The sequence below is a fragment of the Hemiscyllium ocellatum genome, chromosome 10 (genome assembly GCF_020745735.1).
Source record: "Hemiscyllium ocellatum isolate sHemOce1 chromosome 10, sHemOce1.pat.X.cur, whole genome shotgun sequence".
NCBI classification, from domain to species: domain Eukaryota; kingdom Metazoa; phylum Chordata; class Chondrichthyes; order Orectolobiformes; family Hemiscylliidae; genus Hemiscyllium; species Hemiscyllium ocellatum.
Window position 1 is genome coordinate 55596308 of NC_083410.1, and position 144179 is coordinate 55740486.

The window sequence follows — 144179 nt, forward strand, 5'->3', positions numbered from 1 at the left end:
AATTTTGCCTTAAGGCTAGTATGATATTATGCCAAATTACTATTGAATATAATACACAAGGCAAGGGAAAAATCAGTACTAACATATTTAAATCTAGCATAAACTATCATATGGAAATAAGGGTTATCATAATCTTGGTCTTTTGTTCAATAACATTTTCATCATGAGAGTATCAATATGGGATAAAGATATTCAGGTATCTAATTTTTACAAACCGAGATTCATGAAAACATATATCATGGCCCCGGTTGTTTACAACATTGTAAGTACTATATCTCAATCAGTGGATTATGTATAAACTAATCCACTGACTCTTTGAGGCTGTTAATTGTACGCCAATAGTAGTACATATCCCAGTTTATTCAGTGCAACTAATCAATCTTCATCTGGAATTTCTCTGGATCAAGCAGGATTAATTTAGCAGAGGATCAGCAGAAATTGCAAGAAGTTGATGTTAATGTTATTGCAGACAAATAGGAGGACTGCTGTAGAAATTCAGGGTCTTGTGTTTGTGGATCATTTAACAAGTGAAGTCACGTGTAGTGACTATAACAAAGTCAGCTAAGTAGACCTCATAGAACATGAATTACCTTGATCCAGAGAAATTCCAGATGAAGATTGATTAGTTGCACTGAATAAGAGGACAAAGCCATACCACCCATAGCCTCAAGCTGAATTCAGCAGTGGGCTCTCATTCTAACTGTGTACAATTCCAAGTTCAAACACCGTCCGGAAGGCTAAATAGCAAACATGGATGCCTTGAGCTCCCTCCCACTGGCAGATATAATACCGGTGGTGCCATCACTGGAAGAGTCCGTTCTGGTTTTAAACTTTCTGGACATCCTTCTAGGCATTCACTGACAATATCAGAATGTGGACGCAAAAAGATCTGGTTCTGACAAAACTAAACAGCTGGTGGTAATGGGGAAAACCTAAGACCCTTCACTATCAGAATTGAAACCTTTCTGGATCCGGAGAGAATGACAGCCTGCCAGTAGAGGATGGCATGAGTGATCATCCCACGCAAAGGTCACTGCCAGAAACTGGTTGAACTCCAGTAGGGCTGTCCAAAATGAAGATGTTAGTGAGAGGTTATGTCTGGCAGCCAGGACTGTATGCAGACATAGCCATGTTGATGGGCCAACAAGGACAAAAACTACTGCCAGCAGATCTCTCTCATTCATAGGAATGGCTGGGTGAATCCTGGACTCAGTTACACTTCAACTATGCCTGCCCTTTCATGGACTCAATGTTCTTAGCCATTGTGGATACCCATTCAGAGCCATTGGACATGTACAGAGTTCATCCATCAAACATAGGGACAGTGACAGAAAACCTGCAAGCATTTTTTGCAACGCATAAAGAAGTGTTGGTCGCAGACAATGGGCCATCATTCCAGCTGAGAATTTGACTATTTCCTCGAGTCAACTGGCATTTGCCATAAAAGGACAGCTCCTTAATATCCATTGCCCAATGGTTTGGTGGAAAGAGCAGTCCAAACCTTAAAGACAGACTTAAAGAAACAGCCTTTAAGTTAATTTGATACCAAATAGTACTGGGTTCCTGTTTGATTATCAGACGACCCCTCATGGAACTACAGGGACATCTCCAGCAGACTCGCTAATGGGGAAAAGACCTGCACCAGGTTAAATCTGATCTTCCCAGACCTGACTGGCAGTGTGAAACAGCCAGTACAGGACACAAGATTCTGAGAGAGACAGTTTACTTCAAGAGATGATGTTTGGTACAGGAACCACGGGAATGGCACTGCATGGGTAAGAGGCATGGTCGTGCAAGGTCAGGTCCCATGACATACAATGTTTGGGTATGTGAGATGGTACTGCGCAAGCATGTGGACCACATGAAGGCTGCAAACTCACAAATGGGACAGGAGTGAAACATACCCAACCCCTGAGAATGCTGTCAGAACCATGGGTTCTCCCCCACTGTCCAGCATCAAAGAAATCTCAGAATCTGAAATCAACACATTGATGTCACAGCCAAGATGCCTTTACCACCAGAAGAAGATGATGAATTTCTTCCAAGATACACGAGGCTACAATGCGGTATATGGTGCCTGTATCCAAGGCTGAGATGGAGGAACTAGACCCAATTGTGAAAATGCCCCAGGATAGGCTGCAATATAAAAAACAGGTCTACCTCCCTGGACTTAGAGGAGGTGGGATATACCAATTGTAACAGGGTCAGCCAGGTGGACCTCATAGAAAATGGTCCAATCAAGGACCCCTGACTGGCAGATATAAAAGAGTGTACCCCGGGCAGGTACCAGGGGGGCTGTCCTAGAGGCGGTTGAAAGGTGTGTCAGGGCGGACCGAGAACTGGAAGGGGCATGGGGTGGACTGCGAGCCGGAAGGTGTGTAGGGGCGGGCTGCCTTAGAGTAGCCGGAAGGTGGGAGGGACCGGGGTGGGGGGGCTTGTTGTGTTTGCTGGGGTCTGTATTGATGCACTTTTTCTTGTGTAATTGGACTGTCTTACATGTACAAGTGTCACTGTTACTGTTTTATAATGATTAAAACTGGGATTTGAGGTTTCTCATTTCCCTGAAAACTGTTTGAAACAGTAGGGTTTGGGGCCTGGCTTTGCCATTCCTCTCCCATGTAAACTTGCTGTTTCTCTGTATACAGCTGTAAATGTTAATTGTTTGTGTAAACTGTCAATTGTTTAATAAAATATGAAAAATAATAAAAGAGTGTCAAAGATTCTGCTTACTGTGAGACCTGGCTCTGAGGAAACTGAACTAGTGTCAAGTACTGTGCATGTCTAAATAAAGGGTGACTTGGTGATGGAATACTGGCCTCTGTGGTGTTATTTCTTTACAGTTTTGGAAGGCCATTCCATCCATTGAGTTCATCTAACCCAACCACATACCCAAAACTCCTTGATAGCTTTGGCTTGATGATCGCGCTGATTATTTCAAAGTACCACCCATTGAGTGTCTGTTACAAATAGCTTTTAACTTATATTTATGGTGTATTGTCCAACTGTACTAACTTACAGTGAAGTAATATTCTGGATTCACTTGCTGCGGTTTAATAATTAATATACACCAATGATGACTCTTAAACTTGTTCTGAAAATATAGAGCTTATTCTCCTTTAATCTTTTCTCATGCCTCTTCTATTTTTCATTTTTCTTGTCATTATCAGCACATGCAAGAGTTGTACATATAGTCTTTTGAAGCATAGCAAATATATTTGGGCAAGATACTCCAGATAAGGTCAGACCAATTATAATAATGACTTGGCATAACTTCATTAGACTGTTCTGGTTGTGTAGCCTAACACTTAATTTGCATTTTCATTTGTTCTTGATATTTTGCCATCATTGAAAATGAAATGTCTAAAATCACTTTCAGGTCTTCTCAAACTATTCCTGTGCAAACTCCCTTTGTTGTCTATGTTGTTTATTCTATTGTCTGATATATATTTGCATTGTAAACTTTAATATTAATTTTCAATATCTTTGCCAATTGCATAATTTGTTGAATATTTGTGCATCTTTGAAATTGCATCTTCTGCACCAACTATAGATTAATGGACAGAAAGTTAAGAGAACTCCTTTCTGACATACATTTCCTCTAGCTGATGTTTATTGCATTTGCTGTTGCAGAACTGACTACAGCTAAATGCAGAACCCAAGATAATTTTTTAAAAATTTTTTTCCTATTTTTATCCAGTGAATTAAAAGCAATATACTGAGGATGCTACATGTTAGAAATAAAAACTGAAAATTATGGGTAACACTCAGCCAGTCAGGAGGGATCTGTGAAAGGAGTTTCAGTTCAATGATCATTTATCAGAAATGATCCAGTAACCCTCAAGCCAACCTGAATAAAAAGGTTATAAGAGCAAAAGTAGGCCATTCAGCCTATCAAGTATCTTCTGCTATTCAATGAGAACATGGCTTATCTGATAATCCACAGCTCCATTCCTGCCGTTTTCCCACAACCTTTGATTCCTTTCCTGATTAAATATCTGCCTATCTCTGACTTGATTATACTGAATGATCCAGCCTCTACAATCCTCCAAGGTAAAGAATTCCACAGATTCACAACCCTCTGAAAGAGGAAATTCCTCTTCATTTCTGTCCTAAGTGTGAAACCCCTTATTCTGAGATGATGATCTCAGTCCTAGACTTTCCCACAAGGGAAAATAACTTTTCTACATCCCATGACCAATCATTTAAGAATTGTGTGTGTTTCAACAAGGTCACCTCTCATTCTTTCAAATTCCAATCAGTACAGATTCAATCTGCTCAACCTTTCCTAATAAGACAATCTCTCTGTACCTGGTATTAGCCTAGTGAATATTCTCTGGACTGCTTCCAATGCTGGTTAATCTTTCCATTGTTATGAGCCTAAAACTGTTTACATATTCCAACTGTGCTCTGACTAGTGCCCTGTTTAGTTGGAACAATATGTCCCTACATTTGAAATAAAGGTTGATGCAGTAACTATTACTAATTAACTGTTCCAATATATATCAACATTGCATGAATACATCTCTTGGCAATAAAAAGAAAATTCAGACACAGATTCTCAGATGCAGTTCTCCAATCCAGGAGGAATAAACATCAAGAGAAAATTCAATGAGAGTAGCAGCCAGGATGCATTCAATGAAGCTTCCAACTCTTTTGGATATCTTTGCACCTTTGAAATAGAGGTGAATATTTCATTTGTGCTGAACCTGCTGAACCTGGATACTAGCTTTTTCTCATAAATGGTGAGAGTTTCTCAACAAATTCTTATGCTCTGTAGCTTTCTGCAATCTTTCTTAATTTAAATTGTATTCAGCTGTTCTTTTCTTCCCACCAATGTGCATAACCTCACACTTCCCACGTTAAATACCACTGTCATGTTTTTGCCTACTTGCTATAAACTGTCTGTATCCATCTGCCCACTCTGTGCCATCTTCACCATTTGCCTTCCCATCTATTTTTGTGTCATCCACCAACTTGCCTGTAGTCCAAGCCATTAATATACACATTGCCAATTATTGTGGTCCCATCACTGATCATTGTGGCACATCAATAATTATAGGCTGCCATCCTGAAAATGCACCCTGTTCCCATCCCAACACTCTGTCTTTTATTCCTCTGCTTTTATTTTATATTAAAAATCCTCTTGGTGATTTTGTCAAAGACTTTTCAAAATTACAGATAAATTATATGAAAGAGGTGTCTTATTTTCTCAAAGAAATTGAGAAGCTTTTTAAACATTATCTTCCCTTGTGGATGCTTCTGGCTATGCTATTGTTATTCAAGTACTTTTTTAAGCCACTGCTTAGAATGGTTCCTATTATTTACTGTGCTCAATAATAATACTAGACCTGTTTAGCCAGGGTACAGATTACCTACTTTGAAAATAAGCTTTTATTTTGATCCCAAGGAATCGCTCCATGAAACGGTTAAACTGACATGTTTCTTATTTTTTAATACATATATTTGGTACTTCAATAATTGATCATTTGATTGGATTGAGATGATCTTCTAATCTAATAATTTTCCCATTGAAATCAAGAAGGAACAAGCTAGCACACACTTATATGTTTGCATATGGGCCTGGAATTTTGACCCACAGTGACTCTTTAGATTTTGCCATAATTATTCAAACTATTATTGTCTACAGTTTCAAATTAAACCCAAAAATCTCTTACTGACTTTTATTTCAACTACATTGGAATAGTTTTAATACTTATTTTAATTAAAATTAGATTACTGCATCAGAGCAACTTTTTTCTCAATTGTTATTATGTACTCAAAAAGTAATTGTAAAATCAAGGAGCAGTATAACCTGGAATAAATTTTGGTCTAGGAATTTCTGCCTGGAAATGAAAAGCAAAAGTGAAAATCCAGAAGTTGCTTTCAGTGATTCTCTGTTTCTCCAAGAGGATTATTCATTGCAGAGAGAATTGCATAAGAATCAAGAATAAGAATCAAGCATAAGAACTCTCTAATTCCAATTTGTGAAGCTGAAAGCTGCCATGTGCTGAAGTCAGTTGCAATCTTTTCAAAAGGCAACCAAATAAGAAACTACTTATAGAATACCTACAGTATGGAAAGAGGCTATTTAGCCCATTAAGTCCCCACTGACTCCGAAAAGCACCATACTTAGTTCCACTTATCCCCATAACCCCATATTTACCGCGGCTGACCCAACTGGTCTACACATCCCTGGAGTCCTTAGGGTAATTCAGCATGGTGAATCCATTTAACCTGTACATCTATGGACTGTGAGAGGAGACCAGACCACCCTGCAGAAAGGGGGAGTACATGCAAACTCCGCAAAGACAGTCATCTGAGGCTGGAATTGAATGCACTGTAAGGCAGCAGTGCTAACCACTGAGCCACCATGTTGTCACTCCCTCATCCACCAGGATTGGACCCAAGGTTCAATTCAGAGCCAATGGGAGGACCAGTGGCAATTTCTGGCTGCCAAGTGAGGTGGGCAGGAGAACCTGAAGAACCAGGAGACGTTCATACGAGTGAAACGTATTCTGAAAATGTTGAAAATTCTAAAAAAAAATGTGGCCATAGATGTCAGGTCATCTTGTGGAGGTGGAGTTAAAGGAAATATCAATGGCAAAGTCAATGATTGCAGATGCTGGAAACCAGAGTCTAGATTAGAATGGTGCTGGAAAAGCACAGCAGTTCAGGCAAAAGCCCTTCATAAGGAATACAGGGAGAGAGCCTGAAGGGTGGAGAGATAAATGAGAGAAGGGTGGGGGGGGGGGGAGAAAATAGCATAGAGTACAATAGGTGAGTGGGGGAGGCGATGAAGGTGATAGGTCAGTGGAGGGGGTGGAGTGGATAGGTGGGAAAGAAGATAGGCAGGTAGGACAAGTCATGGGGACAGTGCTGAGCTGGAAGTTTGGAACTGGGGTAGGGTAGGGGAAGGGGAAATGCGGAAACTGGTGAAGTCCACATTGATGCCCTGAGGTTGAAGTGTTCCGAGGCAGAAGATGAGGCATTCTTCCTCCAGGTCTCTGGTAGTGAAGGAGCGGCGGTAAAGGAGGCCCAGGACCTCCATGTCCTCGGCAGAGTGGGAGGAAGATTGAAATGTTGAGTCACAGGGCAGTGTAGTTGATTAGTGCGGGTGTCCCAGAGATGTTCCCTAAAATGCTCTGCTAGGAGGCATCCAGTCTCCCCAGTGTAGAGGCGACAGCATCAGGAGCAACAGATACAATAAATGATATTGATGGATGTGCAGATAAAACTTTGATGGATGTGGAAGGCTCCTTTGGGGCCTTGGATGGAGGTGAGAGAGGAGGTGTGGGCGCAGGTTTTGCAATTCCTGCGGTGGCAGGGGAAGATGCCAGGATGGGAGGGTGGGTTGTAGGGGAGCGTGGACCTGACCAGGTAGTCATGGAGGGAACGGTCTTTGCGGAATGCATAAAGGGGTGGGGAGGGAAATATATCACTGGTGGTGGGGTCCATTTGGAGTTGGCAAAACTGTTGGCGGATGGGGTGGTAGGTATAGGACAGATGTTAGGGGTAGATTCTTTACACAGCGGGTTGTGAGTTCATGGAATGCCCTGCCAGTAGCAGTGGTGAACTCTCCTTCTTTATGGTCATTTAAGCGGGCATTGGATAGGCATTTGGAAGTTATTGGGCTAGTGTAGGTTAGGTAGGATTCGGTCGGCGCAACATCGAGGGCCGAAGGGCCTGTACTGCGCTGTATCTTTCTATGTTCTATGTTCTATGTTCTATGATTTGGTTTATGCGAAGGCGGGTAGGGTGGAAGGTGAGCACCAGGGGCGTTCTGTCCTTGTGACGGTTGGAGGGGTGGGGACTGAGGGCGGAGGTGTGGGATGTCAACGAGATGCGTTGGAATGCATCTTTAACCACGTGGGAAGGGAAATTGCAGTCTCTGAAGAAGGAGGTCATCTGGTGTGTTCTGTGGTGGAACTGGTCCTCCTGGGAGCAGATACGGCGGAGGCGGAGGAATTGGGAATAGGGTATGGCATTTTGGCAGGAGGTAGGGTGGGAAGAGGTGTATTCCAGATAGTTGTGGGAGTCGGTGAATTTGTAAAAAATGTCGGTGTCAAGTCGGTCGCCATTAATGGATATGGAGAAGTCCAGGAAGGGGAGGGAGGCTTCAAAGCTGGTCTAGGTAAATTTAAGGTCAGGGTGGAACGTGTTGGTGAAGTTGATGAATTGCTCAACATCCTCGCGGGAGCACGAGGTGGCGCCAATGCAGTCATCAATGTAGCGGAGGAAGAGGTGGGGAGTGGTGCCGGTGTAATTACCCCCAAAATATCAATGGCGTCCTGGCCTAAACCTGGGAGGGCTACTTCAAGGCATTAGCCCATCTGTCATTATAGAGGTCACAGCAGTGTCACACCTTACACCCAAATAGAGACTCTTTTGATCTGAATTGGCTAGCTATCACTGGTGGACAGGGAATCAGTTCAGCTCAGACTCTACCTATGGCAATATTTTCTCAAAGTAACTGTGGGAGGTGTCAGGGAGCTGCCCCAGTGTGAGAATCTCACATTTTTCTCTCAGTTCTACCTCTTAGTCCATCCCCACGGAACCGGGAAAATTGGCAAGGTGTCAAGCCTTGGTAGAGTTATCATTTAATTCTTACATAAATTCAATCACTGCAGATGCGCAAATTGTTTTTGGCTTGTAATTAAAACTTCGTCATTGGCAGCTGTCTGAAAGTCCAATTCCTGCAGCAAAATTCATTTCTATTCACTTCAAAGGATAGAGGAAGAAAATCCACTTAAAATACCCAATCACATTGTTTCAACTGTTCCCTACATTCTTTCAATCACAAGGCCACTCTAGAATTGAAGGAATTTCATCAGTGCTTCTGTGAGGGCTAGCACAGGAAACACACCCAATTATTCTTAAGTCAAGGCACTATCAAAATGGATTGATGTCTCCACATTGCTATCCATTTCTCAAAAAATGCAATTAACTATCAAAGTGTGCAGGATTATTTATTTTGAGACCAACTGATTTCATTAGGATAAGCACTGAAAAGCCATTTAATCTTTGAATGATAGAAGTTTACAACACTGGGGGGGGCTGCTGCTTTGTTCAGTGCTTGTGCCTGTTCTGTGTTTGAGCCATCCAAATCTAATCAGACCAAACCCACAGCTCTATGTTTCCGTCTGCTTCAGATATTCATAACTATAAAGGAACAGTAGTCTCCATCTCAGCCATCCCTTGTGGCAATGCATTTCATATTGCAATAACCTTCCGTATAAAATGAATTTGTCTAACCTCTCTCCTCAGTATTTAACAATATATATAAATTGATGACAATTCATCATCATCTCCTCATTCAAATATTGTAGTCTTCTTTTATTCACAATAGAAAAACCTTCTGTAGCTTGAAAAGCATGTTAAAGCTCTGATTAACAACCTCTCAGCTATCAAAAATACTCCCAGTATCTTCTTCATAAATACAATGCACATCTGTGATATCACTCAGATGAGCATATGCTGTACACTTTCAATTTTGTTCATTTTATTCATAATATCCTCTTTATCATGTTCAAAGAACTGAACACAGAGCCTGAAGTTAGTGGTTTTGTCAATGGCCCCCTCCACCAGCCACAAAGACACAGACACCCTGGCCAACCCAGCATACCCAGCCATGGCTGTTTCTGAGAATCCTGGGATTAAATCACAATCAAGCACATTAGCTACCCGCTTCTGGGGTTCCAGACCTTTGTTGAAGTGAAAACCCGCCTCTCAGAGATGTTCACCAATCAAAGGTCAAGCAGCTCTTCAGTCCCAGCAGCATGCTGAGGTTTGAGGCCTCTGCTGGGACTGCAGAAGGCCTAGGACTAGAAGCAGTGCTGGAGGTCCAGAGGTCAGATGAGTTGAGAGGGAGTGGCCGGGCAGTCAGCAAAGCCCTGGTCTAGGAATATATCTTCAAACGGATGGAACAGACAGTGCTTTCAGTGGGGATGGCTCTGGCTCCCAGAGGCCCTTCATTGGGCACTGGAGATGAGGAGCAACCCCTGCACTCAAGCCCACAAGCAATTCATCGCATTTATCTCTGACAGCCTACTTATGTAGAATGGGTTCTCCCCATGGGCATCCCACCAGGGGAGGCAAGGTTCTGGAAGGCCATTCTCAAACTTCCCTGTCCCAACATAATCAGAGAGAGTTGGAAAGATGACAGGATCTTTGAGCTACATTTTCCTACCAGTTATATTGCCTCGCCTCCCAACCATTTCCCTTGCAGATGTTAAATTCCACTCCTTAACTCTTCACACGTGAATGATTCACTCAAGTCTGTGCCCTTTCAGCTCTGACCAAGTCACTGTGATGTCATCACAGTGGATGTTATAAACTACTTTCATATTGTTTGCTTCATTCCCCCCCAAGGGGTTGACTTTATAAATTCAGATGACCTTAAATTGTTTCTATGCTCTCTGAATGTGTTCATTTTCCACCTTGGAAGAATGGGTATATTTTGGGTAGAAGGTAATTAATTTGGACTGTCTTCCATATGGTTTGAGGTCCATAGTTCTCTCTTGAACTGAAGTCTTTAATCTCATTGTATTTCATTGGTGGAGAACTTTGATGATCAACGTCTATTTTGTATGGATATTGTGGTGGTCCCTGCCATTGCAGCAACTCTTTTTCTTTGCAGTATTCTGAATTTTGGCTGTATTCTGATTCTTTGCACATTGTTTCTTCTTACTGGTGTCTTATATCGAGTTGCATGGAGCAGAAGTAGGTATTTCCCTGCCCTGGTATGACAAGAGCAATACGGTGATAGAGTCAGAGTAATGCAGCATGGAAATAGGTTCTTCTGTCCATTCTCGTCCATGCTGACCATGATGCCCTCTCCGCTAGTTCCGGATGTCCGCAGTATTGGTGAGTTATAGTGAGTTTGGTTACAAAATAGGCTGAGAATGAACCAATCAAATTTTTAGCTGTGAAGGAAACTTGTTGAATTTTCCTCTCAAGCCTTAAACAGCAACTTGAGAATCTCACCCTTTATTACCATACATTTACACCTTATGAAAGCCCTGACTCACTCTACTTGATCCCATTACTAATTCACCTCTACTTCACCAAGAAACTAGATGGGAAGAATTCCCAACCAGTACATCAGAAGCAGGTACCTGGCAGCTGCCTGTCCTGGCCATCATACAATTAATCACCTCCCTGCATATTCCATTGCCACTCGCACCACCCACACACCCACCCCACCCACTCACACAACTCCACATCAACAACCATCAGCTGCACCATATCATTGTGTCTGCCCTTAAATCAAATCAGACAACACTTCAGGCCAACAATGTTTGATTTTGGATGGACACCTACATCTTACATGATTCTGCTAGGTGACTTTGTGACTTGGGGACACCTACATATTCCATGCATGCTTACAGGATCCTTTTGCACTGACATGGCCACAAGTATCTTATGGCTCCTAGCTTTCTTAATATGCATTCCCTTTAGTGCTTGGATGGTGGCTGCCAGCCTCTGTCTATTTCACATTGTTTTCCCAGCTCACACTGACTTTAGCCCTGAGTTACGGACTGCCATCCTCTGTGGTTCACTTTGCTTGTGGAGCACTCAGAGAAATGCAGGCAGATTGAGAGGGATGGGAAGCACTGAGCAGTCAGTCAATAAATCCAACAGGTCCATAGTTCTCTCTTGAACTGAAGTCTTTAATCTCATTGTATTTCATTGGTGGAGAACTTTGATGATCAACGTCTATTTTGTATGGATATTGTGGTGGTCCCTGCCATTGCAGCAACTCTTTTTCTTTGCAGTATTCTGAATTTTGGCTGTATTCTGATTCTTTGCACATTGTTTCTTCTTACTGGTGTCTTATATCGAGTTGCATGGAGCAGAAGTAGGTATTTCCCTGCCCTGGTATGACAAGAGCATAGGAGCTTACTTGGCAAACACACAACACTGCAGTCAGGGAGGGGATGCCACCACTGCCAGTGAAGGGGTTTAATCTGTTTTCAGTCCAGAGGGCCTGGTCAAAGGACATACTCAGTCCTGCAGATGATGAGAAACCAGACTGGGGATTACAGGTAGGTCAGTTGGGGCATCAGTGTTGGAGCAGGGGCAGTTCTTCTGCAATGAGACAGGGGAGTGGGAGAACTTGTGTACAATGGAAGTAGATGCAGAAGCAGTTATTGATTAGACATGAGACAGAAAGGTGGTGAGGTATCTCCAGTAATGAAGGGTCAGGATGAGGTGGATGTTAACCTTTGAGTGAACATAATGTATGCATTAGTGAGAGTTGTACTCACCTTGGTGAGGGATATGTGCAGTGGCAGAGTTAGGGTGAGTCATGGCACTGTGAATGTGAGATAGGAGAGAGGAGTTGGTGGAAAATATTCTTTCAAAATACAACAGATCAGTAACCTCTTGCACTATTGCTGGGTATCCCTTTTGACACACTGACTCATGCTGCACTTTCAGTCCAATGTGGTTGGGCCTAGTAGAAGGGCTCCTTTGGCAGTCGGCAGTATAAAGGACTCCCCTCCTCTCTAGCACCACATCCACCAGCACCTCTAAATGCCCGTTATGGAAGGGAGTGAGCTAACTTGCTTTTTCTCTGAGAGATTTTCAGAGCTGAGCATTGCAGTTTGATTGTATTGTCCATTTTGACATTTTGTACATTTGTACATTTTGACCAGTTTATGTATTAAAAACACTTTACCTGAGTGCTCCCACCAGTGAGGTGGACAAAGGGACACCAAATGTGGTTTGTAGTTCAACTCAATTTTATAAATAACGTATCCTTATCAAAACCACAATGTGCTTTTCCTAAATTCCCAAAATATTTACTCTCTATCCAGTTCTATCCATCTCACAAAGGATCTTACCTACAAGGCTCCGTATGTATGAGCTGGGCTAGTGGAAAGTCCTTCCTCTCTAACATTGATCTATATCTCTTCCAGGAAGGAAGGTCTCACAGTCAGGTTTGATCTTCTTCTGGGTCTTTATTTGCTGCTGCACGGTCTTCCACCAAGGGTCTTGCTGCATGTTTTCACTGAGGGGGTATCTTCCATTGTGTGTTTTTATTTCCCCCATCCCATACCTTCCTGAATGTTCTGTGGCCTTTGGCAAATGAGTCATGAGTGAGGTTCAAAGCTTCCCATGGGATCATGCCAACATCCATCATTATTACCATGCTGGGAGATCTAAAATTCATGTCGTCAGGCACTGGCCAGAAGTCAAGATGCCAGAAAGTTTTATCAATACTTCTTCAATATACAACCACAGCCTGGTTGTAACTGCTCCCCCCACCCCTAAAGTGTTGAGACCTTGGTTTCCACTGTTGTCTGTAGCTGATTGCTATTGGCTCCTCTCTAATTTAGTTTGGCCAATTTTCTGTCAGTTCCAATTTCTCCAGCTGTGGGTCATTTTCGAGATTCCAGTTTTGATCCCTTGACCAGTTGACCACATTGGGCAGTCCTTGGCTTGCAGCAAATAGTTCGCAACTGAGCTTTAACTATTGGACCAGAGGCACCTGAGCACTTCCATTCTTTACCCAAGTCATTCTCTGAGAAATGTGTCCAATGGGACAGTTATATACTTGAAGGTGAAAGGGGGAAGATGATGTGAAAAAGTTTAACCAGGCCATGGGCCAACCCCCTGTCAAGAAATTCACTCTCCATCACACTCACATTCCAAATAAGAAAATTCAGCCTGTATCTTCAATTTCGATGAATGGAATTTTATTTTTATTCCACCTGAAGATCTGCACTGAAGCAGCTAGATTTATTAAATTAAGACAGAAGTACAGGAGGAATACAGTGGGTCTGGCAGCATCTATATAGAGAGAAACATAGTTAATATTTCACATTCAGTGTGACGTTTCAAAAGAAAAGTCAGATCAGGTACAAAATGTTAACTCTGCTTTCTCTCCACAGTTGCTGCCAGACCGCCAAGTTTCTATAGCGCTTTCTGTTTATACTTCAGATTTCCAGCATCTGCAGTATTTTGCCTTTTATTTAAGTAAATTTATTATTTTCATTTCTGGAATATCCCAGGCTTTGTCCTTGTTTCTTGGTGATTTGAATTATAAACCAGTTTGCTCCTATCCTCGTTTGGGGATACATTTGTCATGATGCGGTATCCTTTATTGTTGTTGGGGATTGCTTTTGAGAAGGTGGTTAAGAGTGTGATTGAACTTGTCTGTTCCTAAGCAGCTCAATCCCTAATAGCAGTCTTGACTCTGGAGTAGCTAGTTGTTCACTTTGCTATCTGGCAATCTGATTCAATGTATTTGCAAATACTTCCGTTGTCTGTCTCTCATTATATTGCTTCTGAGTAGTGTAGACATTTCAGTTGCTGCCTCTTCACTTGCACTTCATCTTGAACTTTGTTGCTGCTTGGAATCTAAACTCTCTTCAGCTTTGTTGTAACTGGAAAATATTTCAACCACACCAGTGCAGCCACAGCTTTCCATCAGTATGAAATGATTGTTTTAGTCCAGCATGATTAACCTGTGGATACCTTTTCTGAATGTTCCACTGTGAAGATATGGAGTCCAGCAACATTTTCTATTAGCGTTTCCTTGACCTTTGATCATTTTTCTCTTCTGATTTTTGAATGATCTTGAGAGCAAAACATGCCTTTCTTCTCATGTATAAAGATGGTTAGTTCTGAAGTATATAATTCCTGGGTTAAAAATCACACAACACCAGGTTATAGTCCAACAGGTTTAATTGGAAGACTAACACCTGGTGTTGTGATTTTTAATTTTGTACACCCCAGTCCAACACCGGCATCTCCAAATCATTTAATTCCTGGTAATTGATCTCCTCTTTGTTGGAGAATTGCTTGTTGCCTTTAATGTTGACCATGATGCTCCTTAGACAATACAGTTGAACATCTGTCTCTAGTAAGCCGTGTTTTGTCAATGAAGGTTCATTAACTGATGAAATATTGATGCTTCCTCCCATGTCTCAACTCCTAAATGTTTGATCTGGCCATTAAAGATGCCCAGGAAATCTTTGGATTTATCTTCTATGGAAACGACCTGATTTATCTCTTTGAGTGGATAGTTCCTTTTTATGTTTGCTCTTCTGCGGCTGTAGCTTGCTTAAGCACATTTTCTTACATTAATAGCATTTTGTTGTAAAAACTGTACGCTGCTCATGCCCGTGAGATTTCCTTTTTCCATACAGACAAGTTTAGCAAATGTTGGAGCCTACCAATTTACACACCTTTGGTGTCATAATCTGGTATCTATCTGCTGCATTGGCTTTTATTTTGTTCATTTTTCATGGTTTTGAACTTCTATGCCTAGTTTTACCTTCCCCTCTTAGAATTATTCTGTTTTGTTTCCAGAGTTCTTGCTTCACTCACCATCTGAATGGCTTTCTTGAGAACTAGGTTGTCTTTAGACTGCAAAAAAAAGACAAATTATTATCTCAACTATCTGCAGCTCTCCAACCTTTAATGAATTCTAATTTTACATCACCATGGTTGCATCACTCCATGAACCTATAGAGATCATCAAGGATTCTTTAGATTGTTCCATTCTTTCATTGAATCTTGAAGTTTCAGCAAATATATTTCTTCTAAAGTTGACATAATGCCAAGGGTTTTCAAAGGGCTTATCTGATGCTTCACTTATCCATTGGTAAGGAATAATATCATCTATTATACATCCAATTGTCCGTCAAAGTGTATTTACTTTTTGAACTTCTGTTTTCATGTCCATATTAGAAGCTATCCTTTACTTCAATAATTGTTTTCTGCAGGATATCCAATTTTGTATAATATTTTAAGTTTAAATTGTACTGGCACACCAGCCTTTGTCAAATCAGATACTGCAATTACTAATGACAGTGTACCCCTCAAACCTGCTGGTCCTACTCAATACAGAAGAATGTTTCAGAGAATGACACAGAAGGCATTTCAGATCTGACAGACAACACTGTTCTCTTCCTGGCCTATTTGGACCAAGTTTCCATTACAGCGGTTAGTGTTTCTGGCTCTCAGTCAACTGATATTAATCCTTTTAGACTCTTTCAGATCCATATACAATCTATTATTTACTCATACACTCTTTATTCTTACTTACAAAAATCACAATGTTACTGTTCATTTTCATGGCTGCATGCATTTAGAGAATGGTATTTTGAACTCTTTCAGTGGTTTTCTTCATCATTATTCCTCGTCTTCCCTTCCAACCTCACAGGTTAACAGGATGGCAGATAGGAAGCAGATACAATTTAACACGGATACTATTATCTCCTGAACTCTTTGTCAGTTAAAGTCTTTGTCACAGTTTGCTAACTCTGTCTCTTTGTGTTCTCAGCAGCTTTCAAGACTGAACACTTTCTGCACATGTGCAATTGTTGATACAACCGGAGAACAAAAATAGATCCAATACTGACTTGCTGGATACAGTTTCAAAACTTTCTCTAACCCAAGTGCTACTCATTTATCCCATCTTCTTTTTGTTTCTATTTGCCAGCCACCTTTCCAGTGGCATTGCTGCACTTCTATATTTACAGCGGCTGAACCTTTCTGCCAAGGATTATGTTGATTGAGTTTGGAAAACGTATATATGTACAGCTTCCACATCAAATACAACCCTTGATGGATCCAATTAGGCATCACTTTGAACAAAACTACTAAATTTGATAAACTTGAGTGTGCTTTTATTTATCTGCACTAGCTGTATTCAGCTTTTAATTTGATGACTATCTCCCATGTCATCTCCATATGAGGCACCATCACATTTGCCAGTGGGACTGTCAAAATTTCAGAGCTATTGGCTCACTGTTTGGGCCTCGAGCAGCAATAATCTGCCAAGGACAGCAAGCCCTGAGGAACTTGCACTTTTAGCAATTGCAGGCTTGGAACCAGCGTTTTGGTTCCAACATGGGACCTTACAGCCTACAGAAAAATCCAGTGCCATGTTTTCAACTCTATAACTAGGATTCTTCCTCAGCGGTTCTACACTTTTTAAACCATGGCTAAAAGCATTTTCAGTGTTTTTAAAAGCCCTTATTATATTTCTTTTCATACGACTTGCAAAGCTTTCTTTTTATTTCAGTATCATCTTTCCGAACACCCTTCTCATTATTTTCTGTAATCCTTACAATGTTTTTTCCCACATTGTAACACAGGACCATACTTCAGCAATTTTTCAATGTCAGCTGGATGTCAGTGATGGAGCTGTACTGGGACAGTTTCACTAGTTCTGGAACAGGTGTTGTGATTCTTTTGGTTTGGGAATTTATGAAGCAAAGATCTTTAGGTACTGACTGATCATAGAAGGGGAACTTGTTTACTCTACAGGATATATTCAAACCCATTCGGAATGTAAAGTACCCAATTTTTTTCCACTGATGTATTTATCAGCGAATTGCTGCAGGAATAAAAAATAAATCACTTGAGCTAGTCATAGTTTACAATTTAATTTCATATTTATATTCAATTGATCTTTGTGGAATACGATATACGAACAACATAGTTTCAGCTATTACATGGAGCTGGGGTGGTGCAATTAAAGTAATTATGTACGTTGTGAATAACTGATATGAAATTTCACTTCTCTTTCTTGAGTTTATTCTCTTCTTCCTAATTCTATAGTCTGTTGTGCCACCTACAGTTATACCTTATGGGATGAATGGAATCGAATCAGAATGCATATATCAAATTTCTGTTCAATTTTACATTATGGATATGTTTATGTTGCTTGGTTGACTAAAACCTAATGGAAAAATAATTAAAAGAAAAATGTTCATGCCATTATGGAAGTTAATCAAATTTTTTCTAAGGTAAAGGACATAATGTGCTCAGCACTTCATTAGTTTTAAATTCAGGGGTTGAACAGTTCAGCCCCCTGTTGGTACATTGGAGGGCAGAGTGGTGCTGGAAAAGTCCAGCAGTTCAGGCAGCATCCGAGGAGCAGTAAAATCCGACGTTTCAGGCAAAAGCCCTTCATCAGGAATAAAGGCAGAGAGCCTGAAGGGTGGAGAGATAAATGAGAGGAGGGTGGGGGTGGGGAGAAGGTAGCATAGAGTACAATAGGTGAGTGGGGGTGGGGATGAAGGTGATAGGTCAGGGAGAAGGGTGGGGAAGGTAGCAAAGAGTACAATGGGTGGATGGGGGTGGGATGAAGGAGATAGGTCAGAGAGGAGGGTGGAGTGGATAGGTAGAAGATAGGCAGGTAGGACAGGTCATGGGGATAGGGCTGAGCTGGACGTTTGGAACTGGGGTGAGGTGGGGGAAGGGGAAATGAGGAAAATAGTAAAGTCCACATTGATGCCCTGGGGTTGAAGTGTTCCGAGGCGGAAGATGAGGCGTTCTTCCCCCAGGCGTTGGGTGGTGAGGGAGTGGCGGTGAAGGAGGCCCAGGACCTCCATGTCCTCGGCAGAGTGGGAGAGGGAGGGAGAGTTGAAATGTTGGGCCACAGTGCGTGTGGTTGATTGGTCTGGGTGTCCCAGGGATGTTCCCTAAAGCGCTCTGCTAGGGGACATCCAGTCTCCCCAATGTAGAGGAGACCCCATCGGGAGCAACGGATACAATAAATGATATTGGTGGGTGTGGCAGGTAAAACTTTGAAGGATGTGGAAGGCTCCTTTGGGGCCTTGGATGGAGGTGAAGGAGGAGGTGTGGGCGCAGGTTTTGCAATTCCTGCGGTGGCAGGGGAAGGTGCCAGGATGGGAGGGTGGGTTGTTGGAGGACGTGGATCTGACCAGGTACAAACGGAGGGAATGGCCTTTGCAGAAGGTGTAAAGGGGTGGGGAGGGAAATATATCCCTGGTGGTGGGGTCCGTTTGGAGGTGGTTGAAATGTCGGCGGATGATTTGGTTTATGCAAAGGTTGGTGGGGTGGAAGGTGAGCACCAGGGGGGTTCTGTCCTTGGTACAGTTGGAGGGGTGGGGTCTGAGGGCAGAGGTGCAGAATGTGGATGGTGGATTTGTAAACCCACCAACTCCCACAGCTACCTGAATTACACCTCTTCCCACCCTACCTCCTGCAAAAATGACATCCCGTATTCCCAATTCCTCCGTTTCCGCCGTATCTGCTCCCACAAGAACTAGTTCCAACACAGAACACACCAGATGGCCTCCTTCTTTAGAGACCACAATTTCCCTTCCCACATGGTTAAAGATGCCCTCCAAAGCATCTCGTCCACATCCCACACCTCCGCCCTCAGATCCCACCCCTCCATCCATAACAAGGATAGAACGCCCCTGGTGCTCACCTTCCACCCTACCATCCTTTGCATAAACCAAATCATCTGCCGACTTTTCTGCCACCTCCAAACAGACCCCAGCACCAGTGATATATTTCCCTCTCCACCCCTTTACATCTTCCGCAAAGACCGTTCCCTCCGTGACTACCTGGTCACGTCCACGCCCTCCCAACAACCCACCCTCCCATCATGGCACCTTCCCCTGCCACCGCAGGAATTGCAAAATCTACGCCCACACCTCCTCCCTCACCTCCATCCAAGGCCCTAAAGGAGCCTTCCACATCCATCAAAGTTTTATCTGCACATCCACCAATATCATTTATTGTATCCATTGCTCTCGATGCTGTCTCCTCCACATTGGGGAGACAGAATGCCTCCTAGCAGAGCGCTTTAGGGAACATCTCTGGGACACCCAAACTAATCAACCACATTACCCTGTGGCCCAACATTTCAACTCCCCTTCCCACTCTTCCAAGGACATGGAGGCGTTGGCCCTCCTTCACTACCACTCCCTCACCACCCGATACCTGGAGGAAGAATGCCTCATCTTCCGCTTTGGAACACTTCCACCCCAGGACATCAATGTGGACTTCAACAGTTACCTCATTTCCCCTTCCCCCACCTCATCCAAGTTCCAAACTTCCAGCTCAGCACCGTCCCCATGACCTGTGCTACTGGCCTATCTTCTTTGCCACCTATCCACTCCACCCTCCTCTCTGACCTATCTCCTTCATCCCATCCCCATCCACACATTGTACTCTTTGCTACCTTCCCCCACCCTCCTTCCTGACCAATCACCTCCATCCCCACCCACACTCACACTCCTCTCATTTATCTCTCCACCATTCAGGCACTCTGCCTGTATTCCTGATGAAGAGCTTTTGCCAGAAACGTCGGATTTTCCTGCTCCTCGGAAGCTGCCTGAACTGCTGTACTTTTCCAGCACCACTCTACTCCAGAATCTGTTTTCCAGAATCTCCAGTCATTGTTTTTAGCACATTGGAGGGCAGCAGAGAGGAGGTGTGAAAAGTTCAGCAGCTGGTCAATCCAATGCCTTTCTACCCAAACTTTTCGCTGCACTCAGGAAAAAAGGAGGTTTTCTCCTTTGAGTGTCTCCTATGATCACACCACCCTCAAGATTGATAATTCCCAATGTGCCTCCCATCCTGGCATCCAAAATGATATTCCTCCATTCCTCTTTGCATATCACCTGCATCTCTAATCCTTGCACATCCCAAAAATGCCCACTATCTTCACATTCAGGAGACATCCTCCTTCCTGGCGCCGGCCTATAGTGGCCACAACTGTCTTCTGGCAGTATTGATACTACTGAGCTGTTTGCAATCCTGATTGTGTGGGTTTAAGGCTCGTTATTCAGCAATAAAGGCTGCTGTCCTCAGATTTTTGCTGCAGGCAGTCAGATTTAAATTTGTGAAGTGTTGACGACAAATTTTTCACAATGTAGGGGATCAGCTGGTCACCTTTCCTCCGTGAGATTCACCATAGAATCTTTTAAACACATTTGTCTTTAATACAAACCGCATTATTTTTTTAAAATGTCATTATCATTGAGCAGTCTAAAATGGCCAATATATTGATGTTTTTAATGCAATTGTAAACGACTGAAATGTGTACTCAACAACAAAGTACAGTCAACTAGTATAAAGGGAAAGTTTCCAGTATTACACAAATGTATTGGCAACTGAGGCCAGAGTTTGCACATCAGTAAAGTGATTTCTAGAAGTTAAAAATTAATTTCAAAGTTATTAGAGAAGTTTTTCCCACAAGCAATACAGCATTCTGATATTATCTATCAGCAACTCCTCTTGAAATAGAGGAAAGTAGATTTGTTCATTTGCTGTGTGGGATATAGAGTCATAGAGATGTACAGCACGGAAACAGAGCCTTCGGTCCAACCTGTCCATGCCGACCAGATATCCCAACCCAATCGAGTCCCACCTGCCAGCACCCGGCCCATATCCCTCCAAACCCTTTCTATTCGTATAGCCATCCAAATGCCTCTTAAAAGTTGCAATTGTACCAGCCTCCACCATGAATGGCAGCTCACTCCATACATGGACCACCATCTGCATGAAAAAGTTGCCCCTTAGGTCTCTTTTATATCTTTCCCCTCTCACCCTAAACCTATGCCCTCTAGTTCTGGACTCCTCGACCCCAGGGAAAAGACTTTGTCTATGTATCCTATCCATGCCTCTTATAATTTTGCAAACATCTATAAGGTCACCCCTCAGCCTCCGACATTCTAGGGAAAACAGCCCCAGCCTGTTCAGCCTCTCCCTATAGCTCAAATCCTCCAATCCTGGCAACATCATTGTAAATCTTTTCTGAACCCTTTCAGGTTTCACAACATCTTTCCGATAGGAAGGAAACCTGAATTGCACGCAATATTCCAACAGTGGCCTAATCAATGTCCTGTACAGCCGCAGCATGACTTCCCAACTCCTGCACTCAATACTCTGACCAATAAAGGAAAGCATACCAAACAACTCCTTCACTATCCTATCCCCCTGCGACTCCACTTTCAAGGAGCTATGAACCTGCACTCCAAGGTCTCTTTGTTCAGCAATGCTCCCTAGGATCTTACCATTAAGTGTATAAGTCCTGCTAAGATTTGCTTTCCTAAAATGCAGCACCTCGCATTTATCTGAATTAAACTCCATCTGCTACTTCTTGACCCATTGGCCCATCTGGTCCAGATCCTGTTGTAATCTGAGGTAACCCTCTTCGCTGTCCACTACACCTCCAATTTTAGTGTCATCTGCAAACTTACTAACTGTTCCTCTTATGCTCGCATCCAAATCATTTATATAAATGACAAAAAAGTAGAGGGCCCAGCACCAATCCTTGTGGCACTCCACTGGTCACAGACCTCCAGTCTGAAAAACAATCCTCCACCACCACCTTCTGTCTTCTCCCTTTGAGCTAGTTCTGTTTCCAAATGGCTAGTCTTCCCTGTGTTCCATGAGACCTAACCTTGCTAATCAGTCTCCCACGGGGAACCTTGTCGAATGCCTTACTGAAGTCCATATATATCACATGTACTGTTCTGCCCTCATCAATCTTCATTGTTACTTCTTCAAAAAACTTAATCAATTTGTGAGACATGATTTCCCACGCACAAAGCCATGTTAACTATCCCTAATCAGTCCTTGTCTTTCCAAATACATGTACGTCCTATCTCTCAGGATTTCCTCCAACAACTTGCCCACCACTGAGGTCATGCTCACTGCTCTATAGTGTCTTTTTTGCCTTTAATGGTCAACATTGCTTTCCCACTATGCATGGTATTGAACCATGAGTGAGTAACCCATTACCCAAGAGTGAAATAAGCCATTGCACAGTACAACCTCACTGTAGAGATCCAAAAGTAACTTGAAATACACATTTGAAGTTTAATATTTGGTAAAAGTCAAGATGAAATTTTCAAAAACAGAGAAAGGCAAGAGAGGTTATGATAGATAGAGAATCAGAAAAAAATCTATCTTTTATTAAGCATGGTGTTTCTTTTACATTTTTTTAATCAAGCTGTTACTATACACCTGGAGCAGTTGTGACTTGAGTTTAGGCCTCCTGCCTGAAAGACAGGGTCACCACCACAGCAGCACAGGAGCTTTTATATGCTTCTTCTAACCTGACCAGAATCACCAAAGAAATTATCTGTGATCTGGGAGCAGAAATTGTATTTTGGATGAAATTAGAGTTTGTAGACAGTAAACAGTTTTTGAAAGGAACCATAGGCCTATAAATTCAATAACTCAGCTCCACCTTTTTTAGGTCTAAATGAATCTTTAATTTGATAGTGCTCTTTTTGCTTGAGGCAACCACAGTAAAGTCATGGATTAACTCAAAAAATCCTTCCTAACTTTAAAAAGTATTGATTGTACACAGCAATTGGAAAGTCCAGCAAAATGGGTTTTTGTCATGGGGTAAAAATGGTATCCAATTAGGGATTGCGCTGAACCAGGAGAGTGGGAGATTACAAAGATTGGGTAATTCAAAAGTAAAAGTTAACCTTGCATGACCCAAACTTTCATTGGAGTCAGAGAACAAGTGATATGACAGACCTAATAGAGAACAAACTTCTGTCCCGGCTATTTGACATCTTAATCAATCTAAACTTTCCAAACAACTTGGGCATTGGTAAGAAAGTTGAGGAAATAAGGTGAGAATAGTCATAAAGAGATTCTCCTCATCAAGAGCAAAAATCCCACATTCTCAACACAAGCGTTGAATGATGAGATGAGAATCTCACTAATGAGAGGCAAGAAACTTATTTGTGTACATTTGCACAGATGAACATTTAATTATTAGTTCATCTCAACTCATTTATGTGGAGTTTCTCATTCTCCCACCATTGGATAAAAACTAGACCTGAACATTCCAGACATGGAAGTCAGAGTGGCTACCTGACAATTCCAGTTTGTTGTTTGCTCCTCTGACCCTCCATCTTGAACATCTGTCACCACATTAGACCATAAGACGCAGGAGCAGAAGTAAGCCATTTTGCCCATCGAGTTCACTCTGCCATTCAATGAGATCATGGCGAGTCCAATAACACTTAACTCCACTTTCCTGCCTTAACTTCAAACACTTTGATTCTCTTATTGATTAATCTGTCTTTCTCAGATATTCTTGAATATATTTAATTACCAATCTCTCCAGATCTCTGCTGCACAGGTTCACCACAGGCTGAGAGAAAGAAGTCCTTTTCATCTGTCTTAAACGGGTGACTCCTCACTGTGAGTTTATGCCCTCTAGTCCTAGACTTTCCCAAATGGGGGTATGTGACGTGCAGGTGCTGGTGTTGGACTGGGGTAGACAAAGTTAAAAATCACACAACAACAGGCTATAGTTGAACAGGTTGGCAAAAGTGAGGACTGCAGATGCTGGAGATTAGAGTCGAGAGTGTAGTGCTGGAAAAGGTCAGGCAGCATCTGAGGAGCAGGAGAATCGACATTTTGGGCAAAAACCCTTCATATGGAATGAGGTTGTGAGCCAAGGGGGCAGTGAGATGAATAGTGGTGGGGGGATGGTGAGGGGGGGTGGGGGTGCGGAGGGAGGGGGATGTTGGTGGGGCTGGAGGAAGGGAGCTGAGAGTGTGATAGGTAGATGGAGGTGGGGGTAATCGTGAAAGGTCAGAGAGGAAGGTGCAGCGGTTAGGTGGGAAGGAAGATGGACAGGTAGGATAAATCATGGTGGTGCCGAGTTGGAGGGTTGGAACTGGGATAAGGTGGGGGGAGGGAAAATGAGGAAACTGGTGAAATTCACATTAAAGCTGTGGGGTTGGAGGGTCTCAAGGCAGAAGATGAGGTGTTCCAGACACCAGATGGTTAAGGAGTGGCAACAGAGGACGCCCAGGAACTGCATGTCCTTGGTGGAGTGGGAGGGGGAGTTGGCATATTTGGCCGTAGGGCGGTGAGGTGCGGTGTCCAAGAGATGTTCTCTGAAGTGCTCTGCGAGCAGGTGTCCTGTCTCCCCAATGTAGAAAAGACCTCATAGTCTAACAGGTTACCCACTCTAACCTGTCAAGCCCCCTAAAAGTCTTGCATGTTTCAATAATTCATTCTTCTTAATTCCAATTAATACAATCCCAAACTATTCAACCTTGCCACATGAAAAAAAGCATTCCATACCAAGGATGGACCCAGTGAACCTTTTGTACACTGCTCTAATGCCAGCATATCTATCCTTATAAAAGGGAGACCAAAAGTCTTCACAGCATTCCAGTTGTGGTCTAACTGTGTATTGTATTATTTTGGAGAAAGTGATTACAGCAGATGCTGGAGATCAGAGCTGAAAATGTGTTGCTGGAAAAGCACAGAGGTCAGGCAGCATCCAAGGAGCAGGAGAATCAACGTTTCGGGCACGAGCCCTTCTTCAGGAATGAGGAAAGTGTGCCAAGCAGGCTAAGATAAAAGGTAGGGAGGAGGGACTTGGGGGAGGGGTGTTGGAAATGCGATAGATGGAAGGAGGTTAAGGTGAGGGAGATAGGCCGGAGTATGCAGAGTTGGCCCCCTCCAACTCCATTTCAATTTAATTCCCTCCCTCTTTCCCTATTCCTCCCTTTTGTTATTGTTATGCTGCCTCTGGTGATCAGGGTTTGTGAATTGTTCATGTAGTTAGATACACAGATAATTTGGTGGTAGATTGATTAAAACAAAAACACAGTTAACCCATTACATTCCTGCCATCTTGAGTTATGGTTCTTTGCTGGAAAAGCGCAGCAGGTCAGGCAGCATCCAAGGGACAGGAGACTCGACGTTTCAGGCATAAGCCCTTCTTCAGGCTTATGCCTGAAACGTCGAATCTCCTGTTCCTTGGATGCTGCCTGACCTGCTGCGCTTTTCCAGCAACACATTTTCAGCTCTGATCTCCAGTATCTGCAGACCTTACTTTCTACTCTGTGGTTCTTTGCTGTCAACACTTTGGTGTGAATTTTGAAGGGAAAGAGGATGCAGGTTTGGGATGTGAGGAAAGGTAAAATGAGAAAAGTTCCACGTGTGTTGGGATCGATATTCCATTTCCCCATCTCCTCCTCCAACTTTATCCCAAACCAAGGGTTTTAGATCAGGCATATTTACCTATGATTGATCATGGACCTCTCTGGAGAATTAACAACCAAACTAATCTAATGATGCTAACTTCTGTTTCGCTGAAAAGGTACAATCAATGACTCCACAAATCATGGAAGTCTGAATTTCCCATCACTCTTAGCCTATGTAACCTGTCCAGTAAATATCCAAATCTTTAGTTGCTATTCAAAGCAAAGTTGACATTTTGCGTCTAAAGCCTGGTCCATCAAAACAGAAATGACCAAAAAAACTTCTTATTTCTAACAAGATGGATAATCATCTTCGGCCTCAGTTTCCGCCGCCTGGAGGAAGAATGCCTCATCTTCCGCCTCGGAATTCTTCAACCCCAGGGCATCAATGTGGACTTCAACAGTTTCCTCATTTCCCCTTCCCCCACCTCACCCTAATTCCAAACTTCCAGTCAGCACTGTCCCCATGACTTGTCCGGACTTGTCCTACCTGCCTATCTCCTTTTCCACCTATCCACTCCACCCTCTCCTCCCTGACCTATCATCTTCATCCCCTCCCCCACTCACCTATTGTACTCTATGCTCCTTTCTCCCCACCCCCACCCTCCTCGAGCTTATCTCTCTGCGCTTCAGGCTCTCTGCCTTTATTCCTGATGAAGTGCTTTTGCCCGAAACATCGATGTCGCTGCTCCTTAGATGCTGCCTGAACTGCTGTGCTCTTCCAGCACCACTAATCCAGAATATCATTTAATCAAAGATCAGAGAGTTCACTTCCCTATATTTGCCTTCTCTCTTTCTTCTCTTCACAGTCTTGTTTGAGAAATTCTTTGATTAAGTATGACCTACTGCTTTGTTTCCAATCAATATACCATTCCACAGGTAAGGCATCCTACCTGCTCATCAGGCATTGATCATTATCCAGTCACGTCCTACCTGACAATTGAACCATTGAGCCATTTGGAAGTTTCTCTCTCACCATTACTAAAGCATTCTCTCAGCCTGGCAATTGTTTCTCTAAAGCCTGCTCTCATTTTCTCTGCCATCCTACTATCTTTCTAATGAGACTCTGCAAAGCCAGCTGACCTTTCTTTTTAAGCCTTGTCAGTGGATTGGAGCGATTCTACTTGCTGATGAAGCACTCTGTAGATCCCCTCTAATCTCTATTTGAATGTTAAAGTTGAAAATTTGCCATCCAAATTCTGCAAGTTTGTCAAGAAAATAATTTCATCCCTCCTCACTTGGTCTGTATATTACACCAACTGTCTATTACTAACCCACTACACATCAATGGCCAGAAATTCAGTTGGATGGTACGACATCTGCATGTCAACCATTTTGTGTTACACCTCCATTCGGGTCTTAATATTCAGAGATGAGCAGGGCGCACACCAGGCTCCCCATCCCAGCACTGCATATTGGAAATGGAGACAGGATGCTAAATGCACTGACTAAATATCATCAAAGTTGTGGGAGGACAATCAGTCCCACAAAAGATCGTTAGCTCCATCAGCAGAATCCGAAACCTGCTGGCCTGAGCAACACTGGGGAAAGGAAAACAGCTACAGTCCAGTGGCAAGACCAGCAGTATCACAAAAAAAGTCAATGGCATTCACTACTCTGTCAGGTTAAGTGACACAATTTTCTTACCACCGCACACTCAATCTATTTTTGCTACTGCACCCACCTCAAATCAAGGCTCATGCTCTGTCACTCTCACTATTCCCTCCAACATCTTCCATCACCTGATCCCAGCCTGCTCCCTCACCCTCTCACACCACAAACCCTGCATGCTCTCTGCATTGCCTGCTCACTCTGCCCAGGACACCTTGCCACCTTTCCCCACCCTGCATCAGCACCACCAGCTGTGCCACCTCATTCATCTCACTCAATGCTTCCTTCTCTCCCATTACAGGAGAAAATCACCCACAACAGGGACTGAGTCAGGATGGGTGAGATGTGGGGGCGGGGTGGTGGTGGGGGTGCCAACATTAGGCTCCTCATTCTCATTGAGGAGAGAACCCTGGGCCTTACAGGAGAAAATCAGGATCACTCCTGCGGGAACGCCGAAACATCCAAGTCTCATCAACTGAGTAAGTACCACTCTTCATACTATTGCAGTTCTTACAGTAACCCCACTGCAGTGCCATTCATCTCACATTACGCCTAACCATTGACACAGACGCATTCTTTCCCATGTACTAATTCAGCTGCCAGTAGTAATGCACAGCGTTGGTGGCAAACAGACTACTCCACCAGAAGGCACCATCTTGACCTCTGAGGAAGAGGGATCTGAGGCCTCAGAGGAAAACTTAGCAAGTCTGCCTCCTGTGGCTCCCACAAAATCACATACTGATCTCAATGGGAATATCAGGTTTAGGTATTCTCCATCACACTCTCTATGACAGCTTCATAACCGGTCAGGGAGGAAATGCTCATTTTGTGCTGGCACTCGGAGGACTGTCAGAGTACAGTCGGTACAATGGCAGGGGTAGCAGAGAGTTAAGTGGCAGACAAGGACCCTTATAACCAGAGGCTATAGCAGTGCAACAGAGCTATGCTGTTGCTTTTGTGTATAATAGTTGTGGAACAAAATATGAAAACGCAAACACAAAAGAGCTGGGTTCTTAACTTGCCTGGTGGTCAAGTGATGCAATGTTCATCTGAGATCCTTCCTTCTCAATTGAGGATATATTTGTTGAGAGTTATGAAATATCTCCTTAAGTATCTATTAATGATTTGCCATCATCTTACCTTTTAACCTACTTTGCCAGTCCACTGTAGTCAACTCTGTCCCTATATCTTTGCAATTACCTTTATTTAAACATGAGACATTAATTTACAATCCTGATTTCCCACCTTCGAAGTAAATGTAAAATTCTATCAAGCCATGTTCATTTTTGCCTAGAGGACCATTTACTACAGCACTGTTAATTTATCCTCCCTCATGACCAAGTCTAAATATCTTGTCCTGTGAATGGTTTCAGAATGTACTGTTCTAAGAAACTATTCTGAGTGCAATCTATGAACTCACCTTCTGTCAAATTTGTTTCTCTAATTCATGGAGAAATAAACACACCCATGATAACTGCAGGACCTTCCTCACAATAATTTTGTGATTCATGCTTTGTTTTACAGAATAACTGCTGTTAGCTTATAAATTAAAGATTGCACCCCCTCACTGATTCTTATTTTCACCCAAATTGTTTCCTGATCTTGATAATCTAAATCAAGATAATTTCTCACCATTCAGCTGATCATCTACTATCAACAGAACTACCTCACCTCATATGAACATAGAAACAGGAGTAAGACTTTCAACACATGTAGCTTGCCCCAGTATTTAAAACAATCATGGCTATTGAACATTTCACCGATCTCCATAACCATGTAATTAAAAATCTATCAATCTAATTTAAAACACTCAAAGATGAGCTTCCACAGTCCTCTGAGGTGGACAATTCTAACGATTCACAACTCACTAAGTAAAATAATTTTTCCTCATCTCAGACCAAAGGAATATCTCCCTATTTTTAAATTGTGCCCTTGCTTTTTGACTCTGCAAGCAGAAGAAAGATCTTTCCTGAATTTGCACTGCCTATTCATTGAATATTTGGTAGGTGTCTATGAGATCACCTCTCAGTCTTTGAAACTCTCCAAGAATGCAAGCCCAGTTTGTCTAATCTCTCTTCACAGAACAATCTCATCATTCCAGGAAAAATTCTGGTGAACCTTTGTTGCACTCTCAATGACAATAACATCTTTCCTGGGAAAAAGAGAATAAACTGTACACACTACTCCAGGCGCAGTTGAGCCACTCTTATATAATTGATGCAAGACTTCATTACTCTCTCATTCACATTCTGTTGCAATAAAGTCGTGCATTCTGTCAGCCATCCTAATGGTTTCCTGTACCTGCAGGCTAGTCCTCAATGACTTATTGACTTAAACATCCAGGTACATTTGTATTGACATTTTCCAACCTCTTATGATTTAAGATATACCATGCATGTCTGTTTCTCCTGTCAAGGTCGGTAACATCTAATTTTATCACATTCAATTTCAGCCACCATATTTATATCTAATCAGTAAAATTATGCAAATCCTCCTGAAGCTACTTTGTGTCTTCCTTACAACACAATCCCACCTGACTTTATCTCATCCACAAATTTGGAATTTTTGCATTTAGTTCCCACCCCTAAGTCACTGACGTAGATTATGAACTGCAAGAGCTCAAGTACTGATCGTAATGGTACCCCACTAGGTACGCTTCTTTGTTTCTCTCATTTAACCAATTGTTCATGCATACATTACTATCAATCACACGTTTTAATCTTTCAAACCTGTTAGGAAATTCCTGTGAGGGAATTTATCAAAGACTTCTGAAAATCTAAGTATGTTATGGCTATTCTTTATCAATTTTGAGTGCTGCATCTTTATAAAACTCTGAAAAGCTCATCAAACACAATTTCCCATTCACAAATCCATGGTGACTATGCCTGATCAAATCATTATCAATCAGATGTCCACTTATCCCATCCTTTATAATAGATTCCAGCATTTCCCCACTGCTGCTTATGGCTAATAGATCTTTAGTGGTTTCATGGAATCATAGAATCCCTTCAGTGTAGAAGCAGGCCATTCAGTCCATCAAGTCCAGATTGACTCTCCAAAGACCAATGCACCTCGATCAAACCCCTACCATTCCCTTGAAACCTCGCATTTCCTATGGCTAACATACCTAGCCTACATATCCCAGGACAACATGAGCAATTACAATGGCCAATTCATCTAACCTGCACATCTTTGGACTGTGGGAGGAAACTAGAGCATCTGGAGGAAACCAACACAGGCACAGGGAGAAGATGCAAACTCTATGCAGTCACCCAAGGTAAGAATCAAACCCAGGTCCCTGGTGCTGTAAGGCAGCAATGCTAACCACTGAGCCATCACACCATCCTGTTTTACTTGTTTTCTCATTAGCATTTTTCTTAAATAACGAGCTGATATTTGCTCTCTCCCAATCCACAGGCACTATTCCAGATCTATAGAATTTTGGAACATAATTAATAATGCATTGACCATGTCTATAGCCACCTACGTCCACATTCTAGGATGAAGAACATCATGTCCTGAGGTATATCAACATTCAGCGTCATTAATTTCTTCTGTACAATCTCCTCATTGATTCTAATTTCTTTCAAATCTTCATTTTTCCTTACCATTTGGATTAATACTTCTTGGAGATATTTCTTTCTGAGATATAGAATACTCTTGAATATTTCATTCCCAGTTTTGGACATCTTACAATCATATTTCTGTATTGGTTACCATTCCCACTCATTTTAACAGTACCATCGATTCATTTATATTGCTATGAATATTGCATGAATTCAGATGAAGAGCCTTGAATTTTTCTCTTTTCCAAATTTCCCTCATTGGACCCTATTTGCAGATTCACTCTGTCTCTTCCTGTCAAGTTCTGGCTCTCTTTCCCCAGAACACCTTGTCCTTTCTCATTAACTTCAAAACTCTCCTTACGTAAGCTGTCCTCTTGGCTTTACTGTTTAGTTTAAAGCTCCCATCTATGATGACTCTATAGCTTTATTCCAAATTATATAATTGCGAGGACATTGGTCCCAGAGCAGTTCAAGTGAAGGCTAACTTCAAATTGCAGCCTCAAGAATCACAGGATCTATGTTCCTGAAACCGAGAAATGTCTAGATCAGTTAATGATTCCAGTGTGGAAACATTGACTTCTGACCTCCAAGTTTCAGGGCGTTTAAGAATCATGGAATCTTACAGTGTGAAAGCAGGCCAATCCACACCAACCCTCCGAATAGCATCCCATCCATTACCCCGTTCTTGTAACCCTGCATTCCCAAAGGTTAATCCACCTAGCCAGCGCATCACTGGACACCATGGACTGTTAAACCTGCACATATTTGGACTGTGGGAGGAAACTGGAGCACCCGGAGGAAACACATGCAGACACAGGGAGAATGTGCAAATTCCACACAGCCTGTTACCTGAGGGTGGAATTGAACATAAGCTCCCTGGTGCTGTGAGCTACTATCTCCTCGTCCAAACAGTAATAGGATCTGTCTTCTGTGTGTTTTGGCGCTGCTACGTTTGACAGTAAGTACAATCTGCTGTCTGTTATCATGTGGTTATCACCAGGAGCTAACACAGATAATGTGGCAAAAAAATCTGTCCTCATCATCCTGCTTTAATTGCTGTACACAACTTAGGTGAACATTTGAGTTGGCCTCCTCAGATGCTTGTTCACATAAGTGGAAAGAGAGATGGCCTGTCTGTTGGTACTTTAGCAGTGGTAATGCAACTTGTGAAAGTGTCCTTCTCTGATTGAGAGCACCAAGAAACAGATCACTTCAGTCCTTAGGGGATCATGACATTGTAGTACAGCCAAATACCACAGATAACCCTGGCCCTCACGTAGCAACTAACTGGAGTATCTGAATCAGTTTAATAACAATGCTAAATGGCAATGCAAGAATGCTACAATGAATAAATATTAATGTGTCAAAAGTACAATGAAACATGCATTGTAAATATTAATGTGGACAGTAAAACCACTGTGATATTAGGTCCAGTTTTCAGAAGTATGTCAGCTCTTTGATTGGATTCTTTGCTTCTGTGTTCTTGGAAGATTTCATTTCAAGATGAATTTCAATGAGAATGATAGCTGTTTGCATAGAAAGGAAATAAAGTGCTGAGACAGTGCAAGGCATTTCATCAGTGAAAGCAAGATGAGTGTGCAACGGCAAATTTAGGGATTGAGGCATCCCCAGTGAAAGATGATAATAAATCTTGCATAGGGTGGAACAGGAGTGGCAGACTGGCATGTGGGAAGCTGAGAGACTTATTGCCCAGAAGCTGCAACAGTGGAGTGATCATGCGACTTTCTCCATGGACAGTTTATTGGCTGCCATGGAGATACTGGCTAAGCAGTCTCAGAGTCTGCAAACACCTACTCTATCAGCCCAGCATGCGTCCTCAGGACTGAAGACATGAAGAAAGGGGGTCAGGGTATCTGTGTAAGCACTCATAGAGTCATAGGGTCATATACAGCATGGAAACAGACCCTTCGGTCCAATCTGTCCATGCCGACCAGATATTCTAACCCAATATTGTCCCACCTGCCAGCACCTGATCCATATCCCTCCAAACCCTTCCTATTTGTATACCCATCCAAATGCCACTTACCAGCCTCCACCACATCCTCTGGCAGTTCATTCCACACACATACTACCTTCTGTGTGAAAAAGTTGCCCCGTAGGTCTCTTTTATATCTTTCCCCTCTCACCCTAAACCTACATCCTCTAGTTCTGGACTCTCCAACCCCAGGAAAAAGACTTTGTCTATTTACCCTATCCATGCCTCTCATAATTCTGTAAACTTCTATAGGGTCACCCGTCAGCCTCCGACGCTCCAGGGAAAACATCCCCAGCCTTTTCAGTCTCTCCCTGTAGCTCAAATCCTCCAACCCTGGCAACATCCTTGGAAATCTTTTCAAGTTTTGCAACATCTTTCCAATAGGAAGGAGACCAGAATTGCAAGCAATATTTCAACAGCGGCCTAACCAATGTCCTGTACAGCAGCAACATGACCTCCCAACTCCTGTACTCAATACTCTGACCAATAAAGGAAAGCATACCAAACGTCTTCTTCACTATCCTATCTACCTACTTTCAAGGAGCTGTGAACCTGCACTCCGAGGTCTCTTTGTTCAGCAGTACTTCCTAGGACCTTACCATTAAGTGTATAAGTCCTGCTAAGATCTGCTTTCCCAAAATGCAGCACCTCGCATTTATCTGAATTAAACTCCATCTGCCATTCCTCGGCCCATTGACCCATCTGGTCAAGATCCTGTTGTAATCTGAGGTTACCCTCTTCGCTGTCCACTACACCTCCAATTTTGGTGTCATCTGCAAACTTGCTAACTGTACCTCTTATGTTCGCATCCAAATCATTTATGTAAATGACAAAAAGTAGAGGGCCCAGCACCGATCCTTGTGGCAGTCCACTGGTCATAGGCCTCCAGTCTGAAAAACAAACCTCCACCACCACCCTTTGTCTTCTACCTTTGAACCAGTTCTGTATCCAAATGGCTAGTTCTCCCTGTATTCTATGAGATCCAACCTTGCTAATCAGTCTCCCATGGGGAACTTTGTCGAATATCTTACTGCATTTCATATAGATCACATCTACTGTTCTGTCCTCATCAATTCTCTTTGTCACTTATAGAGTCATAGATTCATAGAGATGTACAGCATGAAAACAGACCCTTCAATCCAAACCATCCATGCCAACCAGATATCCCAACCCAATCGAGTCCGACTTGCCAGCACCCGGCCCATATCCCTCCAAACCCTTCCTATTCATATACCCACACAAATGCCTCTTAAATGTTGCAATTGTGCCAGCCTCCACCAATCCTCTGGTAGCTCATTCCATACATGTATCACACTCTGCATGAAAAAGTTGCCCCTTAGGTCTCTTTTATATCTTTCCCCTCTCACCCTAAACCTATGCCCTCTGGTTCTGGACTCCCTGACCACAGGGAAAAGACTTTGTCTATTTATCCTATCCATGCCCCTCATAATTTTGTAAACCTCTATAAGGTCACCCCTCAGCCTCTGACGCTCCAGGGAAAACAGTCCCAGCCTCTCCCTGTAGCTCAAATCCTCCAACTCTGGCGACATCCTTGTAAATCTTTTCTGAACCCTTTCAAGTTTCACAACATCTTGAGACATGATTTCCCACACACAAAGCCATGTTGACTATCCCTAATCAGTTCTCGCCTTTCCAAATACATGTACAATCCTGTCCCTCAGGATTCCCTCCAACAACTTGCCCACCACCGACGTCAGGCTCACTGGTCTATAGTTCCCTGGCTTGTCCTTACCACCGTTCTTAAACAGTGGCACCACATTAGCCAACCTCCAGTCTTCCAGCATTTCACCTGTGACTATTGATGATACAAATATCTCAGCAAGAGGCCTAGCAATCACTTCTCTAGCTTCCCAAACAGTTCTAGGGTACACCTGATCTGGTCCTAGGGATTTATCCACCTTTACCCATTTCAAGACATCCAGCACTTCCTCCTCTGTAATATGGACATTTTGCAAGATGTCACCATCTATTGCCCAACAGTTTATATCTTCCATATCCTTTTCCACAGTAAATACTGATGCAAAATACTCATTTAGTATCTCCCCCATTTTCTGTGGCTCGACACAAAGGCTGCCTTGCCAATCTTTGAGGGGCCCTATTCTCTTCCTAGTTACCCTTTTGTCACTCCTTCCTCACAAGGAGACAATTGCATCCAGTCAGAGGGCCCACCACATGCAACAAATCAGATGTTTCCCTTCAGGACATTCCAACAATGGCTGAGACCTCCACCTTTGCCTACCAACCCCTCTCTGAGCTTTGGAGGTTTGAGCTGAAAATGGCCAACTTTACCCTGGCAAGTGTCCCTCAGCATGTTTGTCCCACCCATATACAAGTCACCCCAGGATCACCTGAACATACCTTCAGGACCAATGAATTGGAGCTGAGCAATCTCCCTCCATCCCAGCTGTGGACCCAGCGAGTGCACCAAGTCAGAGTGGACAAAAAATTTTTGAAGGCAATTTCATGTCTTGGGTGACAATGCACAGCCGACCAATGTATTAGGAGCTCTGTGTCCTGTGTAGTGCAGGGGTCTTTGTGTAATGTTCTTCCTCTTCACAAGCTGTAACTTCAATGTGTCCTGCAACCCCCTTTCTCCGAGATTGAATCATTTACCCCTGCTGCTCAAAGGGTAGTCACAGTGTGCTTTATTCCATAGTGCATACTTTCGATTTTCAACATGATAGAAGACAGACAGTTCGGGGTTTTCGACCAGGACCTGACATCCTCCACCTCAGTGAGACCTCGAACATTCAATCTCCTCCTGGTAACCCTTTCTGTAAACTCCATAGGCTTTCAACCTCCCCAGGATCACTCCAGTCTACACGAGCCTGAACCTGCTCACCTATCCCAACCAGCCCCTGGCCTAAGAGATGGCCATGCCAAATGCTCCTCACCTTTAAGGCCAAGTTGCTCCTAACTGTAAATGAGCACTGCCCTCCTTCTGAATGAAGCCCTTCCCATCCATACCTTACCATATCCCCTCTCTCCTTGTAGATACTGTTGCCCTCTTCAGAGATGTCATCCCACTGTCCCTCAGTGTATAGCAACCAATCCTAAAGAGTAACTTGTCAAATTTCCTTTGTGTGTTGGAGGCTCCTCTTGTCTGCCTATCTTTCCCCATTGTTTCTGTAGATGTACGCTATCGCCTGATCCTGTCTTAACCCTTTTAGTGACCTAACTGGGCAACCTGGTCCAGACATATCCAAACCCTTGAATGTTGTCTATATATTACCATGACCACATTTGCTGTAACCTCTAGATTGCCCATGGCCCACTCCCTGACTGCAGGGGCAGGAATCCCATGATGAAGACCACCCCGAGTAGATGTCTGACCAAGGACAATCCCTTGGACTGGTATCAAAAATTGCCTTTGACTAACTGTGCCGGGACCCCTGACTGATGGGTGCCTCCATGGGTTAGTGGTGTGATGGGCTGGGGAGTGATGAATGAGACCAATTGAAGGAAGATACTGCAAGCAATAGTGGGAGTGGCAGAGAACAAACCTTTGTGGGAGATGGGTGAAATAGCAGAGATGGAGTGAGTGTACAGTATCAGAGTGTGGCACTTACCCTCGCAGTGCAAAGAAGGTCATTGATCTTCTCGAGGCACTGTTGGCTGCATCGCCAGATGGCATAGAGACCTTTTAAATATGGGACAAGCATCATGATGGCTTTTCAAGCAGATATCCAGTGAGTGGTGAGTTCTTCTGGGATCGATGCACAGCAAGATAGGGCTAGAATCAGATGGGAGGGGTACCAAAGGGGAGGGCTAGGTATTCAATGAGCTGTCTTTGGTAGGATATAGTGAGAGATCTTATTAGGTCTTGCAGTGTGAAATCCTTCAAGAAAGTGTTGGTCAATAAAACGCAAATTTCAACCCATTGTAATACAGTGGTATACATTTTTATGATGAGGTAATTTGCAAATACAACTTTGTTAATTGTTGCATGGTGTTTTATATTTTATTTAGAAACAAGGAGAGCTGCATGTCTTTTATAGTCGAGGATATATTTTGTAAACCTTTCCAACTCGGAGCCTTGTTTGGTGGACACACACAGGTCAGCACATTCAAAATGCTGCTCTTGATTTTACAGTCATTAATTACAACTGATTTAATTTTAATCATTGGAAACTCAGTTGCACACAACAGCTCACAGATGAGCAGTCAATTGGTAAAATGTACTGAAGAACCGTTCAGCTGTGTGTTTTAGTCTCCCTCATGGGAAATTCAAAAAATACAAGAATTAGAAAGGGGCAAAATGAGCATTGGAGCAGATAAGCGCTAACTGGCCAAGAATTTTTCATGGAAGCTGAATTAGACCATACATTCAAGCATACTGAAAACCTGAAGTAATTAGAATCCATTTTAACTTCAATTAAAATAAACAGCACAATATTTTTAATATTCACTCATGGGCTGTGAATGTCTTTGAGAAGTTGGACAGATGTGTCTCTTATTAATTGCCCTTGCGAGGCTGGTGGTGAGTTGCTGCAGCCTGTGTGGAATAGATATAATCACAATGCTTTTAGAAAGGGAGGTATGGAGGGACTTGACCCAGTGACAGTGAAGGGACAGGGAAATCATTGTGATCATGATACAGAACTCATGAACTGGAAGGCTTGAGATATGGTGTGTTCAGAGAAGCATGAAATCCATGGAAATTTCAATGTATTTAAAATCATGAAACATCTGGAATAGAAAGTTCACTTCAATGATAATGATTATGAAATGATTGGATTGTTGTAAAACTCATCTGGTTCTTTAATGGCCTGAAGGAAAGGAAATCTGCTGTCTTGTCCTGATCTGGCCTAGGTGTGACTCCAGACCCTCAATTATGTTTGAGTTTTAACTGCCTTCTGAAAAACCCGAGTAAGCCATTCTGTCATATCAAAATGCTGCAGACATTTAAAATAGAATAAAACCAGATATAAATGATCTAGGCACTTCAAACAAAACCCTGCCCTGTCAATCCTGCAAAGCTTTTCTCATTAATATGTGGTCACTTGTGGAAAAAATATTAGAGTTTCCCCATAGTCCAAGGGCATTGTTTTATTCATCAAATCATAATTTACAGTCAAGGTCCAAATTTCCTTCAACACAATCCCTAACAGGACAGATCCAGCAGATTTCAAAGCACTGTTGGTGCAGTTAACAATGCCGTTGGACCCTGTTAAGTTTCCTTGTATTGAGTCACCTTTGAGCAAGGGAACAACCTGCTGATAAGCACAAACCACATCCCCTCCACCACCTCAGCTGATGAATCAATGCTCCTACATGTTGAAAGAAGCAATTACAGTGGCAAAGGTATAGAATATACTTCAGATGGAGCTTCACTGTCCATCACGAGGAGTTACCTCAGAATGACAGCGCTCATTGCTTGTTAAAGGTATAGTTAACAGCCCAATGCACCTCATCAATATTCCATATTCCACCTCATCAAATTCACCAAACAGTCTCAATGCCGAGAAGGCTTGACATGGAAACTAAAGCATGCCCATGACAGATTCAACTTACTGTTTGCTCTAAACAAGCTCTATTTTGGAAAATGGCATCAAAGCTTCAGGTTAGTCCTTGGAAATCAGCCACATGCTCCCACCCAGATCCATAGGTATAGTGCAGCCTCTAAGAACCCTCATGTCTCATTTCCAATCCACTTACTGTACTTCAGTGCAGCACGTCAGGCTGCACAGACAACTATCATTATAGTAATGTTGTTGCAAGGTCACTAGTGCTCTCAGGGACACACACCAACTCATGGACTGGACCAGGCTGTATCTCTGTCTCTTACTCACTGACAGTGTATACTGTATCTGCTAACCCCTCAACCAAATATATCAGGCTCATATTGCCACTCTCTTTCCTTACTGTTTACTGCAGGTACAATGCCAAGGAACTTGTCATAGTTGTGATGAAGCTATCTCTTTAACAAGGTTATGCTGCCCTTGCCTTTTTTTCAGAGAGGCATAAATAACACAGACTCTGAGAAATCTGGGGTGGAAGGGTTTTTGGGCCAAGTTGATCATAGCTAGAGATAGTGTCTCAGGCAGAAGGCTTTCAAGTTTAAAAAAAAACATTTGTACAATGAAAGGGAAATGGCCAGTTCTCCCAGCTCAGCTTTTTGCTGGCTTGGTTTGGTACTTAGCAGGAGTGTGGAAAAGCTGGTGGACACAAAGAAGCAGGTCCAGGCTGGTACTCTCTCTCTCTCTAACTTCCATCCTGTAAGAACCTGTGTTTGATTTTAACTTTTGTGCCAAGGGATGTTTATGGGAATTGTTGCAAGTATTTGAAACAGCATCATTAAGTCGGGATGATCTGTTGGGTTATCACAGAGGTTAAGTTATTCGGTATTCTGCTTTCTGTTGTTTGTGCTTTATTCAGTAACCTTGTAAATAAATTCTGTTTTGTTCAAAGTTAAGGCAAGTGGCATCTCTCCTAAACTATCCCACTTTACAGTTGCTTATAACAACTAGCAAAGTTAGGGTCTAGGCTATCTTGTTGAAATGTTTTGAGGAGGTCTGGCCTCCTCCATAACATAGTCGTCAGTCACCTTCAGTCAATTCAAGTAGCTTGGGCCTTGCCCAATGGATCCCAGCAGAGTAAGTCCAGGACAACATCTGGTACTACTACAAGTTCTGCTTGGTGTGGTCAGAATTGGGATTTTCTCCTCATAAAGGGTGAAAAGTTGAAGGAAGGGCTGCACATCACCCCCCTTAACCCTTTCTGTCCTATCACGGACAGTTTTCCTTGGAGAGTGAGAGAGACAGACGGTTATTCAATGAGAAAGTGGGTGGTACAGCTGTTACTGTTGGTGCAGGTGGGTAGGTGCCCCAGATGAATGTGTACGCACTGCAGAGGCAATGCAGGGTTAGTGATGTTGGGAGTTTGAGTGGTGACAGTGAGTGGTGAGGATGTTTCAGGCAACAGTGAGAGTGGTAGGGGATGGATCTTGGTAGGCGGTGGGTACAATAGCTGAAAAAGAGTGAGTATGAGGTATCAGAGAATAGATGGTGGCTCTTAGATAGAGTGGAGAAAGACATTGATCTTCTTCCTAAAGTGCTAGGCATTCGTCCGGGTGGCTGAGAGTGCTTAGGGAGCAACCTTGGATATGGCTGGCATGGTTTGATGAGTGGACTCCTCTGCTGGTCCTGGCAGTGGAGGAAATCCCACGTCAGCATCATCCCATTCAGCAGGACCTCTAGGTCCCTGCCCACAAAGCAGGGCAGAAATTCCCTGCTTGCCATTTCCAGAGCAAATATCTGTAACCACAGACTGACTGTTGGACCGAGAGCTCACCGCACTTTTGAAGATGACAGGAGTATATCTACTGAGTACCAAGTTGTTGCAGAGGGGCTGTGTGGTTTGATAGAGCAGATTTTGGTTATGAGAAATGCCATTATAACAATAGTAGTTATTAATGAGGTCAATTTGGTTAGAAAGGGAGGAAGAACTTATTAATCTTCGTGGGAACAAATCCTCCAATTAACTCAACACATCCAGGACTTTGCCAAAAAGAAGGTGCAGCTCTATGTTGTATAATTGCTCTTCTAGTAGCAATCCCAATAACCAAATAATTGAGTAATATTACATTGTATTCAACTATTTAGACCATTGTAACTTGATCAGTTCCTCATTTCAATTAAGAGCTGAATTTTGTCAGAGACTATTACTCTGTCATTGATCTAACCACACTATACCATAAGATGGTTCTCATAGAATTGTATGTAAATAGCTAACTCAGCAGAAGACAGAGATGAATTGATTACGTGACACATCAGGATCAATTGAGGTCAAACAACCTACACAATAGTTGTAAATTAATCTATATGGATCCAAAATCCAAAGGAAAGCATATGGATCATGCCTTAGAAGCAGACAATTAAAAACATTTCAAGACTATATATCATAGCTTCATAGAATCAAAAAAAAGGATGCCTTTAAAATCAATGCTGCTTTACAAGCTCTTTGTAAGACATTTCTCCTGTTTAATTGCCTATATTTTTATTTTTCAAGAACATTTTCAATTTCCTTGAGCAAGTTAATATTGAATTTGTTTCCATCACCCATTCAGATAGTGAATTCCAGATCATTACAACTTGCAAAATTAAAAATATTCTCTTAATTCCCCTCCTGGACTTTTGCACATTATCTTAAATTTGTCACCTCTACTTATTGTCCTTCCTACCAGTGGGAACACATCAGTGTAAATGGAATGTAGAAAACCTCGACATTCGTGACTTTGCATTTCATTTAGAAAATGAAGTGCAAGGAAGCCATCTAAAGGTTATATCATTTAACAGCTTCAAAAGCTATCAGCAAAGAAATATTATTTCATTTTATCAAGGATAATGAGCTAAATAAATAGATAATTTAGAACAAAATTTGGAAAATTTTAAGTCCCACCTCCAAATGTGATGACTATGAAGCAGTGTTTTAGCACATCCAAACAAGCTAATAAAAATTTTTTACAATTCAAAAGATATTATCAATAAGCAATTTTTAAGAGGAGTGGTGAGGTTCCTTAGGACTGAAAGAAGATCTACAAGTATGGGGGTGCAGAATGACTGGTGAAGATGTCAAGTGAATTTTGCAGTAGTATTTAGCAAGGAAGAGAATTTTGCCAAAAGTATAGTGAACACGGAGGTTGCCATGATGTTGGTTAAGATAAACCAGGTAAAGAGGAGATACTAGAAAGATTGGTGGCATTTTAACTAAACCTGTGGATGGGATGCAACCTTTTTTTGCTGAGGGAATTAAGGATTTAAATTGCAGTGATGCAAGTCCCAATCTCCCAGTCCTCCTTTGCTACAGAGTTGATGTAAAAAAGACTAGAGAACTGTAAATATTTTACTCTCATTCCAGATAAAGGAAACAAATGTACTTGGCAATAACAAGCAAGACAGTTCTGATAAGAAACAATAATCTGGGAAAAATTAATTAGAGTGGATGAATTGAGTCAGTACATATTAGTTAAATGTAGATCATGTTTGAATAATTTGACAACATTTGGATGAGACAAATGAAGAAAGTTCAGTAACTACTGTGTGGAGAGATTTCACATTGATGTTTGACAAAGTAACACACACTAGAGTCCTGCACCAGTTGTGTTTATCTTAATGGACTGCCCTTGTCAATCTTGCCCCTCACTAGCGATGTGGTGACCCTCATCTTAAATCAACACCAATCATCTTTGTTTAAGGAGAGAGCAGCCCTATGGGTTGGTAAGACTATAATAACAGATTATCAACAGTTACAACCATAGGAATCAAAGAGGAAAAGTGGCATATGTAGAAGATTGGCTAAAATTGAAAAAGATGAGTTATCATTTTCGTATTGGAGGAATGGATACAATGAGATCCCCAAGGAACATTGCTGTTTATGATGTTTAGTAGTGACTTGGATTTGGGAGCATGGGTACAGTTTTGATATTTTCATGTGACACATAACTTGAAAGAATACTAAACAATGCAGAAGATAGTGATGAATGAGTTAGTAGAATTGACAGATATCTGATGAAAATCAATATCTCGAGGTGTGAATGGAGCATTTCAGTAAGAAGGAATGAGAAGAGTCAATGCAAACTAAATTGTACAATTTTAATGAAGACACTGGAGTACGGAAAACTGAAATGTTTGTGCAGTAATCTCTGAAGATGGTAGGACCGATTGACCAAGCAATTACATTTGAATCACTGTAGAGACAAACAACTGTTTAAAATAAATGAATTTCCCAGTGAGCAGGAAATAACTGAAAGACAGGATTTCACATTTAAGATTTAACTATAACAAACAGACTAACTTCAATATAGATGAAACATCACTTCACAAACTAATAAACCAAAATAAAGAAAAGGTTATTAATACATTAACTAGCTAATACACGTTGTTTTCCTTCTCACTGGCCACTTTACTTCAGGCAGATCTGTAGCAGTACAAGAACACATCCAACTTTCTTCCAACTCACTTCCCTTTTCCTTATGAGTTCAATACTTTAGTGTCCTTCAAAAGTTGTTCTACTTAGGCAGAATCCTTCAGAAATGAATTTCTGCCATGAAAGTCCACCTCAGAGACTACTTGCTCCTTAAACATTAGTAACTTTCTTAAAGTTCTGTTTCTTTCATTTTAACGTATAACATACTTTAACTAGTATCTTGCTTAGTTGTTAACACAAGACAATCCTTCCCTCCTCCTCTCTGTGGCAGCGGACTAGTCCCCCCAAACAGCAGTATTCGCCTTGTCTCTCTCTCTCTCTCTTTCTCTCTCTTCAATAGCGGTCCCCAGGTACAGAATCTGTTACTTGATACTTCAACAAGTTTCCATTTGGATCTCTTCCCCATGGCAACCAAACTACATAAGCCTGTCCTCAGGCTGAAAGTTTTTAATGTGACCTCTACAATACTTTGTTTCACAGGAAGTTAAAGAAGACATTTTAAAAGGAAACTATTTGCAATATTCAGCATTCATTGCAATTAATTAAGCATACAACACGGTGAAGATTAGAGGGAAGCCAGAGGATTGGGAAGTCTTTAAAAACCTGCAGAGGACAACTAAAAAAGCAATAATGAGAGAGAAGATGAAATATGAGAGAAAGCTAGCTAATACTATGAAAGAAGATTGCAAGAGCTATTTAAATATTTAAATGGTAAAAGAGAGGCATTAGAGGATATTGGACTACTGGAAAATGAGGCTGGAGAAGCAGTAATCAAAGAATCATAAAATTCCTACAGTGTGGAAGCAGGTCATTCAGTGTATCAAGCCCATCCAGACCCAACCCTTACTCTATCCCTGTAACTCTGCATTTCCCTTGGCTAATCCAACTAGCTTGTATATCCCTGGACACTATAGACAATTTAGCATAGCCAATCCACCTAACCTGCACATCTTTGGACAGTGGGAGGAAACTGGAGCAACCAAAGGAAACATGCATACACACACACGCGCACACACACACACACGGCTGGAATTGAACTTAGTTCCCTGGTGCTGTGAGACAGCAGTACTAACCATTGAGCTACTGTGCCACCAAATGAGAGCAAAATAATGGCAGAGAAACTAAATAAGTACTTTGCAACAGTTTTCACAGTGGAAGCCACCATCGGCATACCAGATCTTCAAGACAGTCAGGGAGCAGAAGTGAGTGTAGTGGTCATCACTAAGAGAAGGTGCTGGGAAGCTGAAAGGTCTAAAGGTAGATAAACCACTCAGAAGAAATGGACTACATTCCAGAATTCAGAATGAGATAACTGAGGAGATTGTAGAGACAATGATGGTGATCCTACAGGAATTACTAAAGTCAGGAAGGCTCCCTCAGGACTAGGAACTGGCTACTATAATGCTCCAGTTTAAAAGGGAGGGAGGCAGAGGACAGGAAATTATAAGCTGTTTAGCTTGACCTCGATTGTTGGTAAGATTGTAGAGTCCGTTATTTAGGACAGAGATAGTTATGTTCTTGATTTGTAAAGGGATCAAGGGTTATGGGGAGAGGGCAAAAGGATAAGGTTGAGAAACATATAAGCCATGAACAAATGGCAGGAGGCAAAAAAGCTGCAGGTGCTGGAATGTAAAGTAGACAGGCAGGAGGCTGGAAGAACACAGCAAGCCAGGCAACATCAGGAGGTGGAGAAGTTGACATTCTGGGTGTAACCCTTCAGACACAATGGTCTGAATGGCTTAATGCTGCTCCTACAGCTTATGTTCTTATACTGAACAATTTGGATTTTTGATATGATAAATGGAAGTAAGTTCAGAATTTTTGTCTCTACCTCTTGCCCAGGAACACCTGGGTGATATGGTTATAGAAATTTGTGTGATAGGACAAAGGGCACTATGCCTATTGTTTACCTGCCTCTGCTGGAATTTTACCAGCAACAGGGTTAATGCTAGATGGACCTTGTGCCCTTAAGCTCATTACTGCTGACCTCAGTGCCTTTCAAACCTGCCACTGATACTTTTCCAACAGTGCGCTTCTACATCCATGGCATAGTGGGATATGATTTCAGGAGGAGAATAGGGGTTTGAGACAGGGGCGGGGGCTGCTATCCATATATGCCTGGGTGTCAATATGGAATCTTAATCCTAATGTGTGACTATATCTATAACTTCTGGCATATCTATACCTATTGGACAATCTGCACAATAAAATGGATAGAGTGCAAATCGAATTGTCAATCAATATTGCCTGACTTGTATTATTACTACAGTAAAAATTCAGTATTGCTTCTTGAAAGTACACTTATAAATAAAATGTGAGTCCAAAATGTTACATTTTCCTCCTCATAGCTTTAACTAGAATAAGCATAAGCCTTCAATTTTCATGGAAAGTTTACGAAGAAACCACACAGAGTTCTTTTCCCTTAGAACAACTGTTTTTGTAGTCAATGATCAAAGCATTTGTAAATATATGGTGTTTTCCAATTTAGTTTCACTGAATCATACTTTTAACAGCAGAAAAATATCATTGTGTAGCATTCAAGATGGATGATGGGATTTGCCGTAATATCACCAGAGAATAGTGAAAGATTAACTGTACATAAATCCACAAAGAGATGTCCTTCAACAATATAAAAATAATTGGTATAGTTGCTCATCTCAGCTTCTCTGTATTGAGTAAGACAAATAAAAGCACAATCCATTGATAGTAAAGTAAGAATTAATGAGAAAAATCACTTCACAACCTTGCTTTTCAATATTGATTCACATTTCACTTTTCAGCTTTCTGGTAGGAAATGTATTTTTGGTGTTTCGTCTTGAACAATGAAAAAAAATTGATTTATTTAATCTATCGTTTCCTTATTATCTACCACAATCTCACTGTCTTGTCACTAAGCATACACTTTATTTACTGTTTTTCCTCTTTAAATACTCGATGAAATTCTTGCTATAAGTTTGTATATTTCTCCAATTTATTCTTTCTGATTAACCTTTTCATCATTCTCCATTGTTCTTTATATTCTATGCAATCTTCTGACATACCATATCTTTCACATTCAATGGCCCCTGCTTCACTGCTTTTCAAAACAGAGTTCCAAAGACCGACAATCCACCAAGACAATTTTAAACATTGCTACGATCAAGTCCAATGCTTGTTATTTTAAAGGACTGTGCACTTGAGTGAAATATTTGTTGTTACAAGGCTTCATTTACTTGAACGAATGTAAATGCAATAACATTGTTTCTTTATTTATGAGAGAATTATTCTCAATATGATGAAGTCCAGGACAAATATTTCAAACTTTATTTTATAGAACTTTATATATATTTCATTTAAGTATGGGTGCTAAGGTCTAGATTAGTTGACTTGGTAGGTGTTAAAAACAAATGGTGATAGCTGGGGAGTGCGGATTGGCATAAGCTGGCATAGGGACTATAAAGGGGCATGGAGGTACAGGGATATAAGTTGCTCTGGAGTGCATGAGGGGACATGTGGGTGGGCGGGAGAACACTGGCTTGGATAGAGATTATGAAGGGTCATGAGGAATAGGTACAGATGGGGCATGGAGTGTGTATGGGAGAGGGAGATGATAGGGGGAGAGAACCTGAAAAATTAGAACTGGAGAAATGATATTTGGTTTATTCTTTCATTATCCAATTTCACACAGTGCCAGTGCAACAGAAACCCCCTTCCATACCTGGCAGCGTCCACACACATTCTGAGTTTTCCCAACCATCACGGAGTTGTGTCATCCCAAAAGGAAAACCTCCAATTATTCTGATACTGCTCTCCCTAGACAAGTGTGAAAATCCAGCACTATGTCTTGCATGTTAATAAAACCTAGTCAATTTTATATTAATATATGGCAATATTAAAAATCAAATCACTCCATATTTCATAACATTGAGGCATTTTCAGAATTAAAACAGAATTAGTTTTGAGAGATTCCCTTGGACACTGTTCCTTTAAGAGCTACTGCATCACCCCTGCACTAAATATACAATGTACAAGGCTCCCTGATAAAACTTGTGTGTGTCAATTTCCTAATCCAACTAATGGAAGTGGAGCAAATGTCATTACAACCCTTTACAATACTGTCAGGGGCCAACATAAATCTTTTTTTTAATCTAAGTTAGCTGATAACCTTCAAGAATTGCCCCCAGAGAATGGGGTTGAGAAGCATGTGTGCCATGATGGAATGGTAAAGCAGACTCGATGGGCTGACTGGCCTACTTCTGCATCTGCAGCTTATGGTTTTTTGGCTTTATAGTCTGTGGGAGGTTAATGGTCAATCTTCAGGAATCTGCCACAAGCAAAACCCAGGAATATAATGACCAGAGAGTTAGAGCATGTTATGCTGTTTTTAAAAAAAAATTATTGGTTTCAAAAACTTGGATATGGGAGATCATATAATAAAACCTCATGGAAGGAGTCAAACTAGAGTTGGCAACTCTACTTCAGGCCTCAAGCATTGGTTACTAAACAGCATACAACATCATCTCTGATAGGCGACCATGATATTCAACCTTAACTTCTCATGTGACTGGAATACATGCAATGGCAATGCATACATTTTTGCATTGCTGTGAATACAGATTTCTAATGATTTAAGCTTACTATCTACTGTTCAGCAATATTCAAAGACACGTAGAGCTGGTGGTGATTATTTTATTCCACTCTGCAAACTGTTGCTTTCTTGCCCCAAATAGAAAAACTGTCTAGCAAGACCACATTGAGAATTTCTTCCAAATTTCTGCAAAGCTTTTCTGGAACTGTGAAGGAAACCCCAATTTGGACACACATGGGGTTTCCAACAAAGCTGTGATAGAGAGTACTAATAGTGTAAGAAAATACCAGTTTCATGTCAATGAGAATCTCACATGATAATCGTTTGCAATTGCATAAACGAGTTGAGAGAACACAGAGCCTGTAAATTATGTAAAAGTTAATTGATTTAAGTTAAAGTATAAATCAATATTAAATTAAACACTTTGCACAAAGAATCATACATTTCTTTGCAAGTTCCAACAAAAATATTTAGTTGGAATTTGATTAGGGATATTTGGTTAGCAATGCTCCACAATATACAGTGACTTTTTGTCTCAAGGGATCTGTCTGATAAATGGAAATACAACAACTAATACAATTGTAAAGTGAAGAATGTTCCAAACTTATGAAGAAGCAAGTAATAAAAAGACTCAAAAAGTTAAAACTTTTTTCCTTTGTTGATTATTACTTCAGTGCAAGCCACACATAAAGTCTTGTCATCAGCAAGACAACTAGGTCAATCAGCTACTACAGCTTATAACATACCTTGTTCTGAAAGGCATCAAATAATTAGATTGCAGTTCAACAACTCAGCTCAGAAATAATTTGTGGGTATGGTTGGAAGTTTCTTTCTGAAAAACCAATCTGAGTGGTTTGAAAGCGCACCTATGTAGTAGAAAAAATAACTATTGATGCATACCCAAAACTTAGCTAGTATTATATGACAACTAAATTCTAGTATTTATTAGACAAATACTGTAGTACAAGTTTGAATTGAGAAGTTTATGTTAAGAGCAATAATGAGTGCTGAAAGTTGGGATGGAGAGGTTGCTATGTTATAGGGAGCAGCCTGAAGAAAATACATGTTTTGTGTATGTTAATATAAACGTCAGAAGGGCACAGGCTCAGGACATTTAATCAGATTATTGAAGCTAGAGTAAATAATCAGTAATCTGAACTATAACAAAAGACATAAGGAATCAGACAATTAGAAAGTTCAAGTTATATGTTGACTTAGATTCAAATTCTATTGCTCCATGCCAGCATGTTTGCAGATAGATAGAGAGTGCTAGTAAAATTCTCTGGGTGACGTATTTGCCTTACACCTGCTTGCTCCCTCCTGCCCCCGAATCCAAATTATCTGCATTTTTACTTGGACTGGCCAATTAGTCACCGCAATTTTGAGCCTGGTGTGAGGAATTTGAATGCAGAGAAGTCTCATGGGTGATTCCTCCTGCTCTGGCCTCTCCGATATGACTTTCTCCTCCCTTCTCACTGTTTTCCTCAGGTCTCATTGATACAGAGAGGTGGTAGACCCTTCTGTTAATTAAACCAAACACCTAGAAAAGCACAGCTAGCCTCATTATCTGTTAAAGTATGAGTGACTGAGAACTCCAAAATCTACTATTTAAAGAAAATAATGTCAAACATTCAATAACTCTAAAAGTGAACATTAATCAACAACTATTTACAACTCTAAGCCACTTTTCTCTTAAATGTTTGTTATCTGCCTCCAACTCTATACTAATATACTGTTCCATTAAAAGCCAATATTAAAAATAAATGAACTTAATTTCAAAACCACACAGCACTGTTGTCTCTGGTGCCCTCCTTCTTTCAGCTGAAGATCTCCCTGAATCACCTTCGGTCTTCTACTGCAAAGATGTTTCATATGAAAAAGGTACCTTTGATAGAGAGTGTTTTGAATGGCAGTCTCTCTTGATGATAGTTACTCTCTGTCTAACTTTCAATCTGTCTGTCTCTTTTATCCCCCTAACATCGGATTGTCTCATTGGTTCAATGTTGGCAAAACAATAAATTCAAAATTGATTGGGGTTTAGTATCCTGGGGCATAAATTAAACTGACTAGTTAAATTTGAATTGTTGCCAAAAATAGCAACCAATGCAGGTATTTGTTTCATAGCCAAATGTTACATATTTTCAATTTTCCAGTACACTCTGAGACTCCTAACTAGTCATATGACAGGTGGCCATCCCATCTGCATTCTGTAGAGACATTCCCTCCACGACACTTTTGTTAGGTCCACGCCCCCCACTAAGCCACCCTCCACTCCTGGCACTTTCCTTTGCTACCGCAAGAGGTGTAAAAACTGTGTCCACACTCCCCTCCCCCCCGCTCACCTTCATCCAAGGCCCCAAAGGATCCTTCCACATCTAACAGATATTTTCCTGCACCTCCACACATGTCATCTACTGTATCCATTGTTCTCGATGTGGTCTCCTCCCATCCCACTCCACCAATGACATGCAAGTCCTGGGTCTTCTCCATCACCAAACTCAAGCCACCTGATGCCTGGAGGAAGAACGTCTCATCTTTCACCTTGGGACGCTCCAACCACACGAGATCTATGTGGGTTTCACCAGTTTCTTCATCTCCCTTCCCCCACTTTATCCCAGGTCCAATCCTCCAACTCAGCACCACCCTCATGCACTGTCCTACCTGTCCATCTTCCTTCCTGCCTATGTAGTACACTTCCGGTCCAACCTATCACCATCACCCCCCACCTTCATCTACCTATCATATTCCTAGCTACCCTTCCCCCATCCCCCAAACCCTCCCATTTATCTCTCAGGCCCCTTGGCACCCCTACACCTCCACCCCCACATTCCTGATGAAGGGGTTATGCTCAAAACGTTGACTCTCCTGCACTTCGGATTCTGCCTGACCTGATGTGCTTTTCCAGCACTACACTTTTTGACTGACCTCCAGCATCTGCAGTCCTCCCTTTCTCCTCGGTCCTTGTAAGCTCTCAGTGGAAAACGCATTCACTCTCTCTTAAAGGTACAATGCACGCCTTCAATGCCATAAAATTCATCACACCTTACTAGTGTGAGAACTCCCACAGTTACCTGGTTCTTGAACTCCTAGACTTAGAGCCTGGAATATGGTTGTCATTCAATTGTAGTTATTGCTTTTACTGATGGTGCTGGGACTTACAGGACTGCTGCCTGATCAGATTGGTCAGCAGCTTTCTGAGATAGGAATTCTGCCTGGATGAGGCGGGGGGGGTGGGGAAAGTCCTGTCTCCAGCCGATGAACACTGCTCAGAGCATTAAATGGGTGCCAGGCTGATGTGAGTATTGAACATGTGTTCCCCACTGACTTTTCGGGGGGAAAGGTTGCGTAAGGAACCACACCATCTGAAAATTCCTGCCAGTATATCTTCAAGTCAAATGGATCTAAATAAGTAAGTTAGCAACTTATCTCAGAATGATTTTTATTAATTAATGAAGAATTTCAATTGGTATTTGTAGCAGCTTTAATGGCCTCAGGCATCCTAAAGTACTTAATTGTGTGTTTTAACAACAATGCCATCATGCATAACTCCAGAGTCAAAATCTTCTTTGCACTGAAGACAGTAAAACTGACAGCAAAATGCCAGAATACTATCCTGAAATTCCTGAAATGCTGCAGAAAATTTCAGTCTGTTGAAATATTTTGCCAGGACACGGTGCAATGACATAACTTCACGGATCTGCCACACAATTGGACACCCTCATTTCTGCTAAGGAAACCTGTGAATTGGTTATCAAGCAAAGAAAATTATGTTGTTAATATGTCAGAATACCCTCCTCCGTCCCTCTTCATGCTTTGAGTCAACATTCAGATCTTAGCAATATATTCCTGTTTAAAAAACGCATTAAAAACTTTTAAATTGCTGTTCTGAAAACTCTGTTATCATCTGATTTCACTGCATCAAATTTATCCATATTTGCATTATTAGAACTAAATCCCAAGTGAATTAGGATTCTACTGCCTATTAAGCAAGAACTAATGATGACCACTGTCCGTTTGAAATGATGATTTAGTCTGATGATTTTACCCCGGTTAGTTAAAGGAAGTGTAACTTTCAAAGCCAAAGTAGTACACTCATCCATAATAGCTCCTACTCTTTCTATTCAAAGCGACTTTTGAGACACTTTTGTTTCCCAAGAATGTAGCTATTAACAAAATCGAAAACAGCAGTTTATTGCAGTCAACCTTCACTTAGTAGTCCAGACCAAGCAGAAAACCACATATAAAGCGAACCTCGAGAATAAATTGAGCACTGCTTCAATGACAGTGTATTACAAATGCTCTTTCATTCAAGTCAAAGACAATCATAAGTCAGTTATGCCTGCAGAGCTTATGATTTATAGTCTTTCTCACATGTGAAGGAACTTCCATAAGGTACCATCAGTGATGCGGTATTATATTTATCAGCTCACTTTTCCCTTCTAACTGTCTATAATTCATTTTCAAACCAGAACAATTAATATTTTACTAGGCAGCAACTTTTAAATGTTAGTAAATTAATAAATGTGAGATTGGGTCGGAGAAGTGCCCTTTTTTTCCTTCAATCTCTAATATCATTTGCTAAGCGCCTTGTAGGAACATCAAATCAATAAAACAGTTGAATATATCACTTTTGTGATCTGGGAGTGCATATTTACATTGCCTGCTAGAGCCATAATTCTCAAAAGTGAAGGCTTAAAGGCAAAATATACACTTGTGGATTATTAAATTATTATTGGCAAGTTGCACAAAGATTCTAGAATTATTCAAAATGCCGTACAAAGGCTCCAGTGATCCTCCATCACAAAAAGTAAACAAATATATCATCAATAGCTGCATTCCAAGAACTCTATGCAAACAATAGCTACAATTTACAGTCAACTAATGCTGAAAACAATGCAAATGCCTACCGTATATCGTGATACTTCTGCTGCATAACCAGCTGAGAATTGATGGACTTCCAACAGAAGACTTTTCACTTCATTTTTTTTCCAAACCTTGAACCTTAAGCACTGATTAGCAATGACCTGCAGGATGGTGAAGTCCAACCCTTTCAAGCTATTAAAAGAATATGCCTCAAACCCAGGTAAGGTGACAAAAATGAAGAAAGCAAACACTGCCATTGACCATTATTTTCTGTTCCATGTAATCTACCTTCTAAGCATGTAGAAAGTAAAGAACTTGCAAGAATGTGTTTGTTGCTGAAGGCCCTCTTAAGCCCTCACTACAGTATTGGGTGTTTTATGACCAATACCTTACTTTAGAAGTACAGTCACAGCTGTAGTTCCAGAAGGTTTCATATATTAATACCTGGTGTACTGATAGTAATAAGGTCAACCAGCTAGACCTCAAAGAATATGAGTTTCCTGATTGAGACTATTAATCTGGTTCAATCACAGTGATGACATGAAAAGGTTGGAGTCCAGGGTTTGACTTGGTACGAAGCAGTGTTATAGTCAAGGTCTGTTCATGTTAAACAACGGGCAGCTTCTGTGGAATTATTTCGCCTGTAATAGGGTTGTACTATGAGGAAAAGTCTGCTCAGGTGAGGTTTATATCAGTTTCAGTTTAGAGGAGGAAGAGTTGACTTGATTGAAATATATAAGATCCTGGGGGGAGGTGGGGGGGCAGATCTTAATAGAGTAGGTGTGGAAAGAATATTTTCTCTTATGGAAGAATCTAGGGAACACTATTTACAAATGGGGGAGGGGGGTTGCTCATTTAAGGTGGAGATAAGGAAAAGTTTTTTTTTCTAGAATTTTGAGAGTTTTTGGAACTTTGTTCCTCAAATGACAGTGGAGGCAGATATTTTTAAGACAGTTGGAGGTAGCTTCTTGTGAGACACAAGGGTGAAATGTTATCAATGTTAGGCAAAAAAATCTGTGGACTTGAGGTAACAATCAAAGCACCCATAATCGTATGAAATGGTGGAATAGGCTCAAAGATCCAAATGTGTCACTCTGCTCCTAATTTGTATGTTTGCATATCATGTAGGACAGGATACCAACAAATTTATACGCATTGTCAGACAAACAGTCGAGGGTTAAATCACCAATTGGTCTATGGACTGTCTATTAATCTATTAATTTTGAAAGGGCAGCACTCTGACAACTGGATTAGAATGCCATATGCATTTTGAAAGGAAGCAAAATAACAAAGAGCTCACAATGGTGTGAAGTTCACAAGTTAAATTGTGGGCTGTACGGTGGCACAGTGGTTAGCACTGCTGCCTCACAGCCCCAGAGACCTGGGTTCAATTCCTGTCTCAGGCGACTGACTTGTGGAGTTTGCACATTCTCCCTGTGTCTGCGTGGGTTACCTCTGGGTGCTCCAGTTTCCTCCCACAGTACAAAAATGTGCAGGTTAGGTGAATTGGCCATTCTAAATTGCCGTAGTGTTAGGTGAATGGGGTAAATGTAGGGGAATGGGTCTGGGTGGGTTGGGCTTCGGCGGATCGGTGTGGACTTGTTGGACCGAAGGGCCTGTTTCCACACTGTAAGTAAGTAATCTAAACTAAGTTTGTAACTAATTCACTCTTCCTTCGTTGTGGTTAGGTCAAAGTCCTGGAAGAGCTTTCCTAACAGTAATGTGGGAATACCTACATTCACATAGCCTGCAGCAGAGTAGGACATTGAACCCAGATACCTTCTCAAATGGGCAACAAGCTGGCCTAACGCTTGTTCACAAATTTCATGGATGAATAAAACCAAGTTGGTGGAACCTTGCTGAATTGGAATAAATCCAAATGTTTTCTTACATTCACATTTCGGCATTGTGCAAATTCACCAAAATTAAGCCAGGGGTTAGAGAATTATCCAAGTTAACTTACTTTGGCTTGTAATCATTTCAGTGTGCAAGGTTCAGGGAGGATTTAATTGAGGGATGTGAAATGTCAAACAACTTTGTGAAGGCACATACCAATAGAAGTTGTTCAAAGAAGCTAGGCCATAGGACACAATCTAAAAACTGAGTCTTGACTCTTTGGGAATGACATCATGAAGCATAATTTACACAACAGATAATGTATAACTACAACTTATTTTCCAAAAAGCTAGTGCAGCTACATCAATTGCAATTTTCAAATAAGGATTGGTAGATCTTTTGTTTGATAAAGCTATCAGCAAATTGATTGAAAGTGTAAATGCATTTGAGGTGTAGTTCTGTCACGATTTTATTAAATGTTGGAACAGACTCAAAGGGATAAATGTTCTCTCCTTAGTCCAAAATGAGAAGAGAGATGTGATAGTCAGAAAAGGTGGAGGCCATACTTTGTGATACATTCTGTACATGAACAGATAGGTTTGTCCTGTATTGCGATGCATCCACACATTTGCCATGAGCTATAAGCTTGAGTTGCTCCTGATGGACAGTTCATTCAACAGGAGAAGGTAAATATTTCATTGATTTATAGAGTGCTTAATAACAGATTAAATCTTTTTACAGTGAAAAGACTTTACCAATAATCTGACAAAGGAAATGAGGTAAAAGACTTTAGAGACCAGTGCAGTCGGCAGCTTACAGAAGCTCTCCATGACAATTTGGGAAATTGTGAAGAGATAAAGGTGGGAGGGAGATTCTTTGCACATCCAGCCATTCTGCCTGACCAGGATACATACAAACTATTCATAATGGTCATGTATTTGTGTTGTAAACTAATGTGTTCAGTTGAGTTTTAAACTCTGATTAACCCATTCCACCCATCATATTGGCTGTAGTCAAATCTTGAGTAAAATTATCTCAATGTACCAAACTTGCTCAACATCATGAGCGAAACACAATCATATTGTGATGAATGAACATCCTCTACTACTGGCCACAGCTGCACACCTCCCCTCAAGTGACAGCAATGTTGTGACAAGCAAAGTCATGAAACAGGTGCTGGCATTCTTAAACTACCCAGACAAGGGCAACCTACTGTATTTCCCAGAGCACATCATCTGACTTATGATGACTGCTATGTCTTCTACAGTCAGGAATGTTCAGTCCGTTTCTCAAGGACTTTGGGTGACCACATCAACAGGAAAAGGATATGGAAGAGATGGTGCTCTCTATAGGTGATAAATCAGTCTCTGGGCATTTTAAAATGGCATCTTAATAGTAATCATGCCAGTATTCTTGTCTGAGCCAAAAGCATATTGGTTTAAGGCAAATTAGGTTGTAGAAATGATTAGATGGCTCAAAGACTAGTACAGGAGAAGTGTGTTCTGGTCTATGGGGCACTGGTACCTGTGCTAGGGAAAGGGGATATTAGATGGTACAGTCTCAACCTGAACTGTGCTGCAGCTGGTGTTCTAGTGAGCTGCATAACTTGGGAAGGAGCAAGGGATAAATTAAATACTGGAGCAAGGGATAAATTTGGAAAGACATGGTAAATTAGAGGCTAAATAGCAAGCAAACTAATAACATGGGAAATGATAAACTGACCATAACAGGAAGAGATAAAGATTACATATCTAAGACCAAATCAACAGATAAGTCTTGAGGTTGCACAAATAATAAAAGAACAAAACAAAAGGCTGTGTGTCTGAATGTACTTAGTATTTGGAACAAAAAAGATAAACACATAGAAATAAATAAGTATGCTTGAATAGTAATTAGAAAGATATTACTGCAGGATATTATAAATTGGGACCTTGATATTGAAAGTTATAAAACATTTATGAAAGACAGAATCAAAGTAAAGGTACTTCTGTTAATTTATGAATGTACTCGTAAAATGCAGAGGGATGACTTACATTCAGGAAAACAAGATATAGAAGATGTTTGAGTATAGATAAGAAATGTTTAAGGTTCAATAAAATGTGGAAGTGTAAAACAGGTTTCCTTACAACAGTAGTTTGGAACAGTGGTAATTTGTCAGGAAGCGATGACAATAATCACAGGGTGTTTAATCTACATATAGGCTGGAAAACATCAGACGGGGCAAAGGAGTTCATAGAAACTTATGAAATAGTTTATTCCAACAGCATATTCTGGGATTGTTAAAAGAAGGAGGGATTTATGTAGAGGTTGCATAAACTCACTGTAACTGTCAAGAGGAATTCCCAAAAGTATTAAGAAAAATTGTCAAGATGAACTGCCAAAGGAAACTGTCAAGCAAGACATTTAATTCTCCTGTTCTTTAAATGTGCAAAACCAAACTCTGCATGGAGTGTTAACAAAAACTCATTACATACTATTTCACTCTGTTTGTTGACATAACCCTGAGGGTTATTATTATTAGATTAGTTCTGCATGACTTATTTCATGACTTCCTTTGCACTAGCAATGTTACACTTCCCTCATTGACATGTTTGTGTAATTATTAAGGTTTAAGTTGTCAAATTGTACTATGCGCATGTTTAGTAAAGGACAGCTTTACAATATATGTATTATTTGTATGCAGTTTTAAAAAGTCATTAAGTTACAGTTCCTTAAGTACAAAATACTCTCAATGTATTTTTCAGAAAGAAAAAATCTTAAGCGTGAATTGAAGTTGAAGCTGGGACGCATTTTGATTTTGGCCTGGAGTCCGTCTGGCAACCACAATAAACAAAAGTCAATGCTAGGATCGCATGTAGTTTTAAGAATGGCCTGAAGGCTATAAATTAAAGGCAAATAAAAAATACAAACTAATTTTCAGTTTTTTTTGCCAAAAATGAGCAGTCTTCCTATCAGTCAATTGAAAATATTTTGGTAGAGGTGAATGGTTGTGTTAACACAGGCAATCAGATGTGGACTGAATGCTGTAAAAACTGTACACAGCAGGAAATAACAATAAGACCTCCACAGGAGTCTTTGTGTTTGCCTAGTGATAGTGTTTGTCAGAAGATTAGAGTTGCCTGGTAGGACATACATTGGTTGGGGAAAGTGAAGGATCCTGGAGTGGGTGGTGGTGATGAGATTAGCATATATGGGGCATGATAAGATTCCTGATGAAGGGCTTATGCCCGAAACGTCGAATTTCCTATTCCTTGGATGCTGCCTAACCTGCTGTGCTTTAACCAGCAACACATTTTCAACTGTGATCTCCAGCATCTGCAGACCTCATTTTTTACCCCATGATAAGAATGGTTCACATTGTTTTAAAAAAATTCTTCCAAACAGAGCTGGAGCCCTACCACGGGTCTTCAGCCCAGACTTCTCTTGTACTTGGAAACCTCTGCCCTCTTTCTGCAACACCCAGACCAACTGTCAGGAGAGACAATCACAACCAATTGAAAGCCCAAGGGACTTCTCCCAAGCTGGGTTTATGGAGCCAAGAAATACCCTGACTTTGGGAGAGTTCCTGACCTGGGAGTGTAAATTCAGCCCTTAAGAGTGCACTCCTCTCCACAGAAAGGTACCCTGCATTCTTATTCAACTTCAACTGATGTGCAAAACATGGCAAAAGATTGTTTTTTTGGCATATACCAGCACTGCCATGAAACGTAAGCACTACTTAGCTCATGATTCCAGTTGTTATTATCTTATTTTTAGCTGTATACCAGTGTCAATCAGTGTCCCTATTTTCTGTCGTGAATCTTGGTTTTCAACTTTCCTGTTGCTTATAAGAAAACTAATTGACCAATTCTCACCTGTATACCATATTTCTAGGCTAATGTGAACTTACAACATTCAACCATTGCAATTTCCAATTGCAAATGGAATAGTGTCCAACCCACTTTACATTAAACCACAATAATTTCCCACTTAATGTTGTAGTTCTTGAAAAAGGTAAGTTTAAGTCAAATGACTTTGAGCAAGTCAGGTTTTCCCATTTCAACCAATGTAAAATCTATAGTTAGGTTCCGAAGGGCATTTACACTCAGAAAAAAAACATTAATACATTATATTACATCAATTAAAACATTTTGCATCCCTTAATGCATATTTACTTAAATGAAATAATTTTCAAAATGAAATAAAAGAAATGCGCTGACTCCTTCCATTTACATCCCACTAACCACCTCTCCTGTTCATCAGTCTCTCCCACTCTCCAACTATTTCCCAGTTTCTATCCCTCTTCTGCTTCCCAAATGTCTTGACTCATCTGCTCCTGCTTCCCTCTTGCACTTCCTCATGCTTTCTGCCTCTCCTGCTAGTTGACCCTCCCTCTCGCTGCCTCTCCCAACTGCTGTCGCTCTTTCCTGAGGTGAGAGAAGGGGAAGCAAATGGAGTTGTGAATGGGAGGACAGGGAGGGAAATGATAAGGTGAAGGATTGAGTAGAGAAGTGTCAAGTGAGAAAAGTCAGGAGTTGGAGAGAGCAAGGGAGTAGGCCAGGTAGTGGGGGACGACTCTAAAATGGGATGAATTGGTTCACGTCACTCTATGTGGCCTCAGTATGAAACAGTGCTCCATGTGAAGACAAATTGCCTCTGTTATACCCAAAATGTTAAAATGAAATTTGGATGAATGAGGCTGAGCTTAAAATTGGAAAATTTTGAATAAATTCTTAAAACAAAAACATTAAGCTATTTTCATTCACTCTTAAGTTTGAGATGTAAGGGATAATTTCACATCTTCCACATTGAAAAGGCTGTACTCGTCTCAATGTGCGAGTTAGAAATAAGTCAGTAACTCTGTTGGCCCCATGATCTGATTCTCACTCCCTCAGAACGTGATTCTCATGTGCAATGTGAAATCCTGGAATATCCACAGTAGAACAGGCTTATGGAATACTATTTGGCCTTTAAGATGCAGTCACATAGCATCTCGAGACTGCAAGGACAGAAGCCGCTGAATTTAAACCCAAGCAAATTTAAAGAATTAAAAATAAATCTGCAATGCTTTGATTTGTTTCGCTTCAGGTTCTCAATGTAGTTTTGTGCTTGTCTTTAGTGGATATTTCGCCATAGCAACCATACTTTTGAGCCCACTGTTATTGCTGAGTACTGATTGGGTTTTGCGACAGGATACGTGGGGATGTGCTGGTGGAAGACATCAATCTGGCTTAAGGCAAGTTTCTCCCCTCACAATGAATAATAGTGACATGCTATAAAAGTAGTTACCTTAAATTATAATATTCTTACAATTCTGTTGTTCAAATTGAATTTTGTGAGTTGAATAAAACCTGTAACCTATTTAAGGCAATATTATATCCAAGCCTGAGGCTGTATACTACGCCAAAGCTAAATCTTTGGCCCGTTGCTTTTCATGATCCATGCTAATGACTTGCCATCTGTGTTAAGCTGGATATAAGTTTACATCAAGGGAAATCTTTTCATTAAATGTCAGCACTTTATCCTTGCAGTTTGGTGTAATTTCCAACTGGCTAAGAAATAGCAATTTATCCTAAAACATTAAGAAAACTAATTCATATCTTTGTACATATGCCCATGAAATGTAATGATCCTGAATTTTGTATTAGCTGTAATGGCCTCACATTTAATAAAGTTAAAATATTAAATATTGTGGAAAGTATTTACTGAGAATTCAATAAAATGACAGCACTTTTTAAAATGGGTCTCTCTCTTTGAATCAGTGTTGCCTGCTTTCAGAACTGCAATTATCCTTGACCACTGTTTTTTTTCGAAGTATTCACTTATGTTCCCTCTGTCATTTCAAACTACTGCCTTCTCACAAACCTTCCTTTTGTATTTAAAATCCTTGAACATATTTCCCTTCAATATCTGTGCACATCTCTCATATGATTCCCTGTTTGAAAATCTGCAAACAAGTTTCTGACGTGCTAATAGCACCACATTGAATCTGATTTTAACTCTGTGTAATCAAGTAGGTATTAAATGGATCAAAACTAAGTCCTTGCATGTCAGCTTTGGTTAAAATTGTGAGAGATATTTTCTAGTGGCCATGGTCATGATGCATTATCCTTTTGTGTAATTCATAGGCACTATCTGCAGCTAATGACATTCCTAACCTCCTCCTCCTTCATCGTCATTCCCCCCTCGTGAGTCTTCTCAGGCAGCCTGCTCTGCGATGGTTCCATTCCATATTTATAGCCAGAGCATTGCCTGCAATGGTTTCCCTTCCTGTTCCACATTATGAAGCTCCCCAGATCTATCCTGGAAAACTTACATATCTGCAACAATATCTGATGCATGTAGAAAGAAACTTATGATACCTAGCACTAGATCTCCACCTCCTGACCCCTCTGCTGCTTCTGGGCTGTCATTCATCTGACATCCAGGCTTCATCAAATCCTCTACCAAACTTTTACTCATCACCATTGTTATTTCAGTCTACCTACTTTAAATCATCATCCATAATTTGCTAATCTTAATTTCAGTGCACTCCTTGCCTCAATAAATACTGCATCATTCTCAGCTTGCTGTCAGATCCTGCTAGTGACGATGTCGTAATCAACCCTTTCCTCAGTAAATTCCCCAAAAGTTCAAATCTTTGAAGGGAACTGTCCGCCTGTTTCTTTGTAAGCATCCCACAGCATGAAATCTGCATCCCCATCCTCACCAGGCCAAACTCTCCAGTGCCCCGACGCTGGGGGAGATTTCAATGCAGCAAAAATGTGGAATATGAGGGATCCCGGCATCACACAAGGAACAAGGAAGTAAACGCAATCCATCTGTTCGTGGCTCTTTAATCCAGCTATTGTTTTTGTATCAGATGTCCAGGTTTCCTGAACAATTCATTCTCATGGCTCAAGGACAGATCAGATCAGTCAATGTCAATAGAACTAGAATCACATAATAGAATAGAACAAGAATCCCTTCAGTGTGGAAGCAGGCCATTTGGCCCATCGAGTCCACACCAACACTTCAAAAAGCATCCCATCTAGAGTCACCACCCCCCTACCCCGTCCCTGTAACCCTGTATTTTCTGTGGCTAATCCATCTAACCTGCACATCTTTGGGAAGTAAACCAGAGCCTCGGAGGAAACTCATGCAGACACAGGGAGAATGTGCAAACTCCACACAGACAGTCACCAAAGGGTGGAGTCCAGGTTCTTGGCAATGTGAGGCAGCGGTGCTAACCATTGAGCCACCATGCTGCACTACCTGAATGGATATTGAAAAGTTAATTGTGAAGAGGGGGAAGCAGAGGAAGATCATGCAATCGCAATGTGGCAGGGTCACACCTATTACTGCAACCTGGAAGGGGCCATTACGAGGTAGCAATTCCTGCTAAAAATGGAAGAAATGTGTCAAAGGCAGATTGCCAATAGCTTAGCAACAGGACCTTGGTGTCATGTTCCTGGAAAGAGTGCCAGCAGTAATTTAATGATCTAAGCGGTGTAGGAGAACAGTGAGTACAATGACAAACTCAACTACATCCTGCTATACACATAACACCAACCTCTTCACTCTGCCTTCCCAAGTTGCTCCTCCACATCAACCCTCACACCAAGTTACTTTGTAGCTGCACCCAGTGCTTTGTCTATGCACTTCCTCAAAACCCATCTGTCCATCCATCTACCTTCCATTATTCTTCTTTCCCATTTTTCAGGACGGGAGAATACAAAAGGTCAGAGAGAAGCAGAGAAACAGAGATGACCCTCTATCTATTTAGAGTCTTCAATCTTCTGCAGGACCCATTGTGTCCCACAAACCGGGCACCAGCTCAGATAATAACACTTTGGTAGAACCAGCATGTCAGTTCGGTAGGTTTTCAGCTGAACAACAGCAGCTGCTGGAAGACAGAGACCACGGTGCATCAAAGAACGCAGGATAATCCAGATTCTGGTCAGCAACAGGCAAATACTGAATTTTAGAGATTATTCCTGAAGAGTTAACTTCTGGATCAACAGCAATACACAGGCAGATGCTCTACTTGCATCATGCAGACCTTCAGAGAGACTGGAGGAGTCTGAGTGAAATATTGGAGACATGATCTTCACATGGCATTGCAATGAACTCTGTTCATGGAAAACATCACCACTACCTGAAGTATTGAATATGGGTGTTATGGCTGGTGTGCCTTTACTAATAACTTATACTTCTGCATGTCCCCTTCAATAGAAAATCTCAATCTTGACTGTTCAGTATTTCACAGATGTCCAGCTCACTGCTTGCAGGGAGTTCTAGTTGGACCATGAGAGAGAAAATGGTGAAAGAGGCTGTGGCCATGGAAGTGTCAAGCATGTTTTATTTGGATGAAGTGAGTGGAGTTGGAGAAAACGTTGTTCAATGAGCGAATAAATACAGAAGGTGGCTAGTGGGGATGTGTTGGGTATCCATTCAAGGGAGAGGTGGCGATCTCTCAGAACATCCTGCTAGGTGCTGGTGATGTACAGGGCTTAGCTGAAGGATTACTATGGGAACCTGCATGAGTTCTAGCACTACCTGCTTTTCATGGAATATTTTGAACATTTTGTTTCAGTCCTGCTCAGGCCTAATCTCTCAACCTTTTTTCTGGTACATGATGACTGGATCCAAAATGTTTCCTGTTCTATTCTGAAGTGGAAAGTTTTGACAACTTTGCTTCCAATTTCCCCTGCTCTTTAATTTCACATGGTCTATTTCCAACTTTTTCTCTCCTTGATATCTCTTTCCATTTCTGTGGATGGTTGTTGTGATTGGTGCAGAACTTACACTACCATCAAGCATTATTACCACAGCAGGACATGTTGCATTCATTGTATAATTTGTAGCCAGTCAGTTAGCAACAGTGATTAAGGGCAGACATATACTTTGCAGCACTGAGCACTATCCATATGAAGGGCTTATGCCCGAAACGTCGAATCTCCTGTTCCTTGGATGCTGCCTGATCTGCTGCGCTTTTCCAGCAACACATTTTCAGCTCTGATCTCCAGCATCTGCAGTCCTCACTTTCTTCTCTTTAAATAAAGAACCCATGTTCATTTTTCACCAACTCTTGTGTATGATTGGTGCATTTACATCAAAAAATAAGAAAGTAACTTAAATTATGAATCACTATTTATTCAAAAAAAGGGGCGTCATGTGGCTCATTAGTTAGCAGTGCTGCCTCACAGTACTAGGGAGCCAGGTTCGATTCCAGCCTTAGGCGACTGTCTGTGTGGAGTTCACACATTCTCCCTGTGTCTGTGTGGGTTTCCTCTGGGTGCTCCGGTTTCCTCCACAGATGTGCAGGTCAGGCGAATTCATCATGTTAAATTGCCCATAGTATTAGGTGCATTCATCAGAGGGAATTGGGTTTGGGTGAGTTACTCTGCAGAGGGTTGGTGTGGACTTGTTGGACTGAAGAGCCGGTTCCTACACTGCAGGGAATCTAATCTATTATAAGCTGACTCCCACAGCTACCTTGACTCCACAACCTTATATTTCACTCCCTGGAAACCTCTACTCCATTCTCCCAATTACTCTGTCATCATTGCTTCTGATCAAAAGATGCAACCTTTTCTGCAACTTGATTGGCATGACCCTCAACCACATCCATTCTATTTCTCACAGTTGTCTTCTCTCCACTTCCCCTCCTAATGTCACAAAAGTGTTCATCCCACCCTGACCTTCTAAGCAAAAAATATATTTAAAGATCATTGTCCACCATTTTTGCTGAATCTGGCATGATGTCACCACTAAACACATTTCCTTTATCCTCACTTTTCAGCATTGTGAAGGGATCATTTCCTTACTGAACCCCTGGTCACTTCTCAGTCATTCACCATGTCCTCTCATTTTCCTAAAGAACTCTTCTGTGCAAGTACAGGAAATGCAACACTGGTCCTTTTAATTCCTGCCTTCTCCCTGTGTAACAGCCCAGATATTCCTTCCATGTGAAACACTGATCTAGAAGCACTAAACTTCTCAACTTAGTAAAGTGAATTCATCACTCACAATGTTGTCTCCTCTACACTCAGAAGACCAAAGGCAGACTGAGAGACCAGAACATTTTGCAGAACATTTTCATTCAGTCTTAAAGTGTGACCCTGAACTTCAAATCCCTTTACAATTTAATTTGCCATCTTACTCCCACTCTGACTTTGCCGACCTTGGTTCTGTACTGTTCTAATAAAGCTCACTTCAAACTTGAGGTACAGTACCTCATTTTTCAACTGGCTACTTTACAGACTTCTGAACTCAATATTGAGTACAACGGATTGAGATCAAGATCTCTGTCTTAATTTTGCTTTGTGTTTCTTGCTTTTTTCCCTTCCTCATTTAAGTTTTGCTTTTTTCACCATACCTTCAATTGTCAAGCTTTCTGTTATTCAAACCTCTTTTATTTTTGGCCTTGCCAAATTCTTTTATCACTTATGTTGTATTCTGCAGACCAGCCCAATGCACTCATGATAATGGTTCTTGCAGCCATCCTCTTTAGATATAGTCATCTACAGAACTTGCTTGGTTGAGTGTGGCAGAGGAAAACCACTTCCTGGTCTAAAGAGAAGGGTCTCTTGTGGTTTTCAAGACATAGATCTGAATCTTCCAACTACTACATAATGACAGCAAAGGCAAATCAGTTGGGAAAATATGACAGAATTGAAAAAAATTCGATTTTCAATGTCAAGAAAGAAAGGCCCATTTTGCAATGTCTTTTGAACATGAATCTATCTAGTGAACTTTGAGATGTCTATCTGGTGCTTTACTGTGCTATCAATCTAATCACACCCTGTTGGTATGCAGTTTCCTGTACCCCCATGCACTGGAGAGAAACTAGATGGTGACAGTTCCCAACATGGAAGTCAGAGTGGGTACCTAGAAACTCCAGCTTGCTGCTTGTTCCTCCAGGCTTCCATCATGGACAACAATGCCTGACATCTCAGGTTAAGTTTCATGTATGGCAACCAGCTATGCCCCTTGTTCACAGTGATTAGCATAGGATAGTCACCATCTCATCACATCCTCGTGGCGTATCAGTGTTACATCCTCAGCATGTGGTAGCAGCTTACTGAGAAAACACACTGCATGTGCTCCTACCAAATGTCCCAATGTTGAAGTGAAACAGTCAGAGAGGACTCTTGTCAGTCCACAGTCAGTCAAGGGCAGTGTCCAATCCCTTAGTCCAGGTGTTTGACACAGTGAGTTTAATACTTAGGCAGTCAGGATCAGGATTCTGGATCATTACACTTAGAGGAGTGGGACACAGTCAGTCCCATAGTGTTCAGTGCAACCCCACCCAAGGATTTTGATGTTAGTCAGGGAGCTGCACTAAAATCAGTCAGGCCTACAAGTCACTGAACAGTCAGGGCATCTACCTATTGCCTTCCCAGTTATCTCCCCCAACCCACACCTCACCCCCACCTCTCTATTTATCTCTCAGTCCCATTTCCCGTCCATATTCCTGATGAAGGGCACATGCCGGAAGCATTGATTCTCCTGCTCCTCGAATGCTTCTGAACTGCTGTGCTTTTCCAGTGCCACACATTTCGACTCTGACTCTCCAGCATCTGCAGTCCTCACTTTCTCCTGGTCGCAGAACTAGTCATGTTAAATAATAGAACTTCCATGACTATGTTTGTTAACTATGAATAATTTACGCAGACCCATTTGTGATATTGCTGAGGAAACCGAACATAAGCTATAACAAAATATTAGCAATGATAGAAGATCAATTTATAATTGAGAGAGCTTGAAACTATCCCATAAAAGAACAGCTAATATTTAATTTTAGATTTTGTACAAACTGCACAATATTTTTCATGGAAGTATAATTGGATACATGCCGATTTTGGGACTGAATCTAACCCTAAAATGAAGTCAGTCCTGTTTGAGTAATTATCTATTGGAATAACATCACCAATGTCAAAGATCCATGTTGAGGTATTCTGTGACTGCCCTTCTTGGAGTCTTCATGTCTCACTTTATGGAGGATGTGGATGTTGACTGACCACATTACCAACAATCTGTTTCATTTCTGATGTTCCCCATAGAGATTCATTGGAACCATGTCCAATGGATCCAGGCTCAACAGGGGTCATTGTCACGTTTGCTGTATGTATTGCTGCAAAGGCACACAGAGGAATGCAAGAGGAATAGATGTACCAAGAAGCCACGGACCAGCAGCAACTTCCAGCATTGTCAAACATGAAGAAGTCACAGCTGAAGGATCCCTTTAGGATGGCAAGGAGGTGGAGGAGGGCCAGAGTCTGTCATCCACAATGTCATTTCATCCACATGACTGAGGTTCAATGCCACTGTAGCCAGAGGAGGTCCAAGGACACTGTCACAGAACTACGCCCTCTGCGGGAGTTGGGATTTATGAATTGAAGGGCTATCCAGACTGCCTGCAGTATTGAAGCTTTCTGCCACTGGCTGCTTCCAGGGATCCATGGACATCTCTGTAGGATTCCACCAATGTGTTGAGGCTGTTACTGGTGCAGTTTGTACCAGATCCCACTGCTTCAGCTCATTTCCCCAAAGCCGTGGTTTTGCCTCCTGAGGATGAAGTTCTGATGCTGCAATGGTCTGGACGATGGAGAATTTGCAGTACAGTCCAGCCAGAATATGCTGAATAGCCAGAGCATGCTGGGCTCTGCACAACTGGGATGTGCAAAGAGGGGAATTAATGGATGCTGAAGGGTACGGAGACTGACAGCTCCCTCCTTACAAGGAGCTCCTTCGAAGGAACATCATATTCTGTGTGACAGAACGCTGCAACATTGGGCACAATGAGCCAGACAGGACTTAATTTGCAGCTTCTTCCAATTCATCAGAGCTGGTGCAGTGATCACTTATTGACTGTCAATTTGTTGCTGCTCAAAAAGCAAACTGTCTCTGTATACTCCTAGCAGCAAATTCAACATTTCTTTGCTTGTTCTTTCTTCATGTTTGTAGTTGATGAATAAAAGCAAACATTTTCAATCATGTGAAGGCTTTCCTTTATATGATGTTTGCAAGTTGAAGGATGGAAAGACATTTGGCAGCACCAGACAAGAGGCCAAATGCTAAAATGTGGGAAGAGCTTCTAAGATGGGATAACACAAAGGAAGGGTAAACTGTGTAGCTTGTTTCTTAAATAGCAATACATTTATGAAAGTGCACTTATTTCATCACAATGAAATATCAACCTAGCCACCTATGTGCCCTCAGAAGCATTTATATTTAATTCCTTCCCATTATATGGACTGTGCGTGTAGATCCTGGCTGACAGTGCGTGACCAGTGCTTCAAATATTGTGCTTGACTTCAAGGATCCCAGGAGGTTCCAACAGTGGCAAGTATTTCCATCACTGTTGATTGGATGATACCATGAGCATGGCATCATAGTAACATGAAGCATCACTAATGAGGCAAGCTACAGAGAACAGAGTAAGAAAACTTGCCAGAGCTCATGGAATTTGCCAATATTGACACTCAGTCAATCCCTGGTAAGATTTAGCCTATGAATTCTATTTCTCTCCACAGGTGTTGCCATTTCTGCAGAGTATCACTAGCATTTCCTGTTTTTGGTTTTGGTTTTGATACCTACTCTCTTTACCTGACTTGAGCTATGTGTGACTCCAGTTCTGTAACAATGTGGTTGGCACTTCACTTTGGCCTGAAGGAAAAGAACACATGTGAATTTATACCAGTTGCTGTCATCCTATTTTGTTGTATCATACAGCCTATTTTTTGTTGTGATTTCATGATGAGGCCACACCATAAATTAGCACCTAGCTAAAATAGAATTCATTCTCTGCAAAATTGTAAGATTTTTTTCTCAGGTAAATATATATTTTCCAGAATATAATCAAATACCTTATCATAAAATGTAGATGGAAGATATGCCAAAACAGATTAAAAGATTCTAATATGAAAAATATAAAGAGCTTTCTCAGATCAGTGATTCATTCATTTGAAAGAATAAACTGGCAAGGGATTTGAATGACTTCACCTGCTGAGTGTGACAGCTTGCTTTTGACAGCAAAACTGCTTGGTGCAATTTTGAGCTGAAAATTCAAAGATGTTTAGAGACCAAACCTAGACTTCTAACTCTCTTCAAACATTAATAATCTCAGTTTAAGATGGCTGCTGTGAAGCTTTAGTCATTACATCATTGATAATTATTTTGCACTTTTCAATTTTCTCCATCAACATGTTCCTGTTCTGAAAAACTTAATGCGTAGAGTCATACAGATGTACAGCACAGAAAGAGAGCCATCAATCCAACACATCCATGGTGATTGAATATTCTAAATTAACCTAATCCCATTTGTCAGCATTTGGTCCATATCCCTCTAAACCTTTCCAATTTATATACCCATCCAGATGCCTTATAAATTTTGTAGTTGTACCAGCCTCCATCACCTCCTCTGGCCCCTTAAGAGTGCCAAATGTTCTTCAGTACCTTGACCAACTGGACATTATTCACGGGTAAATCTTGAAAATGGATTTTGGTAGAATTTATAATACTGCAGGTTATCTTGCCTTCAACAACAATGACTTGTACTTGTGGAATGCCTTCAATTTGAAAAGATTCCAAGGAGAACCAAGATAAAAGTTGAGAAAATGGATTAAAGAAGCAGACATAGAACCCTGGAAGAGGCCTTGGGAAATATGTCAAAGCATTTGGTGAAAAACCTGGATGTTTAGAAGATTTCTCAAGACAGAAAAGAGTTTTAAAGATGGAGTTATAGTGCTGAAAAATCAGCTGTTAGTGTTGAACTAGAGGGTTGTGATGAACAGGAGTATAGAACAGTGGTGGATCAACATTACAAATGGTGCAAGATGGGATGTAAGTTGGAGAGCTGGACAAGCTGAGCCCCTTAAATTCATTGTGATGGGTTTAGGCAGCGAATGGCAGCCAAGTGACCTAAGGAAGTAATAGGCTAATTTTGTACCAGTTTGAATTCATGAACAGCTCAGATTGAGGGTCCAGCAAAAAGGACTTTGGTGGAATTGTGTAGTTGCAGCACCAATAGGAATGCAATAAAGGCAAAGCTAAGCAATGCCTTGGAGGTGAATAAATTATATCTATGTATTCGTGTAATAGGGAATTTGAAGCTCAGCTCAAGATCAAATGGAACAGATTTTATACAGTATGGTACAACCTCAGTGAACGGTGGAGAAGAGGAAACCCAGTGAATTTGATCACACACTACTGAGCAAGATTTAAGATAAAAATTGAGAAAGATATAAATAAGACAAATTATTGAAAAAAAAGTTATTTTAAGCTGATAAGATGCATTGAGAGAAAACAGACTGGAAACTTCTATTGTCTAACAAAACAATAGAACTGTAGCAAAAATAATTTAAAATGGAGTATAGGAAAAGAACATATATAACATTAAAAATAAGAACAAGCTAGCCAATAATGATGTAGCACAGATAAATAGAGAAACGAAGGCGGCGTTGAAACTAAGTACATTAGCAATAATGGGGAAATGTTAAAAGGAATTGCAAAAAAGGTTATAAAAACATTTTTTACAAATAGGAAAGAAGAATTGCACAATCAGGGAATTTAAAACTAAATAAAGTATTGTCCAGACACATAAATACCAAGGCCCATGAGAATAAGAATAGGGCCATGGAATGAGAGACAAAATAAATTCACAGGCACAACACAAAGACTGCAAAGCTGTTAAATCATCACTTTGTCTTGATCGCTACCAGTAAGATTAACATAATGCCATGGAGAAGAGATTCACAAAGATATTGAGATAGTTAAAAAAAAGTTGATGAAAAAAATTAGAATGAGACATTTGGTATGGATGGATTGCACATTCATACCTTAAAAGTATATGCATTTATCAATTTATTGGAATTCTGCTAGAGGTGTGTGAGTCCTCTATTTAAAATCAGAATCAGAACAAGTCCAGGAAACAAGAGACCAATTAAATTAAGGTCAATGGTGGGAGAGAGAATGAAATTCTAGTCCTGTCTTGACTGTGTTGTCAGAGACCTGTTTCACTTAGTGCTGGGAAATGGCACTTGCACCTCAACAGTATCGACTGACTAAACTGTTACGTTGACTCACTAAGAAAGGAGGTCATTACAAGGTTAATAAACATTAAAGCATGACTTACTTTCAATTTTATAATGGCAACATACTATGTTTACTAAACAGGGATGTAATTCTATGTAAAATAGCTGAGGTTGGGCATTTTATAAGTACTTATTTAATATCAAGTGAGATACTTATGATGTTAAGTCAAACTTCTATGGAAAAGACAGAATGTAATTTGATATGGAACATAACAAGGCAATTGAGTTTGGCAAGTCAGTGGATCTGCAATTTATCGAATCAGGACATCATTACACCTCTAAATAGAAGCCAAATTTTCTCATCAGTATATTGGGGAAAAAATAATAATGACATTGGGTGATAAAATATGGATTGACAAAAAATCAAATTGTCTTCAAGTCACATTGACAACTTGCTTTGTCAGTTAACTTTAGTTATTGGACACTCAAACCAGTCTAGAAACTGGCCTTGGTAAATATGAGTTAACTCTATGATGAAGTACTCTGAAGTAGGGAATTGCTTATGAGCAACCAAAACAAATCCGTACCAAATATTTGATCCATTCATGTTCCAAAGAAATTAAGCTTTTTTTCAACACTTCACAATCTAATCTTCCTGGTAGATAGTTTAATACAACTAGTTTCATATTTTTTTAATGGGTGAAAACAGTAAATGTACTAATCCTGGTAAGTTAAGAAAATGGAAAGAGGTTTGTTAAAAAGTACTTAGGCTGCTGATGCACTGATTCTTAAGGATATAGTATTCTATATGTCACATATTTCAGTGAGATCCTGTGCCTGGGGCATACTATAGATGAATTGAATGCTGATTGAATGTTATTGGATATTCATTTGTTGTGGGTTAATGCACTCTATGCAAACTGTGAGTGAAGAGTTTATAAATTGATCCTCCTGAAACACATAATTGAGAGAAAGGAAATTGTAAAAATTAAATAACTGAATGTGAGTCATCTGCTTGATTGCTTTGCAAAATGAATATCAGTGAAAGGAATGTAGTGGATGTGAATAATTCGTTCTGAGTTATTTTTTGGGAAGGTGATGGCTGAGTGGAATTATTGCTAGATTAACAATCCAGAGACCCATAATGCTCTGCCTCCCAGCTTTGAATCCTGCCATGGCAGGTGGTTAAATTTGAAACCATTGTTTGGTGTCTGGTTCCTTCAGGGAGGAAAGCTGCCATATTTCCCGGTGTGCTCTACATATAATTCCAGACTCTCCACTATGTGGTTCACTCTTAACTGCCTTCCAGGCAAATAGAGATGAGCAATAAATGCTGGCCTAGCCAATGGTGTCCATATCCTGTGAATGAGTGAAAAAAGGATTGTCTATATTAATTCTATTTTTGACTCAGACAGAAGGGAATCTGTTAAATATATATTGACATATTTAATATTATGCAAATAGTAGACTTTGACTGGGGAGTAATTTGACCTTCCCCCCTATAAAAATAGACAGTTGAAAATTGTGGTCATTGTGTGAAGGAATCTGTGTGATATGACCACAATGAAGGTTTTATGAGTAAAGTACTTATGTTTCTATGTAAAAAAAACTTGCAAAGGTTTTAAAAGGTTCCTTTTTGAAATAATAGCAGGGCAAAAAGAGTTCACTAATAAAAGTTTCGGACTTCTTCCAAAATTAGTATGGATTCACCAATGAGAGAAAAACACGCAGAAAACATGCTACAATGTATTTTGTTTAACTTGCATTGACATGAAAGACAGCACAATGCAGGAATTAATGACTAAACTGTGTGCACAAAGAAAATGCTAAAATTTAGAATATATTCTTATATACATCTTATAAAACAAAACTCACTCTCACCAAGGAAAGACTTGACCAAGCATGATTATTCAGCAATATTCACTTTCTGGGATATGTGAGGTACAGGTAACAAGACATTTGGCATTCCATTACATTTCTTAAAATTACAGTGGGTTGTCTCTCCCAGGAATTTGAAGGGATCAAAACCAAATTAGGTTATTAAGAGGAGACATCTCATTACACATTAGGAATATTCCTCTGAATTCTGATCTCCTTCCTAGAGAAAGGACGTTGCCAAGCTTGAAAAGGTTCAGAAAAGATTTACAAGAATATTGCCAGAATCGGAGGGTTAGAGCTAGATGAAGAAACTGATTAGACTGAGGGTATTTTCCCTCGAATATTGGAGACTGAGGGATGACCTTATAAAAGGTTGTAAAATCATGAAGGGCACATTTAGGCTGTACAAAGTTAAAAATCACACAACACCAGGTTATAGTCCAACAGGTTTAATTGGAAGCACACTAGCTTTCAGAGCGACACTCCTTCTAATCTAATCTAATCTAATCTAATCTAAAAAGCAAGATAACAGTTTTACATAAATTCATGCAGTTTTTGAGCTCAGAGTTCTACATGAATGTATGCAGTTTTTCAGCAAAGTGCAATGTAACTCTGCAAGTACAAATTCACCCCACAAAATATATGTGTCTGTGTGTGTCTGTCTGTCTGGGGTGAGGGTTGTGAGTGTGAGAAAGTGTGTGTGTGTGTGTGTGTGTGTGTAAGTGTCTTAAGTCTGTGCAGAGTGTCTTAAGTCTGTGAGGGGGTGCATGTGTGAGTGTGGGAGTGTGTGTATCTATAAGGGTGTGTGTGGGTGTCTGTGTGCGCGTCTGTGTGTACCTGTGTCAGTGTGTATGTGAGAGTGTGTGTGTAGGTATATTTGTGTGTGTGTGTAGTGCAATGGTGATCACCTGTAATGTGACATGAACCCAAGGTCCCGGTTGAAGGTGTCAACATGGACCCCACCGGAGGGCCGCTGCTCTGGGCTTGACATGTATGTTCAAACTGTCAGGAAATATATAAATGCTAGATTCATCAGCCTTACCCACAAGGTAAAGAAAAACATCACCCATTCACAACGCAATGCCATCCAGGCTCTCAAAACCAATGACAACATTGTCATCAAATCAGCAGATAAAGGAGGAGCCATTGTCATTCAGAATAGAACAGATTACTGCAAGGAAATGTACCGACAACTGAACAACCAGGAACACTTCAGGCAACTACCAGCTGATCCGACCAAAGAACAACCCAAGAATTAAATACACTGATCAGAACTTTGGATCCAGTCCTTCAGAGTTCCCTACGTGCCCTCATCCCACGTATTTTTCGTGTTGGCGACTTCTACTGCCTTCCAAAGGTACACAAAGCCAACACACTGGGACGTCCCATCATGTCGGGCAATGGGACCCTATGTGAGAATCCATCTGGCTATGTGGAAGGCATCTTGAAACCTATTGTACAGGGTATCTCCAGCTTCTGTCACGACACTACGGATTTCTTACAGAAACTCAGCATCCATGGACCGGGAACATTCCACGTCACAGTGGACGTTTCTGCACTCTACACCAGCATCCCCCACAAGGATGGCATCGCGGCAACAGCCTCAGTACTTAACACCAACAACTGCCAGTCTCCATCACCATCCGACAACTCATCCGCTTTATTCTCAATCGTAACATCTTCACCTTTGACAACCAATTCTTCATCCAGACACACGGAACAGCCATGGGGACCAAATTTGCACCCCAAATGCCAACATTTTTATGTACAGGTTCAAACAAGATTTCTTCTCTATGCAGGGTCTCCAACCGACATTGAACATTGATGACATTTTCTTCCTCTGGACCCATGGCGAGGAGTCACTGATAAAACTACACAGTGACATCAACAAGTTTCATCCCACCATCAAACTCACCATGGACTACTCTTGACTGTCTGTCTCATTCTTGGACACGTGCGTCTCCATCAAGGATGGATACCTCAGCACCACACTCTACTGCAAACCCACAGACAACCTCACAATGCTACACTTCTCCAGCTTCCACCCAAAACATATTAAAACAGCCATTCCCTATGGTCAAGCCCTATGCATACACCAGATCTGCTCAGATGAGGAGAACGTGACGGACAGCTGGAAGTACCTGGAAGAATGGGGTACGTTGCTCAACTCATTGACCGCCAGTTCCAACGTGCCACAGCAAGGAATTGTAATGACCTTCTTAGGAGACAGACACGTGCTGCAACTGACAGGGTACCCTTCATTGTTCAGTACTTCCCAGGGGCTGAAAAATTACGCCATGTTCTTTGTGACCTGCAACACATTATCAATGAGGATGAGCACCTCACCAAGATCTTCCCCACACCTCCACTATATGCCTTTAAACAACCGCCAAACTTCAAACAGATCAGTGTTCATAGCAAATTGCCCGGCTCGCAGGGCAACTCCATACAACCCTGTCACGGTGGACGCTGCAAGATGTACCAGATTGTGGATATAGATACCACTATTACGCGTGGGGACACCTTCCACCTTGTATATGGCAGATATTCATGTGACTCAGCCAACATTGCCTATCTTATACGTTGCAGGCAAGGATGCCTGGAGGCATGGGACATTGGGGAAACCGAGCAAAGGCTACGGCAACGGATGAATGGGCACCGCACAACAATCAACAGACAGGAGGGTTCCCTCCCAGTTGGGGAACACTCCAGTGGTCGAGGACATTCAGCTTCGGACCTTCGGGTCACCATCCTCCAAGGTGGACTTCGGGACAGGCAGCAGAGGAAAGTGGCCGAGCAGAGGCTGATAGCTAAGTTTGGTACCCATAGGGAGGGCCTCAACCGGGACCTTGGGTTCATGTCACATTACAGGTGATCACCATTGCACTACACACACACACAAATATGTCTACACACACACACTCTCATACACACGGACACAGGTACACACAGACGTGCACACAGGCACCCTGTTATCTCGCTTTTTAGATTAGAATCAATCTAAACATCAGGTCATAGACAGAGAACAGAGGGGGCTAACACCTTCAACATATTGTCTAACTATCACCATTGTTAACAGCTAACCCGAGAATGCAAGTTTAGAAAAAAGGTTTTGTGAGTTACACATGAAAGAAGTGAAACTATCACTGTATTCTCACCGATGAAAGGCTTAACAGACAATCAATTTTTCAATGTATAATTTCAGTTACATCACACTGCAAATTTTTGCTATAAATTCTGTGTTACGATCGAGCCCTCCACAATCACCTGATGAAGGAGTGTCGCTCCGAAATCTAGTGTGCTTCCAATTAAACCTGTTGGACTATAACCTGGTGTTGTGTGATTTTTAACTTTGTACACCCCAGTCCAATACCGGCACCTCCAAATCATGACATTTAGGCTGAATAGCCAAGGTCTTTCCCTAGACATAGTGGGTCCAAAACCCGAGCGCATAGGTTTAAGGCGAGAGTGGAAAGATTTAAAAGGGATCTAAGGGCAACATTTTCACACAGATGGTGGTGTATGTATTGAATGACCTGCCAGAGGAAGTGGTGAAGGCTGGTACAATTACAACATTTAAAAGACATCCAGATGGAAATAAGAATAGTCAAAAGGTGTGGCGCTGGAAAAGCAAAGCAGGTCAGGCAGCATCCGTGGACCAGGAGAGTAAATCTTTCTGGCATAAGCCCTTCATCAGGAATGTGGAGGAAGATGGGGGCTGAGAGATAAATAAGAGAGTGAGGTCAGAGGTGGGGGATAGTAGCTGAGAAGACAATAGATGGATGCAAATGGGGGAGTAATTGTAATGGGTCAGTGGGGAGGGTGGAGCAGATAGGTGGGAAAGAAGGTGGATAGGTCGGATAGTTCAAGATGGCCGTGCTGAGTTGGTGGATTGGATCTGGGATGAGATGGAGGGAGCAGAGGTGAGGAAACTGGTGAAGTCAATGTTGATGTCACGTGGTTGAAGGATCCCAAGGTGAAAGATGAGGCGTTCTTCCTCCAATTGTTAGGTGACTTTGATTTGGTGGTGGAGGACAGACAATGAAGGGCTTATGCCTGAAACGATGACTCTCCTGCTCCTTGGACACTGCCTGACCAACTGTGCTTTTCTAGCGTCACTCTTTTTGACCCCTACTCTCCAGCACCTGTAGTCCTCACTTTTTTCTAATTGCTGCTTTTCAACTGAAGCCTGGATATTGTCCAGACATTTCTGCATTTATATATGAACTGCTTCAGTATCTGAGGAGACATGAACAGTGTTGAAAATTGTGCATTCTGAAGAACTTCTGCAGAAGTGTTCTGAACTGAGATGACTGACTTCCAACAAGCACAACCACTTTCCTGTGTGCCAGGTATGATTCCAATCAGCGGAGAATTTTCCCCTGATTCCCATTGTTTCCCATTTTGTTAAGCGATCCCGAATGCCCCATTCAATCAAATGGGATCTTGATGTCAATGGCAGTCATTCTCACCTCACCTCTGTCATTCAACATTTCTGTCTATATTTGAACCAAGGCTTTAATAGGGTCAGGCTGCAATAAAAGAACATTGGAAGAAAGTGAGGACTGCAGATGCTGGAATCAGAGTGGAAAGTGTGTTGCTGGAAAAGCACAGCAGGTCAGGCAGCATCCGAGGGGCAGGGGAATCGACATTTCGGGCATAAGCCCTTCATCAGGAATGAGCACTGACCTATGTGGGGATGCGTGCATTGATCAGACCAAAACCAATCTAAGCTTGCCAAAGGTCATTCTTGATGAAGGGCTTATGCTGGAAACATTGATCCTCCTGCTCCTCCGATGCTGCCTGACCTGCTGTGCTTTGCCAGCACCACACTCATAAAAGAACTTTGGGCAATTAGGAATGGGCAATAAATGCTGGCCCAGCCAACAACACCCCTATCCCTTGAATGAATAAAAAGAAGTGGTATCCTTTGGAAGGAAATACGAGAAGAGCACATGTTCCTTGGAGAGTAAGTGTCAAACTATAATGCAGAATCAGAGGGATCAGGTGTAGAGATGTACAGAAAGTAACAACATAGGCTTCTCAGCTCATTAAACATACACAAGGAAGTGCTGGATTCATTTCTGGAGCCAAAAAATTCAAAACAAGTGAACTTTTATTAAGACTTTAAAATCCCAATCCCCTAAGGACATATCCATTTTGTCCTCCTCCACAGCTTACGCAAGACCACCCGCACACTGATAGAGGAACACCTCATCTTCCACCTTGGGAGCCTACAAACACATGGTCTGAACAGTGAATTCACCAGTTTTCAAATCTCCCCACCCCTCCACCCAATCCTAGATCCAACCTTCCAATTCAGATCCGCCCTCTCGACCTGACCTACTTGTCCATCTTCCTTCCCACCTATCTGCTCCACATTTCCCACCGACCTATCACTATCACCTCCTATCTTCACCAACCTTTCCCCCTAGCCCCACCCCTCTTCCTCTCATTTATCCCTCAAACCCCTTCCTCCAGCCCTGACCTGAAGAAGGGTTATACCCGAAATGTCGACTTTCTTGCTCCTCAGATACTGGCAGACCTGCTGTGCCTTTTCCAGCGCCACGCTTTATCAACTCTGATTTCTCTAGCATCTGCAGTCCCCATTGTCTCCTACATAAAACTAGAAGGTTGGTTAGACTACATTGAATTGTGAACAAGCCTGGTGTCCATAATGTAAGGAGTGGACATTGAGGCTCTGGAGAAAGAGCAAAAAGATTTACCAGCATTATATCAGGATTATTCCAATCAAGATATATTGAACATGCTGGGACTTTTTTTCTCTAGAAAATAGACCTAAGTGTGACCTGACAGTGGGTCTTTAAGATTATGAAAGGGCATGATTGGATAAGCATAGAGAAGATGTTTCCAGCTGTGGAGACAGTTTCAGAACTATGAGTCATTAGTATAAGATAGTCAAAAATAAATCTCAAAACATTCAGGCAAAACATCTTTAATCGGAATGGTTAGAATACGGTAACCAATATAACAATGAGTTACTGAATGAGCTCGATATATAAATGTATTTAGGAGAAATTTAAATAAGAATGTTAGGGAGAAGGAACTGTAAGCATATGTTAATGGGGTTAAATCAAGTACAGTGAGACAAAGCTGATGGAAAGCATATACATCCAACCTGTATCTGTGCTATAAATAGTGTATAAGGTTACGTGCTATGTAGCTGAAGGTAAAAGAAAAATAAATGTTTTTTTGATCAGTGCAGGAAAGCAAGGGTCCAGAGATAACTTTCTCAAAAGAAGCTCATTGTTGAGCAATCTGGAAAGAAGCAGGAAGCTGTTGCTTCAGACCTTTAAAGATTTGCTTCATTTGAACATCTTGAAGTGTTCATTGATAAGGCTAATCACATAAAATGAAAGAAACAATTATTGCGTGAAACAATGATTAAAGATTGGAAGAATAAAATAAAATTGCATTAAAAAATTCTCATAAAAGGAAACAAATCAAGAAAGTAGGGAATTTTTATAAAGGACATACATTGAATTCGAGTGTGTAAGAGATATGTGCTTTTTATTCATTCCAGAACTGTGAGCATCACTGGCAAGGCCAGCATTCATTACGTATTCCCAACTGTCCTTGAAAAAGTGATGGTGAGTCATCTTGAACTGCTGCAATCTATGTGGTAAAGGTTATGCAAATATTTAAAGCAGTAAGACACCTTATACAGTTACGTTTGTGAGCAGTGAGTTTGCCATATTTTCTGGGCCACTGGGTAAATATAAGCAAAGCAAAGTACCCCAGCCTGTCCTGATTCTTGAATAATGTGTTGTTCCTTTATGATGCTGCATTATACTTTCTTTAAAATGGCATTAATACACCTTGATACATCAATACATTTTAATTATGACAAAATTATGTTCAAAAATCTACATTAACATTATATTGTTCTGCAAATTTCTTCTGCACCCACTTCCAGATTTATGTTAGAAATGAAATGGCATCAAGGTACAGGATGACCAGAGGTTGGCTAATGTGCTGCAACTAGTTAAGAATGGTGGTAGGGAAAAAATGGAACTAGAGACGGATGAGCCTGACATCAGTGATGTGCAAGTTGTTGGTGGGAAGCCTGAGGGCCAGGATTTACATGTATTTGGAAATGCAAGGACTGATTAGGGATAGTCAGCGTAACTTCGTGCATAGGAAATCATGTTTCATTAAATTGATCGAGTTTTTTTAAGAAGTAACAAAGAGAATTGTTGAGGGCAGAATAGTGGACGTGATCTATATGGACAAGGTTCCTCCTGATAGACTGGTTAGCAAGGTTATGTCATATGGAATACAGGAAGAACTAACCATGACTCTATGACTCTATAATATAGTTCTTAGGTCAAAAGGGATCAAAGGAAATTGAACAAAAGCAGGAACAGGGTATTGAGCATGATGATGAATCATGATCGTATGGAATAGGAGAGCAGGTTCGAAGAGCCGAATGGTCTACTCCTGTTCTTATTTTCTATATTTCTCTTACTATCTTGTAGTTGTATTGCTTTGGCAGTACTTTTGACTGAAGGGTGCTCTGTTGATACTTCCTGCAGAAGTATCACCAAAGCAATTGTGCCTCAACCACTATACCCTGGTTATCCCACCATTTAATTTCATAGCCAATTTTCCTTTAATATAACTGACACCAATCGCAAGAGATTAGCAACTGCATTATGATATTAACCATGAACCTTTTAAGAGTCAAGTACATTAACATGTGCATTCTTTACACATACAGCTGGTTTCCATTATGCTCCACAAGGGGGTGAATATATACTTAGCATTAGACTATCTCACGGGCATAACACTATAGTTTCTTATTACTTAAACATTGCCTGCCAGGTAAAGATCTAGCTCTAAACATATTAAAGTCTGTATGAACCTACAAGACTTGGTTTCCTTCACAGATTTGCAGAACAATCTGTGGTATTTGTGGTTAGAAGGGTGCAGTTCCTATTTCTCTTTCCTTGACTGGGTCTAAGGGCCTATTTGGTTTACAGCAGCAGCGCAGCAACCACTAGTGAATCTTCAAAACTAAGAAGGGAAAGGGGGAGAGCAGGAGAGCGCTAGTTATAGGAGACTCTCTAGTTAGAGGTACGGACAGGCAGTTCTGTGGACATGGGCGAGACTCTCGAATGGTTTGTTGCCTCCCGGGTGCCAGGGTCCGAGACGTCTCGGACCGTGTCTTCAGAATCCTTAAGGGGGAGGGTGTGCAGCCAGAAGTCGTGGTGCACATTGGCACCAACGACATAGGTAGGAAGAGGGGTGGGGAGGTCATTCAAGAACTCAGGGAGTTAGGCTGGAAGCTAAAAGCTAGGACAGACAGAGTCGTCATCTCTGGGTTGTTGCCGGTGCCACGTGACAGTGAGGCAAGAAATAGGGAGAGAGTGCAGTTGAACACGTGGCTGCAAGGATGGTGTAGGAGGGAGGGCTTCAGGTATTTGGAAAATTGGACTGCATTCTGGGGAAGGTGGGACCTGTACAAACAGGACGGGTTGCACCTGAACCAGAAGGGCACCAATATCCTGGGGGGTAGGTTTGCTAGCACTCTTCGGGGGGGTTTAAACTAATTTGGCAGGGGGATGGGATCCGGACTTGTAGTCCAGCAATTAAGCTAGCTGTGTTTCGGGATGTCCAAAAATGTAGGGAAGCTGTGGAGAACGTAGCACTGACAGGGAATACTTGCGGTCACAGAGATGGGCTAAAGTGCGTATACTTCAACGCAAGAAGTATCAGAAATAAGGTGGGTGAACTTAAGGCATGGATCGGTACCTGGGACTATGATGTTGTGGCCATCACGGAAACGTGGATAGATGAGGGACAGGAATGGTTGTTGGAGGTTCCTGGTTACAGATGTTTCAGTAAGATTAGGGAGGGTAGTAAAAAAGGAGGGGGGGTGGCATTGCTAATTAGAAATGGTATAACGGCTACAGAAAGGAAGTTTGAGGGGGATCTGCCTTTGGAGGTAGTATGGGCTGAAGTCAGAAATAGGAAAGGTGCAGTCACCTTGTTGGGTGTTTACTATAGGCCCCCCAATAGCAGCAGAGATGTGGAGAAACAGATTGGGAAACAGATTTTGGAAACGTGCAGAAGCCACAGGGTCGTAGTCATGGGTGACTTCAACTTCCCAAATATTGATTGGAAGCTCTTTAGATCAAGTAGATTGGATGGGGCGGTGTTTGTGCAGTGTGTCCAGGAAGCTTTTCTAACTCAGTATGTAGATTGTCCAACCAGAGGGGAGGCCATATTGGATTTGGTACTCGGTAATGAGCCGGGACAAGTGATGGGCTTGTTAGTGGGTGAACATTTTGCTGATGGTGACCACAATTCTGTGACTTTCACCTTGGTCATGGAGAGAGATAGGTGCGCACAACAGGGTAGATTTTACAATTGGGGGAAGGGAAATTATGATGCTGTAAGACAGGATTTGAGGAGCATAAGTTGAGAGCATAGGCTGTCAGGGAAAGATGTGGTGGAAATGTGGAACTTTTTCAAGGAGCAGATATGACGTGTCCTTGATATGTATGTACCTATCAGGCAGGAAAAAAATGGTCGTGTGAGGGAGCCTTGGTTGACGAGGGAGGTTGAATGTCTAGTAAAGAGGAAGAAGGAGGCTTACATAAGGTTGAGGAAACAGGGTTCAGACAGAGCAGTGGAGGGATACAGGATAGCCAGAAGGGACCTGAAGAAAGGGATTAGGAGAGCTAAGAGAGGGCATGAAAAATCCTTGCCGGTAGGATCAAGGATAACCCCAAGGCATTTTATGCGTATGTGAGAAACATGAGAATGACGAGAACGAGGGTAGGTCCGATCAAGGACAGTAGTGGGAGATTGTGTATTGAGTCGGAAGAGATAGGAGAGGTCTTGAACGAGTACTTTTCTTCAGTATTTATGAACGAGAGGGACCGTATTGTTGAAGAGGAGAGTGTGAAACGGACTGGTAAGCTAGAAGAGATACTTGTTAGGAAGGAAGATGTGTTGGACATTTTGAACAACTTGAGGATAGACAAGTCCCCCGGGCCTGATGGGATATATCCTAGGATTATGTGGGAAGCAAGAGAGGAAATTGCAGTACCGTTGGCAATGATCTTTTTGTCTTCACTGTCAACGGGGGTGGTACCAGGGGACTGGAGAGTAGCAAATGTTGTGCCCCTGTTCAAAATAGGGAATAAGGATAACCCCGGAAATTACAGGCCAGTTAGTCTTACTTCTGTGGTAGGCAAAGTAATGGAAAGGGTACTGAGGGATAGGATTTATGAGTATCTGGAAAGACACTGCTTGATTAGGGACAGCCAGCACGGATTTGTGAAGGGTAGGTCTTGCCTTACAAGTGTTATTGAATTCTTTGAGGAGGTGACCAAGCATGTGGATGAGGGTAGAGCAGTGGATGTAGTGTACATGGATTTTAGTAAGGCATTTGATAAGGTTCCCCATGGTAGGCTTATGCGGAAAGTCAGGAGGCATGGGATAGAGGGAAACTTGGCCAATTGGATTGAAAACTGGCTAACTGGTCGAAGTCAGAGAGTGGTGGTAGAAGGTAAATATTCAGCCTGGAGCCCAGTTACAAGTGGAGTTCCGCAGGGATCAGTTCTGGGTCCTCTGCTGTTTGTAATTTTTATTAATGACTTGGATGAGGGAGTCGAAGGGTGGGTCAGTAAATTTGCAGATGATACGAAGATTGGTGGAGTTGTGGACAGTGAGGAGGGCTGTTGTCTGCTGCAAAGGGACTTGGATATGATGCAGAGCTGGGCTGAGGAGTGGCAGATGGAGTTCAACCCTGCCAAGTGTGAGGTTGTCCATTTTGGAAGAACAAATAAGAATGCGGAATACAGGGTTAACGGTAGAGTTCTTAGTCAGGTGGAGGAACAGAGGGATCTTGGGGTCTATGTACATAGATCTTTGAAAGTTGCCACTCAGGTGGATAGAGCTTGTAAGAAGGCCTATGGTGTATTAGCGTTCATTAGCAGAGGGATTGAATTCAAGAGTCGTGAAGTGATGTTGCAGCTGTACAGGACTTTGGTTAGGCCACATTTGGAGTACTGTGTGCAGTTCTGGTCGCCTCACTTTAGGAAAGATGTGGAAGCTTTGGAGAGGGTGCAGAGAAGATTTACCAGGATGTTGCCTGGAATGGAGAATAGGTCGTACGAGGACAGGTTGAGAGTTCTCGGCCTTTTCTCGTTGGAACGGCGAAGGATGAGGGGTGACTTGATAGAGGTTTATAAGATGATCAGAGGAATAGATAGAGTAGACAGTCAGAAACTTTTTCCCCGGGTACAACAGAGTATTACAAGGGGACATAAATTTAAGGTGAAGGGTGGAAGGTATAGGGGAGATGTCAGGGGTGGGTTCTTTACCCAGAGAGTGGTGGGGGCATGGAATGCGCTGCCCGTGGCAGTGGTAGAGTCAGAATCATTGACGACCTTTAAGCGGCAATTGGATAGGTACATGGATGGGTGCTTAATCTAGGATAGATGTTCGGCACAACATCGTGGGCCGAAGGACCTGTTCTGTGCTGTATTGTTCTATGTTCTATGTTCTATTAACCAGCAGATGCTCTTGTCTAAACAAGATAGAATTCATTGCATGCTAGCAATCAGGTACAAGTTACATCAGTGAGGTAAATATTGTTACTATAGATATAGGTCTACACTCTATTAGATACAAAGATGTTCTGCCTTATCCCTGCCCATTCATTCACCCCCTGGTAGGTACTCATGTGACTCGGCCAACATTGTCTATCTCATACGCTGCAGGCAATGATGCCTGGAGGCATAATACATTGGTGAGACCAAAAAGACACTACGGCAACTGAAGAATGGACACTGCGCAACAGTCATCAGTAGGAATGTTCCCTCCCAGTCAGGGAACACGTCAGCAGTCAGGAACATTCAACTTCAGATCTATGGGTGACCATCCTCCAAGGTGGACTTTGGGATACACAACAATGCAGAGTGACTGAGCAGAGGCTGATAGCCAAGTTTGGAACCCACGTAGATGGTCTCAACCGGGACTTGGGGCTCACGTCATACTACATGTGACCCCACTTTACTATAAACCACACACACACACACACACACACACACACACACACACACACACACACACACACACACACACTACATACTCACATGCTCATATAGACCCTGTCTCATACACATGTTCTCTCTCAGACACACACAAATGCACACCCCCACACTCACACCCAAGCGGAACTTCTTCCATGCGCACACCCTCTCATGGACTTACACTCATGCACATACTCTACCAAGCACACACACACACATACACTCACACTTGTACTCTCTCCCACAAACACACACACGCAGACACCCACACACACACACTTTCTCTCTCTCTGTCTCTCTGTCTCTGTCTCTGTCTCTCTGTCTCTGTCTCTGTCTCTCTCTCTTTCTCTCTCTCTCTCTCCCCTCATCATCCCCCTCCCCACTGTCACATGCACGCACACACACATATAAGTATGAATTTGCATTTGCTGAATTGTAGTTATAGAGATGTACCACATGGAAACAGACCCTTCAGTCCAACCCATCCATGCTGACCAGATATCATAACCTAATCTAGTCCCACCTGCCAGCACCCGGCCCATATCCCTCCAAATATTTCCTATCCATATACCCATCCAAATGCCTTTTAAATGTTGCAATTGTAACAGCCTCCACCACCTCCTCTGGCAGCTCATTCCATACATGTACCACCCTCTATGTGAAAAAGTTGCCCCTTAGGTCTCTTTTATATCTTTCTCCTCTCACCTTAAACCTATGCCCTCTAGTTCTGGACTCCCACACCCCAGGGAAAAGACTTTGTCTATTTATCTTCTCCATGCCCCTCATAATTTTGTAAATCTCTATAAGATCACCCTTCAGCCAGGGAAAACAGCCCCAGCCTCTCCCTATAGCTCAAATCCTCTATCCCTGGCAACATCCTTGTAAATCTTTTCTGAACCATTTCAAGTTTCACAACATCTTTCTGATAGGAAGGAGACCAGAATTGCATGCAATATTCCAACAGTGGCCTAACCAATATCCTGTACAGCCGCAACATGACCTCCCAACTCTTGTACTCAATACACTGACCAACAAACGAAAGCATACCAAATACCTTCTTCACTATCCTATCCACCTGCAACTCCACTTTCAAGGAGCTATGAACTTGCAGTCCAAGGTCTCTTTGTTCAGCAACACACCCAAGGACCTTATCATTAAGTGTATAAGTCCTGCTAAGATTTGCTTTCCCAAAATGCAACACCTCGCTTTATCTAAATTAAACTCCATCTGCCACTTTTCAGCCCAATGGCCCATCTGATCAAGATCCCATTGAAATCTGAGGTAACCCTCTTCGCTGTCCACTACACCTCCAATTTTGGTGTCATCTGCAAACTTACCAACTATAACTTTTATGCTGGCATCCAAATCATTTATATAATTGCAGATACATTCTATTTTGTTCAAAAAGCCTGCAATCTGCAGGCAGTCAATCCATGTGACATTCTATAAATTCCTACTTTGTAAATAGAACCAGTCTGACTCAAGGTTGAAATACAGACAGACGCTAACCTTACACCTTTAATGCATTGTCCGAGCTGAGATGTCACCTCTTTTCATAAAATCTTAAGTTATCTTGGCAATGTGACTTGAAAGAAGTTCTGGGATTTACATATTAATTAATCGAATCTTGAAACCCATTCTAAAAGATGAAGGACTTTACAGCAGTCTATGTTTGTTTAGTATATTATATCAGTTGCACAATGCTATGATCTTGTGCTATAAATTCTGTGTCCTATGATCCTGCCTCACTAGCTACCTGATGAAGGTCCGAAAGCTAGTTCTTCCAAATAAATATATTGGACTATAACCTGGTGTTGTGTGATTTTTAACTTTGTCAACCCCAGTCCAACACCGGCACCACCAGATCAGAATCCACGCAGATAGTCGCTCAAAGGTGGAATCAAACCTGGGTCCCTGGTGTAGTGCTAACCACTGACCCAACATGCCACCCATTGATAAAGATGTCACCAATGGTGTAAATGCCACAAAGTCCCAGAAGTGGCAAGTCCTTCCATATCTCTTGCTGTATTACCCCAGGAGAGGGGCATTGACTAACCCAGTTGCTCTCTGGCTGCACAGCTCCCACGATAGACATGTCATATCATGTTCATGTAATAGCTTATTGTGAGTTGTAAGTATCCTGTTGTTTTAAATTCTACCCATTAATTTGGAGTTCCTCCCCTTGCCCCACAAAGATTGCTTCTTAGATGAATCCCTAACCAGGAATTCTAGGACAAGTCTTTGTGTCTTTATGAAGTCTGTAACTGCCAGGTATGACTTGTCTTTCTAGCTCACATTGCTACCTCTGCATTTTTAGCTCAGTCTGAAATAAAGACATTAAGCCTGGTGTGCTGTTTCTCCTTTGTTAATCTTTTTCATCAGTTCTTGCTGACTGCTTATTTGTTCAAGCACTTGCAGCAACTGACTATCTACATGTGCAGTTTTAAAGCTGTACTTTCACTTGGTCTTCCGGAAATGTCTTTTCCAGTATCTTATTACCCTTTTACCTTGTGCAATTAAGTAACAATGTCCCATGCTGATAATTATGTGGTATTTGGGCGGAAGGATTCTGCAATCATTTCTCTTTCCTTTTTGTTAACTTAATCACTTTTTTTTGGAGTGGGAGGAGGGACAGCGAGGACCAGAGGCCCAATGGGAAGGTATACTGGTGAAGCCCACACTGAGCAGGAGTGGACATGGGACTGCTGGGTAAGTGAGGCTTTATATTTGGGTGTTGCATTTCCTGAAACACTCATAATGTCCTCCTCCTCTAACCAAAAGATTGGTTCTGTGCGCCAATTGGTAAGGTGACTAGTTTTTTTTTTAGTTTTTTAGTCGGCTCATTTGGAATTTAGAATAGTGGGAATGGAGGTTAGGACAGTTGAATGTTCCTCCTGCAGGATGTGGGTGTTAAGGGTCACTCGTTGTGTCCCTGCTGACTGCATCTGTGGGAAGTGCACCCAATTCCAGCTCCTTGAAAATCGCGTTAGGGAACTGGAGCTACAGCTGGATGAACTTCGGATCATTCAGGAGGCAGATGGGGTTATTGAGAGGAGTTACAGGGAGGTAGACACATCTCAGGTAAAAGAAGAAGCTAGATGGGTTTCCATCAGAGGACAGAAAGGGAACTGGCAGGCAGTGCAGGGATCCCCTGTGGCCATTCCCCTCAACAACAAGTATACTGTTTTGGATACTGTTGGGAGAAATGACTTTCCAGGGGTTTGCAATAGGGCACAGAGTCTCTCCCTGCTGCTCAGAACAGAAGGGGGAAGAGGAGCAGAGCATTAGTTATTAGGGACTCCATAGTTAGGGGGACAGAAGGAAGATTCTGTGGGAATGAGAGAGATTCATAGTTGGTGTGTTGCCTCCCAGGTGTCAGGGTTTGTGATGTTTCTGTTCGTGTTTTCGGATCCTTGGTGGCAAGGGTGAGCAGCCCCAAGTCGTGGTCCACATTGGCACCAATGATATAAGTAGGAAGAGAGATGGGGAGTTAAAGCAACGATTCAGGGAGCTAGGGTTGAAGCTTAGAGCTAGGACAAACAGAGTTGTTATCTCTGGTTTGTTGACTATGCCATGTCCTAGCGAGGTGAGGACTAGGGATAGAGAGAAGTTAAACTCGTGGTTACAGGATGGTGCAGGAAGGAGGGTTTTAGATTCCTGGATAATTTGGGCTCTTTCTCGGATAGGTGGGACCTCTACAAACAGGATGGTCTTCATCTGAACGAGAGGGGTACCAATATCCAGGAGAGAAAATTTGCTAATACACTTCGGGTGGGGGTTAAACTAATTCAGCACACGCATGAGAACTGAAATTGTAGTTCAGGAGGTTGAGAGTAGTGAGGTCAGAACTAAGATTTCAAGATCACAAGAAGGCACTGGCAGGCAAAAAATTGGTTTGAAGTGTATGTAATTCAATGCCAGGAACATCTGGAATAAGGTGGGTGAACTTGCAGCATGGGTTGGTACCTGGGATTTCAATCTTGTAACCATTTCAGAGACAACTGTAAAGAAGGGACAGGAATGGTTATTGCAGGTTATTGCAGCTGTTTGAATAAGAACAGAGAAAATGGTTCAAGAGGAAATAGTGTGGTAATGTTAGCCAAGGATAGTTTTATGGTGGCAGAAAAGACATTTGAGGACTCCTCTGCTGAGGTAGTATGGGTTGAGATTAGTAACAGAAAAAGAGAGGTTATCAGTTGGGAGTTTTCTATCGACCTCCGAATAGCTCCAGAGATGTAGAGGATAGAATAGCAAAGATGATATTCGATAGGAGCAAGAGTGACATGATAGTTATTATGGGGGACTTTAACATTCCAAATATTGACAGGGAATACTATAGTTCAAGTAGTTCAGATGGGTTAGCTTTTGTCCAATGCTTGCAGAAGAGTTTCCTGACACAGTATGTAGACAGGTCAACAAGGGACAAGGCCACATCAGATTTGGCACTGGGTAATGAACCCGGCCAGCTGTTAGATTTGGAGGTGGGATAGGTATATACTGCAGGACAAGAGCTATATCTGGGGGAAAGGCAATTACAATGTGATTAGGCAAGATTTAGGATGCATAGGATGGGGAAGGAAACTGCAGGGGATGAGCACAATACAAACGTGGAGCTTGTTCAAGGACCAGCCAGTGCGGGTCCTTGGTAAGTATGTACCGGTCAGGCAGGAAGGAAATGGTCGAGCGCGGGAGCTGAGAGATAAATAGGAGGTGGTGGTGGAGGAAGTTGAATCGCTTGTCAAGAGGAAGAAGAAGATTTATGTTAGGTTATGATGTGATGGCTCAGTTAGGGAGTTTGAGAGTGACAAGTTAGTCAGGAAAGACCTAAAGAGAGAGCTAAGAAGAGCCAGAAGGGAACATGAGAAGTCATTGGCGGATGGGATCAAGGAAACCCCTAAGGCTTTCTATAGCTATATCAGGAATAAAAGAATGACTAAAGAATTAGACCTAATTAAGCACAGTAATGGGAGGTTGTGCATGGAGTCAGAGGAGATAGGGAAAGCGCTAAATGAATACTTTTTTCAGTATTCACACTAGAAAAAGACAATGTGGTTGAGGAGAATACTAAGATACAGGCTACTAGACTAGATGGGATGGAGATGCATAAGGAGGAGATGTTAGCAATTCTGGAAAGTGTAAAAATAGATAAGTACCCTGACCGGATGAGATTTATCCTAGGATTCTCTGGGAAGCTAAGGAGGAGATTGACGAGCCTTTGGCCTTGATCTTTCTGTCTACAGGAATAGTGCCAGAAGACTGGAGGATAGCAAACATTGTTCCTTTATTCAAGAAGGGGAGCAGAGACAACTCTGGAAATTATAGACCTGTGACCCTTACTTTGGTTGTGGGTAAAGTGTTGGAAAGGGTTATAAGAGATAGGATTTATAATCACCTAGAAAGGAATGCGTTTATTAGGGATAGTCAACACTATTTCGTGAAGGGTAGGTTGTGCCTCACAAACCTTATTGAGTTCTTTGAGAAGGTGACCAAACAGGTGGATGAAGATAAATCAGTTAATGTGGTGTATATGGATTGTAGTAAGGTGTTTGATGAGGTTCCCCACAGTAGGCTATTGCACAAAATACAGAGACATGGGATTGAGGGTGATTTAGCGGTTTGGATCAGAAATTAGCTAGCTAAAAGAAGACAGAGGGTGGTGGTTGATGGGAAATGTTCATTCTGGAGTTCAATTATTAGTGGGGTCCTGTAAGAATCTGTTTCATATCCACTGTTGTTTGTCATTTATATAAATGAAGGTACAGAAGGATGGGTTAGTAAATTTGTGGATAACGCTAAGGTTGGTTGAGTTGTGAATAATGACAAAGGATGTTGTAGGTTAGAGAATAAGCTGCAAAGCGGGACTTAGAGGTGGCAAATGGCGTTTAATGCAGAAAAGTGTGAGTTGATTCACTTTGGAAGGAGTAACAGCAATCCAGAGTACTGGACCAATGGTAAGATTCTTGGTTGTATAGATGAGCAGAGAGATCTCAGTGTCCAGGTACATTGATCCTTGAAAGTTACTACCCAGGTTGATAGGATTATTCAGAAGGCACACAGTGTGTTAGCTTTTATTGGGAGAAAGATTGGGTTTTGGAACCATGAGATCATACTGCAGCTGTCCAAAACTCTGGTGAGACTACATTTGGAATATTGTGTACAGTTCTGGTCACCACATTATAGGAACGATGTGGAAGTTTTGGAAAGGGTTCAGAGGAGATTTATTGGGGTGTTGCCTGGTATGGAGGGAAGGTCTTATGAGGGAAGGCTGAGGGACTTGAAGCTGTTTTCGTTAGTGAGAAGACAATTGAGAGGTGATTTAATTGAGACATATAAAATAATCAGATGGTTAGATTGAGTGGACAGTGACAGCCTATTTCTTCAGATGGCGATGGCTAGCACAAGGGGAGGGGTGATAGATATAGGGCAGATGTCAGAGGTAGTTTCTTTACTCAGAGGGTGGTAGGGGTGTGGAATGCACTGCCTGCAATAGTAGTAGACTTACCAACTTTAAGGACATTTAAATGTTCATTGGATAGGCACATGGATGCAAATGGAATAGTGTAGGTTAGATGGGCTTCAGATTAGGTTCACAGGTCAGGGCAACATCGGAGGCCGAAGGGCCTGTCCTGTACTGTGATGTTCTATGTTAATGACAGGATTTGGCCATTGCTGACTAAGCCAGCATTTATTGCTCAACTATAATTGCCCAGTTAGGGTAGTTAGGAGTCAGTGGTGTTGCTGTGGCCTGGAGTCACATGTAGGCAAGACCAGGTCAGGACAGCAGTTTTCTTCCCTGAAAGAGCATGAGTGAACAAATTTGGTTATTTTGACAATCAGTAACAGTTTCATAGTCAGAATTAGAATCTTAATTCCAAATTTATACTTTATTGAATTCAAATTCCAACATCTGACATAGCAGTGTGTAATCCCTGATCTACAGCCGAAAGGTAATAATCCTAAACTACCATTTCTCCTTGAGTATGTCTAAACATTCACTTGTAGTAAAAAGTGAGGTCTGCAGATGCTGGAGATCAGAGCTGAAAATGTGTTGCTGGTTAAAGCGCAGCAGGTCAGGCAGCATCCAAGGAACAGGAAATTTGACGTTTCGGGCACAAGCCCTTCATCACCATTCCTGATGAAGGGCTTGTGCCCGAAACGTTGAATTTCCTGTTCCTTGGATGCTGCCTGACCTGCTGCGCTTTAACCAGCAACACATTTTCAGCTCTAAACATTTACTTGATCTATCTTGCCAGAAGAACAACTGTTTGTGAGTCTTAGTAAGGAGAGACATGTGCCTTAATTAATTGAAGTTAGGTACAAGTTATATAAATTCAATAGACGTTGTTACTAAGACTATGACGGGGCTCCTCCAATTCAGCAGTGCTTGTAAATGTTTTGAGTAATTAGAATAATGGGATTTGGTAGTCAAAAAGATTTTCAGTGGTGTGTGAAATTACCTGTGAATAGTAAAAAAGACTTTGATATTGATCTTCAATCCAAAAGATCCCATAATGTTCTGCATTATCCTCATCCAATCATGTCAATCCAACCATGACACTATTTACTGCCTTACTTATGATATCATCAAACTGGATGGGTCTAAATGCAGTGTCAAATATTCACCTTATCACAACCATTACCTTATACAACACAATGTATCAACACCTATACATAATGAAAATAATGCAGACTCATTGACAATAATTTTTTTTTGGTTGACCATTTAACTAAACTTTCATTGCACAAAGGTAGATTCTTTCAGAATTCCTGTCAGTAAGCCACTTATGAGGTAACTTGTTAAAGATTTTCACAAAGTTCGGACAGACAATATCTACTGAGTTCCCTCATACCTCAGTCTGGTAACTTTTTTAAGATTTGCAAACTATTATTTCTTTTCAAATCACAGAGGGCTTCTTTAACAATTGTTTAAAGGATCTTATATTTTACTGAAGTCAAGGTATGTGCCTTGAAGTTCCTGGTTCTGCTTATTCTAAATATATATCTTGCCAATGAACTAAATACAATGGTTATTGTAATTTACATCCAATTTTGGATGTTTTAAAGTTATCATGTTGATCTATCTGTGAAACTATTCATTTCCTCCATTGTGTATGCCATATGAGCAGTCTGTACCACTACATATTATGGGGTCTGAGCTCTGTTCATTGCCCACTATAAGCTAGATTTGCTGCCACTATCCTTTTACAGGGTAAGGATCTACAGGGCCTCCTTGAGTTATTATGGTAGAGGCGAATCACTTGGTGTCCAACAAGAGTCATTTCTTAGAATCCACAGTGTGGAAACAAGCCCTTCAGCCAACATGTCCACACCAACCCTCCGAAGAATAACTCACCCAGACCCTTTTCCCCAAATCTATTATCCTATATTTACCCCTGAGTAATGCACCTAACCTACACATCCCTGAACACTATGGGCAATTTAGCATGGCCTGCACATCTGGTGGGAGGAAACTAGAGCACCTGAAGGAAACCCACACAGACACTGTGAGAATGCGCAAACTCCACATAGACAGCCGCCCGAGGCTGGAATCAAACCTGGGTCCCTGGCGCTGTGATGCAGCAGTGCTAACCATTGAACCACCTTTTCTTCTCTTGAACAAGAGGAACTTTATTGCACAGGATCAATAATGTACAAGTTATATGGATTTGAGAGACTCAGTTATAGAGACTGAGGAGGACCCAGATGGAAGATCTGACTCCTTTAAGATCCTAAGTGGGTTTCTCACTAGATCCAGCTAACACTATAATGGGTAGCCTCAGTATTAGCCCTTTCAGACCCTTACAGTCTTATATAATCAGTTGTTCTTTATACAGATAGAACTGAGATTCTATGTGACATCATTCCAGGGGCTTGTCCCTATGATCCTCCGTTTTGGACCTCAATAGAATTGATGGGGTCAATAGGAGGATATGTAATTTCTATGGAGTTGATTGACCCAACTGTTACCCTGGACTCACCTTCAGTACTTGTCTTCTGCGTTTTTCTTGATCCTCAGATGCATGCTGCCAATGTGGGTGAGGGCAAGTTGCCCACCTACACCCACTCTATCTCTTTCCATAATCCTTTCATCTGCCTGCATAAGGAGCTAGCCTTAAGAAAAATGCAGACATGGTTATGACCAGCAGATAAATTGCCTTAGGAAGTAGCATTTGTTTCAAGTGTAGTTTTACACGGGTGTATTAATATAAAGAATCTGTACTGGTGCAACAGATATTCTGCAACCTACATGATGCTCATTGCCCAATCCTTCAACCTCCAACAGTGCTTAATTATGCATTACAGATGGTGCAAAATTCTATAGACTTAGGGAATTTTGATTTCTAATACATTAAACATAAACAGAAAGTTAATTCCACATGTTTGTGACTATTTGTAACTGCGTGTTTTAAAATTTCATCTTCCCATGGACTCCCAGGAGGTTGTCATTAATTGGGTGCCTGGTGAGATGATTCCTCTCAGTTACATAAAAGGTATAAATTTATGAATATTGTATCCATTTTCTGAATAATAAAGGTGCCAAAAATCATCAGATTTTCAGGGCTGCACCCTGCCCTGTGGGTATATCTGAATAACATCCATTCTGATATTGTGGAGGATTTTCAGACATATGCTTAGTTTAGGACTCTTTAGAGAAATTGGACTGTCTGTTTTTGACAGATATTTTAGATGTGAATGTGGTGGAGCATAACATGGAAGGATGATGATGCTTTAATTGATGAAAGCCAGGAAGAGCAGAAGCACAGCTCTTGCTGCATTTTGGTCTTTTTGCCAGCTATGGTAAACATCCTCCTGATATCCTGCCCGCTCTTCCTGACACTTTCTTAAGGTTGCTATCTCTGGTGCAAGCAGGACAAAGTTGGTTGTCTGTAAATGATAAGCTCCTTGTTGAAGGATTGAGACCAAAACCTAAGTGGCTTGGGTAATTCAGAGCCAGTCTCATACTTCCTGCAATAAATGCACATTGTTAAATGGATCCCTGTGAATTTCTAAACAATATATTTTTTAAAAAGTTGTTTTACTAGACTGCCAGCAGGTTAAAAAATTTAAAAGAATGCAATACTTCATGAAAAGTCAGTACTTTTTAATGCAATACTTCATTAATCTAGCATGGTTGGGTCCTTTGGAAACCATGTTTGGTATTAGTTTATTAAGTTGTTAATATGCAGCTGCTTCTCAAACATTAGCCTTTATTTAACATTGGATAGTGTCAAGACTATTGAATCCGTAAGTGCCTTTATTATTTTTACATCCTTGGTGCAGGAAAATGATCAGCATGATCTAACCATGGAGAATGATCTCTAAAGTACCCACTATTAAACCTTAAGCCTGTATTAAGTAACACATGCTGAGCATCTTCAGGCAAGTCATTGGAAATCAACATTTCAGATTTAAAAACAGGAGGGAGAAAAATTAATGGAGACGTAATAAGGAATGATCCACAGCACAGTCGGGTGATGAGAATGGTGGTCGGATGAATAGACAAGCAATATGGAAGGGACCAATCCATTTTTTCAGAACAATTCGTGAGATTGGAGTTAAAGAGTGCTCCAGCTTACTTTTTAAAAAAAGTAATTCCTGGTTCTGGATTCTCCCACAAGAGCCTGCAATGTTTCCTCGGATCTGATGTATTTCAATCAATTCACTTTCACTCTTCTAAACTGCAGGGTTACAAGTCTAGTTTGTCCAATCTTTACTCATGAAAAGGCTCTCCACAGGATAGAGTCATACATACCACAAAGTGACAGTGTTTTTATTCTTGAAGTCCAGGTCATCTCTGGAGGCATTAATCCGATCGTGTCTTTGATTCACCATCGTTCAGCTGCTTTATCAATGACCTTCCCCCTATCGTTCGGCCAAGTTGGGGATATTCGCTGATGATTGTTCAGTGCACGGAACCATTCAGAACATCTCAGATACTTCAACAGTCTAGCCTGCATGTATTCATACCTGAAAACATCCTGGCTTGGATGGATATGTGGAAGGTAACACACCCCACACAAGTACCAAGCTGTTTAGATGTGAATGTCAACATTCTTGGGGCTGCTATTGACCCAAATCTGAATTGGAACAACGACATAAATACTCTGGGCTAATAGAGAAAGTCAGAGACTAGAAACCCTGCAGCAAAATACTGAACATCTGACTCTCCAAAGCATATCCATGACTTAAAATGGATAAGTCAGGTGTGTAATGGAAAACTCTTCATTGTCTAAATGACAGCAGCTCCAAACATGCTTAGGAAGCTCATCACAGTCCAACACCATACAACATGTTTAATCGTAACTCCATTCATCACACTAAATATTCACTCCCTCCATCAACATCATGCAGTTGCATCAATGTGTAGCATCTACATGCTGTACCATAGTTGTTTCCATAACTGTGGCCTTTATCACCGAAAAGGACAAGGTGAACAGTCCCATTGGAACACCATCACCTCAGTTCCCCTCCGACATTCACACCATACTGACTTGGGCCTGTATCACTATTACTTTACTGTTACTGTATCCAAAAACTGAACATTTTTCCCAGAAGGTGCAACAGATGTTATGTTATGTTCACTTCAGTGATTCATAAAATTGACTCACTATCACCTTTTCAAGAGCAGTTAAGGATGGACAACAAATACTTGTCCAACCACACTCATACATTGTGAATTATTTTAAATGCCTGAAGATCAAAATTGGTTCTTTTCCCTTTTTATAACAATACACAGGTAAGAACACTAGAAATAGGAACTAGCAGCAAGCGATACAAAACTTTGAACCTGCTCTACCATTCAAAATGGTCGACCTTATCTTGGTCTCACTTGCACTTTGTTGCCTGTTCCTTATCACCCTTTGTTCCCAATGACTCAAAATTCTAGATTGTCATCAAATACGTTCAATGACCCAGAATCCATTGCTCCAAGTACAGACAATTCTAAAGGCAAACAATGCTCAGAAAAGGATTTCCTCCTCATTTCCATCTTCATTAGGAAGCCTCTTATTCTGAAAATATGCTTGTAAGATCTAGCTTCCCCAACGTGATGAATTTCCTCTCAGCATCTACTTTCTCAGAATCTTATAAGTTCAATGCAATCACCATTTATTCCTTTAAAGTTCAATAAATCTAGGACCAACATGTTTAATCGTTCTCACAAGACAAACGGTTTCAGACCAGGAGTCAATCTACTGAACATACTCTGAACTGCCTCCTTAAATAAGGAAATTGAAATTGACCACATCACTCTGGGTGTGACCTTGCAAAGCCCAATACAGTTGCAGGAAGACATCCAGACTTTTATATTTTGACCCCTGTCACTGACGTCTAACATTCTATTTGAGATCCTGATTGCTTGCTGTACCAGCATGTTGACTCCTTCTGTTTCTTGTGTGAGGTTACCCAGACCCCTCTGTACTATGACATTCTATAATCTCTATTTAACTAACTTTTTAATTTTCTATTTTTCTGACCAAAATAACCTCAAATTTTCTCCCATTATACTTTCTCCCATTATCTGCCTTTTTTCTTTGCCCAGTTACTAACCAATCTATATCCCTTTACAGATTCCATTACAGAAGTAGAAAACAGGAACTCACCTCCACAAGAGTGGTCCCTTGATAGAATTTAGGTCTCCTGACCACTAAGAGCTAGCAGGAACAAAATACTGGTGGGTCAGTTGAACCTGGAGCTCATTTAAATTCCTGCAGTAGAATCATTGAGGCTTTTGGTTGTCCAGAAAAGAATATCTGCCGTTTGAGTCAAAGCTAAGATTCAAATTATCAGGCGAAGGTAACTTGTCTGGTTTTTTTTGTCCGATTAATTCACTTAACACTTTTTACTTGAGGAAATGATAGTTTTAAATTCCCCTTTTTTTTCCCTGAGAATGTCAGCTATAATTGGTGATGATTTGGAGGTGTAGGTGTTGGACTGGATGTACGAAATCACGCAACACCGGGTTATAGTTCAACAGGTTTATTTGGAGGCACTAGCTTTCGGAGCGCTGCTCCTTCATCAAATTGTAAGACACAAAACTTACAGCAAAAGTTTATAGTGTAATGCAACTGAAATTATATATTGAAAAAGACCTGGATTGTTTGTTAAGTCTGTCATCATTTAGAATGACCATGTTGGTTTCAGTTCTTTCATATGTAATTGGGATTTGATATCTTCTACCATGATGATAAATAGTAAATATTTGTCCAAAGTCTGAGCCATTTCTTTGTTTCTCATTATTATTTCTTGTCTCATTCTCCGAGGGAACAACATTTAGTTTAGATATTTTCTCTTTATCTTGTGGAAAGTCTTATCTTAATTTTGTTTTATATACTTGCTGCTAGTTTAATAACATAATCTATTTTTTTCCTCTTCATTTTTTCTACTCATTCTTTGCTAACTTCTAAAATGTTACTAACCTTCCAGCTAGCCACTAAACTTCCCAACATTATATGCATTTTCTTTCAATTTGACACAATCCTTAAATTCCTCAGTTTAGCCATGAATGATATACCCTTCTTTTGAAATTTTACTCTCAACTGAATATATCTTTGTTGAGATCAAGAATATATCCAGATAAATGTTTTTATTTAAGCTATTGCCTTGCCATTTAATTTATTTTCCAGGCCTACTTTTGCTGATTCTGTCTTCATAACTTTGTAATACTTTACTTATGTTGAAGACATTGATCCCAGATGCAAGTTACTCCTTTTTTTTAGATTCCCTACAGTGTGGAAACAGGCCCTTCGGCCCAACCAGTCCACCGACCCTCTGAAGAGTAACCTACCCAGACCTATTTCCCTCTGACTAATGCACCTAACACTATGGGCAATTTAGCATGGTCAAATCACCTGACTTGCACATCTTTGGACTGTGGGAGGAAACCGGAGAGCCCGGAGGAAACCCATGCAGACACAGGGAGAACGTGCAAACTCCACACAGACAGTTGCCCGAGGCTGCAATCGAACCTGGGACCCTGGTGCTGTGAGTCAGCAGTGCTAACCACTGAGTCACCATGCTGCCCCTAGTGCCTGCAAATGAAATGTAAAATTCCATTATATTATGATTGCTCTTCCACAGAGGATCCTTCACAGTGAGATCATTAATAAATTCGCTCTCATTACATGTTATCAAATCTATTATAACCTTCTTTGCCTGGTATGTTCCACAATTTATTTTTCTACGAAACTTGTCTCAAGTTTCTTCTACTAACTCAGCCTGAAGACTGCCTGTGCCAATTTGATTTATACAATTTATTTGAAAACACAATTATTGCAGTGCCTTCCTTGTGGGTGGCACAGTGGCTAGTATTGCTGCCTCACAGTGCCAGAGATCCGGGTTCAATTCCCACCTCAGGCAACTGCCTGTGAGGAGTTTGCACATTCTCTCCGTGTCTGCATGGGTTCCCTCTGGGTCCTCCGGTTTCCTCCTACAGTCCAAAAATGTGCAGGTTATGTGAATTGGCCATACTAAATTGCCCATAGTGTTAGGTGAAGGGGTAAATGTAGGGGGTAGAGTCTGGGTGCGTTGCTCTTCAGAGGGTCGGTGTGGACTTGTTGGGCCGAAGGGCCTGTTTCCACACTGTAAGTAATCTAATCTAATCTTACAAGCCACCATTAGTTATTGATTTATACCCCATCTAATATTGTAGCTACTCTTGGGGGGGCTATGCACAATACGAACATTCACAATGTGTCTTCAGTCCCGTGTTATGTCTTATTTCCATATGAACCAATTCTGCATTTTGATCTTCTGTGGCAAGACTGTTTCTATCTGATTTCAACTTTTTTTTAAAACAAGCTATACAGTAACTTTTTTTTCTTTTCTGCATATATTTCCAAAATATCAAGTTTTTCCAGATACCCAGCTTCCATCCTTAATCACTTTTCAGCCATGTCTCTGAAATGGCTATCATATTACACTCATTTCTTTCAAATCGTACCTTAAATTCATCTATAATTTGATCACTGCATGAATTTACAATTCACCTTATTCAGATCATTGTTCGTGCACTTTACACTCTGCTCTGTACCACTGCACTCTGGTTATCTTAACCCTTATCACTATCCTGCTCCACTGTCTTACCCTTTCTCTATAATTTGCTAAACTTCTCCTTACTTAAGTCCTGCATCAAGACCACCACATGCACCCCTGCAACACCCCTGGTTAAAAGCCCTCTCTACAGCTCTAGTTATTTGACTTGCCAGGATACTGATACCAGCGTAGTAGAAGTGAAGTCACCCCAATGGAAGAGCTCCTTCTTTCTTTCGTACTAGTGCCAGTAGTCCATGAACTGAAATTCATTCCTCTTGAGCGACACTTTCAACTCACTGTCCTTATTTGCAATGAACAAATTAATGGCATAGAATTATACAGCATAGACCCTTTGCTCCAACTCATCCATGCTGACCAGATATCATAAAATGATCTAGTCCCAGTTGCCAGCATTTGGCCCATATTGTTCTAAAGCTTCCTATTCATATACCAATCTATACGTCTTTTAAATGTTGTAATTGTATCAGCCTCCACCACTTCCTCTGGCAGTTCTTTCCATACATACATCACCCTCCATGTGAAAATGTTACCTATCTGCTCCCTTTTAAATCTTGCTCCTCTAGTCATCCAGAGTCAATTGAGTTTCTGGCTACTCATACTCTCTCTATAGAACTTCTTTTCCATCATCTTATGCCTTTCATATACATGGATCCCAACATTAACAACTTTTCCCTTTCAACTACAAATTTTTAGCTCCAAGCAGATCTACTTAACACAGCCACCAGGCTTTGATGGTCACACTCTTAGCTGCAGAGAACTTTACATATCCTCCTCTGTACACTGCCCTCCATCACTAGTACTATTCCTTCACATTTCCCAACCTTTTATCATAGTGCTGCAAGGAGTTTGCAGCATTTCCTTCTCTTTTAATTCATTCATGGGTGTCACTGGCAAGACCAACATTTATTGCCAGTGTCTAATTGCCCAGAAGCCAGTTAAGAGTCAACCGCTTTGCTGTCGATCCAGAGTCATGTATTGGCCAGACCAAGTAATGATGGCAAATTTTCTTCCTTAAAAGGCTGTAGTGAACCAGATGGGTTTTTCCAACAGTCAACAAGAATTCATGGTCATTATGAGATGCTGATCTTTATTGAATTCAAAGTCCACCATCAGCTGTGGCAGGATTCAAACTCAGGAGTGGGAACATTACCTGGTCCCCGGATTAACAGACAAGCAATAATACCACAAGGCCATCATCTCGGCGTCCTGCTGTCATCCACATAGATTGCAAGTACCTCACCAGACAAATGCACAACTCTCAAACAAAATGTCATTCAAGCTTGTTTCTCCAGGTTCTATTGTGTCAGAACCTGGTCCCCCCAAATCAAAATGCTGGAGTGAAATTGCAAAGTGTGGTCCCCAAAACACAGCTAGTAACCTTATGCAGAAAATAAGTTGCACTAGATTTATTCTGTCATGGAAATAAAGGCCCGAAAGATACATATCACTTTTGATGAGAATGTGCTACTTCTATGTACTTTTCTGTTTTCTGTTCTCTCTGTGCAGAAGCACCTGAGCATCTGGACTGTGCTCACTGGACATGGGTATTTGACTGATTGAAATTGTATTGCGTTGTTAAAGAGAATAGCAAAGCATATAATTTGCACATTATTAGAGGCAATTTTATCAGTTCTCACTCCTGAAAAACTACAATGTCTGCTGGGACTGTACTTCAGAAATTTTGAATTAAGAGGATAGAAAAATTGATGGGAAGCATATGTCTAAATTTCAGACATGAACTCCCAATGGAAAAGCTACTTTTCCAAGAACATTTTTTCATAAAAGTATCCCTGATGTCAAAATGCTTGTGTAGGTTGTTGTGGTTACAAAGGACACTGTACATTTAAGTTTATCCAGTTATACTGATCTGCATTTATAGGAGCATTTCACAGAATGCTCCTGAATTACCTGAAATCCTTCTGGTAATTCAGCAATTTGAAGGCCACTCATCAAGTCTCTGAGGAAGTCATGTCATTAAAAGTGTGATTCAATTAACCTGGTTAACAAAACCAAGTCTAAATTGAAGACTTTTTAAGAGTTTTGTAAGGCCGTTATGTTGCCTTGATTGCTTATCAAGCCACATTAAATTGATTACTCTCCCCAATGCAACATGCAAATCTGACACAGTTCCATCTACGTCAGACAAAATCAACAGAGGAAGGTCAACCAAGAAAAGCCTCCAACTGCATTAAGGCAAAGAACATTGGCTCTCAGACATGTATAAATCGTTGTAGAAATATATCAGACTCTTGCTTAATTTGAGGGAGAATTATGAAGTGTGACAACTCTGACAAACAGCTTTCTTTTATTACCTTAATATAATCTTGGATATATTTATTTTCTTTGAGGTGTTCAAAGTTTGTTTAAATTTTGTTTGTGTGGGACAATATTTTATTTAATATCAGAAACATAAACAAAAAATTGCTGCATTTCTAAATGCTTCCATGTTGAGGTGTAAATGACCTGTAGTTTCAAAGATACATGAGACGTGAAATATTATCTTCCCTCCTATTCCAGAGGCAAGCCAACTGATCAGTGTTCTCATCCCCAGAATTTGGGACAGTGTTCAATCAGGCAAAGGTCACAATCTACAGTATTAGGCCAGTGGACAGGCCCAGGAGAAACTTCAAACTAAAACAGAAACTGCTGGAGGAACTCAGCAGATCTGGCAGCATCTGTGGAGAAAAAGCAGAGTGTGCTTATCCAATTCAATGATCCTACTTCAGAACTGGAAAATTTCTAAGAGTTCAAATGTAGTATAAACTGGTTGAAACTGAGAATTGCATTATTTATTAAGTTGCTGCATCGCTCCATTCAGATTCAATGGGTAAATGAAGTTCTATTTGTGAATTTGCATTTGTTACAAACAATCAAATATTGATGCATTTAAGATATTAATTTAAATATTATTGCAGTATTTCATTGTACTTTTGTTGGAATGCTCCCTCAACTTATTTTCTTTATATATCAAGCATTATTGAGCCAGAACTACACAGTGAACAGGGAAAAAATATATATATAATTGTAAATTTCATCTTCTGTCTTATCTATTGTATTTATTGAATAGGAACAATCTCATCAAGTGTCAGGAATAGAATAGCTAGCTGCAGACTATGTTTAAAATTGAGTCTTTAAAGCGTGGAGAATCATATTATTGTAAGAACACTTAATGTACTTTCTCTCACCATTCATTATAGACAATTTAAGCTTTACATTAAGATAATAGTGAAACGGGTTTGCTAGGAATCTGTTAAACATTTATGCATTAACTTCATCATCAGTAATTCCCAAACTCCTGTCTTGGATGATACCTGCACAATAAATAAAACATAACCTTGGCAGTATTCGAACAAGATAATGTTTTCCCCAGATAAATTAAAGATCCTTTGGAGTCACTTTCAGATTCAGATTGTCACGTTACTTAATTATGTGCATGGGTAAAATTAATAAATTGTCCCATGATTCAAACAATTTAACAGGACTTGTTATGAGAATATTGAAATAAAACTCCAACAGAATGTTTAACTTGTCAATTTCCATCATAAAGCTTGATGCAAGGACATACCCTCGAACACAAATTACACTCCATGGGAGATTTGCACTGTGTTGAGTGCTCACATTTTATTTTAAATAATTATACTGCAGCAATTCATTCACTAATGGTCCAGCTTCAGAACCAGCCAGAGTAAACAGAGATTGATGGGCTTGTTGAACTTAAACAAGCCTGAAATTGACAAGTAGGTAACAGGAAAAACCAATATTATGCAGTTTATCATCCTTGATGTGGAATCACTCACATACCTGGGAGAACTTGTACATTTACAAATAATTTACCACTCATGTTGGAAATCATTAATATGCTATTAATAACTGAACTGTCAAAATCAAAGGAATCTCACATAGGAAATTTTTAAAAAAGATGATGTTTAAACACAAAATTAAACTGTAAAGAACAAAGAACCCTATAGCTACCAATGGGGTCCCAGTTTTTCATTGACTGAAAACTATCGATTCTACTGAGAAATATCAAATGTGGTCATGTTGAACAAAAATATGTTAAAGACAATTTCCTGTTTCAGCATTTTATCACCTAGGAGGAGTGAATATCCAATAGCAATGGGTCGGTGCATTGTCTTATAAAGTTACTTGCCTGCTTTTCCTTCCTTTGTCAATTGTACAAAGGCAGCTCTGCAGCTGGCCAAGGAACAAATGCCCCAGGCTGACGAGACTCAGAGGACTGCCAAAGACCAGGCACTTACTCAGCCCCAGGCAGGAGAGGACTCTATGGAATTGGCAATCAGGGAGTGCATCTGCATGCACAGGGAAGAACAGACAGCAGACAGGTAATGTCCCTCTGTGCCTATGTAGGAAGCAATGGTTCCATCAGTCCAACGAATCCTGTGATCATCGATCTGCCTCCAGGAACAGGTTACCTGCTGCCATGGAGACCCAAGCCCCGTATCCATGGTTCTGCTGGAGATGTGTACAAATATGTACTATATCGCAATAGCACTTGGTCCGAGAACCAAAGGTATTGCGACAGTAAATGTACCGTGTACTGCTGGTGCCCTTTCCCACAGTGACCGAATGCACCCAGACAGAGTTTAAAAAGACACAGTCATTGGCCATTCTGAAGTCTTAGAACTCAAAACATACTCCATAGATGACTTTGCCCTCCAAGTTGCCTGTCACCAAACTTCACTCTCTGCATCCCCCACCACTTCATGTTTTGGAAATTCAAGTCAAGGAGGGTCCACTTGTCCTTTGCAAGAAGACCTTCAGCATATTGTGCTGTCCAGACACAAGTGTCCCGCGGTAGCCCAACCAAAGCTCCTGGATCAATACACTTCATTGTTTAGCAGCTTTCCTGTACATCATCTGTGCAATCAGGGAGTACATGAAGACATAGTGATAGGAGGGGAGACTGAAAACCTTTGAGGACAGTTTGGTGGTATGGGAGACAATGGATTATAATTGAATTTTCACTTTTGTATAAACATTACTGCTTTAAACTTACATCTAGTTTTTTTGTCTTTCTGTGTAGGCCCAAATTGTTTGGTGACAGCATCATAGACACAGACTAGGCTCCAAGTCTGTGCTGAGAGGCTGTCGTATCATCTTGAAGTAAGAGGAACAATAGGTAAATATGGCATTAGGTCATTTTGTCCTCCTTGCTCAACATCTTTTTTGTTTCACAGCCTCTGGGCCAGAAATCCAACTGCAAATGTGGACATACAACACATAGAGGGGGCAATACTTTAGGACTTTAAAGGATTCTGCACCTTTGTACCCTGTTCAGTTAATAGCCCTGTGTTCAATGTTCTTTCCATTTAAAATATCAGTGGGTGCTGTAGCACCCTCACTGACGAGTCAAATCATGGAACCCACCCACTCTGAGTGATGGCACAGCTATTTTCATCACCAGAGCATGTTTTTGGTATCAAGGCTGGTGAAAGGTGTCAGTGAGAGTTGCTCTATTAGTGACCTCCAGTCTAATCTGAACATGTCGCTAAGTCCTCAAACATTCACATTCCCTTCCATATGGCCTGCCCCACCACAGACTTCACAAGTTTCCAATTCCCCACCCAAACTGTCTGTGTGCACATACACATGACCATCTCTCCCACCCAGCCCCTGGCGCAATAGGGAAACAGGCCAGATATGGTCCTTCACTGACCCCACCCCTGCCCCCTTGAAGCCAGAGTACTCCTGGCTGTGTACAAGCCCATCTTGTCATCCTGAAAATGTCTTGCTGGTTAAAGCGCAGCAGGTCAGGCAGCATCCAAGGAACAGGAAATTCGACGTTTCGGGCCAGAGCCCTTCATCAGGAATGAGGAGAGGGTGCCAGGCAGGCTAAGATAAAAGGTAGGGAGGAGGGACTTGGGGGAGGGGCGAGGGAGATGTGATAGGTGGGAGGAGGTCAAGGTGAGGGTGATAGGCCGGAGTAGGGTGGGGGCGGAGAGGTCAGGAAGAAGATTGCAGGTTAGGAGGGCAGTGCTGAGTTCAAGGGAATCGACTGAGACAAGGTGGGGGGAGGGGAAATGAGGAAACTGGAGAAATCTGAGTTCATCCCTTGTGGTTGGAGGGTTCCCAGGCGGAAGATGAGGCGCTCTTCCTCCAACCGTCGTGTTGTTATGTTCTGGCAATGGAGGAATCCAAGGACCTGCATGTTCATCAACTTTACCAACACCTTCCATCCCGACCTCAAATTCACCTGGACTGTCTCAGACTCCTCCCTCCCCTTCCTAGACTTTTCCATTTCTATCTCGGGCGACCGACTCAACACAGACATCTTTTGTAAACCGACTGACTCCCACAGCTACCTGGACTACACCTCCTCCCACCCTGCCCGCTGTAAAAACTCCATCCCATATTCCCAATTCCTTCGTCTCCGCCGCATCTGCTCCCAGGAGGACCAGTTCCAATACCGTACAGCCCAAATGGCCTCCTTCTTCAAGGACCGCAGATTCCCCCCAGACGTGATCGACGATGCCCTCCACCACATCTCCTCCACTTCCCGCTCCTCCGCCCTTGAGCCCCGCCCCTCCAATCGCCACCAGGACAGAACTCCACTAGTCCTCACCTACCACCCCACCAACTTCCATATACATCACATCATCAGTCCCCATTTCCACCACCTCCAAATGGACCCCACCACCAGGGATATATTTCCCTCCCCTCCCATATCAGCGTTCCGCAAAGACCACTCCCTCCGTGACTCTCTTGTCAGGTCCACACCCCCCACCAACCCAACCTCCACTCCCGGCACCTTCCCCTGCAACCGCAGGAAATGCAAAACTTTCGCCCACACCTCCTCCCTTACTTCTCTCCAAGGCCCCAAGGGATCCTTCCATATCCGCCACAAGTTCACCTGTACCTCCACACACATCATCTATTGCATCCGCTGCACCCGATGTGGCCTCCTCTATATTGGGGAGACAGGCCGCCTACTTGCGGAACGCTTCAGGGAACACCTCTGGGACGCCCGGACCAACCAACCCAACCACCCCGTGGCTCAACACTTTAACTCTCCCTCCCACTCCACCGAAGACATGCAGGTCCTTGGACTCCTCCATCGCTAGAACATAACAACACGACGGTTGGAGGAAGAGCGCCTCATCTTCTGCCTGGGAACCCTCCAACCACAAGGGATGAACTCAGATTTCTCCAGTTTCCTCATTTCCCCTCCCCCCACCTTGTCTCAGTCGATTCCTTTGAACTCAGCACCGCCTTCCTAACCTGCAATCTTCTTCCTGACCTCTCCGCCCCCGCCCTACTCCGGCCTATCACCCTCACCTTAACCTCCTTCCACCTATCACATCTCCATTGCCCCTCCCCCAAGTCCCTCCTCCCTACCTTTTATCTGAGCCTGCCTGGCACCCTCTCCTCATTCCTGATGAAGGGCTCTGGCCCGAAACGTCGAATTTCCTGTTCCTTGGATGCTGCCTGACCTGCTGCGCTTTAACCAGCAACACATTTTCAGCTCTGATCGCCAGCATCTGCAGACCTCACTTTTTACTCGTACATCTTGTCATCCCCCCATTCTATCCAACCTGCAGCCCCCAGTCCTGGAGACCAAGTGTTAAATCTCATTAAAGCAGCAATAGCAGCCCCTGTCATGTCCCCATCACTCCAGCCCCACAAAAGCTATTTCCCTCCATTTCAATGGAATTGATGCAATGGACTGACTGTTGTTCACCACCTTGATCAATAAAATTAGACAGGCCTGGACACTGAGGCAGTACATTTCAAAAGCATTCAAAATGGTGGCTAAGGAGCCATAGCACTGTCAATGACCCAGTCCCTAAGCTGCAGAAACACAGACCCCAGCCTGTCCTACTCTATAACATCCTGAACTGATGCCTGAATGTGGCCAGTTGCATGGACTGGTATGGGAGGCTGCCTTTGCTTACTGTGTCAGGATCTCCCTGCCACCTCCCCACTAACTAACAGCCCCCATGGATTTCACTGAGACTTTGAGGCATAGATGTTTGCTTGTTGCACACGCAGTTTGTTTGCCATGTAAGCTGCCGACACAAGGTGCCAGTGCGTGTTTGACATAGTACACTGTCATACAGCAAGATGTCTGCCCCATTGTTTGAGGACCAAGATCTACCTGGTGGTGTGACTGCACTAATTGGCACAGCAAAACCAGGCAAGGCAAAGCAATGCTGTGCAGGTAGGCACTCAGTGAGAAAGCACTAAAAGAACAAGTGAGAAGCCCTTGGGTTCTGTCTGGTCCAGTCTGTGAGCTTGGTCCCTGATCATGCATGCAGAGTGTCCCCGCTACAGCCTTTCAATTCTAGTTGCCAGTGCATCCTGCAATGCCAATCTGTGCTTCCATGATGGTTATGAGGCAGGGTGGGAGAGATGTAGTCCAGGTGGCTGTGGGAGTTGAGACCGACTCAGCACAGACATCCACTATAAACCCATCAATTCCCACAGCTATCTGGGCTACAGCTCCTCCACTCTGCCTCCAAAAAAAACACTATCCCCTATTCCCAATTCTTCCGCCTCTGCCACATCTACTTCCAGGAGGACCAATTCCACCATAAAACATCCCAGCTGGCCTCCGTCTTCAAAGACCACAATTTACCCTCCCAAGTGGTCGACGATGCTCTCCAGCACATCTCCTCCACTTCTCGCACTTCCGTCCTTGAACCCAACCCTCCAACTGCAACAAGGATAGAAGCCTCCCTAGAGCACACCTTTCACCCCACCAACATCTGGGTACACCACATAATCCACTGCTGTTTCTGATACCTACAAACAGACCACAACACACGAAGTATATTTCCTTCCCCACCCCTATCTGCGTTTCAAGAAATCATTCCCTCCGCGACTCTTGTCAGGTCCACACTCCCTACCAACCCCCTCCTGGCACCTTCCCTTGTCATTGCAGGGAGTGCAAGACCTGCGCCCACATCTCCCCCTCATCTCCGTCCAAGGCCCCAAAGGATCATTCCACATCCGACAGAAATTTACCTGTACTGTCACACACGTCATCTACTATATCCATTGCACCCAATGTGGTCTCCTCTACATTCGAGAGACAGGACACCAACTTGCGGATCATTTCAGAGAACATCTCTGGGACACCCGCACCAACCAACCTCATTGCCCTGTGGCCAAACACTTCAACTCCCGCTCCTGGGCCTCCTCCATCACCAAACCCTAACAACCCAATGCCTGGAGGAAGAACGCATCACCTTCCATCTTGGGACCCTCCACCACATGTAGATTTCACTAGTTTCGCCATAACCCTCCCACCACTTTATCCCAGTCCCAAGTCAGCACTACCCTCTTGAATAGTCCGACCTGCCCATCTTCCTTCCCATCTATCTGCTCCATCCTCCTCTCAAGCCTATCACCTTTACCCTCACCTGCATCTACTTATTGCATTCCTAGCTACCTTCCCCCCACCCCTTTCCTATTTATCTCTCAGCCCCATTGGCCTACAAGCCTCATTCCTGATGAAGGGCTTATGTCCGAAACATCAACTCTCCTGCTCCATGGATGCTGCCTGACCTGCCGTACTTTTCCAGCACCACATTCTTTTCCACACACTGCTGGCTTAATCTCAAAGTTAGGACTAAATTTGAAAACATTTTGCTATCATGAGCATCAAAGTGGTTGAGATGTATTGAAATAGGAATGTTATCCCCAGTAGCGTAGGGTTCAGCTCACTAAATTAATCTGTACATTTCAACCTTTCTTCATAAAAAAATTTCATATCATATGTAATTAAATCCCCCACCCACCAGGTTTCCTGCTCCCAGAGGCCAAATTAAATTCCACCCTCAGAGTCAGCAGGGTATGGAATCAAGCCTAAGTGTGGGATTTCAGCAGATCATCTTGGCTGACATTTCTATGTAAGGGAGTGTTGCATTGATGGAGGGATGACCTTTCCAATGAGGCTCCTGAAACAAGACCTTGCCAGCGGTGTTAGATCTGAAAGATGTCACAACAGAAATCAAAAACACCACAGAAATTTGGCAAAAAAACCCTCATTATTCCTCCTCTCAGTTTCTTGTCTGCCAACCGGCTTTTCTATCCATCTCAGCACAATACCCGTAATCCCACAGTTTAATTTTGCACACTAATCTCTTTTGTGGGACTTTGTCAAAAGCTTTATGAAAGTCCAAATAAACCATATTTATTGGTTTAGCCTCATCAATTTTACAAGTTACATCCTCAAAGAATTCCAGGAGATTTGTCAAGCATGCTTATCCTTCAGTAAATCCCTGCTTGCTCTATCCAATTCTGTCACTGTTTGCCAAATGCTCAGATATAATTCTTCTGTAATGGACTCCAGTATTTTCCCCACAACTGATGCCCGGTTGACTAGTTTATAATTCCCGTTTTTCTCTCTCTCTTCCTTTTTAAATAGTGGGATTACATGATTTATTCTCCAGTCTGTAGAATCTTTGAAGAGGACCACTAACGAATCCACCATTTCTTGGGCTATTTCCTTAATTAATCTGGGATGTAACTTTTCTGGCCCTGAGAATTTGTCAGCTTTTAATCACATAAATTTCCTCAGTCCCATTTCCCTGATAATGCTGAATTCCTTCATTACCTCATTAAACCCGGTGTTCCCCAACATTTTTGGAATGTTTATGTGTCCTCCTTTATGAAAACAGGACAAAAATAAGTTGGTCATTCATTTTTTTGTTACCCATTATAAATTTCTTTCTTTCTGCAAGGGAATGACGTTTATCTTTTTGTCTTCAAATACCTGTAGAAGCTTCCAGTTTTATGTTCTCCATGCGCATACTCAAGTACTCTATGTTCACCGTCTTAATCAATCCCTTTGCCTTCCTTTTTACTGAATTATAAACTAGTCTGAGTGCTCAGGGTCTGTCATTTTTTTCTCAGGCAAATTTGTATGCCTTTTCTTTGGGTAGAATGCTCACTCTAACTTTCTTTGTAAGCAATGGTAAGGCCTCATTTCCCATTTATATTTTGCATTGGACAGAAATGAATAATATTACAGTTCACCCATGTGCCCTTTGAATGATTGGCATTGCCTTTCCACCACCAAACTTTTAAGTAACGTTCCCCAACTATCACAGCCAATTCCTGACTTATACCATCATTGTTTCTTCTGTTTAGATTCAGGACACAAATCTCAGAATCAATTACATCACTCTCTATCTTGATGAGGAACTCTATCCAATTATGGTTTCTCATCCCCATGGGACCTCACATGCCTAAACTGGCAATTATTCCCTTCTTATTCCATTTGCATTCAGATTAGGGTGGCCTGTTCTCTAGTTGGTTCCTTGATGTGAAATGGTTTTCCCAGAAAATCATTCCACATACACTCCAGGAATTTTTCTTCTTCAGTGTTGTTACAAATTTGATTCGCCTAATCCAAATGCAAAATAAAGTCACCCTTAATTCCAGGTTTTTTTTAACAAGTCTGTAATTTACTGTTTAATGCCTTTCCCGACATCACCCTGACAGTTTGGGAGTCTATGTACAACTCTCAATAATGGTTTTGCTCCTTTGTGGTTTTCAGTTTCCATCCATTCAGTTTCTACATCATTGGAGTTAGTATCCTTCCCCAGTATAGTATAAAATTCCTCTCACACCAGAAATCCAGCTCCACGGCCCTTTTCATTTTTGTCTGTGCTTCCTAAATACTGAACACCCCTGAATATTCAGTCTCCACCCCTGGTCACCCTAAAGCCAAGAGACAGAGGAGATCCAGGCACAGGGGGCTTTCGGATAGCAGGATTGCTGGATGCCACAGGACCGTTGATCATCTCCTCTATGATCTCCATCCAGGCCACCTTAGTCAAATGGGAGAATCTTGTGTTACCAAATCTGGCAAAGAATATATCCCAACATGCCACATTGGCCAGGAAGAGAAGGATGTCACAAAACATGTAACCATTTTCTGTCTTTGTACTGACATCTCTACAATCCTAGTCATGTTAATGGAGCCATCCATGACAGTAGCTGAAAAGTATGTTTTGTGACTATGAATATGCCAGGATCTTGCTTGATTATTTTGTTAAACAGCTTTCTCATTCTTCAGATGTGTCCCCAAGTGTTTGAAGGGCAAACATTGCAGAGTGACTGAGGAAGATGAGCCCTTATTGCTTCCAATGCCTAGGTTAATTCTACTGCCAGAATTTCCATCCAGTTCAATTGTTTGTTTACCTTCTTGTAGTAGTTTTTTTTACAACTGTGTGGTTTTCTAGGCCATGTCAGAGGCCAGTTGAACATCCACTGCGTTGCTGGGGTCTGAACTTTGTTACAACACAGCATTGAATCCCTCTGTTAATTCAACCAAACACCCAGAAAAGCTCACCTCACCTCATTATCTATTAAAATATGAGTGACAGGGAACTCCCAAATTCCACTATTTAAAGAAATTAATATCGACTTATTCCTTAACTCTAAAGTGAGTATTAAATAACTATTCACAACTCTAAGTCCCTTTGAAAAAAATTGTTTGATATCTGCTTTCAACTCTATAACAATACATCATTCCAATAAAAAAAAGGCATTAAAATTACATCAACTTAATTTCAAAACCACACAGTGGCTGTTGTTTCAGGTGTCCTTCTTCTTCCACCTAAAGATCTCCCTCGGCCATTTTCTGTCTTTTATTGTGTTAATCCCAGTCAGTTGGCAGCTCTGTTTTCTTTGCATCCAAAGGTTGTGTGTTCAAGTTCTAACCCGGAGTCTTGAATACCAAAAATTTCAGCTCCTACACTGTAGAGTTTTACTGAGGGAATGCTACAACTTTGGAAGACCTGCACATTGGACAAGATGATAACCAAGGCCCAGTTTGACTAAGCTGAACTTGGAAACTCCCACAGCGAGCCCATGTAAAAACAACAGCGTTATCAATGGTGTCAGCAAAACAGCATTCACTCTCTCTTAAAGGTACAAGTACGCATCTTTAACTTCATAACAACTTGTATTTAGGACAGGTTGGGTCCAAACAGAATGTTTCCTCCCTTAAAGGGCAGCAGTGAATCAGATTGACTTTTACAACAATCCAGTAGTTTCATGGTCACATTATTGAGATAATTTTTTTTATTGTAAATTTAATTTAAATTCTAGCAGCTGCCATGGTTGACTTTGTGTTTATACCTGTAGGGCATTGGTCTAGGTCCCCGGATTACTGGTCCTGTAACATTACCATTACATTCTCATTACAGGACATGAAGCCACCAAACAAGGGCCCAGAACCTTCCGCAAACAGTAATGTTAAGACAAAATAATTTGTTTTTGCGCAATGCTTATTGAAGGAAAACTATTGGCAAAGACACTATGGATAACGCTGTTGTTTTTACATGGGCTCGCTGTGGGAGCTTCTAAGTCTAGCTTAAATGTCAAACTGGGCCTTGGTTACTGTCTTGTCCAATATGCAGCTCTTCCAAAATTATAGCATTCCCTCAGTAAAACTCTAGAGTGTCAGCTGAAATTTTTGGCATTCAAGACTTCAAGTTAGAACTTGAACACACAACTTTTTGATGCAAAGAAAACAGAGTTGCCAACTGACTGGGACTAACACAACTTAATCTAGTGATCAAAGGAATCTTCCTCTTTGCATAACTCATTACATAGAATAGAATGGCAATTTATTGTCACATGTATTTTTACAAAAAATATTCAGCGAAAAGGTTTAGAAGTTGCCATACCATAGTACCTAAATTAATGACAGAAGTTGTAAATAAGAAGAAAAAACATGTTCGGGGTACGCTGGAAAATCAGGCGGAAACTGCTATGTAGGACCGAGCTAAAACCACCGCTCAGGGCCAAGCTGAGACTTCCACACCAGGACTAGACATCCACACTGGACCACTGGAAGATCCAGAAGCCAGCTCCAAAGCCAAGAGGAGACCTCCACAGCAGGAATAGGCCTGCACGCCAGGCTGCTGGAATAACTGGAATCCGCTGAATAAGACCTCCACGACGGGACGGGATCTCCACACTGGGATAAGACTGCCATGCCAGGCCAAGACCGCCCCTCCTGGACTGGTCTGCCTCACCAGGGGTCACCATCCTGCCAGGTGCCAGGCCCATACCTCAATTCTGGGCCGTTGGAAGCGACTGTGTCGCTGGACCTGGGCCGTGGGAAGACGCCATCTGCCAAAGTCATTGAAAGAAGGTAAGATAGCATAATAAATGGAAGCATTAAAAGAGCATATAAAGGAAAGAAATAACGAAGTAGACTGAATAGACAAGCTCCAGGCTCCTGGGCTGAGGAGCCCACACATTGCATTGCTACTCCGCCGCCATCTTGGATGCAGAATAGACTCTCAGCAAAAGGTACAACTTAAGTTACTTAATTCCTATTAAACAAACTGTAAAAATATGTTGTTAAGAGCAGTTGTGAAGATTTTAAGGATAAATATAGGAAGAAATGATCACCTTCACTTTGCTATACAGCAATTTCCATACTGAGAGAGCTATAGTGTAATCATTTGTAGATTTTGTCATCCTGAACTTTTTATCTGCAGTTTAATACCACAATTTCTTACTTTCCATTATTTCTGCAGTGGTTCTATCTTTGAAAGAAAAGTCACCAGGATCAGTGTATGCAAGCAATGCTAGCAGATTAATTAATCAAACTTGCCAGATGCATTGAATCATAAACCCAGGTCAATCTTATCCTTAGCTCAGCATGATTAATAAGTCTAGTACACTTACTGGTGTTAAGAGTAAAACTGAGTCACTTTTAGTTTCCCTATGGTCAAAACCACTATCCCCAGAGAATGGCATCACTGTGCCAGCCCTACAGGACATGAGGACTGATATGAGGTAAGTATTATTCTTTAATAAATTCTGCAAGACATGCCTATCTAACAGTATCAGTTGGATGCCCACATGGTAAATAAAATGGGGCATTGTTCTGTTCAATATTTGGTGCTCGACCATACCAATTCTTCATCCAAACATGCAATATTTTCCTGGTATCTTACGCATATCCAAACCTCAAGTTACAATTTTTCATGAATTTCTTCCATCAAAACCACTGGAACACAAACATTTCCATTTCCTGACATCCAGAATAGGCTTCAGCTTAGACACATGTAAGCCATCATTGACACACTATACTTTCTGGTATACCTCTGCAGGAGTACATGCTTTTCCTTGAGGTAAAAACAATGACTGCAGATGCTGGAAACCAGATTCTGGATTAGTGGTGCTGGAAGAGTACAGCAGTTCAGGCAGCATCCGAGGAGCAGTAAAATCGTCGTTTCAGGCAAAAGCCCTTCATCAGGAATAAAGGCAGAGAGACTGAATCGTGGAGAGATAATCTAGAGGAAGGTGGGGGTGGGGAGAAAGTAGCATAGAGTACAATAGGTGAGTGGGGGACGGGATGAAGGTGCTAGGTCAGGGAGGAGAGGGTGGAGTGGATAGGTGGAAAAGGAGATAGGCAGATAGGACAAGTCCGGACAAGTCATGGGGACAGTGCCGAGCTGGAAGTTTGAAACTAGGATGAGGCGGGGGAAGGGGAAATTAGGAAACTGTTGAAGTCCACATTGATACTCTGGGGTTGAAGAATTCCGAGGCGGAAAATGAGGCGTTCTTCCTCCAGACGTCTGGTGGTGAGGGAGCGGCGGTGAAGGAGGCCCAGGACCTCCATGTCCTCGGCAGAGTGGGAGGGGGAGTTGAAATGTTGGGCCACGGAGCGGTGTGGTTGATTAGTGCGGGTGTCCCAGAGATATCCCCTAAAGCGCTCTGTTAGGAGGCGCCCCAGTCTCCCCAATGTAGAGGAGACCGCATCAGGAGCAACGGATACAATAAATGATATTGGTGGATGTACAGGTAAAACTTTGATGGATGTGGAAGACTCCTTTAGGGCCTTGGATAGAGGTGAGGGAGGAGGTATGAGCACAGATTTTACAGTTCCTGCGGTGGCAGGGGAAGGTGCCAGGATGGGAGGGTGGGTCGTAGGGGGGGCGTGGACCTGACCAGGTAGTCACAGGGGGAACGATCTTTGCGGAAGGCAGAAAGGGGTGGGGAGGGAAATATATCCCTGGTGGTGGGGTCTTTTTGGAGGTGGCGGAAATGTCGGCGGATGATTTGGTTTATGCGAAGGTTGGTAGGGTGGAAGGTGAGCACTGGAGGCGTTCTGTCTTTGGTACGGTTGGAGGAGTGGGGTCTGAGGGTGGAGGTGTGGGATGTGGACGAGATGCGTTGGACGGCATCTTTAACCACGTGGGAAGGGAAATTGCGGTCTCTAAAGAAGGAGGCAATCTGGTGTGTTCTGTGGTGGAACTGGTCCTCCTGGGAGCAGATATGGCAGAAATGGGGGAATTAGGAATATGGGATGGCATTTTTGCAGGAGGTGTAATCCAGGTAGTTGTGAGAGTCAGTGGGTTTGTAAAAAATGTCAGTGTCAAGTCGGTCGTCATTAATGGAGATGGAGCGGTCCAAGAAGGTGAGGGATGTGTCAGAGATAGTCCAGGTAAATTTAAGGTCAGGGTGGACTGTGTTGGTGAAGTTGATGAATTGCTCAACCTCCTCGCGGGAACACGAGGTGGCACCAATGCAGGAAGAGGTGGGGAGTAGTGCCGGTGTAATTACGGAAGATCAACTGTTCTACTGTAGCCAACAAAGAGACAGGAATAGCTGGGGCCCATATGTGTGCCCATGGCTACCCCTTTGGTCTGGAGGAAGTGGGAAGATTCGAAGGAGAAATTGTTAAGGGTGAGGACCAGTTCAGCCAAACGAATGAGAGTGTCGGTGGAAGGGTACTGTTGGGGACGTTTGGAGAGGAAAAAACTGAGGGCTTGGAGGCCCTGGTCATGGCGGATGGAGGTGTAGAGGGATTGGATATCCATGGTGAAGATGAGGCGTTGGGGGCCGGGGAAACGGAAGTCTTGGAGGAGGTGGAGGGCGTGGGTGGTGTCTTGAATGTAAGTGGGGAGTTCCTGGACTGGGGGGATAGGACAGTGTTGAGGTGGGTAGAGATGAGTTCAGTGGGGCAGGAGCATGCTAAGGCAATGGGTCGGTCAGAGTGGTCAGGCTTGTGGATCTTGGTAAGGAGGTAGAACCGGGCAGTGCGGGGTTCTGGACTATGAGGTTGAAAGCTGTGGGTGGGAGATCTCCTGAGGTGATGAGCTTCTGTATGGTCTGGGCAATGATGGTTTGGTGATGGGGGGGTGGGGTCATGGTCGAGGGGACAGTAGGAAGAGGTGTCCTCGAGTTGGCATTTGGCTTCAGCGGTGTATCCTTGTCATGATACGCTGAGCAGCAAAAAAAAATCAAAACGCTGATCATGTTGATCAATGCTTATTTAACGTTGAAACTTTATTGGAAATGTTATGATGTGTGATGTCCTTTGAAGATCAATATGGTGTGGAAAGTAATCTGTAAGAGGCGTAAGTGTTTCCTGATCATGGCATCGTATGGTTCCAAGCAATGACAATGAAAGTTAAGGTTGCCATAGGGATGAACAGCTAAAAAGGATAGGATAAATAGAAAGCTAATTGCAGTAGCCACAGTTTAGTCAGAGATTTCTGTTGGCTATTCAGAACATACTTAAAATTAGTGTAAAGAGGAAACAAGCAACCTTTGAACATTTTACAGTGTTAAAGTGGGAATCTTTGAATAAGTTAGCAATTACATTACTGTTTGTGTTATGCAACTGGAAAGAGTACAGAGCTGAAGACATGAAGTTCCAGTGCTGCTGACTCAATGCTGCCAGAGCCCACTTGGCTGCTCAGATGGGTCAAGAAAGATGTTTCTGGGGATTCTGTCCCATCAGGAGTGTCATGACCTGAGTGAGAGAGGGTACATGAACCTTGTCGATGCACCTAGTCAATGTTAACCACGTCCAAGGACATCCAATGGAACATGGCTGCTGGTGAATGTGACTCAAGGGCTGATATAATTGAGTGGAAAGAAAGAAATCCTTCTCTGTAAAGGCCATGTTGGAAATACTGAGAGACTGTACATGAGGTCAAATAGAACTCCCTCTAATTATCTCTTCTTGTTATATCAATTATTTAAAGTTTACGACTTATTTGAAATATCCTCCACTTCTTAATTAATATTTGAATTGTTTTGCTTTTAATTAGCTACAGTTAGTTATAAAATTGAAAGTTTGTACATCAGTTTTATTTCTGTTATATTTGTGGGAATTTCTTTCTTTTAACAGTTATTGGGCTCTACATGAAACATGACACCATCCATCATCAGTACTATCTTTTGTTGGGTAGGAAGGCTATGCATGTTCTTGCTCTCGCTGCCAATAGTCCCACATCCTGAAACAGACTATGTTGCAGTTGTTGCCATGTGACAGCTACACTCCTGTGAGTGATTAGCAACAGGCCTTATTGAACGTAACTATAAACAAAGAATGGTAAGTGAGGGTATCTTATCTGGAGATGTGGGCTCCAGTTCCATGTGCTGAAAATGTGTTGCTGGTTAAAGCACAGCAGGTCAGGCAGCATCCAAGGAACAGGAAATTCGACGTTTCGGGCCAGAGCCCTTCATTGGTTCCTGATGCTTTAACCAGCAACACATTTTCAGCTCTGATCTCCAGCATCTGCAGACCTCACTTTTTACTCCAGTTCCATGTGATCTAATGTCACTGTGGCACTGCTGCGTTCGCACATTCTCAATAAAAATACTGTAGGGATCACACTCCAGGGATTCTACGATTCTACTATATTTACAAAAAAGGTACAATTCTTACCTTAAAATGATGTGGAGGTGCCCATTTTGGACTGGGGTGGACAAAGTCAAACATCACACAACAGTGGGTTATAGTCCAACAGGTTATTAGAAACCACAAGCTTTTGGACCCCCATTCCTTCCTCAGGCAGCTAGTAAGAGAGACTTTATCAGACACAGAGTTTATAAGAACAAAGGTTCATACAATTTATGTGATTGTATTAAACAAACCTAGATGGCTATTATGTCTTTAATCAGGAGGAATGGAGATGCAGGTTTCGATTGATTAGTATGTGTCCAACACATTCTCTCTCACTAGTTGCCTGAGGAAGGAGCCGGGCTCCAAAAACTTGCAGTTTCAAATAAACCTGTTCAACCACAACCCCATGTAGTTTAAAATTATCATTGGCAAGTAGATTTGCCAAGGTCTATAGCAATGTGTCAGCTTGCCTTTTTAGTTAGTACTATCTCAACTACCTCTATATCTGAGGTACTTCAACGACAACCATATCACAAAAAGATGAAAACTGGTCCAAGTTATTTTGAGGATAATGATAGAAATTGCAAAGATTTTGAAACAACAATGTATTAAAGGCACAATGTAAACATTATAATAAAATATTCCAAAATTCCCAAATGTGCCTCCTTCTCTCATTCCAACTGGAAGCACAAGGAAATGAAAAAGTTCTACACAAATACTGTTCAACTGTTATTGTGTTTATTTAATATTCATGAAAGCACAAGGGTGCAAATGTTGCATGATTACAATTAGAAAAAGTAACTTCCAAGTTTGTTTCAAGAGATGAGACCATTGGTAGTCTCAAAAAAAATGCACACAATAGTACGACTGCTCAGGAAAGACTGAAGATCACTAACTTACATCCCACAAAATTATAGAAAACTAAAAACAAGTCTCACAATTCAAAGTTCCATTTCTTAGTAGAAGGATTGCTGAATCTTTCCTCCACTTACTGACATCTACGTATGAAACATGGATCAAGAAAAGTAATGTTCCTATAACCAACCCTAAGGAACCCCACTGTACGCATTCCTCCATTCTAATGGGCAATTATTCTCCACCACTCTCACTCAGTCAATGTTGTATTCTTACTACTCCAGACACTTTTATTCCATAGGTTTCAAATTTGTTGACAAGCTTAACAATAAAATGTGAATAAATGCCTTAGTAAATGGTCAGTCTTAATCAATTTTATCTTTGAGTATTGATATTGGAAAGACAAAGGAAAATCATCAGATACAGTTAAATGTGTCACATTCTTTTCCAGATATAATGGAAGCTTTCAATACTTTAATGTCTACAGTGATTGCGTCAGTAAGCTAAGGATTGCTAAAAATTGCATTACTAGATTGACAAAGAATTGAAGGCAAGCATGCAAGAAATAACATGGAACACCAATGAGAGAATTGCCATAAATCTCTTTGTGGCTTTCATGTGCAGTGTACATTTGTATATGAAGTGACAGCCTAATGAGAGAAGCCCTCCATTAAAAGTCCTCTTTTTAAAATTCATCAATACTTGTCCTGAATCATTTACATGAAGTAGTTCTCTACCACCTATGCAGTGAATCACACTGCAGCTCGGCCATTCCAACATGAAAGTATTGCAGATTAGTGCGTCTTATTATACACAATAAGAGTCACAGTGCACTTAAAAGATTACTTCAGGGAGAATATGTAATATTCATGACAGCAAGCTGCCTTTGTTCTGTCATTCATGTAGTGTTGTAAACGGTAATGCCAGAGAAATTGAATTCAAATTAGTCAAGCAACGATCAACACATATCTGAAAATCCATTTAATCTCATTATTTGAGCGTCTGTATTGTTTTTATTATAGTGTAGCACTTTTTATTAGCTCAAGAAAAAAACTAATGTTCCTTTAACAATGAAAATATATAATGGTGTACCAATTTGATAACACTGTGGTTGTTTCAAAGATGCAAAATTGGCAGCTTAACAGTCAAAATGGCAGGTAAGGTGTACACATTAATTATGAGTGAGAAATAAATCACCCAACAAATAGAATTAGGCTGCAGAAGACTAATGTGCACAGTAGAACTATTAAAATCAATATTTAAAATATGTAAATAAGGATCCTACACTTATTAAATAAGGCCCTCTAAACCAAGAAGAGCACAATCACCATCTTTCCTGCAGACAAAGCAATGCAGCATGAATGAGTGACAGTGTATGCCCACATTTGCAAACTTCCTCAGAGTTCAATGTATCACAGACACCTACTATCTTTTCTATCAGCAACCTGATTCTTTCTCAATTAAAATGGACTCCACTCTGCAATCCAACCTGCTTGAGATCATAGAGGGCACATCATTCAGTGATGTGCCTGGATTCCTGGCAGTAATTATAAATCTTACACCCGCCTCTGAGCCACTTTTATTCCAACAAGGTCACCTGGCTACGGGCTAGTTATTGGGCAAAAAGGATTATTTAGTTCATGATTTCTGCTAGTCACTCTCGCAGAGCCATAGAGTTCAAAGATCATCGAAAAAGCTGCGCCATCACCAGAAATTTCCACCATAATATGTATTTATATAGATCCATTAATGTAGTAAAATGTCTCAAGGTGCTTCACAGGAGTATAACCAGACACAGATTAATTGAGAGAAAGGAGTGATATTACAACAACAAATATGATCAAAGAAATGGGTGTTAAGGAGAATCGAAAAGGAGAACTGAGATATGGAGAGAGAGAATTCTATGGTTTATAGTTTCAACAGCTGAAGATATAGCTGCCTATTATAGAGCAAAGGAAGTGGGGATGACACAAGAGTTCAGAGTCGGAAGAGTACTTGCAAGATTGTGGAGCTGGTGAAGATTACTGAGATTGGAAGCAGCAAGACCTTGGAGGAACTTGAGAATGACAATGAATATCAGTGAGCACAGAGATAATTACTGAATGGATTCTATGAATTAGGGTAACACATTAATTAGAACAGAGACAGTATTATTTTAGATGTATTCAAGTTTATGGAAGTGGAACATAGGCTAGCAAAGTAGAGATAAGGATTATGGGATAGCTGATGCAGGAATAGAGATGGACAATCACTTGGAGTTGGAAGTAGCTAGTTTTTGCAATGAAATGATTATGGAATTGTGTTAAATATGATGCTGCAGTTGCAAAATCAGTCTATCACCACCAATTGAAATTACAGCTTGTCCTCCCTTAACCCAGACTTATTGGTGTTTCCATCACTTCACAGTAGTTACAATAACCAACATCAATTTCAGAATGAAAAATAGATCTAACAAGGAATCTTCAACAAAATCTCCCAAACTCAGAGCTCTGATTGCGTAGAAGATTAAGAATATCAACTGCTTGAGAACATTGTCACCCGGAAGTTTCCCTCCAATTTATACATCATCCAGATTTGAAAATGTATCATCACTTTTTTATCCTCATTGAATGAATAGCACTGAAAGTGTAACTATATCACAAAATTACAATAAATCAACCTGCATAAAGGCAATTAGGAATGAACCACAGGTTCCAGGCTTGTCAACAACATGCTCATCCAATGAATCCAAAGTAGAAGTGACGAATGCCCTCGGAGTGGCCTTGAGTCACATTCACGCGAGTGCTTGCTTGTTAGATATCCTGCACATACTCTAGGCAAGCCAACACTGGGGCTTATCATTGAGGCATATTCTGAAGCCATGTCTGTGAACAAGTTTGATGCCTTGACACCTTTAAGATAATAATGCAAATGTATCTTGACATCCATGAAATCATTTTACATAAAATTATTGAGGCCCTCTTGCCTGATCATTATCACACAATGCTACCAATACACTGTCGTTCAGTCTAGATTCATCGAGTCTTTTCTTCTCTAGGGCTATGAGAAAGCAATATATCCAGGGCTAAATTTGCACTGTGCCTCACTATCAGGGCTGTAATGGCAAGCATTTAGAAGCAAGCATCGAATGTTAATGTTCAGAATATTGTGAAAACCCATTCACCATTCTAACATTTCTCATTTATTAATGGAAAGCAATCCTAACAGCTTTACCCAGGAGTGGTCAAGCAGGATGCTGCTCATTATTTTTTGATATGACATTTACACGTTCTCCTTTTAAAACTGTCCTCTGCAAAAGGTCATGACTTGTGTTTCTGTCACTCGAGTGAAGTGTGGTGTTATTTTGCAAAATGCCATTCCTGCGCAAATGGTTAGATTTCAGCTGTTGGTATTGTCTCAGACACTAATAGTGACAAATCCAAGTACCATTAGCTGGTGTTCCTATGGCAACTACTTCTTAATTCACTTCGTAACACTGGGTTTCATAAACATTCTAGGGTATCACTGTGGACTCTCTACAGCAAGACAAAATTATGTATTTAGCCTCACCTCTTCTAAATTGCAAGCACATAGTGAATTTACAGGCTTTTTGTTTGAGATTAGCAGGTACTCAATCTTTTCATTGGAGTCTAGAATGAGAGATTAGGCAATTTCAGCAGCAGCAAAAAATATGCACTGTTACCCATTTAATGGAGGAACAGTAAGAGGAGCATCTTTTTTGCTACTGTGACAAGAAGCTGCCAATGAATTAAAAACTAGGTTAGCAAGACTGCATTTCGATTAAAAAAAATACTGCATTCAAGAAAATACCAACATCAGAACCTTTTCTAAATAAACCAAGCTGATAAATGAAGAAGATAAACCATCACTAAAAATAGAACTTTATGAAACTTATAACACAAATGCAACTGGTTTACTTAAAATAAACTTTTTGCATTTTAGAGACCCAATGACCAAATAAATATATAATAAGTTAAACAATAAACAGGTATGGTCAGATTTTTTTAAAAATGCTGATCATCCATTGCAACTTCACATACAAGACTAAACTATGAAATACCTTGGTGGCCATCCTGTCTTCGAGTTTGAGTTGCTGCTTTGGTCGATGAAGATATTTGAAAATGGAAATGAGAATTTTGTTGTCAAATTCATGGCCGTCAATAAGCTGCTCAAGTTTAAAGAATTCAGAAGTGATAGAAGAGGACTTCAAGCCATTGAGAAAAAGTTTACAATATTCTAAATGAGCAGTCATTCACAGAGGATTTGAGTATGGATCTCCAAAAAAAGAACAATTTTGATTGTTAAAGACAGGCGTTGTTGCTGTGTGGGGAACTTTAAAAGCCACTTTGTTGCACATTAAGACTGCTGCATGCAGCAGCGTCCCAAAAATAGCTTTGAGAAAAATGACCAGATAATCTGCTGCAGAGGTGGTTGAGATATGACTGCTGGTTTGGATATATCATGAATGTTTCATATTTAATATTTTTGAGTAATTAAGTTTTTTTAAAAAATGTGAAAACATTAATTTATGTAACGTTCTGGGGAGACAATCTGGATTTTTAAAGGTATTACTGAATGGTCACTTTGGGACATTAAAGCATTTTCTTTGAACAAGACATTTCCAAGAAAGCATGTGATTTCATGCAACTATTTTTTATTCTTTTCTGAGAAAACACATGACTGAGTTTATGACTCTGAGAGTGTTAGTTTTGTGATTTTTCTGTTGGTGGGAAAGCTTGCTAGGAAAAAGAATGTCCATGTAATTTCTTAGCCTTTCTGTGATAACTTAGATGTGAGCTCAGTGTGAAACCTGATTATCTCCTTAAAGAGCATTTGAATGACTTCTTTATGTTTATTTCCTGAGCAAGCTGCATCTGTCAGATCCCAGAGACAACTGCACATCTCATGACATTTATGTATTGTTGATTACCAGGTTAACAACCATCTGAACATTCCACACCGTGTCCTTTTTGTTATTCAAGAACTAACCATGAATGACCAAGAGCGTTTTCTTCTCCAAAATGAATTTTTGTGAAGAGAAATGAGTTCATCTTTCCCTCTTTCCCTTTTGTCTGTATGTTTTGCATTAATTAGAGAATAAAACATTTATACATTTTTATTACAAACTGTAGCCATTAGCCAGTTTTCATTAAATCAATTTTGTTTCATAATAAATAAATAATGTTGTGCTTATTAGAAAAACAACAGTGGATGGATTTTACTATTTTAAGTTTGATATAGAAAAAAAATATATGCTTGGCCATATAGGAACTGGGTAAAATTATGTTGCAAGTCAAGGAGTAGTGAGACTAGAGGGAGACAATGCTACCCTGCCATGTTGGTCATAATAGTCACATAAGAAATCCTTTGCTCTGAATGCTATGGAATGGTTTGGGTGATGTGAGAGGGCAGACAGTAACTCAGTTTAACATCTGATCTGAAAGCCATCACTTGCAAAAATGTAGTAAACATCTGCCAGGTTTGCAGCTGGAATGAAATGGAATGTTTGATTCATAACCCACTAACTCAGAGTCAGAAAAGAAATGAGCCCTGAATTGTAATTTCAGGAAAGCTGATTCAGGGCAGAAAGAATGAAGATGCCACTGTCACTAACATGTAAATAGCCACCAGTCTATTTCCAAACCCAATAGCAATTGAAAACATAGTTCCATTTGTGTAAATGATCTAAGAAAACCTAGGATTTCTAAGATATATTGTTTTGAAAGGGATATTTTATGGACTTGACTGTGTGTCTGATAAACCATAGACTTTTAAGGTCACTGAAAATATCTTACTCTCTGCATTTCTATTTTCTATTTCCGCAAAGAAATTTAGTAGACTTTTAAGGCAATCATATCTAATAGAATAAAGAATACGTCATTAGAGGATATTACTTGTTCAATTGCAGAATTGTAAATGAGGAAGTACTGCTTGAGCACAATCAAACTATCCCTTAAGCAATCTTTGCCATTTTATGTTTTTAGTGCATGTTGCTTATTTTTGTAACACTACAAACATTCTAAAGAAAACCTGACAGTATATTTTGCTAGGTGAAACACAAACTCTGGTCAAAGGGTTAAATTACTTTTAAAGCATATCCAATATACATCATGTCTACAATGATTTATGACTTGTTGTTTTAGGAGACATATCTTATATAGAATTGCTTCTGTTATTGAGGAAGAACCATAGGTCATCAGCTTTAAAGGATGTAATTGTATATCAGAATATCACAAAGAAAAGATTCGGAGTTGTGAAGTACTTTGAGTAGCACAGCATGGTGACTCAATGGTTAGCAAGACAGCCTCACAGGACCAGGGACCTGGGTTTGATTTTAACCTCAGGCAACAGTCTGTGTCATATTTGGACATTCTCCCTATGTCTGCATTGGCTTCCTCTGGGTGCTCTGGTTTCCTTCCACAGTCCAAAGGTGTGCAGCTTAGGTGGTTTGGTCATGCTCAATTACCCATAGTGTCCAGGGATTTGCAGGCTACATGGATTAGCTATGGAATAGGCAGAGTTAAATGATAAGGTGTGGATCTGGGTGGAATGTTGTTTGGAGGGGCAGTGTAGATGTCCTGATTCCACACTGTAGAGCTTCTGATTGATTCAGAGAATATTATGAACAAAGAGTATTATCCGGATGCTAAGAGCCACTCTGAACACAACATCACACATTGGGAGTAAATTTGACTTTGGTATATAGTGTAAAACATGAAGTATTGAATCAACCATTCATTACACACCCTACCTGATGTTTCTTTTCATTAACCAACAACAAGAAAAAGTGGAAAGCAATGTCTAACAGTGAGCCAACCCAAAGATTGTGTATTTTTGCACCAACCCCTCCAAGTTAAATTAACCCTCTCAACTCTGAGCTCTTAAAATGTTATCAACCCATAATTTGAACCCTACAACAAAAAGAAAACTGAAGCGAGAAAAGGTCAACCAGAATTCGAGATGGCCAAAGGACTGGAATACTTTCCGAACTAAATGAAATGAAACTAAAATGAAATCAAATTTATCCCCACAGGGGACAGTTGGCATTTCAGTAGTAAAATGAATACCACTAAAATCTGGGAAACTTTAAATTCTCTACATGTGCCTGCTGTGGAGTGCTAGCAGATGAAAGCTGATGCCCTGTCAAAAAGGAAGATTTTAGGGCATGTGACTAAACGTTTTGTCAAAGAAGTAAAAACAAAGAACACTTCAGCAGAGGAACAGGCTCTTCGGCCTACCTCGGTTGTGTTAACATATGATGCCATTAAAAATCTTTTGCCTCCACATAATCTGTATCCCTCAATTCCTTGTCTATCCATGTATCTATCAAGATGCCTCTTAAAAATTGCTATTATATCTGCCTCTACCACCTCCTCCGGTGGAAGATCCTGGGCAATTACTACCTTCTGCGCAAAAACTTTGCCTCTTACATTTCCTTTTAAATTTCCCCCTTTTATCTTAAACCAATGTCCTCTAGTAATTAATATTTCTACCTTGGGAAGAAGAGTCCAAATATCCATGACTCTTATTATTTTGGAAATTTCTAACAGGTCATCCTTCAGCCTCAACTATTCAAGTGAAATCAAATTAATAAATCGTGAATCAACAAATCAAGCCAATTCATCAAATCTCTCCTCATAGCTAGTATCGTCCAAACCAGGCAGAATCGTAGTAAATCATTTTTGTACCCTCTCCAGAGCCTCCTTCTGGTAGTGTGGTGACCAGAACTGCGCGTAATATTCCAAATGTGGCCGAACAAAAGTTTTATACAGCTGCCATATAATTTGCCAATTTTTATCCTCTATATCCCAGCCAAAGAAAACGAGCATGACATGCTTTCTTAACCACCTTCTCCACTTGTGTTGCTACAGTCAGGGAACTGTGGTCCTGAATCCCTAGATCTCTCCATATGTTAAAGTTTCACTGGGTTCTACCATTTACTGTATACTTCCCTCCTGCATTAGATCTTCCAAAATGCATCAGCTCACATTTCTCTGGATTAGATTTCTCTACCAAATCTGCAGTCTATCTATATCTTGCTGTATCCTCTGACAATCCTCACAATTTTAATAAAGAAGTTAAAAAAAGAGAGTGATGGACAGCTTTAAGGATGGACTTAGAGATTTTGGAGCCTAAACAGCAGAAGGCACCTTTACCCCAAAGAAATGGAATTGGAGCCTGGCTCTGTAAAGTTCTAGGTAAGAGATCCTCACTTCATTACCATATACAAAGGATACTTTCAATTTTAGCTGCTGTTAATTATAGAGAAGAGTGTATGTATCATACTACTACATGGTGCCAGTGGTGACCAGACCCATGGAGTTGGTGGCAGTGGCAGTAAGAGACTAAAATGAAGCCCAGTCACTGTACAATGATTTGAGTAAAGCACAAGAACAGCCCAAAGTGATATGAACAAAATGGTGGGGAAAACACCTGAAGAGAAAGTTACTGGCAGTAGAGACAAAATAGTGACAGGTTTCAAGGTTCATTGAAGTCTCAAAAGAGAAGGTCTCTTCTAACAATTCTCCAACACCTTGCCAGGAATGTTGGTGTGATTCCTTTAATTTGTTCATGCGATGTGCACATCGCTGCCTGTGCACATACCGAATTTCCCTTGAGAAAGTGGTAGGGAGCTGCCATCATGACCTGCTGCAATCTTTGGGGTATAGGTATATCCACTGTGCTGATTGAAGGGACTTCAAGATATTGATCTAGTGACAGTAAAAGAGTGGCAAGATAATTCCAGGTAGGAATGTGTGTGACTTGGAGTAAAACTTGCAGGTGATGGTGTTCCCATACATCTGACGCTCATGTCATTCTAAAAGGCACAGTTCCCAGGTTTGAAAGGTGTTGTCCAAGGACCATCGGTAACTTTGTGCAGTGCACTTTTTATATGATGTGCAATGCTATTACTGTGAGTGGGTGGTGAGGGGGAGTGTATATAGAAAATAATTGAGGTTTGTTCAATCTGCAGTCATCTCAGTAAATAAGGAGCATTCCTATTTGTTGCTAACATGTCCCTTGTAGATGGTGACCAGGTTTTGAAGATTTTAAAAGCGAGTTACTCTCTGCAGAATTCCTAATGCCTGATGAGTTCTTGCAGACATTGCATTTATGTGGCTTGTCCAGCTTGGTTTCTAGACAATTGATACTCCAAGATTTTGAAATTGCAGGATTCAGCTATGGCAATGATATTTAATTTCAAGCGATGGTCATTGCCTGTCACTTGAATGGTGTAAACATTACCTGCCACTTATCAACCCAAGCCTGATGTTGTCCAGACCTTGCTGCATGTGAGCATGAACTGTTTCATGATTTGAGTACTGTGAATGGTGCTGAACATTGTGCAATCAGCAGTGAACATCCCACTTTTCACCTTACAATGGGCCTAGGTCACTACCCTAAGGAACTCGTGCAGAAATGTACAAGATATGTGGTTATCCTGAACAATGATTCCACATGTAACTCTAAACAATGAAGAGTTTCCCCCAGATTCCTGTTGACCAGGTTTTTTTAAGGAGGCTTTGATGCCATAGTTATCCATATGCTGCCCACGTGTCCCGGGCAGTCACTTTCACTTCTGTTCAACTCTTTTGTCTATGTTTGGACCAAGGCTGTAATGAGGTCAGGAGATGACTGGCTACAGTTCTACCTCTGCTGAGGGTTAATGAGCAGGTTAATACTCAGTAAGTTTTGTTTCATACTGAACCTTTCCATCACTTTGCTGGTAATGGAATAATCCCTAAAAAGGTGCTAATTGGCCAGGTTGAATGCATCTTATTTTTATCCATGAGTCATACTTGGGCAATTTACATCAGCTTTGTTCTACTGCACTGATATGCTGGGCTTCCCCATCAATGAAGTTGGGGAATAATTGTGCAGTCTCTTCCTCGCATTTGTTGTTTAATTGTCCACTACCATTGACTGCTAGAGACTGCAGAACTTCAGAGCTTAAGGCACTTAGAGTCATAGTGTCATTCAGCATGAAAACAGACCATCCAGTCCAACTAGTCCACACCAGCGAGGCTCCCAAACTAAACTCGTCCCACCTGACTGCATTTGACTCACATCCCCACATCCCACCTATCCTATTTATGTTCTTATCTAATTGTCTTTTAAATGTTGTAACATTCACCACTTACTCTGGCAGTTCATTCCACACACGAGCCACTCTCTGTGTAAAATAGTTGCCCCTCGTGTCCTTTTTAAATCTTACGCTTTTCATCTTAAAAATATGTTGAGTAGTTTTGAATTTGCCCACCTCAGGGAAAAGACTGTTGCTATTCTATATCCCTCATGATTTTAGAAACTTCTATAAGGTCACTCATCAACCTCCTCCTCCAGGTAAAAAAAGTGCCAGCCGATCCAGCCTCTCCTTGTAACTCAAGCCCACTGTTCCCAGCAACATCTGGTAGATCTCATTCCGTACCTTCTCCAGTTTAATAATATCCTTCCTATAACAAGGTGAACTGAACTGCAGACAATTCATCAGAGTTTTCAGTATAGCCTTGCTGAAAATCTACAATAGTGAGTGGATTCTTTCTTGATTATATATTTTTATTGGGATCTGTCTCTTGATTAAATTTTAAAAATATAGGTGGTAAGTATTAAGTTAACCTGGAGCAGTGTATTATAGAGCAATAAGACAGTGCTATTTTCTGAGTCTGTAGAGTGGAAGGAGCAAAATGGCTTTCAGTAGAATGATATGTTCTTCTTGTCAGATGTAGGAATTTTAGGAGAGTTTAAGGGTTACTGAGGATTATATCAGTAATAAATGTCATTGGTTGCAAATCCTGTCTGATCGAATGGATCAGTTGGAGCAACAGTGAGAGGCAATGAGGAATTTACAAGAGCTAGGGAGTGTGATGGATAACAGTTATAGGAAGGAAGAAAAGCTGCAGATACAGTCACATGGGTTAACGCTAGAAGAGGTAGATAAGTAGTACAGACTATTTTGTGATATCCCCATTTCAAACAAGTATGCTGTTTTGTAGGGGAAATGTAGGGGGTGATGAACTCTCAGAGGACTGTAGCACAAACAGCCAGGTTTCTGGTATCAAGACAGGCTCTAAGGTAAAGAGAGGCACACCAGGTTCCAAGTGATCAAGTGTGCTGGGGGACCCTCTAATCAGGAGCACAGACAGATGTTTCTGCGGCCAGCAATGAAAAATCAGAAAGGTGTGTTGTCTCCCTGGTGCCAGGATCAAGATTATCTCAGAGAGAGTGCAGAATGTTCTCAAAGGGGAGATGGACCAGTAGGAGGTCATTGTACACATTGGTACTAACAACATAGGAAGGGAAGAGCATGAGATTCTGAAGGGAGAATATAGAGAGCTAAGCAGGAATTTATAAAGGAGGTCCTCAAGGGTAGTAAAATCTGGATTACATCCAGTGCTATGAGCTAGTTATGGTAGGAATAGAGGGATAGAGCAGATGAATGTGTGGCTGAACAGCTGGTGTATGGAAGAAGGATTCACATATTTGGATCATTGGAATGTCTTCTTGGGTAGAAATGACCTATACAAGAAGGATGGTTGCACATAAATTGGAAGGGGACTAATATACTGGCAGGGAGATTTGCTAGAACTATTTGGGAAGATTTAAACTAGTAAGGTGGGCGGGGGGGGGGAGGTGGGGTGAGGTGGAGGGTGTGGGGGGTGTGGTGAGGACCCAGGGAGATAGTGAGGAAAGAGATCAATCTAAGACTGATACAGTTGAGAACAGAAGTCAGTCAAACAGCCAGGGCAGAAGAAAGCAGAGAACAAGGTAGGACTGGTAAATTAAACTGCATTTATTTCAATGAAAGAGGCCTAACAGGGAAGGCAGATGAACTCAGGGCATGGTTAGGAACAAGAGATTGGGATATCATAGAAATTACAGAAACATAGCTCAGGGACGGACAGGACTGGCAGCTAAATGTTCCAGGATAAAAATGTTATAGAAAGGGAGACAAGAGAAATGGGGAAGTGGTGTTTTTGATAAGGGATACCATTACAGCTGTACTGAGGGAGGATATTCCCAGAAATATATCCAGGGAATTATTTGGGTGGAACAGAGAAATAAGAAAGGGATGATCACCTTATTGAGATTGTATTATTAACCCCCCAATAGTCAGAGGGAAATTGAGAAACAAATTTGTAAGGAGATCTCAGTTATCTGTAAGAATAATAAGGTGGCTATGGTAGGGGATGTTAACTTTCCAAACATATATGGGGACTGCTATAGTGTTAAGGGTTTTGATGGAGAGGAATTCATTAAAAGTGTACAAGAAAATTTTCTGATTCAGTACGTGGATGTACCCACTAGAGAAGGTGTAAAATTTGAACCTAGTCTTCGGAAATAAGGCAGGGCAGGTGACTGAGGTGTCAGTGGGGGAGGGCTTTGGGGCCAGCGACCATAATTCTATTAGCTTAAAAATAGTGATAGAAACGGTAGACTCGATCTACAAGTTAAAGTTCTAAATTGGAGGAAGGCTAATTTTGATGTATTAGGCAAGAACTTTCAAAAGCTAATTGGGGGCAGAAGTTTCCATGGAAGGGAATGGCTGGAAAATGGGAAGCCTTCAGAAATGAGATAACAACAGTCCAGAGACAGTACATTCCTGATAGAGTGAAAGGAAAGGATGGTAGATGTAGGGAATGCTGGGTGACGAGAGAAATTGAGGTTTTGGTTAAGAAAAAGAAGGAAGCATACATTAGGAATAGACAGGATAGATCAAATGAATCCTTAGGAGAGTACAAAGGCTGTAGGAGTATATTTAAGAGGGAAATCAGGAGGGCAAAAAGGGGACATGAGATAGCTTTGGCAAGTAGGGTTAAGGAGAATCCAAAGGGTTTTTACAAATACATTAAAAACAAAAGGGTAACTAGGGAGTGAATAGGGCCCCTCCAAGATTAGGAGAAAGTGAGGACTGCAGATGCTGGAGATCAGAGCTGAAAATGTGTTGCTGGAAAAGCGCAGCAGGTCAGGCAGCATCCAAGGAGCAGGAGAATAGACGTTTCGGGCATGAGCCCTGAAGAAGGGCTCATGCCCAAAACGTCATTTCTCCTGCTCCTTGGATGCTGCCTGACCTGCTGCGTTTTTCCAGCAACACATTTTCAGCCCCTCAAAGATCAGCAAAGCAGCCTTTGTGTGGAGCCACAGGAGATGGGCCAGATCCTAAATGAGTTTAGTGTGGAGAAGGACATGGAAGATATAGATTGTGGGGAAATAGATGGTGACATCTTGAAAAATGTCCACATTACAGAGAAGAAAGTGCTGGATGTCTTGAAACTCATAAAGGTGGATAAATCCCCAGGACCTGATCAGGTGTACCCTAGAACATTGTGGGAAGCTAGGGAAGTGATTTCTGGGCCCCTTGCTGAAATAGTCATAGGTGAGGTGCCAGAAGACTGGAGGTTGGCTGACGTTGTACCATTATTTAAGAAAAGTGGTAAGGATAAGCCAGGGACTATAGACCAATGAGCCCGACATTAGTAGTGGGCAAATTTTTGGAGGGAATTCTGAGGGACAGGATTTACATGTTTTGGGAAAGGCAAGGACAGATGAGGGATAGTCAACATGACTTTGTGCATGGAAAGTCATGTCTCATGAACTTGATTGAGTTTTTTGAAAAAGTAACAAAGAGGATTGATGAGAGCAGAGCGGTGGACATGATCTATATGGATTCTTTAAGACGTTCGACAAGGTTCCCCATGGGAGACTGGTTAACAAGGTTAGATTTCATGGAATACAGGGGGAATTAGCCATTTGGATACAGAACTGGTGGTGCTGGAGGGTTGTTTTTCAGACTGGAGGCCTGTGACCAGTGGAGTGCCACAAGGATTGATGCTGGGTCCACTACTTTTCGTCATTTATATAAATGTTTTGGATACGAACATAGGAGGTACAGTTAGTAAGTTTGCAGTTGACATCAAAATTGAAGGTGTAGTGGACAGTGAAGAATGTTACCTCAGATTACAATGGGATCTTGATCAGATGGGCCAATGGACTGAGCAGTGGCAGACGGAGTTTAATTCAGATAAATGCCAGGTGCTGCATTTTGGGAAAGAAAATCTTAGTAGGACTTATACACTTAATAGTAACGTCCTAGGGAGTGTTACTGAACAAAGAGACCTTGGAGTGCAAGTTCTTCGTTCATTGAAAGTAGAGTCTCAGGTAGATAGAATAGTGAAGAAAGCATTTGGTATGCTTTCCTTTATTGGTCAGAGTATTGAGTACAGGAGTTGGGAGGTCATGTTGTGGCTGTACAGGACATTGGTTAGGCCACTTTTGTAATATTGCATGCAATTATGGTCTCCTTCCCATCGGAAGGATGTTGTGAAATTTGAACGGGTTCAAAAAAGATTTACAAGTATGTTGCCAAGGTTGGAGGATTTGAGCTATAGAGAGAGACTGAGTAGGCTGGGGCTGTTTTCACTGAAGTGTCAGAGGCTGAGGGATGACCTTATGGAGGTTTACAAAATCATGAGGGGCATGGGTAGGGTAAATACATAAGATCTTTTCCCTGCGATAGGGGAGTCCAGAACTATGGGGAATAGATTTAGGGTGAGAGGGGAAGTATATAAAAAGGACCTAAGGGGCAACTTTTTCACACAGAGGGTGGTGCAAATATGGAAAATGCTGCCAGAGGAAATGGTGAAGGCTGGTACAATTGCAACATTTAAAAGGCATCTGGATGGGTATTTGAATAGGAAGGATTTGGAGGGATATGAGCCAAATGTTGGCAAATTGGGCTAGATTGGGTTTGGATATCTGGTCGGCATGGACGAGTTGGACCGAAGGGTCTGTTTCCATGCTGTACACCTCTATATGACTTATAGAGGTCTCAACAACATCCAGTATAATCTCAATATGACATCCCAACTCCTATACTCAAAGGTCTAAATAATGAAGACAAGTGTGCTAATTGCGTTCTTAACTACCCTGTTTTACTGTGATAGAAAATTCAAAGGATTACGTACTTGAAATCTGATGAGTCTCTGTTCTACAATACTACCAGGGCCCTACCATTAATTGTATAAGACCTGCCCTTGCTTGTTTTACCAAAATGCAATACCTGTCTGTTGGTTGTCAGATCAGTTAGTCCTGCTTATTGCATGAAGCTTCCAATGTTTAGCATGCAAAACGTCCTGTGTTGTGACTTCACCATATTGACACTTTTTTTCACTATGTCTTGCAGAGCTCCTCACTCACCCACACTCTTTGCTGGCCTAGCTTTCAAAGGTAATGGTAGAAGGGGGTATATGATAGTTGTCAGGGTATAGAGGCTGGGTAAATATATTTCTGCTGCAGCTGATGGCCTACAGTACCTCATGGATGTCCAGTTTAGTATTGCTGGATTTATTCAAAATCTATCCCATTTAGCATAGTGGTGGTACCACACAACACAATTAGACTTCCCTCAGTTTAAAGAGAGGACCTCATTTCCAGAAGAACTATGCAACAGTCATGCCTATCACTGCCAGGCACTTAGTACATCAGGTAGATTGTTGAGGAGGTGGTAAAATGACTGTCTTATAGGTTCCCTTACCACATGCCACAGATCCAGTTATCCAGTGAAGTCCTTTATGACTCACCTAGCACAGTCGAGAATGATAGGCCAAAGACACACTTGTGGATGGACAATGAAGTTCCCACCCAGAGTGCCTTCTGTGTCTTTACCACCTTCAGTGCTTCTACCAACTGGAGGTCAGCAGGGAGCAGCACCAATTATCAGCCAAGATGGGACAGTAGGTGGTAGTCAGCAGGAAGTTGTATTTGCTGTTGTCATGTACAGAGTTTAGGTCAATGCCAAATGATGCCAAATGCCAAATTTCATTTCTTTCCTTAGAATACGTAACCATTTCACATGACCGAGTAACCTGCTGGGTCATTTCAGAGCACAGTTAAGAGTCACATTAGCCAGACCAGATAAGCTCAGCAGATGCCTTCCCTAAAGGACATGAGTGAATGCGTTTTTGCAACATTCAGTGATTTCATGTTCACTATTAGACTAGCTTTTAATTGCAGATCTTATAAATTGAAATTAACTTTCAGCAGCTGCCATTTGAACGTGTGCCTCCAGAACATCAGCCTGTGCTCTGCATTACTCATCCAATGACAATACCATTGTACCACTGCTTCCTCCTAAGATTGTAACATTATACAAGCCACATCACGCTTCTGTGTAAAATCATATTCCAGCAGCGTTGACACGATTGGACCACAGCCTTTTGGCCTGATATTAGCCCTTCACCTATTCACAGTGGGAGACTCGGATGACTTCAAAGTCGATGAATACAGAAGGTCATCAGATATGAGTGGAGCTGCCTCTGGCAGTCAGCTGGATTTAACCTTTCTCCTGTACCATTCCTATCCAGCAGGAGAAACAAGGATTTAAAATCCACTCTCTAGGCACCACTGCTTTTCCCTTTTGTATTTACAAAAGGGCATAAGCCAACCTTGTGCTAGCTTTACAGAGAAATGCTGTTCCCTAGAGGACAGCAACTGTACTTTCAATAATAAATCATTTGGAAACTCTCTTTTCTTTGGTTCTATTAATTTTGCTTCACTTGAGCCCTGCCCTAAGCCAATTTGAATTGTATCATCTTATTTCACCAGCATTTCATTTTCATAGTCATTTCACTGTTTTGACAATGATTACTAGGAACAAATGAACACCATATACCTCTTTACAATATCAAATAGCAAAGTACAACTGCTAAATATTGCATGTATATATGCACACACATATACAATTATTAATCGAAAGGGAGATCTATGAATATATAATTCTCAAAGGACATTCTGATGGCCATTTTTTTAAAAAAAAAACCCTAGTTGCATAACATTCCATTTATTGGCTAGGTCAGAAAAATGTATTTAATTAAGCTCAGACATTGCAATACATGACCTTAATCTTGGGAATGCAAGGGTGTTGATTCAGCACTATAGCATGAACAATTATACTTGACACTGCTTCTTCATCATAAAGCGATTCTTCACAAGAACCAGCAACCACAACGATATCTATAAGAGTCAATGACCAATAAACATTCCATATATATTCTTCAGAATTTTTGAGGGTCACTGTTTGATTTTGGTATCTACATTTTAGATTTCAAATGTATCTTTTTCATTTGGACTACCTTCTTTATTGGGTGATGAAATCTCACAGCAAAATTACCTTCTGGATTTGTATTGATGTGTGAGGTATTTGGACTCACATAGTAGCAGCATTTGAAGAATCCATCAATATCCTCAGTAGTCATCACCTCTTCATTAAACACAACAAGGAGCTTTAATTTCCTGGACAGAGTATTTAAATTGGCATAAGAAACACCAAGCATGGATTAGCAACAAAATATTTTTCTTTTAAAATAATTGGCATAAGTTTGGACACACAAAAAGCCATCAATATACATACAGCTTCTGAAGACTACTGATATCTCAATTGATGCATTTTCATTGCATATACGCAAAGCTAGAAGATTTTATCTTATTTTGGGTTCACTCAAATTTTGATACATCAACACTGGGTGACATTGGGGATTTGTTTTTTTTATTATGTCTAGAATATCCAAGCCTGACTGGAGACATCATTTCCTCCCTCACTTAGAAATGAACTTCTCACTGCAGTGGGACCAGCCAGAATAACTTTAATTGCTGCAATCACACGATCTCTCTCTCTCTCTCTCTCTCTCCCTCTCCCTCTCTTGCTGCTCCTCCAATCCAGGATTCTGACTGCTGAGGAGCAGCAAGAGAGAAAGAAGACACTAATTGGAAGAGCTGGAGCAATAAGCATGGGAGAAACTGAAGCATGAGGAACAACTCCTCACAGATTCCTTCTCTTCATGTGCAGAGGAAAGATACTCTGGTTGGTTGCCCCTTTGATTAATTTATCAGGGTCGCTTGGAGAGTTTTCTGAGGGGAATCATTCCTGATTGGTATTATGAAGACCTCATATTGAATATTATTTGTGAACTTTAATTTTGAAGGATTTTGGAAAAAAATTGACTTATGTCAAGTTTGTGGAGATAGAGTTTTTATTTAATGTCAATGAATGTATGAGTTGGAATTCATTTAGACAAAAGACGTTTCCTGAAAAATAAGTGGCTTCAGTTAATTGTTAACTTTTTTGTGAGAGGTCACTTAACTTGGTTTTAAGGCTGCTATGACTGAACGGTGTTTTGTAGGCAATTGGAAATTTTGGTTTTCAGCCATGGAAAGCTTGCTGAAGAATAGGTTGCTCAACTTATCTCTACTGTTTCTGAAGCACCCTAGTTATAAATTCAGTCTTTAAGAGTGACTGGCAAACTTCTTGATACTGGATTTTCTAATCTCCTAAGAAGCTGGAGACAATTGCCTTCTCTAATGACCTGTGTACATGTGCCAGAATGTTTAACCAACAGCCGTGTGAACACTCCATATCTTATCCTTTTGTTTTCTTCAGGAACATACCATTATTCTCCAAAAGTGATTTTTTTTCTCTGCAAGTTCATCTCTGAAGAGAGAAATCTGCTTTATTTCCCATTATCTGGTATGTGTTTTAGATTATTGAGAGTAAAAAGATTTATATTTTCATATTACAAACTGTCTGTGTTAACTAATTCTGCATCTTCATTGAATGAGTTTGGCTTCATTATAAATTACTAAATTTGTGCTTATTAAAGAAATTGAATTGATGAGTACTTTTATTCTACTTGTAGTACAGAGTATTCCTCCCACCATGATCATAACAGTGGTTTGAACACTACTGTATACATATATATAGAAACAACAAACATGCTTAAATTTGAAAATACAGACAAGACTTGACACAACCTGAAAAGACAACCACAAACCAATGGTGTGACGACAATCCTGGAAAAGAATGGTAAAGAAGACTGACCAAAACAAATATGAGAAGAAGAAAAAGAAAGAAATAGGTGCATGTCAACAGAACAGACAATTAAGCTATTTTTATTAACAGGTTGTGAATTGTAATTACTTATAAACAAATTTCAAAAGTCTTTGAAATGTGACATAGGTAGGAAGAGGGATGCTCACTCTCTTGGCAGAGCAGGTAGGGGCTGTTTGGCAGTGTCTGCTTGTAGACAGGGTTACGTTTGTTTAACGGTTTAAATTTAAAAGTTTTTTTTAAAAAATAGCGCGGAGCGGACCCAGAAGCTGGTGTAGCGCAAGCTTACCTGGGTAGGTTTTTTTTCCTGTAAAGGTGTGCAAGACCAAGGCCTAGGCCTCACTCTCTCGGTGGAGCAGATAAGGGCTGTTTGGCAGTGTCTGCTTGTAGACGCGGTTACGTTTGTTTAACGGTTTAAATTTAAAAGTTTTTTTGACAAAAGCGCGGAGCGGACCCGGAAGCTGGTGTCGCGCAACCTTACCTGGGTAGGTTTTTCCTATATAGGCGCGCAGGAGAGGAACCTGAGGCACTACAGGGATAGTGCCTCCCACCCGCCCTCCTCTTCTAACCTAATGATAAGACCCATTGTGGTAAGCAGGTAAGTGCTGCATTTTGCTTGTTCTATTCTTTAGACCTAGTTTTTTTTTGAAAGGTTACTTTTAGAGGGAAAAGCAGTGAAGGCAGTGCAATGTTCCTCTTGCAACATGTTTGAGGTGAGGGATGCCATGGTCGTCCCTGCTGATTACACTTGCAGGAAGTGCACCCATCTCCAGCTCCTCCAAGACCGTGTTAGGGAACTGGAGCTGGAGTTGGATGAACTTAGGATCATTCAGGAGGCAGAGGGGGTCATAGATCGGAGCTTTAGGGAAGTACTAACTCCAAAAATTGCAGACAGTGAGAAGGACTGGGAGGAAGCAGACAGCGTAGGGATGCCCTGTGGTTGTTCCCCTCAAGCACAAGTATACCGTTTTGGATACTTGTGGGGGGAATGACTTACCAGGGGTAAGCAATGGGATTCAGGCCTCTGGCACGGAGCCTGTCCCCGTTGCTCAGTAGGGAAAGGTGGAGAAGAGCAGAGCAATAGTTATTGGGGACTCAATAGTTTGGGGCACAGATAGGCGGTTTTGTGGGGGCGAGAGAGACTCACGATTGGTATATTGCCTCCCAGGCGTAAGGGTACGTGATGTCTCTGATCGTGTTTTCCGGGTCCTTAAGGGGGAGGGGGAGTGGCCCGAAGTCGTGGTCCACATTGGCACCAACGACATAGGTAGGAAGAGGGATGAGGATGTTAGGCAGGCTTTCAGGGAGCTAGGTTGGAAGCTTAGAGATAGAACAAACAGAGTTGTTGTCTGTGGTTTGTTACCCGTGCCACGTGATAGAGAGTCAAGGAATAGGGAGAGAGAACAGTTAAATACGTGGCTACGGGAATAGTGCAGGAGGGAGGGATTCCAGTGTCTGGATAACTGGGGTTCTTTCTGGGGAAGGTGTGACCTCTATAAACAGGATCGTCTACACCTGAACCTGAGGGGCACGAGTATTCTTGGGGGGAGGTTTGCTAGTGGTCTTTGGGGGGGGTTAAACTAACTCTGCGGGGGCATGGGAACCTAGACTGTAGCTTTAGGGTGCAGAACCTTGAGTGTAGGAAGGTTAGGAACATGGCATCAATCTCGAAGGAGGGTGCCTGTAAACAGGAAGGTGGCTTGAAGTGTGTATACTTCAATGCGAGAAGTATACGAAATAAGGTAGGTGAACTTGCAGCATGGGTTTGTAACTGGGATTTCGATGTTGTGGTTATTACAGAGACATGGGTAGAACAGGGACAGAATTGACTGTTGCAGGTTCCAGTGTTTAAATGCTTTAGTAGGGTCAGAGGTGAGGGTAAAAGAGGGGGAGGTGTGGCATTGCTTGTCAAGGTTAGTATTGGAATGGTGGAAAGGACAATGGATGAAGACTCACCATCTGAAGTAGTTTGGGCTAAGGTTAGAAATAGGAGTTTTCTACAGGCCTCCTAATAGTCCAAGAGACGTAGAAGAAAGGATTGCGAGGATGATTCAGGAGAAGAGTGAATGTAATAGGGTGGTTGTTAAGGGGGACTTATTGACTGGGAAATCTATAGCTCAAGTACGTTAGATGGGTCGGTGTTTGTCCAATGTGTGTAGGAGAGTTTCCTGACACAATCTGTAGACAGGCCAACAAGAGGTGAGGCCATATTGGATTTGGTTCTAGGTAACGAACCAGGCCAGGTGCTAGAGTTGGAGGTAGGTGAGCACTTTGGGGACAGTGACCACAATTCGGTGACTTTTACTCTGGTGATGGAGAGGGATAAGTGTGCACTGCAGGGCAAGAGTTATAGCTGGGGGCAGGGAAATTATGATGCGGTGAGGCATGACTTAGGATGTGTGACTTGGAAAAATAGGCTTCAAGGGAAGGGCACAATTGATATGTGGAGCTTGTTCAAGGAGCAACTATTGAGTGTCCTTGATAAGTATCTGTCAGGCAGGGAGGAAAGGGTCGTGTGAGGGAGCCGTGGTTTAATAAGGAATTAGAATCCTTTGTTAAAGGGAAGAGGGCGGCCTACATAAAGATGAGGTGTGAAGGTTCAATTGGGGCGATTGAGAGTTATAAGGTAGCCAGGAAGGATCTAAAGAGAGAGCTAAGATCAGTAAGGAGGGGACATGTAAAGTCCTTGGTTGGTAGGATTAGGGAAAACCCAAAGGCTTTCTATAGGTATGTCAGGAATAAAAGAATAACTAAGTTAGGAATAGGTCCAGTCAAGGATAGTAGTGGGAAGTTGTGCGTGGAGATTGAAGAGATTGGGGAGACACTGAATGAATACTTTTCATCAGCATTCACTCAGGAACAGGACATTGTTGCCGATGTGAATATTGAGTCACAATTAATTAGAATGGATGGCTTTGACGTATGTAGGGAAGAGGTGTTGGAAATTCTGGAAAGGGTGAAAATAGATAAGTCCCCTGGGCCTGATGGCATTTATCCTAGGATTCTCTGGGAAGCAAGAGAGGAGATTGCAGAGCCATTGGCCTTGATTTTTATGTCCTCATTGTCAACAGGAATAGTGCCAGAAGACTGGAGGATAGCAAATGTGGTTCCCTTGTTTGAGAAGGGGAGTAGGGATAACCCTAGTAACTATAGGTCGGTGAGTCTCACTTCTGTTGTAGGCAAAGTCTTAGAGAGAATTGTAAGGGATAGGATTTATGAACAGCTGGATAGGAATAATGTGATCAAGGATAGTCAGCATGGTTTTGTGAAGGGCAGGTCGTGCCTCACAAACCTTATTGAATTCTTTGAAAAGGTGACTAAGGAGGTGGACGAGGATAAACCGTAGATGTTGTGCATATGGATTTTAGTAAGGCGTTTGATAATGTTCCCATGGTAGACTACTGCAAAAAATACAGAGATGTGGCATTGAGGGTGCATTAGAGATTTGGATTAGGAATTGGCTGGCTGGAAGAAGACAGAGGGTAGTAGTTGATAGTAAAGGTTCATCTTGAAGTGCAGTTACTAGCGGTGTTCCGCAAGGATCTGTTTTGGGACCATTGCTATTTGTCATTTTTACAAATGACCTGGAGGAGGGGCTAGAAGTTTGGGTGAGCAAGTTTGCGGATGATACGAAAGTCGATGGAGTTGTTGACAATGAGGAAGGATATGGCAGGTTACAGCGGATATAGACAAGCTGTAGAGCTGGGCAGAAAGGTGGCAAATGGAGTTCAATGTAGGTAAGTGTGAAGTGATTCACTTTGGTAAGAGTAACAAGAAGATGGAGTACTGGGCTAATGGTCGGAAACTTGGTAGTGTGGATGAGCAGAGGGATCTTGGTGTCCATGTACACAGATCTCTGAAAGTTGCCACCCAGGTAAATAGTGCAGTGAAGAAGACATATGGCGTACTGGCTTTTATTGGTAGAGGAATTGAGTTCCGAAGTCCTGAGGTCATGATGCAGTTGTATAAGACTCTGGTGCGGCCGCGTCTAGAGAATTGTGTGCAGTTTTGGTTGCCATACTATAGGAAGGATGTGGAGGCACTGGAACGGGTGCAGAGGAGGTTTACCAGGATGTTGCCTGGTATGGTAGGAAGATCGTATGAGGAAAGGCTGAGGCATTTGGGACTGTTTTCATTGGAGAAAAGAAGGTTTAGGGGTGACTTGATAGAGGTGTACAAGATGATTAGGGGTTTAGATAGGGTTGACAATGAGAACCTTTTTCCATGTATGGAGTCAGCTATTATGAGGGCGCATAGCTTTAAATTAAGGGGTGGTGGGTATAGGACAGAAGTTAGGGGTAGATTCTTTACTCAGCAAGTCGTGAGTTCATGGAATGCCCTGCCAGTAACAGTGGTAGACTCTCCCTCTTTATGGGCATTTAAACGGGCATTGGATAGGCATATGGAGGATTGTGGACTAGTGTGGGTTACGTGGGCAACATCGAGGGCCAAAGGGCCTGTACTGCACTGTATTTTTCTATGTTTTCTATGTTTCTATGTTTCTATGAAAAGTACTAATCAACACACAAAAGTAGATGTTTTCTAAACAACCTGTTCAGAGGTGTTATTACACATTTTGGAGCAGTTGGGACCTGAACCCAGGCTTCCTGGCTTAGAGGTAGGAAGGCTACCAATCCACTACAAGACCCCCTCAATGCCTACAGATTCCTCAACCTCCAAAAGTACAGTCCAAAGACGTGCAGGTTAAGTGGATTGGCCAGGCTAAATTATCCAGTGTTTAGGGATGTGGAGGCTGGGTGGAGCCACGGTAACGTTGGGGTTATGGGAATAGGGTAGGTCTGTGTGGGATGTTATGCAAAGGGTCAGTACTGACTCAATAACCTTTTTCCACACTGCAGGATTCTATGATGCAATATAAAGGAAAAATTAGTGAGGACATGAAAAGTAGCAAGAAAAAAAAGAGTCCCAATTTAAATCTGTTGTGCTGGTATGAACAATGTACATTGTGGGGTTAACAATGGGTGAGATTTACAACATTATCACTGAAAGTTGGCCAACATTTTACTAGTGAACTTTTTTCTCTTTAGAACAGACACCCTTCTCACTCTAGTGTGTCCCTAATTCCAACGACAAAGGTATACTCCGTTTATGGAAATCAAATCACACACCAGGTTAATAGAGAACCGTTGATTCCTGGAATTGCAGTAACTCCTAATAGCAATCAATACTGTGCCAAATTATGGCCCAGGTATATTGTTTCTTTTCCAAGTTGCTCTGCTGGACTTTCCAGGAGGAGATTAGATCTTTACTGTTTTCTATTTCATTCCTGCTTATTATGGCTAGGCAGCCCGTTTATATATACCCCAGGAATAAACATGCTTCAAGATTGATACTACAAGGATCAACCAAACTGCAACATAAAAATGTCTCTCCTGATCAATGGAAGCTGAAGGGTAACAAAACAAGATATAACAGGGAGCAGATTGCAAGAGTGATTGGAGAAACTGAATGACCACTGTGTAGACAGTCACATGTGAAATTGCTGAAATCAATTTTCTGATCAGATGACTGCATTATCTCAGGAAAATAAAATATTTGTGGGTGAGAAGCAATTGTCTATCCTGTGTTATGATTCAACTGAGAAGAGTGTACCAATAATTAGATTCACTGTTCCATAAGCCACTTTCTGAAGTTCCAGAATTAAACCACTGTGATGTTCAATTTAACTGACTGACCATCTACAACATGAGACAACCTAACCATCTCCTCTTGAATTCAATGTCACGAGAAACTAACCATCTCCCCTTGAATTCAATGTCACTGCCATTGCTGGACTTGTCCCATACTCTCAGAGTTAAAATGAACCAAAACATCTAAATAGTGAACGCAACTGATATATCCAACTGAACCATCTACAACTGCATCACTCTCCCTACAACTCAATTAATTTGGCCATTGAGTCATATTTACTGGCAGAAGTATTCCAGCAGGGGTCACCAGATATGGTTCACATTGAATGGTGTTCACCTACCAACCCTTTCTCACTCAGGTCACATCAGTATTGCTTTCTAGAATTCCTTTTTCAATAGGTCAACCAAACACTTGATTCATGATCTGGTTTCCTGAGGTAAAACTCTGTTCTTTCACATACCTGGCTATTCATAACATTTTTAGGACTCAGCCCTTTGTAACTTGTTTATACCTCATATACCCTGGATCTACAAAACTGTATTTTTTGTCTTACTGCCAGAGGTGAAATGGTCATTTCATAAAGAGCTTTACTAGCTTTCCATCACACAAATTTAGTATTCTGCTTTCTATCTCTGTCTTCTTTACCCTTTTGTTTGCATCTAAGTGCTGACTGACACCAGCTTCCAACTCTCCCATTTCTAGTTCTCCTTCCTTGCCATCGGAACTAAATTCCTTGCCTTTGGTGTTATTTCCAGGTAAGGTGTAACCAAATTGTATGGATCAGTATTTTTTAAATTATCCAAGAAAATTGCAGTTAATTCTTTCATACTTGAAGCAGACTCTTAAAAGTCCTTTTCAAGCATTCTTAATAACAATGACAGATTTCACAGATTTTTTTTTTAAAAATGTGCCTTATCATAGTGCTTCTGAATCAAAAGTTCTTACACTTGCCTCTGGGGATCAGTCAATGAACATGTTTACAAGAGACAGACAAAATGTTAAAAGTAAAAGGACAGAAAATT